We start from the raw sequence: 142,098 nt of genomic DNA, 5'->3' as shown, positions 1-142,098 counted from the left end.
ATGCGCCTGGATGTTTGGCGTTTCTTCTGAATATGATTCTTGGCCTTTACACGAGGCTTTTTGTGTTGCAAGATCTAGGTGAGTCGGGTTGTTTATCCTATTTGGCTTTTATTTATTTATTTATTTTAAGCTGTCGTGTGCGGAGAAATTCTTTTATAACTACAGTCGCAAGTAGAAAATTATTAGCAATACGTGCAAGACAGACCTGAATCCAGGCAGGTCATTCATATTAAAAGGAAGTATACTTGGTAGCAAAATTTGTTGAATCTGTTCCGTCTTCTTGTGTCATCTAGAATGATGTTCATATTTATGATGCTAATCCACCTTCTAAATTGCGTCTTTTGTGTCTGATCCATCGTTGCGTTGCTTAATTGTTGTATTTTAGGGTTCCAGACGTAGTGGTGAGATTCCCAACCCCGCATGCCTTCCAACCCCGTCACCCGACCTGATTGCAAAGGCCAATACTGGGCCTAGGGCACCCAATATTGGCTTGTACCAAACAATTTTTCATAATAATTGTAATTTTTAATTTATAAATATTGAAATTATCTCTACAATTACTATAAATTTAAATTTTAAGAAAAGGTCAATTTATAAAAAGTATTATATTTTTTAAATATTAAGGATATTTGGCTATTCTGTTTTTAAATAATTTTTATTTTATCATTAATTAAAATATCAATTAAAATGTTAATGAGTTTTGTTTAAATATTCATGGAGAAATATCAAATATTATAAATTTTTAAATTTGTGTTTTAATTAAAATTAAATGAAAAAAATTTGCATAAACGAATGATTTTTAATTTAATAATATTGAAATTGTTTTTAAAATTATGGGTTATTTTCAAAGTTAGGAGGTTTTAAGTTAAAACAGTCATTAGAATAAATTATAAAAAGAAAAAATGGGTTAAAAATATTTTATTATTAGATGGTTTAGTATGTTATTTTTATTAATTTAATTAGTTTTGATGAAAAAAAAAAGAAGAATATTAATGTCAAACTTTTTATGAAAAATAATGTTAAAAGCATTTTCATATGACATGAACCTGAAAATTGAGACTAAAACCTCAGGAAAAAAATCCATTAGCAAAAAACCTTTCCTCTCCCTTGTAAAAAGTTCCTCAATTCAATGTAGTTTTGGGGGAGGTCCGGCCATTTGGCCCTCGACCTTCCCTTTGCCTCCATTTCGTTAGATCATTGTTTTGTAAGTTTTTTAACTAGTTTTCGTTGTCCTAGTTTCCTTTAGTCTCCCTTTGGAGTCTCAGTGTCTCTCTAAAAGATGGAATTTTTGTGTTTTTGTTTTGAGATGCATGCTGTAGTCGGCTCTCTTGATATGAGTGGTGAAACTTTTTGGAGTAAGATTGGCAGGCAGCTTAAACGGTGGATACCGTTTTTAGTCATTGTTGCCTAGCCCGTTCCCGGTTCTTCCGGCAATAGCCAAGTTCTTGACTTTCTGTCCTTGATGCATCTACCCCGCTTTCTTCATCTGGGCTTTAAGTGTGAGTAGGAAAGTGTGTTTCTTTCTGCATGTTAGTTTCTCCAATTTGCCTGGCTGCTTTCTCCTTTGATGGCAACTGATGTATTGCTGGTGGAAGAGGCTATGGTGGCTGTAGTTGAATATGGCAGAAGGTCCCTAATGAAAAAGGGATATGGGTCAACCCGATTCGTCTAGGGCTCCAAGTTTCCTTTGATTTTGGGTCTTTTTCTGAGTTTGGGTTGATTTGATGTAATTTTTATTTTATGGACTTGGCCTGGTAATCCTTATTTCAGTAATGAATTATATTTTTCTGGTAAAAAAAAAAAAAACCTAAAAATTGAGCCTTCCCCAGCAATGTAAATATAGACATTTTATTGTTTTTTTTTTTTTAACGAGAAAAAGAATTTCATTCAAGAAACTGCTGATGAATACATCGTATCAGAGTTGAGCAACCATTACAATTGGGGTAGATATTTTAATTGTTAAGCAAATATTTGTAATTATTAGCAGTGATGCAGAGTCTGATCGCTATTGGACCAGAAATTTAGTGATTAAATTCCTTTCATAATATAGGAAGTTAGGAATATTTAATTTCTGATCTTCTTTAAAAAAAAAAAAAAGAAAAATTAGCAACATGGAACATGATGAATGGAGATTAGAATAAGGGGCAAAACTTATGCATAGCCCAAGGAGTGCATATTTGCATTACAAAAATATATTTTAAAGATTAGATTAAAAAATTACAAATAAATATGTAGAATAATGCAAAAGTTCCTTTTATGATGGTGGTATAATTTTAGTGCTTAAATGCACTCACTTGTATAATATGGTTTTATGTGACTGTGCAATAGAATCTCTAATTGTGTCCCTAATCCCTAGCTAAAATTATTAATAATAAAATAAAAAATCTAGGATGTGGACAATTTCTAAGCTTTGTACATTTAAAAAAAAAAAAACTAATGTTTATTCTCCCAAAAAAAAAATGATGGGAAATACTTTTAAGAACTCTAAAGAGTATTATGCTAGATTAAAAAAAAAAAAAAAAGACTTATTTGGAAACAATTAGTTTCTTAATGAGCAATGTTTAGAGGTTTGTCATCAACCATTGTAAATATTATTATAGAAAAATAAATCTCAATCTCATCTTTAGAATTGTGAAGTCTTGATTTTGATTCTTAATTAAAATTAATATTATATATATATATATATGTATATGTGTGTAACTTCAATATCAAAGGTGTATTTTTTAATATATGTGGGTTTAGAATCAATTTACAAGTGTAAATTAAACATACTTTTATAATGGTTTCATAATTTTTTTTTTTATGAATTATAATTAATCATTATATTTTTTTATTTAATACAATAGATCATTTGACTTTAATAAAATATTTTTAAAGTATCTAAAAGTATTATAAAATGTAAATGTCATTTCCAACTAAATTAAAGGTCTTTAAGATTATTTAAATATTGAAATTTAAATTCTATATATACCAAAAAAGAAAAATAATTATTTCAAGAATCACATTCTGTTCTCTAGATATTAATTTATAAAATTTCAAATAAAAAAGCATCTTAGGTATATATATATATATTATTTGTGGGCAATGACAATTATTAAATAAGATTAAAAATTTAATACTGACTTTAATTTTGACATTAATCGTTATAATAGATTATATATTAAAAAAACACTGAAAATAATTAAAAAAAAAACTTAAAAAAGGAACTGGTTGCTATTAAAGGAAATCGCCAACAATGCTTAAAACCACCCTCACGTTACTCAATTTTCTTTATTATGCATATGTAAACTTTATTTATTTATTTTATAGGACATTAAAAAATTAAAAAATACAGTTCTTAAACAGGAAAGAAAAAGACAAATGCAGTATGTGTATAATCATGAGGGGGAAGTGCATTTATATTGAAACTTAGGCATAATCATTGTTCTCCACGAGCTGTGTTGCTTGGAATAGGGTAAATTTATGGAAGCTCTGCAAAAAGAATCCAGATTAAATTACAAAATTAGTTGTTTATAGAAATTTAGCATGTATGTTTCATTCAATTTTACATTCTAAAATCAGGCTCCAATATGATGAATTCCTGAGTTTTAAATGGAATTACCTTGGATCCTAGCACATTAAATTTCTTAATAACTAATCAAACATTATACGTCTTTCATGAAATATTGGATAGATAAGAAAGAGTACTAACGCTAGGTTGAAGTCAAGTCTGCTGCATGAGTAGTGGAAATAGATTGAAGTCAAAATATATTACAATTTATGTGGTCAATCCATCCAATCCCATTATTTAAAAGGAATGAGCTGTTATTCTAACATTTAAAACCATGCCCATTCTATTATATGCATGTTCACCTTTGGCTAGCCCTTTATTTTCCCTCTTTAGTCCCATAGAAAATTCTAGTATCCAAAAGGATGATTTTGCTTTAACCCCAAAATTGAGATTTATGAATTTGAATCACGAACACAAGACTAGAAGAAAATGATGTCCAGCAAAGAAAAGAAAATAAAATAACTTCCTGTCAATACAAAGTGCTGGTTTACTTCTCCAAAATGGCCTGTCCAAATGCAAGATTTGAGACAAGGTCTCAGTTCGAAATATTTGATTAATGATATGAATTTAAAGTAGGTGGTTTTCTTAAGATCTGCTATATTAATTATGCAGCCCCGATTGGCACTGACATTATAGGCCTGTCACCTACTCCACCCAGCTTTTTTAATGCCTTAATGGACTCATTCTGAGACCGTGCCCAACACAAACGACCATTGAAGTGCCCAAACCACACATATATCACATATGTTGACCTTGGCAACTGGTTTTTGCAACGCTATAACAATGAACAATTTATGCAAATGAAAGGGGAAAAACACCAACGAATAAATTATTAGCCAATGCTAAGCTAAAGTCTGAAAGTGATTGCACGAATAACATAATTGTGAGATAGATGCATTACCACTCCTTGGCTGATGAGATACTCCACAACATCAAGATGCCCATTTGCTGCAGCCTTATGAAGCGCTGCAGCCTTATTAAGGGCTGCAATTCTACCAGCAGAGCAAAGACATTGTTAATTACACAATTTGTGTAATTACATAAAATAAAAAACGTTTATATTTTATTATTAAATTTTAGGCTATGTCAATAATATTATTTAAAAATAATAATATTTTATCTATCTTATTCTTCATATAAACATTTCAAATCTCAAATTCGACTAAAATAAACATTAAAATTTAAAATTAATTAAAATTAATAAAAAAATTATGAAATTTGGCAAATTTATAAAAAATTTTAATTTTTCTCAACAGTTTGAAGTATTATATACGAATTTAGACTTAACTTTTTATGATAATAATTATATAAAAAATATTTCAAATATAAATTAATATATTATATTTTTACATAAACAAAATAATTTAAAAAATATGAGACTATTGACAAAGCATGTAAATTAGTTAATAGATAAATTATATATTTTACTCTTTAATTATATAATTTTTTAATAATAAAAATATATAATAACTTCATTAAAAGAGAGAAAAATATAAAAAATACTCTCACCGTTAATCACGCAAAAGAAGAGATTCAAGAGAATACTGAAAAAAAAAATACAGATTAACATATTTTAAGATAAGAACTAATGTCAGAAAAAAGTTTATTTTATTTTTCTTAATTTTAAATTTAATTTAACGCTTTTAATTATGACTATAAGTCAATAAAATTAAAATGAAAATTTTAATTAAACGACTCAATTTAGTCAGATTATTTCAGTTGAATTCTGTTTCCAATAGAAAAAAAAAAAAAAAAAAAAACTGATCCTGACTTTTCTAGAATGGGTAATGGCGATTGAGGACTTGATTCATATTTTTTAAGAAATTTGATTGTCAACACCCACCAAAGATTCAGCTGACGCTACCTTGATCTGCTTTCCATTGCACTTGGTTGTGGTCATTGAATTTTGTATTTAATTTTAATTTGATAATATTTTATTAAAAAAATTTAACACCCAAATTTATTATTTTTTTTAATATGAATTTCAACTGATATAATATTCAAGATATTAAGGTTAACCCGACTTGACTTTATTATTATTATTATTGATAAAAAAATAAGGCTAATTTTTTAATTTATATTGAATTAAAGCTTGAATAAATTTGAGTAAGTTGGAATTCAATTATTGAATTGGGGTTTTAATTTTTATATATTTTAGAAAAAATATTTATTTTTTTAACTTTTATGATATATAAATAAACATATTTAAATATAAATATTTAATTAGGTTTACAAATTATTTGAGTGAATATTATAACAATTAAACTCTATTAGTAGAAAATATGTTATGATATTTTTATATTTAATAGTTTTTAAATTAATTAGAATTTAATTATTGTTAGAATATAAAATTTTACAGTTTAAACACGATATCATGATAATTAAGTGAATTTTATATGCAATAATTGAAAGCAAAATCTAAACTTTTTTGGGTGGTTGACAACAACAGCACAGACTCTTGGCGGCTACGGTTCTCACAGTCTAATTGAATCATTGACAAAGTAGTTATGTCCATTTTTTATTTAAAATTTTAAATTAAAAAAAAATATGGTGATTAAAAAATTCTTTTTAACCCAATAAAGTTTGTTTTCTATTTTTTAGAAATTAATTATTCTTTAACGTTATTTGTTTGCTACTTCTAAAAATTAATAGTCTAATATCTCTAATTAATGGGTTAAAACTAAAAATTTATTAAAAATTATATATTTTTTCAGTCCATGCTCCACCCATCATTGTCGCATACTCTCCACTAAATCCCATTTGACTTTTAATATTGTTTTATTCTATCTCCCACGAATTAATCGTTGTATATTCGTTCTATATTTATTTATTTATTATATCCTTTAGCATTTTTTTTACTCTACTGAAGGAAGCAATTTTTTCTTTCTGATATTTTGGGTATATCGATCAATAAATTTTGAGTATTGAGAATAATCTGTTCGGGGAACTCTTAACTGCACACAAGAGCACCAACGGATTGCAGTATATTGTGAGAGGGACGTGGTTGATTGATTACTCGGTGCAGACAGGCCGTTTCCTCTTAAAGGGATAGTGCCAGAAATCTGCGTGTTTCAATCCACAAATTCACATGCTACTCTAATCATTTTTCTCTTGATTTTCTATTATTATCATTTGAATTTTATTTATTTGTTTGTGGTCCATATTTGCTATTTTTTATTTAATCTAATTGTTGATTTGGTATCAATTTTCTATCAATCTTTGAGAGAAAAATTCGTGCTTGATTATTGAAATGAATGTGTTGGAATTTTTGTTTAGCAAACCAGAAAATGGACAAAATTTCCTTTGTTGGCAACAATAAATGAAATTTTGACTTACTGAATTATGACTGTTTTCTGTGATTTTGACTGGATTTAAGGATAGAGAGTCTTTTTTACCCACTAAGAAAACTGTTGCAGTTGTTTCATCCACTAGTCAGTCTACTACTGCTGAGGATGATTTAACTGATAAAGATATTTTATGTCATGAAATAATCTTAAGTGCCTTGTCTGATAATATTTATCGTATTTTCTGTTATGCCAAAACTGCTATTGAATTGTAGTATGGCATTGAAAAAAAAGGTTTGAAAATATGTTCAATTGAAAAATGGCTTGATTTCAAATGGTTGATGGAAAAAATGTTTCTGAACAAATTCATGATTTTGAAAACATTATTACATGAAAATAAAAGATGTTTCAATTGATGATTCTATTTTGGTTACATCTCTTATTAAAAAATTACCACCTTCATGGTCCGATTTTGCTAGAAGTTTGAAACAAAAACCTGAAAATTTCTCTTTTGATGAATTGCTTGTCTTTTTAAGAATTGAAGATAGGCATCGTCTTGCACAACCCCAAAACAAAAAAAAAATTGAATTTCAAGCCAAGGCACATGTTGAAAATTTTCACAAACCAAAATCTAAGAGTTTTAAGAAGGTTGCATCCAAAAGAATTTTAATGGGAACAACAACAATAAAATAAAAGGTAACAATTTTAATCAGAAAATGGTGTAGAATGTTAGGTTTGTGCAAAGACTAATCATGTTGCTAAAAATTGCTTCAAGCGTCATGTTCGACACAATAAGGCACCTTCTAGTCAAAAACCATAAGCTAATGTAGTGACCATTGGAGATAGCTCCCAATCCCCATCTCATAGGTACTTTGTCTCAAATCTAGAGTCTAGTATAATTATTTCAAATGAGTAGTAGATAGACTCTGAGGCTAATGTTCATGTGTGTGCTAATAGAAATTGTTTTGGTTCATATCAGGTATCAGGCAAAAGATCTGTGAGAATGGGGAATGAGAGTGAGGCTCAAGTCTTAGGAGAAGGCCAAATAAAACTGGAATTGTCTTTTGAAAATTTTCTTGTATTAGATGGAGTCTTTCATGTTCATTCTATTAGGAAAAATTTAATTAGTGCATCTTTGTTAGATCAACATGATTTTAGACTTGTTCTTGGTTCTAATAAAGTTGTTATTAGTAAACATGGTAATTTTATTGGTAAAGGTTATTTTGTTCTTGGTTCCAATGAAGTTGTTATTAGTAAACATAGTAATTTTATTGGTAAAGGTTATTTGGTTGATGGACTTTATAAGTTGAATGTAATGCCTTCTTCTATTAATGCAGTTTCTTTTGCTTCTGTTATTAATATTGAATGTGATACTTTTTGGCATGGTAGACTTGGGCATGTAAATTTTGATACTATGAAAAGAATGATGTGTTTGGATTTAATTCCAAAATATGAAATTAATAAAAAGAATAAATGTCAAATTTGTGTTCAAGCAAAACAACCCACCAGGAAACCTTAAAAATCTGTGAAAAGGGAAACATGCTTGTTCGAATTGATTCATAGTGATGTTTGTAATAGTAATAATGTTTTGACCCGTGATTGCAAGAGATATTTTATTACATTTATTGATGGTTTTTTCAAATTTTGCTATGTGTATTTAATTAATTCTAAAAGTAAATTATTTGATAAATTTAAAGTTTATAAAGCAGAAGTTGAAAATTAATTAGAAAGAAAAATAAAAATTTTACGTTCTGATAGAGGTGGTGAGTATTCTTCTAATGAAATGAATGATTTTTGTGAACTACATAGTATTATTCTTCAAGTTACTGTTCCATACTCACCTTAATCTAATGGAATAGCAGAAAGAAAACATAGAACCTTAATGGATATGGTTAATGCTATGTTGCTTAGTTCTGGTTTACCTAATAATTTATGGGGTGAGACTTTATATTTTGCATGTCTTATTTTAAATAGAATTCCTTATAAAAATTATAGTAAAACACTATATAAATTATGGAATAATAAAAAACCCTCTTTGAAATATTTCAAAGTGTGGGGGTGTTTTGCTAAGGTTAATATTCCTATTACTAAGAAAAGAAAAATAGGTTCTAAAACTATTGATTGTGCTTTTGTTGGATATTATTTGAATAATAATTCATATCGTTTTCTAGTATTACATTTTGATATTCCTGAAATTTCTAATAATATTATTATGGAATCCAAAGATGCATGTTTCTTTAAAAATATATTTCCTATGAAAAATGTGTTATCTAGACCTGTTAATGAGGGTCCTTCTAGTTCTAATCATAATAAGGTGAGTTTATATGAACCTAGAAGAAGTAAGAGAAGTAGAAAAACTAAAGTTTTTGATACTGATTTTTTCACCTTCTTGCTTGAAGATGAACCTAAAACATATAATGATGCTATGATTTCTGTTGATGCTCCATTTTGGAAAGAAGCAATTAAGGGCGAGATGGATTCTCTTACTTCTAATAAAACTTGGGTTTTATATGATCTTTCACCTGGTTGCAAAATAATTAGGTGTAAATGGGTTTTTAGAAAAAAAATTAAGGATTGATGGTTCCATAGAAAAATTTAAAGCTAGGTTACTTGCTAAAGGTTTTAAACAAGAAGAAAGAGTAGATTTCTTTGATACTTATGCACCTATTTTTAATATTACTACTATTAGGCTTTTGATTGCTTTAGCTTCTATCCATAAGCTAGATATTCATCAAATGGATATGAAGACAGCTTTTTTAAATGGTGAATTAGAAGAAAAAATTTACATGGATCAACCAGAAGGTTTTGTAGTACCAGGATAAAAGAGAAAAGTGTGTAAGCTCGTAAAATTCTTGTGTTGTTTGAAACAAGCCCCTAAACTGTGGCATGGAAAATTTGACAAGGTTATGTTATCTGATGGTTTTAATATTAATATTGTTGATAAATGTGTTTACTGTAAGAAATTTGGTGATGCTTATGTTATTCTTTGCTTGTATGTGGATAATATTTTAATTTTTGGTAGTAATATCCATGTTATCAATACAACCAAATATTTTTTATCTAGTAATTTTGATATGAAGGATCTAGATCAAGTTGATGTAATTTTAGGTATTAAATCATTGAGAAATGTTAATAACATTGCTTTAACTCAATCTCACTATATTAAAAAAATATTGAAAATGTTTGATTATGCTAATGCGTCACTTGTATCTAGTCCTTTTGATCCAGCAGTTAAATTGAAAAAAAATACTGGAGAAAGTGTTTCACAATATAAATAGTCTCAAATAATAGGAGCATTATTGCATTTAGCTAATCATACCAGGCCTGATATTGCATATGCAGTTGGTAGATTAGGTAGACATACTCATAACTCAGACTCTTTACATTGGCATACATTGGAAAGAGTATTTAAATATCTTAAAGGAACAATCGATTATGCTATTCATTATTGTGGTTTTCCTGCTGTAATGGAAAGTTATAGTGATGCTAATTGGATTTTTGATTCAGAAGAAACTAAATCAACTAGTGGTTATGTTTTTACCATTAGCGGTGGTGCAGTCTCATGGAAGTCTACAAAACAAACAATTATTTCTTGCTCTACTATGAAAGTAGAATTAATGGCTCTAGATGCTGCTAGTACTGAAGCAGAGTGGCTTCAGAATTTTATGAATGACTTGCCTTTCATTGTTAAACATTTACCTTCAATTTCAATACATTGTGATAGTCAAGCTCCTATAACTAGAGCTAAAAGTAAAAATTTTAATCAAAAAAAGGAGGCACCTAATGGTTAGACATAAAACTATACGTCATTTGATTTCACATGGTGTGATTTCTTTGGACTTTGTCAGGTCTGAAAGTAATGTTGCGGATTTGCTCACTAAAGGACTGGCATGCCAACAAATTCTTCAAACATTGAGGGGAATGGGATTGAAGCCTATAAAGTAGTTGCCACAGTGGACACCTGTCTTTAGAGGTATGGTGATCTTATGAATAAAGTTCAATGGGTAAAAACGAAACTGTATGGTAACGAGGGAGAGCATAATATATTTTTATTATTGCGGAAAAATTCCGAGTTACATTCCTATGGTGTAGTGCTCTCTACTGTGATGTATAAGAAGAATTAAATTCTGAATGAACCCAATGGCATATTTTTTGCGAGGTAATGATCACAGATTGCTCTTGGAGGGTTCACCTAGTGAGTGTGGTGGTGGGGTCACCACTGTGAAAATTCAGGTAATTTTCTAAAGACACTCATGAAATAGATACATGTGCATGACCATAAAGCACTACACTAATAGAACCTAGATGATTTCTCATACTGTGTGTGTGATAAATTTTAATTTGATTCAAAAAGGATTAGTTCAAAATATTTATTTTACTGTATTTTTTAAAACTCACTAACACTAAGTGTAGGTTCAAACCCTGAAGGTACCTACGCCTATTACACAGTATTATATGTTTAGAATTAATTAAATTTTAAATCATTTGGGGGAATGTTGGATTTTTGATTTAAAAATTTAAATTAAAAAAAATATGATGATTAAAAAATTCTTTTTGACCCAGTAAAGTTTATTCCCTATTTTTTGGAAACTAATTATTTTTTTTTATCTCTGATTAGTTGATTAAAACTAGGGATTTTTACTCATTGAAAAATATATATTTTTTCTGGTTCATGAGCCACCCATTGTCGCCACCCATTATCATCGCATACTCTTCACTCAATCCCATCTGACTTTTAATCTTGTTTTCTTCTATCTCCCACGAATTGATTGTTATATATTCGTTCTATATTTATTTATTTATTACATATTCCAGTGTTTTTTTTACTCTATCGAAGGAAGATATTTTGGATATATCGACTAATAAATTTTGAGCATTGAGAATAATCAGTTCGGAGATGTCTTAGCTGCACACAAGAGCTCCAATGGATTGAAGTATCTTGCGAGAGGGACGTGGTTGATTGATTACTCGGTGTAGACGGGCCGTTTCTTCTCAAAGGGTATTGCCAGAAATCAGCGTGCTTCAATCCACAAATTCACAGGCTACTCTAATCATTTTTCTCTTGATTTTATATTATTATTATTTACTATTTTTTATTTAATCTTATTGTTGATTCGGTATCAATTTTCTATCAGTTTGGTGGCAATTGCAAGTAACCAAATAATTATAGGTTTTTCACTTTTCAAATAGAGTAAGCAAACGTTTCGATGTCTTTCACTGGTGGACTTGAATTAAATATGTTTAAAAGCAATAAAAATTATAAAATATATATTTTTTAAAATTATTTTTTAACAATATTTTAAATGATATATATTTAAAAAAATAATTTTGACTCTTTAATTTTAATGACAAACGAACACTAAGATAGTATTTTGTATAAATAAATTTTATAAAATTTTATAAAATTTATTTATAAATCTAAAATTTTAGTATTTGGTTTAAATGAAATTCGTTTGACATTTTTAATAATTAACTCCATGAAATTTATTATAACTAAATTAAATTTCATCAAAATTGATAGAATTTATAAATAAATTTTAAAATTTAAAATCATATATATCTCAAGTGATAAAATTATCATCTTATTATATATTATTTTATTTATTCAAAACACAAAATTCATTTAATTTGAAATAAATTTTATATTTAATATAAATTATACTAAATAAAGAAATTTATTTATAAATAAATTTTATCACGAAATTTTTTTTTATAAATTAAATAAAATTTACTATAGAATTGAATCAAACAGAATCTAAGTTATAAAATCGAAGTCATGATAACTATTTTTGTTATCATAAAATTTTAATCAAACTCAACATATTAGTCTAAAGTATTTATTTTTTATCAATTAAGATTTAATTTTATTACAATTTATAAATTTAAAAGCTTTGTTTTCTTAAAGACGGTAATAAAATATTACTAAAAAATATCAAAAATATAATATTGATATCTCAAAATTGAAATCGATGAAGTCTAATTTGTTGAAAAATATTGAGAATTAATGATTATTAAATATATTTTTATATAAATAATTAAAGTACTTGATCAATTAGTATTAACATTTAAATAATCTACATCAATTTGAAATATTGTTAACTTTTACCAAAAAATTTTAACAATTGAATTAATTATAATGCATGCGTGTATGTATAAATATATATTTTTTAAATAAGATCGTTTGAGAAAGTTATTTAATTTTAGTGTGAAATTTAATTCGAAAATATTTTTAATTATAAATATTAAAAAAATTATGCACTTTAATATCTAATTAAAAAGAGAATGTTTTATAATTAGGATTTTTTTTAATTTTTAATTTAAAATAAATATAAAATTGAATAATAATAATTATTATTTATTTATATAACAAAAGATAATTTTTTTTTTTAATAATTCTTATAATAAAAGTGAGAAATATAACATTAATTGATTAAAACTTTAATTTGACTTTAATTAATATTTGAATTTAGAACCTCATATATTTAGATGTCACTGGGAGTGTGCAAACGGTCGGTTTGGTTCTGAACCGAACTGAACTGATAAAATCGAAAATCGAAAATAAAAAATTTTAAAAATCAAACCAAACTGATTAATAAGAAAAAATCGAACCGAATCAAACCGATAAATATCGGTTTGGTTCGGTTTTAAATCGATCAAACTGAAATTTATAAATTGAGCATTTGATTTTCAATTGAATTCGATTCGGTTTTAAACTAATCAAACCTAAATCTTAGGGTTCGGTTCAATTTTCTTTGATTTCCTTGATATATATATATATATATATTAATAATTTCAGTTCAGTTCAATTTTTTTTTTTATTTTTTATAAAATAACTGAACCGATTAACTGAAATTATCAAAAATTATAAATTAAATCGAACCAATTAAATTTTAAAATCAAACCGATTACACTGAATTGACATGATTCGATTCGATTTTTCAATTTAAACCAAAAATTGCTCTCCCCTATATGTTACCCATGAATTATCAAGCTCTTAATTTCTAAAATTTGAATGAAGTGGCTGGTTTTTGATAGTAATGACACATACCTCGGGAATGGCTGGTAAAGAATTGAATACTTAAGCCTCTATCTATTTTATGAAAAATAACTTATATGTTGAAAGTGATTTCTGTGAAGTCGTTTTTCAAAATAATATTTTATATTAAAATAATTTTTTTATTTAATTATAATATAAAATTAATAATATATATATATATTATATACATAAATATATGTTTTTAATTTTAATAAAAATAATAAAATTTAAAAAATGATTTTTTTTTTAAAAGAGATTATTTTAGAGATTTCGACAAGGTTAAATCATTTCGAGCTTGGACTGTCTTGGGCTTCAGTTGTTCATATTTCAAGCAAATTCAAATCATATCCGATGAATGACTGATTTTTAAAAGTTTATTTTGAGTTACGATAATAAATATTAAAAATTTAATCGTACTAATTTAATATTGTTATCTATTTAATATTAAAAATAATGATCACGATTTTATATACATAGATAAATCATATTTGTGATTATTTTCTTGCAAGTTGTTTTATGTCAGTTGGTATTTACTATTAAAGTATTAAATTTTTATTTTTATTTATTAGCAAATAGAATCCATTAATGCGTTAGTTCATTTATTAAGTGGGGGTTCTTCTAATAATTACACAATTTAAAATTTATTTTAGATATTTTGCAATTTCCCAATTTTGGGGCTTTGTGTAATTTTTTTAATTCTAAAAAATATTTAATTTAAAAAAAATTGGATTTTTTTATATTTAACCATACATACTTTATTTGGGTGTAGCTTAAAAAATTAGAATTATTCACTAAAAAAAATTAGAAGTTTATAAGTTTCTATTATAAAAATAATATATATATATTTTTTAATATTTATAGATAATAAAAAAATGATTGTATCATAGTTGTAATAATATAATATAATATAACAAGAAGTAGCTAAGCCACCTCAATTGTTGGTCCACCATTTCATTCATTAGACTTGATCTTCCAACAGACCTGGGAATTTTTGTCTATAAAAGCTGCACCTGCATTGCTTCATTTCCAAACCACAACGAAGAGCATATAAAAATAGTACTAGAAAACATCATGGAGCCATCTTTGGATCTCTTCATGTTCATACACTTGATCCTTCTACTCTTTTCTTTCGATCTTGTAGTTGCTGCTGCTGCTTCTTCTAAACAGCCAGTGTCATGGTGATGAGAGCTCCGCCTTGTTGCAATTCAAGGAAAGCCTCATCCTTGACAGTTCTGTTTCTTCTGGTCCAAATGCACATCCAAAGGTGAAAGCATGGAACACTAATGGTAGTGACTGTTGCTTATGGGAAGGCGTTGAATGCGATCAGGCCACTGGTTATGTGATTAACCTTGACCTAAGCAGTAGCTGGCTTCATGGTTCAATCAATTCCAGTTGCAGCCTCTTCCGCCTTGTTCATCTTCATAGTCTCAATCTTGCTGATAATGACTTCAATCAGTCCATGATTCCTCCTGAATTTGGTAACTTTTCTGGGTTGAATCAGCTCAATCTTTCTCTCTCTGCCTTTTCTGGTCAAATTCCACAAGAAATCTTGAAGCTGTCAAAATTAGAGTCACTTGATCTCTCAGGAAATGTATTGCAGCTCCGAAATCCAGACCTGGGAAGTCTAGTTGACATGTTAACTAACTTGAAGCAACTTCATTTAGGTGAAGTTGACATATCTTCTACCATTCCTCATTCCCTGGCGAACTTTTCTTCCTTGACATCTCTAGTTCTTGAAGATTGTGGCCTCTATGGAGACTTTCCTACAGGAATTTTCCAGCTGCCTAATCTTCAACTTCTCAACATAAACTCTAATCCTTTTCTCACAGGATATTTGCCAGAATTTAACCAAAGCAGCCTTCTTGAATTGCTTTTTGTGGGGAACACCAGCTTTTCTGGTAATCTACCATATTCAATTGATAGCCTTAAGTCATTGCATCATCTGGACGCAAGTAATTGCCAGTTTTCGGGTCTAGTTCCGTCTTCACTAGCAAACCTTACTCAGCTAACTTACCTCTCACTTGCGTTTAATAACATGAGCAGTTGGACCTTTTCTTGGCTTGATAAACTAACCAAACTCTCTTATTTGGATTTAGACCAAACCAATTTATATGGAAACATCCCAGCCTCATTTCAGAACCTGAGTCGGCTTTCTGCAATACGCATTCGTACAAATCAACTAACAGGTCGATTTCCATCTTGGCTAGGGAACCTTACCCAATTAACAGTATTGGCACTTTCAGAGAATAACATGTATGGTCCTGTCCCAGAGTCAGTTTCTTGGCTCACCAATCTTCAAATTTTTGAACTAGTATCTAATTCCTTTAGTGGCACTCTAAAATTTGACATGTTTCTAAACATGAAATCCCTCTGGGACCTCCAGTTAACAGATAACAGCTTGTCAGTAATTTTTAATCCTAATACCAATGCCACTGTTCCACAGTTAAACATTTTAGGACTAGGTTCCTGCAACTTGACTGAATTCCCAGACTTTTTGCGTGGCCAAGATCAACTGGGGTTTTTAGTCCTTTCTGGCAACAACATTCATGGTAAGATACCTAAATGGATGCTGAATGTAAGTAAGGAAACTCTTTGGTCTTTAGAACTGAGCTCCAACTTTCTAACAGGTTTTGAGGAACCTCCAGCACTTCTTCCCTGGGCTAGTCTTATGGTTCTGTACCTTTCATCTAACAATCTGCAAGGTCCACTACCAATTCCACCACCTTCTATGGTTTATTATAATTTTTCAAACAATCAATTGACAGGGGAAATTTCAGAAATGATCTGCAATTTAACTTCTCTTTCAGTCCTTGATTTGTCCAATAATAATCTGAGTGGCCTGCTTCCGCAGTGCTTAGGCTACTTAGGCAATTCTTTATTAATACTAAATCTACGGAACAATAGCCTTGGTGGCGCCATCCCTCCAACATACACCAAGGAATGTCAACTGACATTAGTTGATTTTAGCCAGAATCAGATGGAGGGGCAAATACCAAGATCATTGGCCAATTGTACCAGGCTAGAGACTCTTGATCTCGGAGACAATATGATACATGATACCTTTCCGTCCTGGTTAGGCACTCTGCCAGAGTTAAGGGTTCTCATTTTGCGATCAAATAGGTTCTATGGTGCAATAGGAAAACCTGAACAAACCCAAATTGACTTCCCTAAATTGCATATCATTGATCTTTCCTTCAATAGTTTTACAGGGAAGTTACCATCTCAACAATTTGAGAATTGGGTTGCCATGAAAGATTTGGGTTCAGATCAGTTGGCCTATTTGCAGTCAAATACAGGTTTCAAAGTACATTCCTTTACATGGAGAGGTTCATTGAATTTGACGTGGTCAGACTCATATGATCATTCAGTGACAGTGTCAAACAAAGGCATATTGACAGAATATACAAAAATTCTCGAGTTCTTTACAGCCGTTGATCTCTCAAGCAACAAATTTGAAGGTGACATTCCTCCAGTCATTGGGACTTTGAAAGCACTTCTCCTGCTAAATCTTTCCAACAATGATCTTACTGGTAAAATCCCACCAGAGCTGGGAGAAATGACGTCGATCGAATCTTTAGACCTTTCTGGAAACAAGCTCTCAGGAGAGATACCTAAACAGCTGACACAACTCACTTTTCTGGCATTCTTGAATGTATCATATAATCGTCTCGCAGGTCCAATACCACAAGGGAACCAATTCAGTACCTTCGAAAACAATTCATTCGAGGGGAATTCTGGGCTTTGCGGACAACCTCTGTCAAAGGAATGTGGTGGAAACCAGCCACCATATTTAACCTCCCAAGAAGATGAAGGCTCGGACACTGCATTTCGTTTCACATGGGGGATAATTGCGGCAGGATTTGCATTTGGGTTCATGATGGGAGGATTGATGGGTCACATTGCTTTTGAGAGGAAGAAAGAGTGGTTGATGAAGACATTCAGAGTGAGGCAGAAGAAAAGACGCTTGGAAATAAGAGGACACAATAACAGGATCTGATCTGAGAAGATGATTTTCAAAATGTTTCCTTTTCGTTGTTTTACCTTATTCTGTGCTGCTGCTTTAGTATTGTAATCTGTCAGTGCTTCGATGGTTTTCGTATTTACACTTTTCTGGAAGCATAATATCAACATGCCATCATTTGATGACATTAAAATTCCATTGAGCTCTTCAACTTTCACTATTATTCTGTTCTGGGAATGAGAACATGAAAAGCTGACAAGGAGATTAGGCCTACTGCTGAATTAGCAATTAATGAACAGTGTCAACGCAACTGTAAGAAGCACGCTGAGGTGCTTACAAAAGAAAACTTATTCAATAAGAAGATAGTAATGTTAACAAGCTTATAGACATTTTAACAAGAAAATCTAAATGAGAATTTATATTAAAAAATATAAACTTGCAAAATAAGGAGAAAAAAAAAACAACATGAGATAAGAAAGATGATTTTTTGGGACTTATTACTTTCATTCTCTTGACAAAATCCACAGCGGGCTCAAAGAATGATCTGATCAAATTTGTTAATCATTTTGCAACTAAAATTCAATTCAGCGCTTCAAATTCAATAGCCGAGTACCTTGCTAACCCAATGTGCTTCAAATTTATTTATAGGGACGGCAACGGGTCGAGTTTTTGCGGGTATCCGATCCGATCGAACCCTAATAGAACGGGTTTGGGTAGTATATAATCGGGTTTGAGATGTATTTGGGTTTAAAATTTAATACCCATGGCGGGTTCGGATCGGGTTCGGGTTGTATATGTTGGATATTTGTTACTGAAACCCGTTTATATAAATATTTAATTAAATATAAAAAATATATATATATTTTTAATAATATTTATAAATTTTTATATATTTTATTTTATATAAAATAAAATTAAAATATTTTATGAAATTATTAAATTTTTAAAATATAAATTATTAATAAAAATAATTTTTTATATAGATTATTAATTAAATATAGAAAATTAAACAGGTTCAGATATTTTTCGGGTAATAATAATTGGGTTTGAGTATTTTTCTGATAATAACCATCGGGTTTGGGACAAGTTTGATAGTTAAGAATAAATTTTAATTGGGTTTGAGACGAGTTCAAGTTTTGAGAATATTAATCGGGTTCGAATTTGGGTAGGATAATTTTCGTGGGTATCCTACTCGTTGCCATCCCTATATGCAGATATATAACTTCTTATATAGCTCAATTACTTATAATTTCATTTAAACACTTTGAAGTAGATTTGTTGGAAGTTGACATGATTTTTAACATGTGTACAGTAAAAGGAAAGAGCCATACCTAAGCATGGTGCAAGTATGACATTAGTTGAGAAAAGAAAGCAATATTTCCCTATAAAAAAGATGTTGTGCTGGAAAAAAGTGCAGAGAGAATGTGCAATTTGTGAGAGTTGGAGAGCTGAAAAAATAGGAAGAGAAGAAAGGAAAAAAAAAATCCATGTTTGTTTATGTATCCTCTATTTCTTATCAATCGGATTTGAGTTTTTCTTCTCTCCAACTTGTCTCTTTTTGCTATGTTAATTTTAAGTTTTTATAATGTCTTTGTAAAAGCTAAGAATCCACCTCTTTCTTCCTTGTTTTTCCTGCTGCATATTCTATAGAACTTGTATCTTTATTTTATGTTCTTAAGTTGTTTTTAAGCTCTCCTTTGTGTTAAAGCCATCTCCTCCATTTTCCAACAAGATTATTGACAGCAATAAATATGGTATTAACGTATCTGTAGAGGGGCAAAACAATCAATAGCTGGAGATATGGCTTTCGAGTGATGTTGCTCTAGTTATTCACTGGCAAAAGCCCTATAGATGAAAGTTTCATGGACCTACGTATATGGAAATTCAACAACAGTGCAGTTTCTTTGTTCTAAGCTACTTGAAGTCAGATTTAGTATCTGATTGACTGATCCATTAAAGTAGAGAAACCATTTAAATTCTTTAAATAATACTTTTCTTACAAATGAGAAGGCGAGTATATAAATTGTGGCTTTTTCCAGTCTTTTCCATTTTACTTGGTGTACAGTAGAATCTCTTAGAGAGAGGTATGGGTTCACTTGTTTTGGAATCCCATACTCTCACACAAATAAAATCTGCAACCAACATAAACTACATTACCAATACCCATATCAACGACTTAGAATGAAAAATATTCAACGGTTATATATTTAAGTTTGTTATAATATCCGATTTTTAGGATATTTGATTTTGCTATTTACTTTTAATTTTTTATTTAAAATATATTTTTTAATTTATAAATTAAATTAAAAATAAGTAGTTTATTATTTAATTAAAATTTGTCATTTATTAAAATTATAAAAAATATATAGTTAAGTGTTATAATTGTTTTTAAAAATTATTAGAATAAGATAATCTTTCACTTAGTCAAAAAATAATTTTAAAATAAGTCGTCGCTTGTGACTTTTGACTTATTTAATTTATTATTTAAACTTATAAGCCAAATCAAATATTTGATTTATTCACTTATAATAAGTAGTTAATAAGTAAGTTTAACTGACTTGTAAGTTAATTCAATCACACCTTTTATCTTCCAAAACACTTGGGAATTTCTGTCTATAAAAGCTACCCAGCATTTGTTTCATTTGTAGTTTTGAAAAGCAATTATTGATTGATCTTTCAGTCTCTTCACTTCCACGCACTTAATCCTTCTACTTTCTTTGCTTAATCTTATAGTTGCTTATTCTTCTTCTTCTAGACGCCCTTTTGTCATGGATGAGAGCTCTGCCTTGTTGCAATTCAAGGAAAGCCTTATCCTTGATAGTTCTGCTTCTTGCGATCCAAATGCACATCCAAAGGTGAAATCATGCAAGATTGGAGGAGATTGTTGCTCTTGGGAAGGTGTTGAATGCAATAAGGACACTGGTCATGTGAATAACCTTGACCTTGGCTGTAGCTGGCTTCATGGTTCAATCAACTCCAGTAGCAGCCTCTTTCGCCTTGTTCATCTTCGCAGTCTTAATCTTGCTGACAATGACTTCAATCAATCCATAATTCCTCCTAAGCTTCGTAACCTTTCGAGGTTGAGCTATCTTAACCTTTCTTTCTCTGACTTTTTTGGACAAATCCCACTTGAAATCTTTCAGCTGTCAAACTTAATGTCACTTGATCTCTCAGGAAATGCTTTGAAGCTCCAAAATCCAAGACTGGAAAGGGTAGTTGAGATGTTACCCCACTTGAGGCAACTTAGGTGAGGTTGACATATCTTCTACCATTCCTCAAAGCTTGCAAACTTTTGTTCTTTGACATCTCTAGTTCTTGAAGATTTGTAGCCTGTATGGAGAATTTCCCACAGGAATTTTCCAGCTGCCAAATCTTCAACTTCTCATCATACACTCTAATCCATTTCTCACAGGATATTTGCCATAATTTAACCAAAGCAGCCTTCTTGAATTGCTTTTTGTGGGGAATACCAGCTTTTCTGGTAATCTACCATATTCACTTGATAGCTTTAAGTCCTTGCATCAGCTGGATGCAAGTAATTTTCAGTTTTCAGGTCAAGTTCCGTCTTTACTAGCAAACCTTACTCAGCTAATTTACCTCTCAGTTGCCTTCAATAACTTTAGCAGTTGGACCTTGTCTTGGCTTGATAAACTAACCAAACTCTATTACTTGGATTTAGACCAAACCAATTTATATGGAGACATCCCATATTCATTTCAGAACCTGACACAGGCAGTACGCATTCGTACAAATCAACTTACAGGTCGATTTCCATCTTGGCTAGGGAACCTTACCCAATTAACAGTATTGGCACTTTCAGAGAATAAAATTTATGGTCCTGTCCCAGAGTCAGTTTCTAAGCTCATCAATCTTCAAATTTTTGAACTAGCAACCAATTCGTTTAGTGGCACTCTAAAATTTGACATGTTTCTAAACATGAAATACCTCTGGGACCTCCAGTTAACATATAACAATTTGCCAGTAGTTTTTTAATCTTAATGCCAATGCCACTGTTCCACAGCTAACCATTTTAGGACTAGGTTCATGTAACTTGACTGAATTCCCAGATTTTTTGCGTGGTGAAGATCATCTAGGGTTTTTAGTCCTTTCTGGCAACAACATTCATGGCAAGATACCCAAATGGATGGTGAAAGTAAGTAAGGAAACTCATTGGTCTTTAGAATTGGAGTCCAACTTTCTAACAGGTTTTGAGGAAACTCCAACAATTCTTCCCTGGGCTAGTCTAATGGTTCCGGACCTTTCATTTAATAATCTGCAACAAGGTTCACTGCCAATTCCATCAGCTTCTGTGTTTTACGATAATTGACTGGAAATTTCAGAAATGATATGGAATTTAACTTCTCTTTCAGTCCTTGATTTGTCAAATAATAATTTGAGTGGCATGCTTCCACGGTATTTATGCTACTTGGGCAATTCTTTATCAATACTAAATCTACGGAACAATCGACTTGGGGGCGCCATCGGTCCAACAGACACCAAGGGTTGTCAACTGACATTGCTTGATTTTAGTCAGAATCAGTTGGAGGGGCAAATACCAAGATCACTGGCCAATTGTACCATGCTAGAGACTCTTGATCTTGGAGACGATCTGATGCATGATACCTTTCCATCTTGGTTAGGCACTCTTCCAGAGTTAAGGGTTCTCATTTTGCTATCAAATGGGTTCTATGGTGCAACAGGAAACCTGAACAAACCCAGATTGACTTCCCTAAATTGCATATCATTGATCGATTCAATAGTTTTACAGGGAAGTTACCATCTGAACACTTTGAGAATTGGGTTGCCATGAAAGTTTTGGTTGCTGACCAGTTAAGGTATCTGCAATCAGATGCATGTTTCAAAATACGATGCTTTAAATGGTATATATGATTCGAATTGATACTCAATGACAATGTCAAACAAAGGCTCTATGACTAAATATGAGAAAATTCTCGAGTTCTTAATAGCCATTGATCTCTCTAGCAACAGGTTTGATAGTGAAATTCCTCCAGTCATTGGAACTTTGAAAGCACTTCTCTTGTTAAACATTTCCTACAATGATCTCAGAGGTCATATCCCACCAGAGCTTGGAGACATAATAGTGCTTGAATCTTTAAACCTTTCTGGGAACAAGCTTTCAGGAGAGATACCTAAACAGCTGATACAGCTCACTTTTCTGGCATTCTTGAATGTATCATATAATCATCTCACAGGTCCTACACCACAAGGGAACCAATTCAGTACCTTCGAAAACAATTCATTGGAGGGAAATTCTGGGCTCTGTGGGGAACCTTTGTCGAAGGAATTTTATGGTGATGACAATTACCAGCCACCATATTGCTTTTGAGAGAGCAGGAATAGTTTCTGAAGACATTCAGAGTGAGGCAAAAGAATAGGATTAATTTTTTTTTAAGATGATTAATTCAAATTTTTATATCATACATGACTGAATAATTATTGATTTTGATAAATGATTATGCTTGAATTGGAACCTCATATTCTCCATAGCATGCATATAGAGTCGAGAGTAGGCCCAAAAATTTTTGCTTGTGGGGAAATATTGTAATCATCTCCAAATTTTGTAAGCGCACACACTTGGAAGAATGTATTTACTATGCAGTCCAATTCCCTCTATTCGGCCACCATGCCGTCCTTGGCCTTTAGTAGTCAAAGTCTTTTGCAATTGCCATAAAAAAACTCTATAAAAAGCTCTCCAAGTTATTCTTGTAGACAGTACCTGCCTTCTATCCTTCAGAACATTATGTCAAGGGTAAAGCCACTTTCGGCTGAAAGTTAAAATGATAATGATGATAAATTACAAGTACCGAAGTATGGCCGTATATGCACGTGAAAGGAAGGTAGTGGAAATTGAGTCTGGACCCACATCTTCTTTCCATATCTGATAAGCTTTTGTCCAGCAAATAAATTGCTGTAAAATGGTTGCTTAACCATGTTGAAAACAGAGTGCCATATTAGCTGTATAAGTCGGTTATTTTAGCCACCGTAACCGACTCATATATATATAGAACTCTTGTATTTGTGTAAAAGGGAGATGAGAGGTGTGAAGTGTGTGAGTTGAAGGAAATCTTAGAGAAAAATATTGTCTTCTCATATTGTAATCTCTTCCACATATAGTGAAAAGTTTCTTCTACTGTGTGTCTATTTCTATCTTTTTGTTCAACTCTGTTATTGTTGTCAGATATATTTCCTGTATCCAAATAACAAGATCAATTTATATATATCTCCAGTCCTCAACAGTGGTATCAGAGCCAAAGGTTGTAGATATTGTAAACTGATTTCAGTTGGGGAGCAGGTCTGTGTCAATACCATGGCAGCCAAGTATGAGATTGAGAAATTCAACGGGAGTAATTTCTCCCTATGGAAATTGAAGATAAGGGCAATTTTGAGGAAGGACAATTGTTTAGCGGCAATTGAGGACAGACCCACAGGGATAACTGATGACAGATGGAAAGAGATGGATGACAATGCAATTGCTAATCTACATCTAGCAATGGCAGATACAGTTTTATCAAGTGTTGCAGAAAAGAAGACAGCAAAAGAAATTTGGGACATGCTCACCGGATTGTACGAGGCAAAGTCACTTCACAACAAGATCTTCTTAAAGAGGAGACTTTATACTCTTCGAATGAGTGAATCCACATCAATAACGGATCACATCAACAATCTTAATACTTTATTTTCTCAACTTACAGCGTTGGAATATCATATAGCAGAAAATGAACGTGCAGAGCTTCTACTTCAAAGTCTACCCGATTCATATGATCAACTCATCATCAATTTGACAAATAATGTTCTCACGGACTATCTAGTCTTCAATGATGTTGCAGCTGCTGTTTTGGAAGAGGAGTCTAGGCGCAAAAACAAAGAAGATAAATTGTTCACTTCGCAACAAACAGAGCCATTATTGATGATGAGAGGGAGATCAATGGAACATGGTTCTAGTGGGAGTCAAAACCATAGCAGATCGAAGTCACGAAGCAAGAAAAATTTTAAATGCTACCATTGTGGCAAAAGAGGGCATGTGAAAAAGGATTGTTGGCATTATAAGAAGATCAGAGAAAAAGCTCTGAAGCAAAAACTTCTCAAGGATGTGTTGCAAGTACCTTAGATGATGGAGAAATTGCATGCAGTGACAAAGAATAAGTTCTAAAGGTGGAAAACAGCTCACTGATATTTGGATAATGGATACGGGAGCAACTTGGCACATGACTCCACGACGAGACTGGTTTTGCACTTATGAATCTATCTCGGAAGGATCTGTGTTCATGGGAAATGACAATACCTTAAAAATTGCTGGAGTTGGTATTATCAAATTAAAAATGTATGATGGTACTATTCGAACAGTTGAAGGAGTACGACATGTGAAGGGCTTGAAGAAAAATCTATTGTCTCTTGGGCAATTAGATAACCTCGGATATAAGACTCATATTGTAGATGGGGTCTTGAGGGTTGTAAAAGATGCTCTGGTGGTGATGAAGGCAGAAAAGATCACAGCTAATCTATTTGTGCTTTGAGGAGATACATTGCAGAAAGTAGATGCATCAGTTGCAGCAGTTAGCCAAGAATCAGAAACAACAATGATGTGGCATTACAAACTAGGCCATATGTCAGAACGTGGTTTGAAGATTCTTGCTGAACGTAATTTGCTTCCTGGACTCAAATCGGTAAGCTTACCTTTCTGTGAGAAATGTGTTTTAAGCAAGTAGAATAGATTAAAGTTTAATAGATCTACTGCTAGAAGCAAAAACATTCTAGACTTGATTCATTCTGATGTATGGGAATCACCAAAAATATCCTTAGGAGGTGCAAAGTATTTTGTGTCATTCATTGATGATTACTCCAGGAGACTATGGGTGTACCCAATCAAGAAGAAGTCAGATGTGTTTCCAATATTCAAAGACTTCAAGGCACAAGTAGAACTTGAAATTGGGAAAAGGATCAAATGCTTAAGGACAGATAATGGTGGAGAATACACGGATGGTAACTTTCTGGCATTTTGCAAGCAAGAGGGTATTCAAAGGCAATTTACAGTTGCATATACACCTCAGCAAAATGGAATAGCAGAGCGGATGAACAAAACTCTCCTGGAAAGAACAAGAGCTATGTTGAGAACAGCAGGTCTTGCCAAGTCTTTCTGGGCAGAAGCAGTCAAAACTGCCTGTTATGTGATAAATCGGTCACCATCAACTGCAATTGAATTAAAGACGCCAATGGAGATATGGAGCAGTAAGCCAGCAGATTATTCTTCACTAAAAGTATTTGGGTGTCCTGCATATGTAATGTATAATTCTCAAGAAAGAACAAAACTGGATCCGAAATCCAGAAAATGCATATTCTTGGGGTATGTTGATGGTATTAAGGGGTATCGCCTGTGGGATCCCACTGCTCGCAAGGTTGTAGTCAGCAGAGATGTAATATTTGCAGAAAATGAACTGCAAAGTGATCAAGAAAATGACAGCACTTCTGAAGAGACTACTACAGTTCAAATAGAAGAAAAATCTGAAAATTCTTCTGAAACAGAATCAGAGCACGAAGAACAAGAACCAAATGAGGCCAATGATGTTCGACGATCAACACGTCAAACAAGGAAACCAACATGGCACTCAGACTATGTTATGGCAAGCCATGATGCATATTGTCTTCTAACAGAAGATGGAGAGCCATCAACCTTTCAGGAGGCTATAAAGAGCCCATATGCCTCTCTGTGGATGACAGCAATGCAAGAAGAAATGGAAGCTTTACATAGAAATAAGACTTGGGAACTTGTTCCACTCCCACAAGGAAGGAAAGCCATTGGTAATAAGTAGGTCTACAAGATCAAGCGAGATGGTAATGATCAGGTAGAACGATATCGTGCTAGATTGGTGGTTAAAGGGTATGCTCAGAAAGAAAGTATTGACTTCACTGAGATCTTCTCTCCAGTTGTTAGACTTGCTACTATCAGAGTAGTCCTTGCTATGTGTGCTGCATTGGATCTGCATTTAGAACAATTGGATGTAAAGACAGCGTTTCTTCATGGTGAACTTGAAGAAGAGATATACATGCTCCAACCAGAAGGTTTCGAGGAATAAGGAAAAGAAAACTTGGTTTGCAGGTTAACCAAATCTCTATACGGTCAAAAGCAGGCGCCAAGGTGTTGGTATAAGAGATTTGATTCCTTCATTATTAGCCTTGGATACAACAGATTGAATTCAGACCATTGTACGTATTACAAAAGGTTTGGTGATAATGATTTTATCATTCTACTGTTGTACGTGGATGACATGTTAGTAGTAGGCCCCAACAAAGATCAAGTCCAAGAATTGAAGGCACAGTTGGCTAGGGAATTCGATATGAAGGATTTGGGACCAGCAAATAAGATTTTAGGGATGCAAATTAACCGAGACAGAAAAAATAGAAAGATTTGGCTTTCTCAGAAGAATTATCTGAGGAAAGTCTTGCGGCGCTTCAACATGCAAGATTGTAAGCCAATTTCAACCCCACTTTCTATGAATTATAAATTATCCTCAAGTATGTGTCCTAGCAATGAAACAGAGAGGATGGAAATGTCTCGAGTGCCGTATGCATCAGCAGTGGGAAGCCTCATGTATGCAATGATCTGCACAAGGCCAGATATTGCTCAAGCAATTGGCATGGTTAGTCGTTTTATGGCAGATCCTGGTAAAGAGCATTGGAATACTGTTAAGAGGATCCTAAGATATATTAAAGGAACCTCAGATGCTATGTTATGTTTTGGAGGATTAGAATTAATTGTCAGAGGCTATGTTGATTCAGACTTTGCAGGTGATCTTGATAAAAGAAAATCCACTACAGGCTATGTGTTCACACTTGCTGGAGGAGCTGTAAGCTGGCTATCTAAGTTACAGGCTGTTGTAGCTTTGTCTACTACAGAAGCTGAATACATGGCAACTACAGAAGCATGCAAGGAAGCAATTTGGATTCAAAGGTTAATGGAAGAACTCGGGCACACTCAACAGAAAATTTCAGTATATTGTGACAATTAGAGTGCCTTGCACATTGCAAGGAATCCAGCCTTTCATTCAAGGACAAAACACATAGGAGTACAATATCATTTTGTTCGAGAAGTAGTGGAAGAAGGAATTGTGGATATGCAGAAGATTCACACCAAAGACAACCTAGCAGATGTAATGACAAAGCCAGTCAACGATAATAAGTTTAAATGGTGTAGATCCTTCTATGGCCTATTGGAAACATAAGCAGCATGGATTTGGCAAGAGGAGAAAGTTTTTGAAAGCTCACCAAAAGTGACTTTAAGTGGGAGATTGTCAAGGGTAAAGCCACTTTCGGCTGAAAGTTAAAATAATAATGATTATAAATTACAAGTATCGAAGTATGGCGGTATATGCACGTGAAAGGAAGGTAGTGGAAATTGAGTCTGGACCCACATCTTCTTTCCATATCTGATAAGCTTTTGTCCAGCAAATAAATTGCTGTAAAATGGTTGCTTAACCATGTTGAAAACAGAGTGCTATATTAGCTGTATAAGTCGGTTATTTTAGCCACCGTAACCGACTCATATATATATATATAGAACTCTTATATTTGTGTAAAAGGGAGATGAGAGGTGTGAAGTGTGTGAGTTGAAGGAAATCTTAGAGAAAAATATTGTCTTCTCATATTGTAATCTCTTCCACATATAGTGAAAAGTTTCTTCTACTGTGTGTCTATTTCTATCTTTTTGTTCAACTCTGTTATTGTTGTCAGATATATTTCCTGTATCTAAATAACAAGATCAGTTTATATATATCTCCAGTCCTCAACACATTAAAGCTACCTGCTATTAATCAATCTAATGGCTTCTCATCGTGCATTCGTCCTATTTTGTGCTCCTTGTTGCCGTTGTTCCAATCACAACTTTGGCAAAAGAGTACATAGTTGGGGACGAATCAGGGTGGACTGTTGGCTATGATTATCAAGCTTGGGCTCAAGGCAAGGACTTCCAAGTTGGAGACAAACTAGGTAAGATTATTCCTCTTATATTCACTCTTCAATAATTGCATGCTCAATTTGCATTTTTTTTTTTCTTGAAAACTGACTCATGCCTTCAGGTTTGATTAGAGTTTACATGCAAAAATTAACAATATGATAGCATTTTGTGTTAGATTGATTATCTGATTTTCTTCTCTAAATGTTAGATTAGAAACTTAAGCCGATCACTTCGTTGAATTTTGTAGTCTTCCAGTTTCCTGTTGGTGCCCACAATGTGTTTAAGGTGAATGGAACCGCCTTCCAGAACTGCACTGTGCCATCATTAAACGAGGCTTTGACTACTGGAAAAGATACAATTGTCTTAACAACACCTGGAAAAAAAGGGTATATTTGTGGAGTCGGCAAGCACTGCGAGGTTGGTGGCCAAAAACTTGCCATAGTTGTGCAATCTCAAGCTCCCGCTCCAGCTCCAAGCATGGCACCTTCTCCACTCAGCGGTATACCTTACAAGGAAACGGCTGCCAGTAAGATACCATTTATCAACACTCCTCGGTGGTGAATAATTGCAACATCGACTTGAGACTTGGGTCATGCTCTGATTGGGGATTTATCCGAAAAAATGTTTTGCGTCGGTTCATAATGTTTTGGAGATTTTTTTTAATTAGTTTTCGAATTTAAATATTAATTCTCTCTCACTCTTATTTGAATTTATTTATAGATTAACATTATTTTTTATATAATTAATTCTGACTAAAACTCAAATTCAACATTCAGTATAATATAAGTTTTATATTAATTAATTAATTAATAATAAAACATATTTTTATTTATTTCTTAATTATAAAAATAATAAATATTTATTATTAATAAAAAATTACAATTAAATATTATTAACAAAATGATAAAAATAATAATTATAAATAATATATTATTAATAAAATATAATTAATATAAATTCAATTATTCAATAAAAGTAATTAAATTAAAAATAAAAAATTTTAAAATTATTAATTAAAAATCCTATCAAAATAATTAAATTTTATTAATTTAATTTAATTATTCAATTATAACCTAATAATATACCATTCTAATCCTAATTTAGGATACTAAATACTAATGCGCCCAATTATTCATAAAGATGATAAAAAAAAAATCATCAAAAGCTTCTACCTATAGCTTTTGCTAGAAAATTACCGTCAACGCCAAATAAGATAGAACCACGTGTAGTGCAATATTCATTTTATTTTTTCGAAATAATACAATAGTCATTGGGTGGCTATTTTCTGCAAACCTTTCTCATCTCATTGGCAGTGAGGTATCTTACATGACTGACATGATGAATATGATGGCTCTAAATGTTAGCTACAATGTCTTCGTCCACATTTGGGTAAAACCCTATCAGTCTCTAACCTTTGACAAAAAGTCTCCCTGATCTATTTGTGCAGTAACAGTTAGGGAGAGAAAGGACAAATCTCAGGTACTTCTCTCTGTTTGACCCCTGATTTCTGTTTGGTTGCCGAGAAAATTGAGGACCGGAAAAAGTTTTTTTTTTTTCTTAATTTGAGGAACAGAATTTTGAGTTTTGATTCTCATAGATCAGTATTAATATGTTCAGAACTGTGAGAAGCAGAGTGTAATTGATCTCAATTATAAAGAAATGAGAGTGTTTCTTATATTTTATGTTAATTCACGCTTTTTTTTTTGGGATCATGATTTATTACTTTCTTTTTTTTTACTTTTTATATTCAGTTGAAGGTTCTGGATCGTAAAGTGAATGTCCTTCAATAGATTTCAGTTCGCTACTGGACTGTTTTATCGTAATTGGGCTTCTTCAGACTCTTGCTTTGTTCAATTTTCTACAGAGGGTTTGATTAAATTAGAAAACAATGAAGAACAATGAACGTCTCGCCAATTTTGCTTTAGCAGGTTTGCTTTTTTTTTTTTTTTTTTTTTTTTTTGTCAATCTGATAATGTGCTGACTGTAAGTTATTGGTGACGAGTATGCAATGTCTAATCTCCCGATGTTAAGTGGCAGCTATCTGTTTATTCGACTCATCATTGAAAATTTTGGCAAGATTTCTTCTTGTTGCCCTGAAATGGCTGGAAAAAAAAAGGATTCATGTAATGTATAACTGTCCCCAGTTGGTGTTGGGCTGAGTTTAGTTTAGTTGCTTAGCGTTTTTATGTGTTGTGGATGACTGCCATAATTATGTGGGCTTTTTATGGTTGAAGCAGCTGCTACAATTTAGTGTAAATGAGAGATACATATAACTGGATGTAACTGGTTGAAGCAGCGATACATTCTTGACAAATGGATGTAACTGGTTTTGTTTCTTGCATATCAAAAAATCTTTGGTAAATGTAACTCAGGCTATTATATGCATACAAGAAATAGTAAAGAAGGAGATCTATAGTTTGCATACATGAGGTTGAATTCATGAATCTCATGATCATTTAGGGAAGGGGTTTGAGGATATTGGCTTCCTCATTTAATAGCTCTTTGTTGATTATAATGTTTTCAATGTGATAGCTTTGTTTCATAATTATAATCTATGTGATGCTACCTTTCTTTTATCCTGTCGTGTTTGGGAACTTGGTCCTTTGTTCCGTTAGTTGGATACCATATTTATGACCGTAAATGCAGGTTTAACATTGGCACCACTTCTTGTGAAGGTAGACCCGAACTTAAATGTCATCCTGACTGCATGCCTCACAGTCTATGTTGGATGCTACCGATCAGTTAAGCCAACTCCACCTTCAGTAAGTATGACAACAGCATTTTTCATTTTCTCTTGTTAAGCCGATGGATCTAAGTGAAGCTTACTGGAAATTTGTTTTCTTTAATCTTGCAGGAGACGATGTCTAATGAACATGCAATGCGCTTTCCCTTTGTTGGGAGTGCAATGCTATTATCACTGTTCTTACTCTTCAAGTTTCTTTCAAAAGACTTGGTTAATGCTGTGTTGACATGCTACTTTTTTGTGCTTGGAATCATTGCTCTTTCGTATGTTCTTTCTGTATGGGTTATTTTACTAATTACACATTTGATATAAGTCCATTTAAATCTTTTTACTTCCTCATTATTATTATTATTAGTATTATTATTACTTTTTGCAGGGCAACATTGTTACCAGCTATTAAACGTTATTTGCCAAAGCATTGGAATGATGATCTGATTACTTGGCATTTTCCATTTTTCCGCTGTATGTGTTCTTAAGATTTTCTATGTTTCTGTTTTAAGTGTGATTGCTTTGGATTTTAAATTTCGTTCTGTTTCCACTATTGTTGATGGTCCATGAAATTGTGTACTGCATTTTTTTTTTTTTTTTTTTTTTTAAAAAGACAGAGGTGGGGGGGGGGGGGGGGGGTGTGGGTTGGTTGGGGTTGGTGGGGGGAGGAAGAGAATGAGAGAGGAGAGTTAGAAAAGTGGTTTGGTTGAAAAAGAGAAGGGAATTGATTGATGAAGAAAGTAAACAAACATTATAGATGCTACTTTTCTCTTTAATATCTTTCTTCTGTCCCTTTGGCCAAAGCTTTTATATTTCTCTTGCTGAGCATGATTCTCAAATAGTTATATTTTTTTAATGTGATTGCAATGGATTTCTGTTCCTGACCTTGCTTTCCTAAAAGCAATAGTGGCTACTCTTCCTTTGCCAACAAAATTTTTTCCCATAAGAACTTTATCTTTTGTTGCTGTGCAATTTGAAACATGAGGCTAACTGGGGAAAAAAAACCCTTCATAATTGTAATGAATGGATACATGTAACTTCAACCAATTATTTGTGCCTAAAAATTTGGATTTTAACAAGTTAGAATGTTAGATGCATACCCCCATCAAACTTGACTATATTCAGTTTTTTCATCTGTTTTGCTTGTATTTGGAAGATTGTGCCAAAGTACTTGTGTCTTGTTCCAGGTGTTTGAAAAGTGTCTTAGGCATATGAAGATAATGTAAAGAACTGGAGTAACTGGAGCTTTATTTGCCACTCAAACTATCTGACTATTGATTAAGAATTCAATTGGATGAGCCTGACTAGTTTTTCAAATGTTTGCCTCTTGGGTTCTGTGTGCTTGGTTTCTGGTGTCATCTAGTGTTTTCCTGTTATGATTATTGTTTGCATGTTAAAGCATTTAATCAGTCTTCCAAGGTTCATTTTTTATTGGATCTGGTTGACATCTTGCTTGCATTATGCAGAATGATGTTTTTCCTTACACCTTTCTTACACAGCTTTGGAGATCGAGTTTACAAGATCTCAGATTGTTGCTGCAATTCCTGGAACCTTTTTTTGTGCATGGTATGCTGCCCAGAAGCATTGGCTGGCTAACAATATTTTGGGCTTGGCTTTCTGTATTCAGGTCTGCATCTTTAAAGCAAATCTCATATTCTCATTTTTGCTGATGTTTATTTGTAAACAATTGTTTTCTTCTATTTTTTTTGGCTTTAGTTGCTTGGGAAATTATCTCTAGTTTTGAATGTTCTGCATTAGAATTATGCTGCTCGCATCATCCTCATTATCATCTTGATCACATTGTTTATTACCCTGGTAATTTCATGCTTTTCTATCGCCTTCTTCAATGTTTGATGCTTAGATGTTACTTCAACTAGCCATGTATTATATGTGAGCTAGTATTATTAATTAGTTTTGATAGTTCTGCTTGTATATTATTTTGGTCACCATTGTAATTGCAAGATAGTTTGAGGGCTGTTGATAAATTTCTTTCTGCATAGTATATCGCCGTATTAGTGCATGATTTAAGGGATTTCAGTGAGTGCTACTTTGTCCTTAATAGCTGGTTTTTTCTTATAGAGTGTCATCCTCATAAATTGCAATTTTAATCTTCATGCATATGCATGTGAAACGCTTGCGGTGTTGATTGTTGAATAGGGAAAATATTTTCTTAAGTTTCTTTTTTTTTTTAATTTTTTATTACAAGTTTTAAATTTTCTTTTTCTCCTGAGTCAGAAATGTTTAAAATGTGTGTACATGTGAGTGAAGGATTTCTTCTTGTTCTTTTGCAGGGAATTGAAATGCTTTCCCTTGGGTCTTTTAAGACTGGTGTGATCCTCCTGGTAAGAAGTTCCATTCGCTGGTTGTAGGGTTCTTTTTTTATTTATAAAAATTGCAGATAGCTGTTACTTGGCAACCTATATAAATTATGTTTTATTTATTTATTTATTTATTTATTACCAATTTTGATTGTCTGGCCGCTGTGATATGTCATAGTAGGCTATCTTGCAATTCCTTGCATTAGATAAACTCTTCTTAAATGTCCTGGTCTTAAGGTGTTATTGCCCCCAGAACCAGGGCTTGTTGTCTTCCTGCTAATTGAGTTGTGAAATTAGAAGTTATCATTTTGATTTCTCTCTCTTTCTACTAAGTATTCAACATCTTGTGATAATGCAATCATTTTCCCCCCCTTTTAACCCTTTACATTCAAGAATTGAATTGTAACATTGACTGAAATTAATTTACCATAAATTGTCTATTTTGTAGCAAATTATGGAAATGGAATCATTTGTATGTTGGAAGTTGTTTATGGTTTTTTGTTGGAGCATGGTCATTTGCCCAATTTCACAAACCTGCTGATTCAAATTATTAGTATGATAGTGTCCTTATTCTGTTGTTGCTGCCATCACCACCACCACCTCCACTACTGTGCATTTTATCATTTGATTGTTGTCATCTCGAATGATTTCTATAGAATATGTAGCACCACGCTGGCTGCTTCACTGCTTTCATCAGTTTTGTTATGCGCTATCACAACTCCTGGCACCAGGTTACCACCCTTGGCTTCTGATGCTATCATCTTATCACCTTTGCAATCAACAGAACATGTGGCAAAATCCATGGAATTCCAAATGGAAGGGAAAGTCTATTTGTTGCTAATGATGAAGACTTTTAATACCTTTCTTGAAAAATTATGGCATTTTTATTTCTGACTGATATGATCACCAAGGATGTTTACTTTAGCTGCTTCATCTTGAACTTCATTATATTTAAACTAATGCTTGTGTTATCATTTGTTTCTGTGTGTTTCCATTCCAGACACTTGGCAATTGCTTATGACATTTCTTTTTGCCCTACCTATTACAGGCTGGACTTTTTGTATATGATATTTTCTGGGTTTTCTTCACTCCTGTTATGGTTAGTGTTGCAAAATCATTTGATGCTCCTATAAAGGTTAGTTGTTCTACTGGATGAAAAATTTTTCTGGCCTTGCTTTATGTGTTTGTGTGTAAGATGTTGCATGTGTTGATAATGTGGCATTTGATATGGTTTTTTCATATTAGACTAATAATATAACTACTTGTTTCTTCCATAGCTGTTGTTCCCAACAGCAGATGCTACACATCCATTTTCCATGCTTGGGCTTGGTGATATTGTAATTCCTGGTAAGGTTTTCAATTTTCAATTTAATACATCTGCTGTTTGGTGCCATATGAATTAGTTCTCAACATTTTTGAATAAGACAGACTGTTAACTATTGTACATGAATATGAAATTGATCTCTGAATCTTGAGCATGCATTGCAATGCTTGTCAGGTAACTATTATAAAGCAGGGCTCTACCTCTTGTCATTAATTGTTTATATACACATTTCCTTCTCAGGTATTTTTGTAGCTCTGGCATTGCGGTTTGATGTGTCTAGAGGAAAAGACAGCCAGTATTTTAAGAGTGCTTTTGTGGGATATACATTTGGTTTGGTCCTTACAATTGTTGTCATGAACTGGTTCCAAGCGGCACAGGTCACTTGACCTGTTCAATATGATCTCTTAATAAAATAACCCTATGATTGCAATACTCTATAAATTTGATCATCTTATACTAATTTTTGTGCTTTCTTACTAAACTTTCAGCCTGCACTTCTGTATATTGTACCAGCTGTAATAGGATTCTTAGCAGCTCATGTCATATGGAATGGTGAAGTTAAACCGGTTTGTTCAAATGGAACCCTTAAAGATACTTTTTCTGTTTCGGACATTGATTATTGTGTAATTGGTTTCTGTTATGCCAATTATTTATAGTTTTAAGTGGGTCTCCCTTTTCTTAAAAAAAGTTATTTGGTGTCATTTGCAGCTGATGGAATTCAACGAATCCAAGAGTGCTGCTTCGTCTCAAGATAGTAGCGAAACCAACTCTGCCAAAAAGGTTGAATGAATGAAAAATTTGTAGTGCAGGATGGAAATATTGTTGTTTTCTTTGAGGATGAAATCCTGACTAACTTAACTTGTGCAACTTGCACATAGTTGTAACAGATTTTGGAATTAAGGAAAAATAATACAAATTTAGCTTCTCATAGCAGGATCATAATGGGTGTTCTTGGATTTTACTTTTCATTCTCAAAGGCTTCATGATTTACCTAATGAAGTCCTAAAAGCTTGAGTTGAGAGATTTAATTATTTTTGGTAATTGAATCTTTTGTCAACCATGTGCATGGGTTTTTTAAATAATTTTATTGCATGGAAGCAGTGTCCACTTGGCTTGCCAAATGAAATACGTATAGGGAAAGTTCTGAATCTGCAGGGAGTAGAAGAGAGGATAGGAAAATAGGGGATTTTCTTTTGGTATTTGAAAAATTATTTGTAATTAATTATTTTACATTAGGGTCTTGTTCGTTAATAGTTTTTAATGTAGCGTTTAATATTTTGATGTCAAAACATTAACTCTTTTATTTATACTGTTCGGTAGTATAATGTGTGTACTAATATTTATTAATTCATGAAAAGTTATCATTTCTAATGTTTATACTATTATTTAGAGATTGAAAGAGTAATTTATGAAAATTTATCACTTTTAATTGAGTGAGTGTTTTGACTATGGTTAAAAAAATTATACTGCTATTTTTATATTTAATCACTAATCCAATAACTATTTTTATCAAACACTTTTGCTTTAAATTACTGTATAAACAATTAACTATTGATAGTTAATATTTAACCGTTAACAGTTGACAGTTATGAGAATAATTAATATTGCCTAAACCACTTAATAGCTATTAGGTCCTATTTGGTAATAGCCGGTAGTTGTCTTGGTAGCTATTAGCTATTTTATTAGCTGTTAATTATTAAATATTAGCTATTAGTGGTTAATTAATGTAAAAATAATAATAAAATTTTATTATTCATACTCAAAATGCTCCTTCAACCTCTAAAAGCTATAATGGGTAGCTTTTCATGAATTACTTAATGAACCTCTAAATACTAGTATAAAAACTATGTTACTGAACAGTATAAATAATAGTAGTATTTTAACTCTGATCAAAATAATAAACGCTACCTTAAAAGCTGTTGCCGACATGACCTTAGAACAATTAATATTGTCTTATAGGGCTTAGTTTAGTCATTAAGTTAGTTACTAGTTAAAGTAAATATATAAAAGTAAATAACTTTAAATATTTTATCAAGATTTTCATATGGTAATTAATAAAATAATTGAATCATTTAAATTGTAATAAAATATTTTTTAATTTAATTAAATTATCTTTTATTTTACTTAAGTAAAAGAAAAGAGATATTAAAATGAGTTTTAGGAAATTGCGTGAGCAATGAGAATAAATTTGTGCAGTGATAATTGCATTTAAAACGGGGCAAAGATTGTAAAAGGAGTATGGAATATGTTTGGGTGCCCCCCATGTTGCGTGTTTTGTTTTAGAAGATAAAATCGAACAACATAGACTTTCAATTGGACAAGTTTAATTTGATTATGTTAATTTTTAGAAAAAATTTTATCTATTTCATCTAAAATTTTCAAAATTGATATCCATGTAATGTGATTTAAAATGTAATTTAACATATTTTGTAAATTTTAATATCTAATTTATTTTTTGATAAATATATAATTTATATTTTAATTCGTTAATGAAAAGGAATAAATCCTCTAAGTTCAATTAATTACTTAAAGTATTATATTTAAATTGGACAACATTAAATAATTTATTTTCTTTTAAAAAAAGGATTACATGCTCAAATTTAAAAATATTAAATTATTTATTTATTTCTCTAAACCAAATAGCGGGCGCCTGGTACTGTTGGTGGAGGGTGCTGAATTGAAGGTGATAAAACACAAAGAAAGACCCAATTCTCAATTCCCATGATGCGGCCCACGAATACGACGAAGCACTTAAGCCTAATAATAGAGATGAACGTATTTTCCTTGATCTATAAGCTCTTTGATTTGATCTTCTGGGAAAATAAGTATTAAATCATTTAATTAAACAAAGGAAACTTAACTGTAAAAAAAGTTAATTGAAATCAGGATGGAAATGCAACCCAACAAAAAACAGAGAAGAATTCAATTCCCTCTTCGCCTTTCCTGTTTTCACTCCCTATCAAACCCACCCCTCTTGTCTCTTCCCTCTGTGTAGACTTGAGAATTAATTGGATGTAAGGATATATTTAATCAATCACACGAAACCCATATTGGATTTTCTCCTTTTGATAATCATGGCCTAATGGGATTCTCTTTTTGAGCGAATCGAACGCACATACGGAGAAAAACAAGAGAATCCCTGGAAAATTGCCAACCATGGAAGGTAATATTGTATTTCGCAATCTCAGGACCAGTTTAGATAATTGGAGTTATTGTTGTTGGCTAATTTTTGCAGTTTTTCTTTTTTTTTTTTGGGTATATGCATATTGCATTGAGAGCCGTGCTTATTGATTTTGGGTTGGGTTTGTTATTAGAATGTGTAATTGTGTTTTAGAGAATTCGGATGCTATGCTTCAGCTGAATGCGTTGTACCATAAAAATAATTGTTAGAATTTCTAGCCTTGTATGAGTTTAGGGTGTTTAAGTTTTTCTGTTGGAATTAGTGGAAAAGTTTACCATACAGATACAGATGTTTCCCTCTCTTTTCCTTTCTACCTTATCCTGTTAATAGAATTAATGGGCTGTTTTCAGGTCAACGCCTTTCCCAATGGTAATTAATAGGTATCTGAATTTTCCTTCATTTGTTTTTGTTAACGTGTGATGAAACTTTATGTTTTGGGAATGCTAAGTTTTTTTTATTTTATTTTTATTTTTTTTATTATGATAGGACATGTGGTATTACCCTTCAAGTGTTCTTGAAATTTCAATGGAATGCATCAACTACATAATAATGTCATGTCATTAGGGGCTCATATGGCTTTGGCTATGAACCATTTGAATCCATATGAAGAAATGTTGGACACAGTGGCACTGGGGTAAAGTGAAGTGTAAGAGTCGGAACACTATAATTAAGGACATTTGCAGATACTTAGGAATCTCAACTTGTAAAATTCTCTGTATTTTATTTTTCTCTTCATAAATTAAGGATGGTGCACGAAAAGAAGATAAGGGATGGTGGATTGCATATTCAAGGAATTTCTTCTGTCATTAATTCTTTTTTCTAGTGCTTAATGCTTATGCCTACCAACGGAGGATGATTTCTTTGTAATAAAATTCTGATGTTTTGGGGCTTATTTCATTGAATGGATTGGAGAATAGTTTGAGTCAAGAGCTCTTGACCAATTGCAGGGTCGTTCTTGCCAGCCATTTTGATGTAATGTAAATTGACATATGGGACATCTGATCACTTAATCATTGCCAAACACATTTTACCATTTCTGTATTGTTTATTTGCAATCATATTTGGCTAACACGACGGTGGACTTATCTTGGGGATATTTGAAGGCAATTAGTTGTTGTAGTTGTATGTGCTTAAAACAAGTCAAGGCTCCTAAGATCAGGGATTGAGCATGTGACAAGATAATTTGCATATATTCTGATACAAACTATATAAATCTTATTTGAAGCAATATAGAAAAACTAGATTGATACAGCTTATCTCAAAAAATTAATTTAGTTTCCGGATTCAAACAGAAGGTCGCTTTTACACTTCATGCTCTAAATTGAGCTGGTCGTTTTTCCTTTGTACTTTTGGTATTTCTGTTTCTATAAATGTTTGTATGCTTTCTATTTAATGGCATTGATTTTAAAAATTATGCATATTGCAAATTGGTCTAAATGTTATCTTCTGAAAGATGACATGTCATCACTCATATGTTTGTTTTTGTTCTTGGGGACGCAATTTTTAGATTCAAGTGAAGTTCACTCTGAAGAAAATGGAGTATCTCCAGAAAAGAATACCAAAAGGATACTCAAGACGCCAGCCCAGATTATGGCTTTGGAGAAATTTTATAATGGTCCTCGTTCTTTTCTTGATATATTTATGTAGTGCATCCACTGAGGTTAGTCATTATGTTTTTGAAAGGATTTTTTTTTTTCAGAGCACAATTATCCCACAGAGGAAATGAAATCAGAACTTGCAAAGCAGATAAGGTTGACAGAAAAACAAATATCTAGTTGGTTCTGCCACAGAAGGTTGAAAGACAAAAGATTGTCAAAGGATGAAACATTTGACAGAAGACTGTCAAAGGATGATGCATGTGCTAATGGTCGACAGGATTGGTCTAGTGGCCTTATTCAGGATCGTGGGAGTGGTTTATGGCAAGATTCTTGTGGCAGCACTAAACAAGGTGATTATAGGAAAGTTGATCCAAAGGAAGTTGAAAGTCACAGACTTTATGGCCACAGTCTTCCTGCTGCTGATGTCAACTACGATCGTACGAGTCGATACACAGGGAATGTTAATGGCGTGGATGATACATCCTCGGAGAGTAGCTCATCTTTGCAGGATAAGTTATTTTCTCAAAGTGAAGATCCTCATGATGTCAAAACTTCTAGCTACATAACACAGAATGAAGCTAGCAGGCCATCAATTCCCAAGGGTGCCAATAACATGAGGTATAAGCCATCAGGCTATTTGAAAGTGAAGGGTGAAATTGAAAATGCTGCCATTACTGCTGTCAAAAGGCAATTGGGCAAGCACTATAGGGAGGATGGTCCACCACTTGGTGTTGAATTCCAGCCACTTCCTCCTGGAGCGTTTTCATCCTCAAGTAGGGATCCGGTCGATGGTATGTCATCACTTCAGGAGCCTCTTTCTATCTTCTTCCATGAAATTGGTGCATCCAAAAGAGAACGTGTAACAACTGAATTAAATTATTTTTCTTAAGTTCATTTAAAAAAAAAAAAAGCTTTTCTTGGAATTTTAATTAATTTCTTAAGAAAGGAGTCACAATGCTGATATAGGCGTACAGATTTACTGTTTTTAGGCATTTGGTAGTTGAGTGACTATGTATATCACAAGTTGAGTAGAGATACACATTGCTTTTCCTGCAAAACCATCTAAAAGAGTTGCAGAGTTGCATTGATGGTCTTGTTAACATTAACCAGTTATGGATATGTGGAACGGGAAATCTATCTAGCATCTTCAAGTCCAAGCTCAAAAGTTTTATTCCAATCACAATGTCTTCTGATTTTTTTTTTTTTTTGAAAAAAAGCAACAGCGAGCATTTGACGATAAAGAAGATTGATAATGTAAATTTCTGATTTGCCGTTGAGATTTTGATTGATGGGGTCAAATAGAGTCATTACTGCCAGAAAAAAAGCTCTATTTCTAATATTCATCTAAGTTGTTTCCCTAAAGTGGTTGTTTTCAAAGTTTCATCTTTTTCATTTTTGGAGAAGAAAATATTCATCCTTTTGACCTTTAACTGAATGCAACAATATTTTCTTGACCTGGAATTGCTGTGTCTGGCAAATAAGTGGTCTAGTTGTTTCTATATCCATTTGGAGCTGTAAAATTTTTATGTTGTTTCAGGATTCTCAAGATAGATTGGATGTAATTTTGTATTATTCATGGTTTTTCTTCTTTGGAAATATCTTAGCAGCTTTAAAATCTAATTGATGATTTTTCCTTTTTTTTTTTTTAGATTTGGCACTGGATGCTAGACTTTAATTTTGGCTTCTTTTTAATGAACTTTTCTGCTACTCCTTGTGGAAGTATTGAACATTGCCTTGTCTTTGTTCTTTGTTCATAATATAATGTAATTTGTTCTTCTTCTTCTTCTTTTTTTGTCTGTCTAATTTATTTCTCTTAACTACCTTGGCAGGAGCTTTCTGTGTTGGAGATCTTGCCAGGATTCATTCTGCTGATGTTTCTGGAGTTCGTAAGCAATCAAGTATCAGCAGTGTAAGTGGATTTCCTCATTTATGTTTAATGTTTTCGGAGATCCTTTGGAAGTTGAACTGTTAGTGTGAGTATGCAAGGTTATCACATGTTAGAAGGTGCAGAAAGATTGAGAGGGTGGGCTTAGCAAAATATTAATCATATTTAAAGTGTAACAACAAACTCGTTTGAATCAATTTAAATGGTAAGAACTCATATTTTCAAGTAAAAAACAAATTCTTCACAACAGTAGCTGCAAATATCATGAGAATTTGTCTTGCTGAGTAGGATAAATTGTTGTTGTATACACTATGTCCTGGCTAAAGTTTCTAACTAATGTGAATATCATTACACAGCTATCATATTGGCATTGTATTTTGAAAACACCTTAGTGTTATGTTCTGCATGCTTGTGCATGAGTGCATCCCATTGGCCAGCAGAAAATTATGACTGAAATTTTTGTAGCAGTTGCATCGTGCAAACATAACGAGTATATTTGTATTATTTAGGAATTAGTATTTCATTGTTTTAGGGTTTCAAAATCCCAATGTAATCAGGGTTGCTAAACTCTATAAATAGGCCTAGGTTTTCTATTATGTAGGAGATTTGATTATAATGATTATTATTGACAATTAAATGAAGTTTTTCAAAATTTGTTTCTCTTTGTTCTTCAAAATTTATTTCTCTTGATCTCTTTACTCTTTTCTTGTTCTATGTCACATAATGTTTTCTTCATCTTTTGAGATACAAAAGGCTGTGATGGGGTTACATATTTAGATCGGGATTGGGATCATTTTGTAACAGAATGCTGAACAACTCATAGATAGGCAAATTATAAGAGTAGAAATATCATAGAAGATATAAATTTATTTTTAGGCTTAGATGCTGGAGATCCATGATAGAAACATTTGTCTCCATTTGCCTGTCCTTCTTTTCCAATGAGGTCACTACCTGTCTAATGCTGTCATGATTTCACTGCACTATTGCTATGCTTTACAGTCAACTGCCACTAGCAATGGCATCTTCCCTTTTAAGTTTTCACTTCTGCACCACCAGCACTTTCATTTGCAACAACACCTCTGCATTTTGAATCTCTAAAATTAAAGAACAATTCAACTAGCCTTGAACTTTTAAGGGACTTCCCATCCAAATTATGTTTCAGTTATCTTTATTATTATTCAATGTGAACTTTATGGTAGTTCCTTTTCTGCATTCAATTAATAACCTTGCAGAGATATGAAGTATATAGTTCCAAGATGATTTCCCAGGATTCATATATGGAAGGGCCAAACTGTGACCTCAATAATGCATCTGATTCACATGAGAAGAAATCTCGCCACCAATTAAAACAGAAATCGACTTCTTGCAAATTTTCCAATTCTAACCCTGGTGGGAAGTCTGCCACGGATAACTGTGATGATCTTGCTGCTGAAATTTCTATTCATAGCAGCAAAAGAAATTATAAGTTGAGCTCTAAGCATGGTGCTGAAGGCATAATACCAGATACTGTTTCTAACCATCATCATCCTGATGGTGGTAAAGTTATTAGTGAACAGACAGACCCTTGGTTGAATGCCTATGGCAATGGCAGCCCTAACATTGTCCAAAAGAATGATTGTATGTCTAAGCCTTCAAATTTGATCCCTGGGTCCAGTAAATCTCTTGATGCACAGGAGAGAGTTCTATCTACAAGGATGACAAAGGTTTTTCATTGCTTTATACCTTTCGGCTTTGTATTGTATTTGCTTTACACCTTTCTGCTTTTATGCTGTAGCATTTCACAAATGACTGTTCTTATGTTAACTTGTATGTTGGGTATGTGTAGGAAAAGCTTTATGGAGAAAAGAAGGGCACAAAAGAATATCAAGACCCAGTTAGAGTAAGGATGCATCCAACAAATGAAATGACATTGAGTTCATGATGTGGTCAACTTATGTCAATATTTTCTGTACATATAAATTACGTAATATATCTGTACGTATGTACATATAAAACATATGATTGTGCATTTCAATTTTTGACCCCTCTCCGCTTTATGGCTTAATATTGAAGGTTACGAAGCGATTCAGAGCTGAGTTTTCTCAAGAATGCGTGGCAAAAGCAGCATTTCCTAATATGCCCCGAAACACAAATTCAAATAAAGGGTTGGTACATACTTCTGCACTGACTTGTTATTTATGTAAATGCACTCTTCTTTGTGTTATCTCTGTGCATGGGCATGTGCATTTGTGGCACTTGTATTTGTCAAGTGTCAATCCTTCATAGACTTTGATTGATTGTTGAGTAAAACCTATAGTTAATCATCAATTCACCCTTCAAGGAGAATTTGGGAACTTTATCAGCTCTCATGATTATTTAGCCAGCATTTTAATTTCTGAAATAAGTTGGTGGAAAGCTCTGATTTTGTTGGCAGTCACGTGGTTTAGTTCTTTTATTATTATTATTATTATTATTATTATTATTATTATTATTATTTCTTTAAGTTGCAGTAGCTCACATTGTTAAGCCCAGGTACTGATTTGCTAAACATTGGGAGAAATCATCTATTTATTTTGTTTCATCCTCGCACTGAATGGCAGCTGTATGCTTCTCATCATGATCGCTAACTTGAATAGGATTACTATAAGTATTAGAAGAATATGGTCATTGGATTGCATAATCAAGGAAACCATCCTTTAAGCCTTTCTCCTTTGTAGAGGCAGGTGAAGAGAGAAGGGGGATTGAAATGCAAACGTGACCACACATTACCGTAATTCGACTATTTTGGCAAATGTGTAAGCTTGAGTATCTAGAAACTATAACCATTGGCTCTGCTTTCAATGATGTTCAAAAATTCAGAATGTTCAACAGGCAATAAGAGGTTACAGAGTCCTGGAATTATGCTCTACCTCTTCATGAATAATTGTCTTAATTATATTTGGTGCATAGCACTTGTCAATTTTATTTCTATGTCCAAACTGGCTGATCATGTAAGAAGATTTGGTACTATTCCTCCTGTTAGATTGACAAAATATCTGACTACTAGACTCTAATATTTTAGCCTTGCAGAAAATATTCATTAAAAAAGGACCAGATTTATATGTTTGAAATGGGAGATTATCAGACACTCCTTGTGAATTGCACCTTCACTCACACACATGGGATCCATCCCACAATTCACATGGTCCCCACATGTAAATGTTGCAAAGTGCAAGCATTTGTAGAGAAGGGTGCATTATTTTTGTTTACTTACTCACACCAGTATTGACTTCTGGAAATGCAAGGTGTAACTGGTAAGTGTATAGGGTGCATTATTTTGGTTGAGATTGCCTTACGGGTCATCATTATTTGAGTGTTTGGTTGTTGATTGTCCTCAGTGATGAGTTTATCATTCTTTCATCATTGAGTTGTTTTCAAAATTAAAAAAAAAAAAAAGTCTTTTCGTCTCTGCTGCATAGTGATTTTTCAACTTGTCTTGTGCCTGAAATTTTCAACTTATTTTTCGAATCTACCAATACATCCTTGGTTTGTGTATTTCATAGATCTGCCATGGAGAGGCCATCCAGTTTCAGTGAGGATGAAACTGCAAAAACCAATTCTTCTGTGGATTGAGGAGCTGAAAGATGATAGATTGTAGAAAGGTATAATGGGTTCCTGAGATCACCTTCCATTTTCCCCAGACAAAGGTGCTATAATTTTGTACATTTGAAAGAGGATGTGTTTCATATGCTAATAGGAAACCTCTTTAAGAACACTGGAGTGAAGTGTTTAGCTGACTGAGGCAACTAATTGCTGCTGTCGGTTGTGTATACGTTGTACAAATTCTTTTTTATTATGCTTTCTGGAAGAAAATGTACTCTGACGAATTCTGATTGTAAATCTGATCAATTAACCTTGATAGGTAGAAGGCAGTGATGACAAAACAATTATGAATCCATTCTCAGCTTGTCTGTCGTTATTTCAATTATATATTCTTTCAATTGGCTATTCTCTTGACGCTTGGGGATAGTGTTTCTTTTGATTTCCAATCTGATACTTACCTGGAAATTGCTATGAGCCTAAAGTTTCAATCATTGCAAAGATGGCAACATAGCACTGTGTGTGCTTTTCCTCAAAGACTTGTGAAATGTAAAGAGTGAAAATCTGTCCTAATCATCAAGACTGATTCAATAGTTGTAGAATTACTTATGGACAAGTAATCAACAAGGACAGTAGTAATCAATAAACAAATCATCATAAGAAAAAAATAAATAAATGAATTCTATTATTACCTTGTACATTTGCAAAACAATCCAAAATCACTAAAAGAATGATATTAAAAAAAAAAAAAAAAAAAAAACTGAACTTAATTTAAAAATCATCAAAATCAAATGTCCTCCCGGATTTGCATCTTGTGTCGGCACAAAGGACAAATCTTCCTCTTCCTCTTCAGCCACTGTACCACATGTTACCTATGCATACACTCCATGGCTCTTCAGCTCTACCTTCCTCTACCATATCCATCTCCTCTTGACAAACCCCTCCTCCTCCTTTAACATTCCCCTTCTTCAATCCCTTCATACTCTTCGACAAGATTCATCCTAGTTGCGCCATAACCTCAAACTCCACCTCTCTAGCACAACCTTGAAATCTCGATTTGCAGCCCTTTCTCTCTCCCTTGCCAACTCATGTTTCTTCTCTTCCAGCTTCTCCGGCCGCAGCGCATCAGCGTCAAGCTTTCCGTTAAAAGTTCGAAGGTAGAGCAGAGACACCAGTTGCTCACTGTGTAAAGAACCTCTGCTTCTTGTATCGCAATCTGAAGCTCATCCATGGCCGCCATGATCAAAATCAAGAACAGAAATTTAGCTATGGACCCATCTTAGTAATTAGTTCATGGCATTTTTTTTACTTCCAAATTTAATAAACTGCTACTTCACTTCTTCATGTAAAATGCAACTCAATCTTTAATTGCTACTTAGAATGAAATTAATGCAACTTGTAGATTTTTATTTAATTTTAATCATTTCAACATTTTCTTTTCTTGGAAATGTATATTCAACTAATTCATCGTTAAACAAATCTCCAATCTACTCTATTAAACAGAAAATTATCTAATTATAAGAAGTCGTTTAGTACGAGTTAATAAAAATAATTATTACATTCATAACTTTTAATCTCTCAATAATATTATTTAAATATTTAATATTTTTATATACCAACTATTTTCTCAAAACAAATGTTTAAGGAGAAATATTAATTTTTCCTTTTAATTTATCCTTAAGCCTAACAACGACTAACTATAAATACCTAAATCCCTTGAAAACGCAAATGTCCCATGTAGAGATAGACAAATGTTCAATCAATAATGTGAAGGGCAAATCTTATCATATCAAAACAAAGGTCTTAAAGGCCAAGCTTAGCTGTACATGTATGGACCAACTGAAGAAAAGCAGGAAATATAAATAATTAATATGCATTTCAATGCTTGGGAAACTTGGGAGAGCAAAGTTTGTCCTTGTCCCTCTCAACTTACATTGACACATGATCTTTTAAAAGTTGGGCAAGGGTAGGGTGGACTCTTAGCTGAAGGGTACCTTTCAGCTTGAATTTTGACAAGGCATTATTGTGGGTTAGGCAACTGGGAGGACTTTGGATTGGCCCTTTTTGAATATATATTTTCTTTGGTAATAATAATTAGGGGGTGTCAAGGATCGATTCGGTTTCAATTCTTGTTAAAAATTGGAATTGAATTAAATATAGTTAATTTTTTATTTAGTTTTTTAATGTTTTAATTTGATTTTATGATATTTGGATTTGAATTTGATTTAATTTTAATTCTTTAGTTCTAATTTAAATTAATTTAAAATTTTATTTTTTTAATAAAGATGATTCTTCTTAATTTTAATTAAATGCAATTCTCGTATTTGATTTAGGTATCAAAAACGTTGCTCAACCATTAATAATGGTTGAGCTTTTGTATTTGATAGGCAAAGCACATGACCCCCCTATAGGATGGTATATGAAATGTAGGGCCATTAAGGCCAGAAGAAAAAAAAAAGGGGAATGGGGGACCAGAAATTTCTATAGCATGGTAGGTTATGGCTGCTTTTCTTTAAAAGTGAACCTCACAAATGGTGTTAGTCTTAATCAATAGGTTGGAAAGACAAAGTGGTGTTGTTAGGAGCATTATGACCATATGTGAATTCCAAGCCCTCTTGCACATGCCCTTTTAATCCATTCACTTTTCTTTTTTCTTGTGGTATTCCATTTTTTTCAATTCCTACTTCAATTGAGTTCTTTCCTTTTTACCTCATTCATCCCATGTATCATATTTAGTAAAATCGATATACATGTAATTACTCTATTATAACAGATAATCATAATAATATTTATATAAAATTCATCATAATTAATAATTATAATAAAATCACTGTATATATATCAATTTCATATTTTTACTGACATCTTTTCTTTTTACCACCTATTTGCCATTCCCCATTCAATGTGTGCTCTCTTCAATACTCTATTAGTAATTGAAATTATAATAATTTTAATATTGGGTTTTTTTTTTTTATATCCAAATAATGTGAACTAATATTGGTGGAACACACATAAAATATATCTCTTGATAGGCTTTCAAGTATAATATAGGAATTCTAAAACAAAAAAAAAAGTATAGAAAAAAAATTTCCTCTAAAATTAAATTAATTAGTAAATAAATTTATCCAGAGACATTTTTCTTTTATTGCAAATCTTTTAATTTTTGTTGGGGGGTAATTAAAAAAAAAAAAAAACTTTTTATGATTTAGTGCTTTATCATTCAAAGGATAAAAATTTATTTTTCATCAAATAGGTATATTAATAACAAAATTATCTTTATCTCAAAGTTTTTATGAGGCCAATTATTTGTAGACTAATTAAAAATGCTAAATAATTATCAAATAATATAAATATTGCTCAAGTAATTATAATATTTGTATTTATAAGTAATAATACATTTATTGATCATAAATTTATACATAAAATTATTATAATTTAAATTATCCAAAATATAAAGTGAAAATATAAAAATTATTTAAAAAAAATTATATTTTCAATGATTATTTAACATATTAACAAGAGTCATAAATATAATTTTATCAAATAGTTAAAATTTATCAATTAACAAATGAATAATCTGAAAAAATTTATTTACACTTAATTATGCTAATTAGGATTTTTAATATTTGCCTTTTTATGTATAGATGTTATTCTGTAGGGAAGGTTTTGCAAGCGATTGAAACATACATAAAGACCAGAAGAAAATTTCACTTGATTCTTGCCTAAATTATAGGATTCAAATTATTACAATAACATACAATTATTTTTTTTTGAAATAACATACAATAAATTTATTAACACATAAATACAAGATAAGAAAGATGTACTATTGAGTTAGGCCTTGTTTGGTTCAGCATACTATATTTTGTAGGAAATATATTTCTCGAGAAATACACTCGTAAGTAGGGGTGTGCAAACGGTCAGTTCGATTTCGAACCGAACCGAATCAATAAAACCAAAAATCAAAAATAAAAAATTTTAAAAACCGAACCAAACTGATTAATAAGAGAGAACCGAACCAAATAGAACCGATAAATATCGGTTTGGTTTGATTTTAAACTGATCAAATTGAAATTTATAAAATTTCATATTTTTAACATTAAATCTAATTACAAAACATAAAACAAAAAAAAATTAGAAATCAAAACTCAAAAATCTTAAGGTTTGGTTCAGTTTTCTTTGATTTCTGTTCGATTTGATTCGGTTTGATTCAATTTTCTTTGATTTTCTATATATATTAATAATTTCGGTTCGGTTCGGTTTGATTTTTTTTTTATTTTTTATGAAAATAACCAAACCGAACTAATTAACCTAAATTACTAAAATTATAAACCGAACCGAACCGATTGAGTTTTAAAACTAAATCGATTGAACCGAATTGAATCTATTCAGTTTGATTTTTCAGTTTAAACCGAAAACTGCTCTCCCCTACTCGTAAGAAATTTATTTATTAAAAAGTATGATATAAATATATTTAATATATAAATTAACTTCTCATAAAGTAGTTTACTTTTAAATTATAAAAGATAATAACACTTATAAATAATTTAAAATATAATTAAAGAATAAATTAATAAATTTATTATATTTCTTTGAAGAAGTTTAACTTATCGAATTTTACGTAAATAAGTTATTTCTTTTATAAAAAAAAAAAAAGTAAAGTGCTCTAATTTAAGAAGTTGGTTTCATAATGGAAACCAAATAAAATTATTTTTACATTTTTCAGAAAATTATTCAATTAAAAACTTAACTAGCTAATTAAAAAAAATCATCATTTATTTTTTCTTTTAAAATGTTTTGACTTAATAATTATATATTTTTATAAAAAAAAGGTTTTTAATGATAATGAAATAATTTTGGTTAGTAGATTATGAAAAGATAATAGCTAGAAACACTGAATTAAGTTGAAAAACCTCTTGGAAGTGCACTTTTAAATGATAAAAGGTGAAGTTTGGATAAAAGTTGGAGGTTTAAGACAACATTTCCAATTAAGAAAAAGAAAAAGAAATAGAAAATCAATTGAGTTTGACTGATTTGAGTTGAAAAGATGCAAGAAAGGACTCTAAAGAAAAAGCCATCAAAGAGTTGAAAAATTATTGCAGTAACAATACCAATTTAGGCTATGTAGCAAAATTAAATAATTATGGAAATTTAGAAACTTTATTAATATTTCATGGATTTCCTAATAAACTCAAAATTTTTGTGAATTTCTTTTAAAAAAATAAAAAAGTAAAAAAATAAAATAAATGTAATAAAGTGCAAATTACCCATTTGTACCAAATTATATTTTATAATTATATTAACATCACAGAAAAGAAAAAGTAAAATAAAAAGAAAGGAAAGGAAAGAAAACTCTCTCCAGTCTCTTTCCTCTTTATCACCAGTTTTCTCAGTCACCAAACAGTGAGTAGTAATGCCAGGATCTAATTAGCCAAAACAAAGTGACAAATTAAAATAATTATGGAAATTTTTTTTTGTGGTCATATTATCCAATTTCTTTTTTAATTTTCATTTTCTCGTCATCTCTTACTTCTTTATTTTCCATCTTATTTTATTCTCTTCTTTCTCTCTTTTCCTATTTCACATTTCTCACTGAGCCATACACTGGCTCACCTCCATTTTTATACCTTTATTACTATTATAATATAATTCTCTCTCTCTCTCTCGCTCTCTCTCTCTTCTTCGACTTGCATAGTTAAGACGCTTTCTCTCTCTCTCTCTCTCTCTCTCTCTCTCTCTCTCTGTACTTGACAACTGCTAATCAGATCATCAGTTTTTTACAGGATTTTCCCTCACTTTCTCGCTACCTAAACAATACATTTTGCTTCTCCAAGATCCTCGGAAGTTGAATTGGGTCTTGATTATTGGGTCGGTGTTCAGTTCAGGAACTGTTTGTTAGCTCTGGTGCTGTCTCAATTTGCTGCAATTGAACTAGTGTGATTGGAGGAATTGGAGCTGGAAGCCAGAGGTATTGATGGTCGAGTTGGGGTTTCAGGGAGTTTTATGGGTGGTTCAGAGCGTGGATTTGTTAGGGGTTGAGAGTTTATTGAATTGGTGTTTGTGAATGGAAGGGTTTTGCTTTCTTGATAATGGTGAGTAGATTGTTTTGGTCGTGATGTCGCGGACTGATAGAATGGCCTCGGATCTTGGTAGGACTGGCCCTGTTGAAAGGGACATCGAGCAGGTATTTTTAGTTTGCTGTTGTTGGCACTATTTGTTTTACATTTCTTAAGTTATTGAATGATTTGTATGCTACTGTTAACTAGTTTAAGTACTTGGGAAAATCGTGATTTGGATTGTAGTAGGGAAATTTGAATATTCTAAACTCTACTCCTGGTTGGATGAGTTCAAATGCAAATTTGATCAGTTGTTGTGGGTATGGCTAGAGGTCTTTAGGCTGAAGTTGATGGTAGAATGTCTCAAGAGTGAAATAAGCTGCAAATGACCCTCAATTATGTTGGATTTTTTTTTTTTGGGAGGACTTGCTATCTGGGTAATGGTTTGATGAGCTTCCGCACCTTGTTATATGTGTTATTTTAAATGATATGGTTCTAAATAGCTTGGGTAGAGCCTTTTTTTCAAATATGTAAAACTCGAAACTTGACAACATAATTCAGTATCCATTGGTTTAAAGTAAAAGACTGGCTGTAATAGGATATCCAAGTGGAAGCGATTGATAAATGTTGGTCATTTGATTAAAGTTTTTGGATGGAAGACCAATCATACTCTAGATTCATATTCAATAATTGAATAAGCAGTGGGAATTTGATAGAGGATTAAAAGCTAGCAAATTGATGGTGAAGTGGGAATAGGTGCCAAAATCAGGAAGGGATGAAGTCATTGTAGAGGAGAAGATTAGGCATGGGGGATAGAAGTTTAGAGGAAAATAATAATTATAACTCTTGTATGTTAGCGACATTTTGCTTCATAAAAGCAATGAGAAGGTAGAAAAAGAACATGGATAATGCTGTTCTGATGATGGCAGTAAAAGATTGTCAACATTATAGGACAGAAAGAAATTTTCTGATCTTGAATCTCATCCTATGAATTTCATCTAGTTTCTACTTTCAGAAATATTCAAATGATCAGGTCAAATGTGAAATGGATCAATTTCTTTATTGTAGCATGTGAACCTTTGTTCCTTGGTATTGTGTGAATGATCTTTTCAACTGGATTATTTTCTAATATGCGTCACTCTTTTTTTGGGCAATTAAGGAAAAGAGAGAACTCCCACAAACATTTTGTTTGTTGACTCATTTTATTGTGCTATTAATTAGTTTTGAAAAAGGTGTAACATTGACCGTGGAAAGGTGACTGATTTATGTAATAGAAGTTTAAATGTGAACTGGAAATATGCGTACCTTACATTAGTCTGTATGAATGATCTAGTAAAAGAGACTGTTATTTACCAAACAATATTTGTGATTTCTTTACACATCTATTCCAGGGAAGATTGTATAGCATTGATGTTATTTCAGTTTGAAATATTCATATACTTCTGTGGGCTAATCTCACTTCTTTCCTATGTTGAAGCCTAATCCCTCATGTCAAATTTATGAAATCTTAAATGATAAATGATAAATCACTGGAGTGCCTTCTTCTCTTCCCACAATACATGCTAATTATTTATGAATATTAGTGTCTACTGGACTATTTTAATGTTTATTGACAGTGCCATTGTACGATTTAGATACCTAAACTAAACTTTCTATTATGAAATAAGAAATGACAGCATGGAGAAATTATTCGCATGTTGATCCTTCTCTCTAAATCCCAGCAATGCTGACCTGTTTTGTTGAACCTGATTTAAGCACTCACAAGAGTAGTTATGAGATTAACTAGGTAATCTGCATGGACATATGTCCACTGTTCTCTTTATAATCACTCAAATCCTGAATGTAGTAGTCTACTGGTGGTTTCTTAGTCACCAACAAGGTGACAGAACAGATGGGATCTCTTCCAGTGAGTTTCTGCATTAAGACTTTTGTTGTTTGTGGGTCTTACTGTTTTTTATTAATTTCCTGTAATATTACAAGGATAGAAATATTTTTTAGATGTCTTGCATTCATGTTATGCCTTAAAAAAGGAAGGAAATTTGACATCCCTATTATTTCTTTTGTCATTTGGATATGGTTTTACCACTTCATTGTTATTTATCACTCTGCTAGGTTATATTGTAGTTTTTAAGCTATAAATTATTTCATTCACCACCAGCAAATGTGCCGAATATGCTTAAGTTAGGTTCTTCGATGATCTTTACAACAGGCCATCACCGCTCTAAAGAAGGGGGCTTACTTGCTCAAGTATGGGAGGAGGGGAAAGCCCAAGTTTTGCCCTTTCCGTCTTTCCAATGTAAGTATTGTCCAAATTGTGCATTCTTTTTTTGCTAATTGCTTTAGTCTGATAATTAGCTCAACAAGAAGTAAACTCTGTTTCAACTGTTTTTAATTGTTGTTATTAAGATAAATGATATAAAAACATTGTTGATTTTTTATATGTGGTGGAATATTTAGAATGAATTTATTTTCGGTAAGCCGATTGGCAGTGGTCCTTGGTTACATATCTTTCTTTTACAAGATTATTTTATGCTAGTTTTTTGGCGCACCAGGCATGTGCTAGTGAGTATTAATTTGTGTAATGTAAAATGCTGTATATTTGTAGACTTTGATTACTTTACTGTTCAATTGGATCTTTTTTCATTGCTTTCAGGATGAGTCAGTTTTGATATGGTTCTCTGGCAAAGAGGAGAAACATCTTAGACTAAGCCATGTATCTAGAATCATATCTGGGCAACGCACAGTAAGTTTCTTACTATGATTGTGACACATATACAAGCTTGTGATAAATTTTATCCCCTCTCTCCTTCTCTCTCCCCTTTTGAATCTATCTTATGGTACCGATACACATTATTAGCATAGTTTAGGAAGCTCATATGTATGATCATATGGATGAGAAATTTTTAAATTGCAATTAGAATCATTGTCTGAATCTGAGTTGCGATAGAGGTGGCTGAAATGGACATATGATAAGAATTCACATCTTAGATCTGCGTCCATAATAATTGCGTCAGTATTGATTCCAATTCAAGATATTTTCTTTTTACTCAAAATAACTCAACTCAACTCAATTAAGTCTTTTTTCCAAAATTTATTGGAGTCGGCTATATGGATTCTCTTCCTCCACTCTAAATGATTTTGGGTTACATTCTCGGAAATGTGTAATACTTAAAGGTCACGTTGTACTATGATCCTCCAAGTCAGTTTAGGTCTACCATTTCTTTTCTTTCTTTCCTCTAACCCAATGTGCTCTACCTGTCTAACTGGAGTCTCTATATGTCTACGCTTCACACGATCAAATCACCTCAGTCTCCCTTCTCTCAACTTATCCTCAATTGGCACAACTCCTACCTTTTCTCTAATACTTTCATTACGGACTTTATCTAGTCTAGTATGGCCACTCATCCACCTTAGCATTCTCATCTCCGCAACTTTCATCTTAGACACATACAACTCTTTCATTGTCCAATACTCACTATCGTATAACATGACCGGTCGTATGGCTGTATGGTAAAATTTTTCTTTCAACTTATTGGGAATCTTGCGATCACATAAAACTCTCATGGCACGTCTCTACTTCAATCATCCGGCTTTAATCCTATGACTAACATCCTCCTCACATCCCCATCTACTTAAAGGATTGAGCCGAGATATTTAAAGTGATTACTTTGGGGCAATACCACTCTACCTAAACTAACTCCTTCCCTATCACCAGTTTGGTCTTCACTGAACTTGTAATGCATGTATTCTGTTTTCGTTCTACTTAACTTAAAACCCTTTGATTCTAGAGTACTTCTCCAAAGCTCTAGCTTTCTATTGACTCCTTCTCGCATCTCATTTATTAGAACTATATCATCCGCAAACGTCATGCACTAAGGGATACTCTCTTGTGTATATTTCTTTAATTCATCTAGAACTAATGTAAAAAGGTAAGGGCTCATAGCTGAACCTTGGTGTAATCCAACTGAGATTGGAAAATCTCGTGTCCCCTCCTACTGTGCGCACAATAATAGTTGCCCCTTCATACATATCTTTCAACACTTGTATGTACCTAATAGATACCCTCTTTTCTTCTAACACTCTCCATAAGACATCTTTTGGAACACTTTTGTAAGCCTTCTCCAAATCGATAAAAACCATATGTAGATCTTTTTCACATCTCTATATTTCTCCATCAAGCTTCTAATGAGAAAGATCGCTTCTATAGTTGAACGACAGGGCATGAAGCCGAATTGATTGGGAGAGATAGAAGTGTCATGACGTAGTCGATGTTCCACAACTCTCTCCCACAACTTCATAGTATGGTTCATGAGTTTAATTCTCCTATAGTTTGAGTAACTCTTTATGTCTCCTTTATTTTTAAAAATAGGTACTAAAATACTCCTCCTTCATTTATAAGGCATTTTCTTTGAGTTTATAATCTTATTAAACAATTTAGTTAGTCATGCCGCTCCCATATCTCCCAAACATTTCTACACTTCAATTGGTATTCTATTGGGTCCACAGGCTTTATTCACTTTCATTCTCTTAAGTGCTTCCTTTACTTCTGAAGATCTAATCCTTCTAGTGTAATTCGACATTCTTTTCTATTATTTTGTAGTCTATATTCACGCTATTACCACTTTGACTATTATTAAAGAGATCATCAAAATAATTTTTTTATCTTTCTTTAATGTCTTTATCTTTCATCAACACTTTTCCTTCTTTATCCTTAATGCACCTAACTTGATTGAGATCTAGACATTTCTTTTCTCTCCTCCTTGCTAATCTATAAATATCTTTCTCTTCTTCTTTAGTTCTAAGTTTCTCATATAATCTTCAAAGGCCTACGCTATTGCTTGACTAATCGCCTTTTTTGCCTCTTTCGTTGCTATCTTATACTGTTCATACACCTCATTACTATCACATATAGGTAATTTTTTGTACCAATCCCTCTTTCTCTTCACTGTCTTTTGTACTTCCTCATTTCACCACCATCTTTCCATGTCCTCTAGACTTTCCAAGTACTTTTCTAGCTAGTTCTCTAATCTTTGATGCCATCTGTATTCGCATACCATTGGCCTCCACATCCAGCTTTTATACTTCGGACTCGAGAAGCTCATTTTTGAACTTCACTTGCTTTTCTCCTTTGAACTTCCACCACTTTGTTCAAGCTATAATATTTCTTCTAGCCTTACTTGAATTATTCCTAAACTTAACATCCAAGACCACTAATCGATGTTGACTTGTTAAAGTCTCTTCTGGAATAACCTTGCAATCTTTGCATAGAGCTCTATTTGTCTTCTTGATTAAGATGAAGTCAATTTGGCTTCTATGTTGTTTACTTTTGAAAGTCACTAAATACAACTCCCTTTTTATGAAGTAGGTATGCTAGTATTAGGTCGTGCGTTATGGCAAAATCCAGGATGCTTTTTCCCTCCTCATTTCGGCTACCAAAATCAAAACCTCCATAAACATTCTCATAATCTTGCCTATCACTTCCTACACGTCCAATCAAATCTCCACCAATGATGACATTCTCTTCATTTGGTATGTTTTGCATTATATCATCCATGTCTTCCCAAAATTTTTGTTTACTTTCACTTTCTAGTCCTATTTGTAGGGCATAAGCACTTACTACATTTATTGTTTCTTCTTCTAGTACTAGCTTTACTAGTGTAATTCTATCTCTTACTCTTTTCACAGCTATTACGGCATCTTTCAATGTCCTGTCTATGATCATGCCTACTCCTTTCTTCTTCCTCTCATTTTCGGTAACTCACAATTTGTATCCTGAATTACCCACTTCTTTGTTTTTCTCTCCTACCCATTTAGTCTCCTGAATGCAAACAATATTCATCCTTCTCCCTTTCAAGGTATCCACAAGCTTCATTAATTTTCCTGTAAGTGATCAAACATTCCAAGTACCAACCCTGATTCTCCTCCTATCCTGTTCTTTCTTAATTGATCTCTTTCTATGATATCTTCTATTGTTCTCTACGCTTATCTTGTGTTTTGTTCTACTATCTGTTATACTATCTGTTCTATGGACTAATTTCTTTACTCACATCTGTCCATGATGTGGGAACCCTTGCTCATTTAACACTACACCCAGGCGTTGGCATGGCGCGTTGCTTTTGGGGAACGCCCTACACCCTTGCATATTTCTCACTACACCTGGGCTCCGATGTAGCGTGTCGTAAGTAGAGGACGCCCCAACATTTATATCGTAAGAATCCATATCATGAGGTGTGACGAAATTTTACGCTGGTTGTCACTTACCGCAACCCTCCTTCTTTATCCGGGCTTGGGACTGGTTAAGCACAAACTACTTAGGAGGAGTTTTTCACTCGAAATAGAAAGCAAAAATTTATTGCTTTTATGAACTAGCATTCTTTATTCACTAATTTTAGCCATCATGTGCTGCTGGTCCAGTGGAAGTGGGTTCTTGAGAGGGTGATTGGTACAGATCCTAGCCTGAAGTGTATATGTTTAAGTAATTTCTTCTGCATGTAAGATTTGCACATTTGATTGGCAAGATTTTGGCTATTGCGATAGGAAAAATTTCACTATGTTTTTTGCCACACTAGTGTCTACTGTGTACACATAGTCATCCTCCTTGTTAACTTTCTTTTAGTCCATTACTACTGTTGGGAAATTTTGAGCTGGGATTACCTGTCCCAATATCATGAAAATTTGCTTCTCAAATTTTAGTGGAGTGCTAATTGTATATGTTGATTTTCTGTGACTGTATGAGCTCATATAATAGAATTGTTCGAAGCTTCATATTTACATGATGAATTTTGTAATGCTAGTATTTTTCTTCTGATGGTACTGATCAAACATGGCCTTATTTTTCCAGCCGATCTTTCAAAGGTATCCCCGACCTGAGAAGGAGTACCAGTCTTTTTCTCTTATATATAATGACAGGTCACTGGATTTGGTAAGGACACCCTTTTTGTAGACATTCCCTTCCAATTCGAAGTATATTTTTACTTTTTGTATGTATTCATGCATTTGATTGTTTTCCTACTGTGCCTTTTGTCTCTGCACTAGTGTGTTGTGTATGAATGATTGTCATAACTTGTATCTTTCAAAGTTCATTGTAATCTGATGGTCTGATCTTTCATTACCAGATCTGCAAAGATAAAGATGAAGCTGAGGTATGGTTTAGTGGTTTAAAATCATTAATTTCTCGTAGTCATCATCGAAAATGGAGAACAGAATCAAGGAGTGATGGAATTCCATCTGAAGCAAACAGTCCTAGGACATATACTCGTAGAAGTTCTCCTTTGAATTCTCCATTTGGTAGTAATGACAGTTTGCAGAAGGTATGATTCTCTTCCGTATCTGTGATCTCCTTCCACCAATTGGTTGATGAATGTGAATTAAGGGCTTTTCTTTGCTTTAAATTTAGGATGATCACCTTCGTCTTCATAGTCCATATGAAAGCCCCCCTAAAAATGGTCTGGATAAGGCATTTTCGGATGTGATATTATATGCTGTTCCTCCCAAGGGATTTTTTCCCTCAGATTCTGCTAGTGGTTCAGTACATTCTTTGTCATCTGGTGGCTCGGATAGTGTACATGGTCATATGAAAGCAATGGCAATGGATGCCTTCAGAGTTAGCCTATCTAGTGCTGTTAGCTCATCAAGCCAAGGTTCTGGTCATGATGATGGTGATGCCCTTGGAGATGTATTCATTTGGGGAGAAGGGACAGGAGATGGTGTCCTAGGAGGTGGAACTCATAAGGTTGGAAGCGGTTTTGCTGCAAAAATGGATTCTTTATTGCCTAAAGCCTTAGAATCTACTGTAGTACTTGATGTCCAGTATATTGCCTGTGGTGGAAGACATGCAGCCTTAGTTACCAAGCAAGGGGAGATTTTTTCTTGGGGAGAGGAGTCAGGAGGCAGGCTTGGGCATGGTGTAGACTCTGATGTTTTGCATCCGAAGCTTGTCGAAGCCCTCAGTAATATAAACATTGAGCTTGTGGCATGTGGAGAGTACCATACCTGTGCTGTAACACTTTCTGGTGATTTGTATACCTGGGGTGATGGAACTTACAATTTTGGTCTTCTTGGACATGGAAATGAAGTCAGCCATTGGGTTCCAAAGCGAGTGAATGGGCCCTTGGAAGGCGTACATGTCTCATATATCTCATGTGGACCCTGGCATACAGCAGTTGTAACCTCTGCTGGGCAATTGTTTACTTTTGGTGATGGCACATTTGGAGTTTTGGGTCATGGAGATCGGGAAAGCGTTTCAATACCAAGGGAAGTGGAATCCCTTAAAGGACTCCGCACTGTGCGAGCAGCCTGTGGTGTTTGGCATACTGCTGCAGTTGTAGAAGTCATGGTTGGAAATTCAAGTTCCAGCAATTGTTCTTCAGGGAAGCTGTTCACGTGGGGAGATGGAGATAAAGGTCGGCTTGGGCATGGTGACAAGGAAGCAAAACTGGTTCCTACATGTGTTGCTGCTCTTGTTGAACCTAACTTTTGCCAAGTTGCATGTGGACATAGTCAGACAGTTGCACTTACAACATCAGGCCATGTCTACACAATGGGCAGCCCTGTTTATGGTCAGCTTGGTAATCCCCATGCTGACGGAAAGCTCCCCACCCGTGTTGAAGGAAAGCTTTCGAAGAGTTTTGTTGAGGAGATTGCTTGTGGTGCTTATCATGTTGCAGTTTTAACTTCAAAAACTGAAGTTTACACCTGGGGAAAGGGAGCAAATGGACGATTAGGCCATGGGGATAATGATGATAGAAATTTTCCATCACTGGTAGAAGCCTTGAAAGACAAACAAGTAAAAAGTATTGCTTGTGGCACTAATTTTACTGCAGCTATCTGCCTTCATAAGTGGGTTTCTGGTGTTGATCAGTCCATGTGTTCTGGGTGCCACCTTCCATTTAATTTCAAAAGAAAACGACATAATTGTTATAATTGTGGTCTAGTTTTTTGTCATTCATGCAGCAGCAAAAAGTCACTTAAGGCTTCCATGGCACCAAATCCCAATAAACCTTATCGTGTCTGTGATAATTGCTTTAATAAACTGAGGAAAGCCATTGAAGCTGATGCTTCATCCCAGTCTTCTGCAAGTAGGAGAGGCAGTGTAAATCTTGGGTCTAATGACTTTATTGATAAAGATGAGAAGTTGGACTCTAGATCTCGAGGACAACTTGCTAGATTTTCATCAATGGAGTCCTGGAAGCAAGCAGAAAGCCGATCTAAGAGAAACAAGAAACTGGAATTCAATAGTAGCCGTGTTTCACCCGTTCCTAATGGAGGCTCCCATTGGGGAGCACTTAACATTTCTAAATCTTTTAATCCAATGTTTGGTTCATCCAAAAAATTTTTCTCAGCTTCTGTTCCTGGATCACGTATTGTTTCTCGAGCAACATCTCCTATATCAAGAAGACCTAGCCCACCTCGCTCAACAACACCAACCCCAACCCTAGGTGGACTAACCTCGCCAAAAATTGTTGTAGATGATGCTAAAAGAACAAATGAGAGTCTCAGCCAAGAGGTTATTAAATTGAGAGCTCAGGTACCTTTTTCCCCTTCCTTTCAGTCAACTGTCTATATAATCTTGTCCATTATTGGTATTGTCTTATTTGCTTTTCCTATGCCAACACATGTAAAATGGTATAAAGGATGGGGGGCAAAGGTGAAGGAAGCTGCCACACAGTTTGACATAAGCCATTTGTTAATAGTCATGATGTCAATAAATTATGAGTTCTATTGTGAAACATAAGTTCTGTACATTTTAGTTTTATAATTTTCTTAATAATTTATGCATACATACATCCTCATTGGTCAGTCACTGGCCATAATTTGCAGAATCTAGTTCTTTTTCTATTAGGTTCTTTACTTGACTATGGCCAGTTTGTGTGACTGCATTCTATAGTTATATTTTTAGTTTCCCATCTTAGCATAAAGAAAATAGCTGGGCAGATCGTAATTATGTCAGCTGATGGACCCCCAAAAAAAAGGAGCAAGCTTGCTTATTTCTTACAAGCAAGAAAATGGTTGGCTTACATGGGACAGATTCGGATGTCTGCCTGCTAGCATGGTGGGCAGAACTTGAATGATAGATGGTCTTGGTTTAAGTGGGGATTTGAGCTTAAAGAAGGGGTAGAATATGAAGAATGGGTGGCTGGAAATCTGTTGAGCGAAGAAGTGTGGTTAATTTGTTGATGAAGGCAAGGAAAGTATGGAAATTCAGGGTTTGCAATGATGTGGCTACAGGGAACAATTTTAGGCTTGCAATATAACTGGAAGAGGTAAGAGAAGGGGGAGGGACCAGCAGCTTCTGTATAGGGGTGTGAATTAGCACAGAATCAAAATTCAGGGCAGAGCCACCCCAACCCACTCTGTTTCTAGGATTTCTAATTGCATTTGTTTGGAGTGCAAGGATTTGTGCAATGGGCCTATGTGCTGAAGTCTTGACAATCGTGCTCAGAGTCAGACCAGGCTTTAGTCTGTGGTTGAAAATACTAGGTTATGTTAATATTTTTCAAGTAAGAATTAAATCAAAAGAATTCTTAAATTTGCATTTCCTCGACTTTAGTTATTGATGCGATGGTTTCCTTTAGGAATGGAGTAAATCCTAGACAAGGCAAACTTCTTTTTCCCTTGGCATCAATGTTTGTTTAGATGAGCAATCAACAGTTTATATGTGGATTTGGAGCATTTTGTTTAATATTTGTGAATTCAGGAGTTGGTTAAAAAGTTGGGGCCATGTTTTTCTTATCCAGAGTACTTACTATTTTATGCAAAGTATTTACACTTTTTAGACAAAGTAGTCTTAATAGGTTTGGGACTGGGTGTTGTATATGGATCAGTTGGGAGCCCCATCATGTCTATGCATAAGAAAAGCAGAATGCGTAACATTACTTCTAGATCAATTGTTTCAAATATCAATTTTAAACATTACTTGAAGTTCATAGTTCTGTTATGCTTTAAACAAGCTTAAGTAATTAACAGTTTTATTGTAGTTTCTGCATCAAATTTCTGAGGCTGCTAATATCATTCCACGTCCTTTAGGTGTAGTGGTGGTACTAAGTGTGCACTTGATTGGTTGTCTTTTAAAGTCATACGTGTTACAATGTATTTCAAAGAAGCATCATTCATCCTTCACAAATTGTGCTTGTTGAGTAACTTTATTTCAAATATTTAGTTGAATTTCTTTGTCTTATAGAACTAATATTTAAGCCTTGAATATGTCATAAAGATTAATGTTGGCAATCCAGATGGTGCTACCGCGGTTTTTCTGATCCATTGACATGCATATATAACAAGCTTGGTTGTCTGCTTCTGCATTATGACTCATCAATCTCTCTCAGGTAGAAAATCTTACTCGTAAAGCCCAGCTTCAGGAAGTTGAGCTGGAAAGGACAACTAAACAGCTGAAGGAAGCAATAGCAATTGCAGGAGAAGAGACCGCTAAATGCAAAGCAGCTAAGGAAGTTATCAAATCACTGACTGCCCAAGTAAGATGGATTTTATTTGCATTATGCTGATGGATTGATCATGTTTAGTTGCTGACACTTCACATTCTGAGGGATCTTCATACTGATGATGGTTTTTGTTTTTATATCCTTATCCTTAATAGTTAAAAGACATGGCTGAAAGGCTACCAGTAGGAGCAGCGCGAAACGTGAAATCACCCTCCTTTACTTCACTTGCCTCGACTCCTTCCAATGATGTTCCTAATGTTTCTCTTGATCGTCTGAATGGTCAAATGGCATCTGAAGGACCAGACACAAATGGATTATACAGCCAGGTGCTGTCTAATGGCTCTAGTGCCACCAGCATCCGTAATTCAGGTTACAACAAACAAGGCCATTTGGAAGCAACAGCTAGAAATGGAAGCAGAACGAAAGATGGTGAATCACATCATGAAACTGAATGGGTTGAGCAAGATGAGCCGGGAGTATACATAACACTTACCTCCCTGCCAGGAGGTGTCAAGGATCTTAAGCGAGTACGCTTCAGGTGCGTTTTTTAAGGGAGTCCAACTCTAATAATCTGAATCAACTGCTTAGTTTCCTGTGGTAAATCATTATATTTATTAGTATTAACATAAATGTGCATGTCTATTCCAATGCATTTACACACTCATCTTCTGTCTTATTTGTTTGTTAAGTTCCCTTGATGTAAAGATTTTGGTATTTTAATTGAAGTCTAAATATGAACCTGATCATGATTTTTGTATTGGTGCAATTTTGTTCTTTCTTTTAAAGAAAATTATTGAACTATAAATGCAGTCGAAAGCGGTTCAGTGAGAAGCAAGCAGAACAGTGGTGGGCAGAGAATAGAGCAAGAGTATATGAACAGTACAACGTCCGCATGATTGACAAGTCAAGTGTTGGTGTTGGAAGTGATGATTTGGCTCACTAGCATACGGAATTTTTTTTTTTTTTTTTAAATCCATGTAGATGAAAAGTTCTTTTTCATTTTTCAGCTCCTCATGCTGGGAGGCAATATTCACCTACTGGGTTTGGCTTACCAATTGAAATTGGCTTCCACGTTTCAATGATTAGAAGCAAATACAGCTATAAGAGGAGAACGAAACAGAGGGGTTTGATTGTATTTTCATATATATAGTTTTTTTTTTTTTTTTCTCTTTGATTTTTCATGGTTTTCATTTTTTTCCCTATATGTACGCTGTGTGGGGGTTGAGGGTGAAAAATGTAAATTCCTAGTAGGTTGCTGGCTCTTGTTGAAAAAGCAGCTGCCATGTAAATTCATAAAGTGAATGCATTACAGATTTTTCCACTTTTGGTTTATAATTCAGCGCAGGCTTGTTGAAATCAGCCGCCATGTACATCTCCAGATTTGCCTTCTTTCAGTTGAAGCTTACCGGACAATGATGTAGTTACGATTCAGGTACTTTCAACCTTGTCTTCCTCTTTCTTTCTTTAATTTCTTGCTTCTAAATTCATGAAGAAAGGGCCTGAGTTTGAGTTCATTATTTATGCTTGGAATTTCTCAAGGTTATATAAAAATGTTTGGCTCTAACGTAATCTTTAAAATTGTATTTCTTCTAAATGTGAAAATTTCACTTATTCTTGTCATTCCTTTGCTTTTAAAAACCTTAATCACTTGTATATAAATTCTTTTTCTTTTCGTTGTTGCTTTTTAATTTTTTTAGAAGCTGTTGCTTTTTTATTTAAAAAAAAAAAAGGATCTGGACTTAAAAAATCACTTTTTGTATTTATTGAATTTTAACTGTTCATTCATATTGAATCTTTGAGATCTTATAACTTAAATGTTAATTATTTAATTTTTTTTTAAAGTATAAATTAATTTAAAAGTGATTCTCAATTGTTAATTTTGAATTAAAATAATTAAATATTGATTATCATATTTTTATTATTTAGATCATAATTATTGATTGAATATCTATTTAATTAGAAAATTTTTTTTTTTTAAAATTCGAAATTTCATTTGGACTCTTGGTGGTTAATATATTTATGAACTTGAATGAGGTCTCATGTTAGGGTTTCCTCATGCCTTTGTAAACCAATTTTTTTTTTTAAACAATATTTTAATCCGTTAATTTTCAAATGAAACAACTTCTAATTTTAAAAACCTATATAATAAGGCGATGGATTAAAATGCACATTTAAAAAGACAAATTAAAAAAGTTGCTTCACTCAAAAGGTAATATATTGGTGGCTTATACTTTTTTTTTTTTTTTGATAAATCAGTTTATATTGATAAAATATTTAGTTTAACGATAGCGGTGATGGTAAAAAATGATTTGAATTAATTATTTTTGAGTTAGTAATAGAATGTTTAAAAAGTTATTTGGTGAATTGAGCCTCAATTGTTAATGATATGAGAGAATAATTTTTTTTATAATATTTTCAATTGCAAATATTTATTATTATAAATATCATATGAATATTCTTTAATTAAAAAAAAAAAAGGATTTCTTTACTCTTAAAAAAGAATTCAGAAACATTTGGCAATTATACATATTGCCTAAATAAAATTCAGATGAACAAAATTAATTTTTGCCTAATTAATGTGATCGATCAGCTATTGATTGGAAAGTTCAAATTTGAACCCAAAGCCATGGAATTGGAGAGAAGAAGGCCATCAATATATATGTATATTACCCTACAATTCACACCCATTTTTAAGAAGAAAAAAAAAGTACAGGTTATTAAAAGGACAATATTATAACTGAAACTACTAACAACCATATGGAAACTCCCATACATTAAAAAAAAAAAAAAATTTCTATGCATTCTTTCTAACCCAAGCTCAAGCTCTTCTCATTCATGGTTCTCTTAGTCTGAATGTCTTGAGAAGCCATTTATATTTCCTAGTTGCGAAAATGTGTCCAATTATTAGCCCACTTCCATATCCCATCAAAACACATTTCCAATCAAATTCAAATGGATAACTCAAGTCTTCATTTCCCTCAGACTTTGAAGGTAATGGTGGCAGTGCCTCAGAACTTGTACACTTCCTTGGCATTGGATTTCCACAGAGTCCCAAGTTAGCTTCATATGAATTGCTTTGAAAAGTGTCAAATTGCTTCCCATGTGGTATAGGACCTGTAAGGTGGTTATGAGACACATTGAAAACAGCAAGGAAATTAAGTTGAGTTAGTTGTTGAGGAATTTCTCCTGACAGATTGTTTTGGGAAAGATCCAAAGATTCAAGCATTGTTAGATTCCCCAAAGATGATGGAATGCCACCTCTAAGATTGTTATAGGAAAAGTTGAGTGCACGAAGAGCATTTAAGTTCCCAACGACGTCTGGAATTTCGCCTTCTAATTTGTTGCACGAAAGATCAATGGCCACCAAGGATTGTTGGATCGCGGAATATATCAAATTTGTACCTTTGTTTTTCAATGAAATTTTGTATACACCAGTGTAATTCACTGAGTTCCCTTTTGAAAGTTCAATAGTAATTTCTCTAACCATATATTGATTTGCATCTACCGTCTTCATTGCATTCCAGCTGAGAAAATATTGTTGTGGCAGCTGCCCTGAAAAATTATTCTGAGAGAGATCAATGATGTGCAACTTTGGGAAGTCAAAGTCAAAATTAGATTTATGATTTCCCAACACACCATAGAGTTGATTAGAACCCAGAATGAGAATCTTTAGCTCTTGGAGTGATCCTAACCATGATGGGAAAACGTCATTGATTTCATTGTTTGATAAAACCAAATACTCAAGCTTGGCACAATTGGCCAATGATCTTGGTATTTGTCCCTGTAACTTATTGAACTTTAGATTAAGCAGCCTTAAGTTGCATTCCGTTGTGCCAATGTGAGGAATCTGGCCATGAAAATTGTTGCCTCCAAGATCCAGAAGTTGAACTGAAGTACTAAAATTGCCAAAACACTGAGGAAGCGCGCCATTCAAGTTGTTGCCAGATAAATCAAGAACTTGAAGAGAATTCAGACGACAGATGATTGACGAAATCTCCCCCATCAAAGGGTTATTTTGAATTGCGTAAATTTTGATAGATGGTGGTGGTATGGGAAGTGATCCTGACAACTGGTTATCACTTAGATCTAAATATGTGATTCGAGTCCATTGAAGCACAACTGGATCTTGTTCAAAACCTGTGATGCAGTTGTCAGAAAAATCAACATAATCTAATTTGTCCTTACTTGTGTTCCATACCCATTGGGGTATTTGGCCATGGATCTGGTTTCCAGACAAGTCCAGCTCCCGCAGCTCACCTTGATCACGTAAGAAAAGTCGAAATTGTGTTAAAGTTCAAAATGAATTAAAAATAAAATTTAAAATAAATTAAAAAGTTTTGATAGACTTAATTTAGAAAGAAAAAAAAAAAATGATTTTGAAAGTATGAAGAAGGATTCAAATTCCAAAGTAGGACTTGTTTTCTTTATTCATTAGTATCCATTTAAGAGGGCATATTATAGGTGACAATGGTAAATTGTGGCAGTGGAAACGTGTGCTGAGAGGGAGCAACACGTTAAAAGTTACAGTGACAAATGTCCATGTGTTGAGTATTTTCTTCGCAAGTAATTTGTGTAATTTGTGATGGTTAATTAGTTAGTGTATAATTATTTTTTTAAATAGTAAATTTATTAATAGGGTAGACTTATACTGTATTATATTAAATTTTTATATATTTTTTTATATTTTTTATGGTGTTTTCACAACAATCAATTGAAACTTATGATTTAATGATTTTGTGTCAAGGTAGAGATTGATATCAATTATTATGCATCGCGAAAGCATATAAATTATAAAAAAAAAAATTAAACACATAAAATACTAATATTTACGTTATTTACCATATCCACATATATTTATATGACATATTATCTTTCACCATCAATAATAATAAATTATCTAGTACTCAAATCTATACTATTTATCAACCTAATTACATTCAAAAGAACTCTCACAAAAATCATTTGGTACTTAAATCTATACTATTTATCAACTCAGTCCTCACAAAAATCTATATACTCTCCTTCCATGCTACTGCAATGGACAATAGTGCCTCTTCAATAGATAAAGCCAAATTCTCATTCTTTACAATGGGAGACAGCTCCACTTATAAGCTAAAAACTAAATAATTTTTTCATTATACTTCTATTTATAGTGTTAATTCTCAATTCTAATTTAATAAAAAATATCATTCAATTTAAAAATAATACTAAAATAAAAATTCTACTTTAGAAAATATTTTTCTCATTCAAATTAGAAAAAAAAGTCTCTTAAAACTAACTAAGATTTTGGATGATAAATTCACAGTTGTTCAAAACCTGTGATAAAGTTGTTGGAAAATTAATTTCTCCTTACTTGTGTTCCGTAACCAGTGGGGTATTTGGTCATGGATATAGTTGCTCGACAAGTCCAGTACTGACAGCTCATCTTGATCACGCAAGAAAAGTGGAAACTGGAATAAGTTACAGTTTCCAAGTCCCAACATTGAAAACTTCTGAACGGTGGCATTAGGCTTCACATTATCAAGCAATGACATGTTGTTTCCTGACAAACTCAAATTGATCAAGTTTTTAGGCTTAACAATTGTGGCCAACTCCACCGCGCCACTCAAATTATTATTCGCAAGAAAAAGAGTTTGTAGGAGAGGTAGTTGAAAAATCTCAGTTGGAAATTCACCATATAATCCACAAGAACCTAGACGGATGACTTTGAGAGAAGATAAATTTGCCATGATGTTAGGTATTGTGGATGATATATCTATATAACTAAGACCCAAAACTTCAAGGCTGGTTAAGTTTTGAATTAGGCTTTCAAAAACTGGCTTCTTGAGTATCAACTGGTCATTTTCTCTCAGCCAAAGGACAGACAACTTTGAAAGTTGTGAGATGTTTGATGGGATTTGGCCAGCAAAGTAAGAGTGAGAGAGATTGAGATAAGTTAGCTCAGAAAGATAGCCTAAGGTTGATGGAAGCTGTGAGTAATTAAAATAATTATCGGCGAGGTTAAGACTACGGAGGTGAATAAGACGGAAGAGACTATTGCTAGAGTTGATGGAACCATAGAGACAGCTACTACTAAGGTCAAGGCTAATCACATGACCAGAGACCTTATCACAATGGACTCCATCCCACGAGCAGCAATCACCTTGGAGCTTCCATGATTCAGACTTTGGACCAGCAAGAGGATCTATGGAAGCGTTAATATCAATAACGAAGCTCTGGATGAATTGCAGCAAGGCGGAGTTCTCATCACCATGGCACAGTGGATTATGTTTAGGGGAAAGAGCAGAAATGTTATGGACATGGGAAAATGTTGGTAAGAAAATCAAGTTTAGGGAGCAGAAGAGAAGCAAGAATGAATACGATGATGAAGAAGAAGTCTTACTGCTGGATTAAATTTACTAATAAATTAAGCACTGTTGGATTGGATAAACAAGTATGGACTGTTTATTAGCTTTTATAGGCAGCAAAGTATCCCTGCCAATCTGCACTAACAGTAACCAATTAGTTCTTTAATACTATTAATACACATTATTAATATATATTTATTTCATATACCTATAACTTTGTATAGTATAGACATATAATTATTTTTTTTAATTTTTTTACATTATATTTATGTTTTTTAGATTATTAGTATTTTTTTAGAACAATATTAATAGTATTGAATAAAGATGAATATACTATATTTATTTCACATATTAAGCGGATATAAAAAATTTTATATTTTAAATCATATAATTTAACTAACATGAAATTATTTAATATCTTTAATATATATTTTCCTTCTATGACTATATTTTTTTATTATTTTTACTAATAATATTTTCTTTTGTTTTTATAATATTATAAAATTTTCATTAAAAAAATTGTGAGATAAAATGTTTAGTCCACATAAAAAAGTAATAAAAAGTAAATAATAATAAATTTAAAATATTATTTTATTTTTATATATTAAAATTAAGAAATAAATATATATTAAAATTATACGTGTAATGGTACAAGAATTCCCTATAATTAAATTCATTGTTTTAATAATAAAAATCATTGTTATTAAAATCATAACTATCAATTGGACTGATAAATCAAATTTCAAAATAGTATGAGTTTGTAGTATTATCTGATTAAAAAGTAATTTGGTGTGACCGAATTTTTAAAGTTTAAATTATTTTTTGAATGAATTAATTATAGAAATTACTATTAAATAAGATATTTTTAATTAACTAAACCACAAATTATTTTAAAAATTATTATCAAAACAAAAAAAATTTTATTTAAAAGAAAATTTAAATAAAAATAATTTAATAATAATAATTTAGCATTATATAAAAAGTTAAAATTATAGTAATTATTATCTTTATGTTAAGTAATTAATTTTTTTATATAATTTTTTTATTATCCTTTTAAGTACCTTTATTATTATTATTTCATTCTCAATTTTTATAATTAAATGATTATTTTCTTTAATAAATTAATTGTCAAATCTAAAAGCCTCTACAATTAAATTTATTATATTATTTTTTTAGCTTATCAAAAATAATAATAATATTGTTTTCTTTAATAATCGTATGTTTCATGATATGCATATATTTTTATCGGCCAATTGACTTAAAAAAATAAAAATATTTTTGCATATTTTCAATTTTAGTTAAATTTTTTAATTTTATCAATTTAATTATCAAATTTTAACATTATTTTCAAATTTAGCAACAGGCCAATTAGTAACTAAGGTAATCCAAATTAGCTTATTTAGCACGCTGACTAGATTAAAATTTTATTTTTAAATTTAATGAGACCCAAAATTTTTAGCAAAATAATTTTTTTAATTTAAAATAAAAAGTTGAGTTAAAATAACCAATCTAGGCCAAGTTTAAAATATTTTTAAACTGCGGCATCCATTTCAAACTCACCTGGCCTATTGTTAAATTTGAAAATAATATTGAAATTTATAGATTAAATTAATAAAATTAAAAGGTTTGATTAAAATTAAAAATATACAAAAAAGGATCTGATTTTGTAAGTTAATGGATATATATTTTTTTATTAATATATTAATCGGATGTTATACATTAATTTCATAAGATTAATGAATAGATTTTTACTAATGTCATTTGAATCATAGTTTGAACTAATTTTAAAGGGATTGACAGTTCAAGTTAAAATGAGATAATTAAATAAAATAGAAATTAAGATTTTAATTAAAAATTTTAATTGTTAATATTTCGTTTAAAAATGATTAATGTACAATTAATAAAAAATATATATATGTATAATAAATTAAAATTATATTATAAAAATATAAAATTTTAAATATATTATACGCGGCACAAACATTCAGCCAGTTTTGCTTGTAGATAGAGAAAATAAGCAGCAGCAATGGATGAATGGTCCTTCTCAGAATTAAGTTCTGATTATCACCCAGTCATGATTTTTCTTTTTAACGACCAAGTCATGATTGATAAGTTGAGATACTTATGCTTCAATTTTTTAAATTATAGGCCCACTACTGCTAATTTTCTTCAAGCCGAATGAAGATGAGGTAATTACTGGGATAGGCTAGGGGTGTAATCAGCCGAATCAAGTCAGTCATGTTTGATTTTATAAGTTAACAAAATTTAAGTTAAAATTTTTTTTGAATAATTTTGAATAAAAATTTCAATTTAAATTTTATAAGTTACAAATTTCATATTATAATATTAATTTTTAAATTTATGTTCATTATTTAATTTTTTTTTTAATTTAAGTGAATTGAATTAATGCAAGTCAGATCATAAAGAATATATTTGATTGTAGATAGAGAAATTAAGAATAAGAAACACCAATACCAAGGATTGAGAAGTCCCGATCATAATTAACACAGGAAGTAAGTATTGATTATAATCGAGCCGTGATTAACAAGTTGATGACTTTTGCTTCAGTTATTTAAATTATAGGCCCACTATTACGAACTTTCTCCACGCCACTTGGAGATCATAACATATATTATAAAAAACTAATGACTTTAAAAATATCAACCAACTATTTACCTTTTCATTATTTACTATAATTATAAAATTATATATTAATTTTAAAAAATTAAAAATTAGCATCATAAATTAGATAAATAAAACTACCTTCTCATTGTTCACTATAATTATAGAAGGTTAAACTATTAAAGAAAACTAAATCTTTATGCGAATTGTTAATTTTAATAATTTTTTTTTTATCAATTTTGCTCCAATTTCAAACTTTAATCTCAGTGTTTACTTGTAATAGAGGGAGTGAGTCATTTAAATTGGGGGTGTTCAGTTTCAGGATTCACCTAGTAACTGAAATCGATTCAGAATTTTAAAATTTTATTACGGTTTCGATTCGATTCTTCATTATTTCAATTCTAGTTCGATATAATTCTTGGTTCTTCAGTTTCAGTTCGATTCGGTACGATTTCAGTTCAGTTCTCGATTCTTAAAATAATTTTATGTAATTATTTTCTTAAAAAGTCATACTTAAATTAGCATTTAAGTTTTGAATTGAGTTATTAATACATAATATATCATATAATATATATTTTAGCTATACCTAAATTATATAATCTTTAAATATAAGGTACATATATAATTTAAGATTAAATATATTATATAATATAATAGTATATCATATAATATACATTTTAACTATTTATTAATCATATAATATTTAATTATAATATACAAATATAATTAAGAATTAATATATATATATATATATATATATATATATATATTAATATAAGATGATAGTATATTTATAATTAAGAATGATAAGATAATTTAATGATTTTATAATTGAAATTATTAAGAAAATAAAAAAAAAATAAAATATAATATTAGATTGTTTTTAGTTCATAATTTTACATATATATAAATATATAAGTATATATAATTATAATGAAAATATATAATACATTTATAAAAAATATAGAAAAACATATATACAAATTCATATATTGGTTCAGTTCTAATTTGGTACGGTTTCAGTTCAGTTTTTAGTAAAAAATCAAAATCAAACTAAAATATTAAAATAAATTGATTCGGTATGACTCTTGTTAGTTCGATACGGTTATTCGATTCGGTTCGGTTACTCTAAGAACCGTGCACAGCCCTAACTTAAGCCCTAACTTAAATGGAGTTTCCAGGCAGTATTTTCGTCTGAGTTCCTAAAATACCCTCCGTTGCGATTCTCCTGGAAATGGTCTTCTCATGAGTTTGGGTTTTATTTGATTGTTGAGTTTTGAAAACTGTAATGCTCTAATATGGGCTCGTAATTATATTGCGTTTTTGTGTTAAATTATTTGGAATTTTATTTTTTAAAGGTTTTCTAAAATTATTAGAAAATGTATCTTTTCTTTTTTTTTTTTTCTTTTAGCAACATTTAATTAAAGTATAATTTATAATAGCATTCATTAGCATATAAATTTAATCAAATTTATATAAAGTGGTTTTTTAAGTGAGATACATTGACTTTATGTTGTGCTTTAAATTTTCAAAATTATAATTAATAAATAATATTAATTTTTAATTTAAAAAAGTTTAATTAAAATAAAGAAAAAAAACTCAAAAATTTCTAAAAAATAGAAAAATATGTTTACAACTCAGCTCAAACTTTATAATTCTAAAAATGATATATAATTACTAAATTAAAACTCATGAATTTAACTTTATTAATATTTTGAAAATTTTATTTTTGAGGTTTATTTATCAGGATTTTATTTTTTTAATAAAAAATTAATTTTCAAATGAGTTTTTATTTATAATCTTAATAATTTTATAATTTTAAAGTTGTTATTGATAAAAAAATATTAATTTTTATTAATAAAAATCTTAATTAATATTTTTAAATCAGTGAATTCATAGACTTAATTCTTACGCTCATATATTTTTTTTTTTTTATATTACTAATTGTGTTTCTCTTTACTAATTTTTTTTTTCTTTCTAATTAATGCATGAAAGGAATACATACTATGAAAACTGCATTATATCACATCGTTTATTAAAATCGGCTCCCAAATCTCAATTCAATGTCAAACTCACTTTTGTTTAATGCAGTTTCTTACTATATATTCCTTTCAGGAGGTTTTCTTAGTATTTATTTAATTGCATTTCGATTTATTATATTAATTAATCCATGAAAGGAATATATATTAAGAAAACTGCACTAAGTAAATGTGAGCCAATAAATACTTCATAGTATATATTCCTTCCATGCTTTAATGAATTTAGTAAATCAAAGCACACTTAGGGCCTGTTTGGATTAACTGTTGAATACAATCGATAATTGGCGATAACAAGTATCATTGGTGATACCGATAGCGATAGCTGATGATAGCTGTTTTATATTAAGTGTTTGGTAAAATTATATTTAGCTGTTACTGTTAATATGTGAAATGACTAATAAGGGTATATATCATATAATTTATTTTATTATTTAAATAAATATAAAATTATAAATTTATTACATTATATTATTTATTTTATTATTAAATTAAATATATAATTATTAAATTAATATATTATATTATTTAAATAAATATATAATTATTAATCTTTTATATTATATCATTTATTTTATTATTGAAATAAGAAAATAATTATTTTTTTAAGATAATAAAATAATTTTAAAAATATAGATAAAATAATAAAATAATTATTATTGTTAATAGAAAAATTTATAATTAATTTTAAGTTTTTGGATATAAATAAATATTTTATATTTTATATTATTAATAAAAAATATTTTAACAAAGTTGAAATACATTAATTAAAATATTAAAATTATAAATAAAAAAATAAAAATATTAATAATATTAATTTTTAAGTTAAATAAAAAAAGGATAATATGGTCAAAATAAAAAATAAAATCTGATCAGCTATCAGCTGATCAGAAACAGCTCTAAAAATAGAGCTGATAAAAACTGCAGCTGATGGGTATCATATCAGTTGCCCATCAGCTATCAGCTCTATTTTTTTAAATTTACCAAACACCACAATTTATCTGTTTGGATGTCTATCAGCTATCAGCTGTACCCAACAGGTAAACCAAACACCCCCTTAGTAATATTTGAGTGCGAGAATTAGGGTTATATTTGGTAAGGTATAATATAATGTAATATAATTAATTATATAATATAATTAAAATTATATTATAATGTAAGTGTTTTTATATTTTTATATTTAATTATAAAATAAAAATATAAATACTGTAATGTAATGATAATTTAATTTTAATATTTAATTTATTTGTAGTGTTAATAATAAATAGTAGTAATTATGGTGATTAATGATTGAGTGATATTGATGGCTAAATAGTAATGGTAGTGATAATAACTATGGTTAGCTGGTAGTGGCAGTGCCAGTGACAAGGTGAGGTAATGGTGGTGGTAGAGGTGACAACAGTAAAATAATGATAGCAGTAGTCAGATAGTAGTGATAGTAGTAGCAATGATATTAGATGGTAGTGATGGTGGTGGTAGTGTTAATAATAAATAAAAATAAATAATTATGACTATATATATTTTTACATATAATGATTATTATATTACTTTAAACATAATTAATTATATTGTGTAATTGATATTTCATTATATCAAATTTTTTTTATATTAACAAATAACGTAATCAAATATATAATATAATTACGATTACATTACAATTTTAATTACGTCATACCAAATATGATCTAAGTTTATATGAGTTTACAAATTTAAAAAATTACTTTTTTCGTCCTATTGTAATGGATGATTTAGAAAACATTTTTTATTCCACTTTATTTGCTATTTTAAATAATCAAGAAAATATTAATTATTATTTTTTCAACTTTATCTTTATTTATTATTATTTTCAATGTATTTTTCTTTTTTTAACACCTTATTGGCTCTTGCATTCAAATAATACTATGAGGATGCTTTAATCAATTATTAATATTTTTTTATAAAAATATACTATTCAATTATTTTCTTAATCTTTATGCAAAAACTTTAAAATTCTATTAAAATGGGATGGAGGGAGTAAGATTTTTTTATTTATAAAAATAAATAATTTTTATTAATGCCTCTGGATTTTCACATTTCCTTGACAAAGTCACAAAGGATCCCCAAACAATCCTGAATCGTTCCCGTAAGAGTTGTTTTCAAATTTATTAAATTGCTTCCCTCGAGGGGTAGGACCTGTAAGATGGTTGCAGGACACAATGAAAACAGCAAGGAAAGTAAGTAGCATTAATTGCTGAGGAATCCTTCCTGAGAGATCGTTTGAGAAAGATCTAAAGATTCCAACCTTGTAAGATTCCCCATAGATGAGGGAATTTCGTGGATGGAACCATAGAGAAAACTACTGCTGAGATCAAGGCCAATCACATGACCACTGCGCTTATCACAATGGACACCATCCCAGAAGCAGCAGTCAACATGTCCTTCTCGGAGCTTCCAGGATTCAACCTTTGGATAAGCAATAGGATCATATGAAGCATTTGTACGAATGGTAACACTCTCCTTGAATGGCATCAATTTGTAGCTCTCATCAGCGTGGCATAATGAATGTTGCATAGAAGAAACGGCAGAAGGGGCAAAAGTGAGGAATATTGAGGTCAAGGAAAAGCAAGTTTAAGTAGCAGAAGAGAAACCAGGATGACGAGAATGAAACCATATTGTCTGATTAACTTCAGTTTATCACTCGTTGATATACATACAACGAGTGATATAAAAATTTGAGTTTGTCTTAGTTCATCGCTTTGATGTTTGTAAAGTAAATAGATTGTGATATAATAATTTGAGTTTTGGAAATAGCGGTCGACTAGTGGTATTCCCTACCGGTTTAGCCATGGCAGGTGGAAGACCAAAACTAGTAAATATTGATCAAGTGGAATAGTGGATCACTTGACTTCACAAAATATGAATAAATGCATGTACCATAGAAGTGAAGGAAAGGAAAGACTCAATGTGGATGACCCATACTTGTAGGACCAGTTCTCTATATTTTTTTATGAGTAGTGCCAATGAGATGTTGGCTGAATGATTAACAATAGGTCTTGGAATGACTACATTCCTTGTCCAAGCTATTCTAAGAGACTAGGGAGTGATTAATCCAGTGAATACATAATAGCAAGAAGAAGTATATTTATGGAAAATTTTTTGTACAAATATTTTGGAAAATTTTTGGAAAATACTTTGGGGGAAACTATAAAATTGCAGCAAGCACTCAAGTTCGAATTTAGTAAATTTATGGAAATGCAATGATACGTCCAAGAATATTTCTCCTTCACTTATAGCATTTTTAAGAAGTCTTGTCGAGTGATTTTCCAATTTTTGTAGATATTTCTGTGGAATCGTTAATTCGATATATTTGATCTCAAAGTGCCCAAAGAAGTGAAAATTATAATAGAAGTGGGCGGAAATAAGAGTCGTTCATTAAAAGAAAGCTAGTGCTGCACAATATGCTGTGATGATGAGATCTCTTACAACTTAGAGCACCTACCATTAAAAGCCCATTTTGCCAATTTTCAATCTGATTGAACTTTACTCACATGATTTTACCTACTGGATCCCTTAGCTAAGTTGCGATCCACTGTTAAGTAATTCGAAGGATGATGGTCCGTGTTGGCCAACTTGTTTCTACTATTTTTATTTCAATTGAAATCTGACACCGTCGATTCCGTTGTCGTCCAGCGGTTAGGATATCTGGCTTTCACCCAGGAGACCCGGGTTCGATTCCCGGCAACGGAATTTTTTAATTTTTATATCTGTTGTCCATTAAAATTGTAAATTGGTCGAATTTTACTGGGTTAGAGCAGGGTGGCAATTTCAAACCGAACCATACGAATTTGGGAGTAACTCGGCCCAATTAGGAAAGTACCCCATTGTACCGAAATTAAAATCGAATCACGGAATCACCTACCTAGGGCACGCAAAACAAATGAGTCGACGACGTTTAATAGCTGATATTGCCGTTTATTCTTCTTCACCGCGCCATCATTGATTGCGCAGAAGCTCACCGTAGGGCGTAAACCTCCTTTCTCTAGGTGGGACGAGTTTCTTTTTTCTTTCGTCGCAGATGTCAGTTTAGCGTTTACATAACTCTACGACTCTCATTATGATTTTATGAAACAGAGAGCAACGTGGAAGAAAGAGCAGTGCTTTCAGTTCTCTGAGTGAAAGTCCTAGGTTAAAGGAAACAAAAGGAGAAGGAAAATCCTTACTGTTGATTGCTTAATACAAATTTGATTTCAAAATCTTTCACTTTTTTGAAACCCTTTTCCACTGCCAACAATTAAGCCTCAACAAGTTTCTGACTTGGTCTTTCCCTTTCCATTCTGAATGCCAATTTCAATTCTCTGTTATTTCACGTTATCGCGTTGGAGGAACTCATAATGGCGTCAAAGCTACTTAAAATTGGTATGCACGAGGCCAAAAACTAGTTGGAAGTCTCTCTAAGGCAAGCTTTTGAGGAGCTTAAACCTAAACTAAGACCCTTCTTTTCCCTGGCCATCCCAAGCGTTCAAGAATACTTACAGCTTAAACGTGCCATTCTTTACGGGCTTTTGACTGAACCCCAGCTGGCCAAAACCCATGTTAAGCATCTACGTGCCATTGTTACTGATGGGTATGCATTTTTGTTCATTTGATGGTCAAAATCATTAATGATTCATATGCTAAGCTTGTTGATTCAGTAAAGGATCAGTTGATTTGGGTTGTTAAAGAAATGGTTGGTGTTTTAGCAGTTGGTTTTGATGGCTTGTTGGTGTCCTTGTTGAGGCAAATTATTGGTGGGGATTTTAGTGATAGGAATTTGCGGTTGTGTTTTGAGTTGGTGAGCCTTTTCCTGAGTAAATGGGTTTGTTTACTAGAAGAAGAGGAGTTGGTTTTGACTAGTGTACTGTATGCATATCTTAGGTTGTTAACTGATCATTGTAGGTTATCAAGCAACGTGAAGCTAGAGTCTCTGAAACTACTAGAGATTGAGTTTTGTGTCAAAATGTAGAGAGAGCAATTTCATTTGTGTATGAAGATTGGGAGGGACCTTATTAGATTACTGCCAGATTTGGTTCATGTCCCTGAGTTTCGAGCTATATGGAAGGATTTGGCACCGATCCGAGGTGAGTTTAGGACTGCAGGGTTTTCAGATGTTTCTCAACTGTACTGCTCCATGACATCGAGTCGGTATTTTTTTTCTTCGGATAACACTTGACATGGAAACCCAGTTGAGGTTTTTGCTTATACATGTGAAGTTTGGGTGTCAAAAGCGGTACCAATTATGGTTTGCCAAGAAGTTTCTTTTCGGACCAGAGAAAGAGACTCGCATAGTGGACATTGTTAGATTTATATGCTGTGCTTTCCATCCATCCAACGAAACTGTCCAGTCAGACATCATACCAAGATGGACTGTTATAGGATGGTTACTGAAAACTTGTGGAAAAAATTATGTTCAAGCCAATGTGAAGTTGGCCTTATTTTATGACTGGCTTTTCTTTGATGAAAGAATTGATAATATAATGAATATTGTGCCAGGAATGCTATTAATGATATGTTCAATACCCAAATATATTGAAATGACTCACCCTCGCTTGAATTTTTTTTGGCTTCTTGTGGAAAACTATGATGTGGATCGTACACATGTAATTGTTAGGGGTCTATCATCAGCTTTCAATTCACTTGTTCAAAAAGGAGTGGTTCGCTCGCTGGATGTTTTGACATCATGTGATGCACTTTCTCCTTTCCTGAAAGAGAGACTTGGGAGGTTATTGTCAAGTTTGAAAGTGGATGCCCTTAACAAATTACAGCCTGCCCATCTTCCTCATTACCCTGTATTACCATTGAGTTTGCAAAATCTGTCCTGTCTGAAAAGTCCAACACCAACTCTAGAACAAGAACAACCTGCAGATGAGGTGTAAGTTAGACTTAGCACTGAACCTGCTAATATTTCTTTTACTTTTTCAGACAGCTCAGTTACTACTTCTTGCCCATCCATTAGCACCAGTGAAAGTCAAGTTGATGCTATCGAGAATTTGTTACAAAACCTTGCAGATGCTATAAAGAAGTAATATGCGCTGGGGCTTCAGATTTTGGAAGCAATACTTCTGTCACTTGTGAATTTGAATGATCAAGCACCAGCACTTGTTTCAATTTCTCCTGAAGTGTTATGTTCAAGAATAGCAGGTCAATTTGAATCAAATTGACTGTAAATTATTTCCCCCACTTGATAACAGTCCTAGTGCTCCTTGTTCTAGATATGAACTTAGTTCTGCCACAGCCTTAATCACTCGTGCTTTTGCATTGTCACAGCATCAGAGGATGCAAGGAATGCTTTTATTCTGGTCAAAGAATGATGTTCCTGTAGGAGAAAACTTATTGTCTTATGCATCACGGCTAGCTTATGAAGCACATGCAGCAGGTTACTTGGGAAATGCAGTAGTCGACAACAACTTTGTTATGTAAGTCAGACACCCATTATTGAAGTTCCATATTGATGGATAGTTAGTTTTCTTTGCTTAATGGAAGAATAGAACATTCTCATGAAGACACTGTTCCTACTTCTGGAATGGATAAGTTTATTACCAAGTTGGTGGGAAATGCTTTTGCCGCTTACAAATGTTATCTGTGAGTGCTCTAGAACTGTCTTACACAAATTAGATGATATATCTTTGTCAAAGCTCCTTATATGTGAGTCATGTGACATAGTTTCATGTTTAGCGTGGGAAAGGAAAAACTCAAAGTTCTTATTCTGCAGCATCTTCCATTACTTTGCTGATCTATGCACTGGTGAGGAAGAAATTATAAGGTTACTTGTGAGTCAGTTGGATCATGCTGATCTTGTTGATATACAGTTTGAAATTGGATTGAAGAAATTCTGTATTTTTGGGGAGAACACTGAAATCATTTTTGGCTTAGTAAAGAATTCACTTAGTTGGATTCTTTAGGGCAGCATAAGTTTTGGGGCTTGATTAGATCAGAGCTTGCCGTTTCCAAGGTTCGGGTGGAGAAGATAATTTTGCAATTTCTTTCTTGGGGTGATCTGCATGCTAATATTAGTGCCATTGCAGTTGCAGGCCTTCTTATGTTGTGCAGTAGTTGTGCACCCACACCTGAGCTTGTTGGGAAAATCATGATACTGCCTGATAATGTTTTCCAGGACTTTGCTGCAACAGCTTTGGCTACATGGATTGTGTCCAATCCCTCAATGCTACTTGACAGTTTGGTGAAATTTTCAGAGAAACTTAACAACAAGAATGGTGATGTCTCTGCTGGGATTACAATTAACCATTCTGCAGTTCTATGGTTATTGAATTATTTTACCACACAAGGGATGAATGCCTCAGATATGTTGCTCAAGTTATCTTCAAATATTCAAGGTGGATAAGTGACACCAATCATGGTGGAATGGGAATATAAAATAATGGTTCAGTCATCATATGGCAAACAGCTGATCCTACAACCTAATTTACCTGGTATATGGTGTTTCAATTTGAATTTAGAGTTCATTTTAGAAAGATTGATTGAATGGCCTCGTCAGAGAATTTTGCAATTCAAAACTAATTCAGAAATTCTGTTTTTTTTTTTTTTTTTTAATGCATGACAATTGACATTTGGATTAATTCAGTGGCTGAGCTTGTGAACTAGATTTTTTTTTAAGTTTTATGAAATTCCTTTATCTGCTGCTTAATGGGCATAAATGTTATCCTTGCAGCTTTCATCATTTTGTTTACTGGGAAGTGGCTGTGGCTTAGACTGAGATTGTTCAGGATAAGCTTATGGTATGTGACAGCAATTCTGTTTCTGCTAGAGACATCACTGTTTTATGATGGGCTTTCCCCAGGATCGCATGATGTGCAATGATGATTGCAATGCGTGTTTCGACACTCTCTTGATTTTTAAGGTGTGTAACATTGTCATCACTTCTAGCTGGAATTGCTGGCACGTCTGATTGTCCTCATGACATGATACTCTTCTGAACATGATATCTGCTGCCTGCCGTATTCAAGTGAGAAGAATTCACTAGGATATTCACTTCTGCCGTATTCACTTCTAGCAGGATATTCACTGCTAGCCATGACATTCAACGCCAAATCTCTCAAACATTTGATGTCAGATGTAGTCAAATCTGAAATGGCCAACACCATCTTGCCGAATCCATCCAAGGCATGTGATGAGAACTCGGTTTTTGATCTTCAACAAGTGTTGGAAAAGTTTACTTTCAGTACCATAGGCAAAGTTGCATTTGTAGTAGACCCTCAATCCATGTCAAATTTGCCTTTTGTTGAAGATTTTGATGATGCTGTAGAGGTCTGCTTTTCAAGATTCTCGTCTCCATTTCCATCAGTCCGAAAGCTCAAGAGATTGTTCAATATTTTATCAGAGAAGCGATTCAAAGAAGCCATTGAAAAGATCAATGAGTTTGCTTTGGAAGCAAGTAGAACAGAATAGCAGTGAAAGGGTAGGCAAAAATCAAGATTTGTTATCAATATTCTTGTTCTTGAGTTCAGGTGTGGAATTTCAAAATAAATAACACAAGATCAAGTTCTTGAAAGACATAGTCATAAGCTTTGTACTTTCTGGCAAGGACACAACTTCGTGGCTTCTCTTGTTAATCCAGGCAACCCTCGTTGCGCGCACTTTATTTACAAAGAGCAAGGTATTCAAGATGTTTCAACTTTGTATACAACACCATATCGGTAACATACTAATGATGAGCATTAATCCTTTCATATCCTGTCTTATGGCTATTCTTGCGATCATACCTTGGGATTTTAGGTTTTTTTATATATATATATTATATAATTAATTCCAATTAAGAGCCGAATATGAAATCTCATACTTTTATAAAAAATTTTAATGTAAATAAACTAATACCATTTTAATGACTGCTTATTATTTTTTTAATCAACAGTTACTTTTTTTAATGATTGTTTAATTTAAATTATATAAATGTATATGTATTTATTGAAAAATTTTTATTTATTATAAAATTAAATTAAAAATCTTTTTTAAATATACAAGAATGAGTAAAAAATTTTTGTTTGTTTACTAAATTCATTTGAACATGCAAAGCCCGCATTTTGCTTGTCATTAGAGTATTATTTTTTCCATGATATAAATTTTGCTGTCCTTTTCTCCTTTTATAAGGGCTTGGAGAGCGGTTGCTGTGAACTTGGCTGCACCGGATGACAGAAAATATCAGAAAAAAGGAAACTTCAACCCGACTCCACTGGGGATCGAACCCAGAATCTCTGGTTCCGTAGACCAGCGCCTTATCCATTGGGCCATGGAGTCCTCATGCTTCTGAGCCTCTGTAATACATACTAAGACAATTAATAAAAAATCGTTGACCTACATAATTCAAATTTTATTTTTTTTGGATGTATATTTTAATTTTTTTGGCTTTTGCTTGTAAATTTGATAATGAATATTTTAATAGTATATTTTTTTATTGAAAATTTCTCCATTTATCTAACTTAATAAGATGAGGAAAAGAAAAAGATATCAAACATGTATTTAAACAATAGGTTGAAAGAACCTAAGAAAAGGAAATAATCCTTAATATGAGAAAATATTAGTTATATATATCCTGAGGACATGCTAGGTTTATAATAATCTATTGTTTTATCAATCACCAATTTGTTAGACTTTGAATATATTCTCAAAAAACAATAAAAAAAGGAGAATGGTTAGGCTTTGAAGAGGAAGGTCGTACTTGCATAGAGGTAAGAACTAGAAAGTCCAAGAAAAGAGATGGAGATGCTACCTAGGCACAAGTCCATCTGCCACTGCTCTGATAGACCTGTCTCTGGGTCCTGACAGTGCCTTCACACTCATCTCTGCCTTGATATCCAACAGGTTTTTAAATTCTCAAATTGGATCATGATGATGATCAGTTGAGCAGAAGATGGGAAGAAGTAGTCAAGTTCTGCTTGATATTGATGAGTTAGCAAATACCATAAGAGAAAAGTTGGAAATCTTGCATCCTTTATCTGATGAGTGCTGTATCTACAGAGTACCTGACCGACTACGCCAATTAAATCACAAGGCCTATACGCCTCGAGTACTCTCTATTGGCCCTCTCCACCATGGCGGAAAAGAGCTACAAGCAATGGAAGAGCATAAGAACAGGTACCTGCAGGATTTCCTTCGTTTGAGCGGGGTAAGCCTGGAGGATTGCATTCAAATTTTTCAGCAATGTGAGATAAGATTGCGCAATTGTTATGCAGAAACCATCCAACTTAGCAGTAATGATTTTGTGAAGATGATGTTGCTAGATGCCAGCTTCATCATCATGCTCTTTCTAAAGCATTGTTTTGGAGACTTGAGGAATAGGATTAGGAATGATCGAATATACAACAAACCATGGTTGATTCTTGATATAAGATTCGACTTAATTTTGCTTGAAAATCAGATTCCTTTCTTCATTCTTGAAGACCTGTTTATGCTGTCTAATATACCTACGCGTCTGGAGGGAGTTTCTATTGTAAAGCTTGTCTACGAATTCTTCAGAGACGGATGGGATTCATGGGTGAAGGCGGACGTTTTGGAGAGACACAGTTCTTTCAAAATAGAGCATATTCTTGATTTTCTGAGAATCTGTCAGCAGCCATCAGAGTTGCAGCCTCATAAGGAGCTGAGAATGCTAGTGGTGCCGAGCACAACAGAGCTCTACCAAGCTGGAGTCAAATTTCAGTTGAGTTCAAGCAAGAACGTACTTGACATAAAATTCAAGAATGGAATTTTGGAAATCCCACGATTTCGAATAGTGGATCAAACAGAAATTTTACTGCGAAATCTCCAAGCTTTCGAGCAATGCCATTGCTTGGACAATTATGTAGGTGACTATATTGCCATGATGGCTATGCTTGTGAATTCTGCCAATGATGTGGAATTACTATCTCAAAATGGGATCATAGAAAATTGGCTACGGAGTAATGAAGCCTTAGCAGCTCTTTTCCGCGAAGTTGAAAAAGAGAATATTGTCTTCCCTGATAGATACTGCTTCTCTGCTGTGATTGAAGATCTGAATGTGCACTGCAGAGCCCCTTGGCATAAATGGAAGGCAAACTTGAAACAAAATTATTTCAATACTCCATGGGTTGGCATCTCTGTTGTTGCAGCTGCTATTCTCCTCTTTCTTACTGTTATACAGACTGTGTGTTCTCTACTGCAAGTTTAGGTTCTGCATTTTGTTCTGTAATTTTTTTAGGCAAAATTTCCCCTTCTGTGCAACTTTTTCTTCTATTGATGATTTGCAAACATATTTTCGTAATTACAAGATGAGTCCCTTAGATTAGAGGCTATTAATTTAATTCAAATTGGGAGTGAAATTTCATAACAAGATCAATATGGAAAGATGACTAACTAGGTAAATTATATATATATTTTTTATTGAATTCTTATCTACATCCATTTTCGTTCAATTTTTATATTTATTTGATTTTTTCAATTTGAAACTAAATTAATTGTTTTTATTGTCCTAACTTATCATGACAACCAATTTATAAGTTATAATAGATTTATCGGTTGCTAATGTAATTTATATGATAAACTCATCTCCATCCCTAATGTTTGGTCAAAGGAAAAAAAAATCTCAAAAATAGAAATCAAATTTTCCTTGGAATGGGATTTGGTAATCTCACCTCAACCCTGTTACTCAAATTTTATTTTAAAACAGCGACGGAATCAGAAATTGATATTAGAGGGTGGGGTGAAGATTTTATAATTTTACTCTCTTAAAAAAAATAGTAATTACTTTCAATTGAAATTAAGAAAACAGCTTATAAATTTTGCGATTTTTTTTTTAAATACACATCAGTAATTTCATTTTTATTTGTGATATTAACTTTTTAATTTTATTAACTTAATTTTTATTAGTTTACCGTTTAAACTATAAAATAATTATTTTATAAGTCTACAATTTACGCATGAATAAAATTTTCAAAATAAAATATAAGTTGTTATAACTTAATAAAAATTTTGACTAAAATTTGCGTCCATCTATATTAAATATCAAAGTTAATAAAAAGCCTATAAATGAAATTATCAATTTCAATTATGAAATAAAATGAAAAAAAAAATAGAGAACAATAATAAATAATGGATAAGAAGGAAATGTGAGTTTTGAGTCCTCAATCTTATGATCTTGAGCTTATAGACTATATATATAAGTAATTATGATTTATTATTTTGATGTACTAAAATATTTATTTAATTAAGAGTTTGAATTATGAAATGTGCTAAATTATGATTATGACAAAAATTAGATTTAAGAAAAACAAAAAAATAAAAATTGGGTTGTACTAAAAGTGCAATATTAATCTAGTTAGGGGGACAAAATGAATACACCAAAAAAATAAATCTAAAAAGCTCTTAATTTTTTTTTTTTTTTTTTGGCTAGAGGGGATAGTGGCACCTGTTGGCTCCCTAGTCCCGCCATTGTTTTGAAGCACGATTAAAATTTAACAACAGATACTACAATAAAATTAGTAATTTGATAATCATCAACAAGCAACTGAATTAATGGTATCTAGTTGCAAGTGAACTTTATTTATAAGACTTAAGAGTTCAAATTTGAAGTGGTTCTAGTTGAAATGATTTTTATCTTAAATACCATGATCAGCAAACTAATTATTGAACAATTAATGAAAGACGCCTGTCTGGCTTTGATCGCACAATGAACTTGAAGTCACATACCCTCGATCCCCTCTCCATGTATCTATCGGAAAAAAAAAAATTTAATGAAAGACATAATAAAGATATTTCTACTTAACCATTTAGTTAAAAGAAAAGGCACCTAAAAACCGGAATAGAAATGGTTCATTTCCATTATAATATTTGGCTTAACAAAAAAAAATCTCAAAAATCACTTAATCAATTTTAATTTTGAAGTGAAATTAAAATTTTACAGTTAAATAGTTTGATAAAAGGCATTATTATCTGAATACCTTTATTTGAAATCAATCAAATAATTTGACATATAATATAGTTATTTTATTGTGAAAATATTTTAAAAAATAAATAAATTTCAACTATAAAATTACACTAACATGAATTATTATGAGATTTACTAATAATACTCTGTCAAAGTAAATGCCTCAATAAAATAAAAAAAAATAAAAATTTTGTTTGTTTTGTAAAATTTAAAATATTTTAATAATCTTATTAAAATGTAAACATATTTATTTATATACATATATTAAAAAACATATTTATAGAAAATATTTTCTTAAAAAATTATTTCTATAAAATATATTTTCAAATTCAAATTACTTTTTACACCCTGCAAAATGGTCTTTGTTTTTAATGCCATTAACAACAGTCTCCTTTACATCTACAAGCTTTTAAGCTTACACACATCAGATACCACGTTGGCCCATCTGGAGCCATTCATTGCACATCATCAAAGGTGAGTAACAAAAAGAAAATTTTGCAAAAAATAAAAATAGAAATCACAATGCCATCAATAACTGAAACAATAAAACCTAAATAACTCACTAATCTAGTTAACTACAGATTTTGCTCTACCGCATGAAGGGCCAAAAGCTGTAAATTTGATAACAGCTTGAACACTTCTCTAGTATCTGAAAGGAAAATATTGAAGTAGATGAGCTATTTGGGAGAGGAGATTTACATTCAGACTTTAAGACACTTGTTTCTTAGAGGAAATGGCAAGGACAGATGAGCTATTTGGGGCATTTGGATTTATCAATAGAAGGAGGAGCCTTTTCAAGAGTTGATGAAGTTGCAGAGTCCTGAGAATCAACAAGTTTGCGGAGTCTTTCTTGAAGAGCTCGTACTCTGTCCTCAGTCTTTCGAAGTTTTCTCCACCTATAGGTAGTCCACAAGGCAAAACCACCGTATACTACAATATATGATGCCCATACATATGGATAAGTTTCTGCATTCTCTCTGATTTTTTTGTACTGTTCTTCTACCATTTCTCTCAAACCATGGGGATTTGTGCTTTGCACATCCTTTTCTCTTTCCTGCTGCTGACTAGACATTTCTTTCTATGCTTTTCCACTGAAAAAATTCAGAAAACCAAGAATCAAAAATCAAACCGAGCTTACACATAACACATAATAGCAAAATTATCAATCTAAATGTCACTGATGTGGTGGTGTCAGCAAATTGTTTGCAACAAGTACAGCAAGGAAGGTCACAGTTTGTGATGGGCTGATGACCATATCATGAGAGAGGGTTAAATGAGATTGGTTTGAAAACTCTGAATTTAATATGATTGAAGAAAATAGGGTAACAAAATGGCAAGGTTTAGGTTGGCCGTTGGCATGAGGCAGCACAAGAAACAGGGAACTTGGAATATAATGACTGAATGAGAGGATCCAACTAGTTCAACCCAACAGTCCAACTAAATGACTTCACAGTTCACACTGCTTGGTGCCCCTCAAATTGGAGCCTAATACAGCCACTGTGCAATTGAAACTACTCTAAAGCACAATTATTCGCTAGTAAACTCAAAAGATCTCCAATAAGCATAGCATCTTCTAACTAGCAGACTTAATTGAATTTCGATTTTAATTATAAAAAAGAACACTAAGCTAATTATAATAGACATCTTTCAATCAGATCATCCAAGCTTCCTCTATAATGCACAATTCATTTCTTAAATTACCTTCACAACACTAAGACTCGACGCTTGTGAACAGTGAAGTAGCTATGGATGTGACGTTTTCTCAGGTAGCAAAGATGACGAGTGAGCATGTTTGGCAAGACATAAAAATTGGAAGAGAGAGACAAAAAGAGAAAATATTCCTCTTAGGTAGCAGAAGAAAAGTTAAGAATTCCTCCTAATTTCACAAAAATCCAAACACTCTACATTCACCAACATTTGAAATACTATAGGTATTCGGTATATTCACATACCCGTGTTCAGCTTCCTTCTCCAATTTCAATCAACCACGAGATGAAGGAAGCACCAGGAAATGCTCTCTTCTCAATTGAACTCGCAAACCAAAATTTAGATGCTACTGTTGAAATTTCTCATTATGCATGTAATGAGTTATAGGGGTGGAGGGTAGGATAATGATTGATCAGTGGTTTAAGAGAAAAAATGAAGAGAACTGTAACCTGTGCTGAAGAAATGACACAAACCCAAACAAGCAGAGATGCAAAACATAAAATGGGAAAAAAATAAGAAAACCGAAACCCTAGGCCTAAAAATGGAGGGAGGAGGCACCAGGAATATGAGAGTGGAGAGGAAGGTGTTGCGGCCCGTTGTGTCAGAGGAAAGAGAAGTTGCCGAGGCTGACAGAGGTCTCGGGGTCGATGGAGGAGGCGAGAGGAATGTGAGAAGAGAGACGGAGGAGGAGGAGAGGTGGGCTGCGAGGGAAGAAAAAAGGGAGGAAATTTGTGTTAGGGATCGATTAGAAACAGAAGAATTTATAGGTTTAAAAAAGGCAGAGATTTTTTAAAAATAGTTATGCTTTTATTTTTTTTTTAATTGAGAGATTAGTAGAGTGAAAACTGTGAGTAACTGTCTTTAATAATAAGTTACATTAATTTTTTATTTTTTTAAATAAATATTTAAATATTTTTAATTAATTATTAATCTTTAAAACATGTGCGATGTATATATATAAAATTAAATAAATAAAATAAAATATTAAGATAAATACATAAATCAATATAAATGTATATATTATAAATATATTACATGCTTAATTACATATAAATACATAACTGCATTAAAATTATATAATATATCTAAAATAATTATTAAAAACATATATATAAAAATTGATTTTTGCTTATTTAGTATGATTTAATACATTTTAGCTATTGATAAAAAAAAATAATATTAAAATAGTAAAAACAAGTTCAAATCTATGAGATTTAATTTATAATATCCAATTTTCAATTTCACTTGTTATAAAAAAAATTATATTACTATAATAAATCTAACATTAGCATCATGTCTTTTATGTTATTAAAAATTTAAAATAAATTGTTAATAAAAATTATCGGTAAGTATGTAATGGTATATATAAATTTTGTAATTTATTACTTTTAATGATATTTTTATAATAATTTATAATACTACTATGTATATATTATTTAGAAAAAAATATATTTTAACATCTTTGTATTTTTTACGCCTTTACATTTTAAGAATTGAATAAATTTTCGTTGCAATTCAATTATTAAACTTTCTCGCCATTAGCATTTTATGATTAAGTAACCAACAGTAACAGCGTTAATGGGGACTGGGGATCGAGATAGTATGCTGATTTCATCATCAAATATGTGAAAATAAATATATTAAAATATTAATATAAATAATTTTATGAAATAAACACACTTCGAAATTTAGCATGGTATATCTCTAACTGTCAAAAATTAAAATACGGTACCCACATCAGCATAACCCAATGGCCATGACACCTTTGTAACAACCTGAGAGTCCAATTTCAAACCACATATCGTACCAAAAAAATATTAACCATATAATCTTAAAATTTATAAATAAAAAGGGATAATTTTTTTCCCATTTCCAATCAAACTATATCTATATAATCTTAGTTTTACTAAAATTATAATTCTAATACTACTCAACGTGCAATTTTTTTTTCCTTAAATTGCTCAAAATGTAAGTTAAAAATATAAAAAAAATATATAATCCCCTTTAATTATAAAAATGTTCACTTGAATTCTATTTTGTTTTTTATTTTATAATTTTAAAATCTATATTACAAAATAATGGGGAGAATTATGAATATTATATATTATTTTATTATAGTTACTTTGAGTGATAATATGTATATGGACATATAAATTATAATAAAATATTATAAATTAGCTCAACTCAACTTAACTCAACTAAACCTTTATACAAAAAATTTGGGGTCGACTATATGAATTCGCTTTCTCCACTCTAAATGATTTTGGGTTAACTCCTCAAAAATGTGTAATGCTTCTAGGTCATGTTGTACTACTATCCTCCAAGTCAATTTAGATCTACCCATTTTTTTCTTTCTATTCCCTAACCTAATGTGCTCTACTTGTCTAACTGGAGCCTCCGTATTTCTACGCTTCACATGACCAAACCACTTCAATCTCCCTTCTCTCAACTTATCTTCAATTGGCACTACTCCTACCTTTTCTCTAATACTCTAATTACGGACTTTATCTAGTTTAGTATGGCCACCTAAACATTCTCATATCTGCAACTCTTATCTTAGACGTATACGACTCTTTCGGTACCCAACACTCACTACCATATAACATAGCCGGTCCTATGGCTGTACGGTAAAATTTTCCTTTCAACTTATTGGGAATCTTACGATCACATAAAACTCCCGTGGCACGTCTCCACTTCAACCATCCGGCTTTAATCCTATGACTAACATCTTCCTCACATCCCCCATCTACTTGAAGGACTGAGCCTAGATATTTAAAGTGATTATTATGGGATAGTACCACTCCATTCAAACTAACTCCTTCCCTATCACTAGTTTGGCCTTCACTAAACTTGCAATGCATGTATTCTGTCTTCGTTCTACTTAACTTAAAACCCTTTGACTTTAAAGCACTTCTCCAAAGCTCTAGCTTTCTATTGACTCCTTCTCGTGTCTCATCTGTCAGAACAATATCATCCGCAAATATCATGCACCAAGGAATACTCTCTTGTATATGTTTTGTTAATTCATCTAAAACTACTGTAAAAAGGTAAGGGCTTATGGCTGATCCTTGGTGTAATCCAATTGAGATCGGAAAATCTCTTGTGTCCCCTCCCATTGTGTGCACAATAGTAGTTGCTCCTTCATACATATCTTTCAACACTTGTATGTACCTAATAGATACCCTCTCTTGTTCTAACACATTCCATAAAGACATCTCTTGGAACACTATCATAAGCCTTCTCCAAATCAATAAAAACCATGTGCAGATCTTTATTCACATTTCTATATTTCTCCATCAAGCTTCTAATGAGAAAAATCGCTTCCATAGTTGAACGACCGGGCATGAAACCAAATTAATTGAGAGAGATAGAAGTATCATGACGTAGTCGATGCTCCACAACTCTCTCCCACAACTTCATAGTATGGCTCATGAGTTTAATTCTCCTATAGTTTGAGCAACTCTGTATGTCTCTCTTATTTTTAAAAATAGGTACTAAGATACTTCTCTTCCATTCATCAGGCATTTTCTTTGAGTTTAGAATTTTATTAAATAATTTAGTTAACCATGCCACTCCCATCTCTCCCAAACACTTACATACTTCAATTGATATTTCATCGGGTCCACAGGCTTTACCCACTTTCATTCTCTTAAGTGCTTCATTTACTTCTAAAGATCTAATCCTTCTAGTATAATTCACATTCTTTTCTATTGTTCTATAATCTATATTCACGCGATTACCATTTTGGCTATTATTAAAGAGATCATTAAAATAATTTCTCCATCTTTCTTTAATGTTCTCATCTTTTACCAACACTTTTCCTTCTTTATCCTTAATGCACCTAACTTGATTGAGATCTTGACATTTCCTTTCTCTCCTCCTTGCTAATCTATAAATATATTTATCCCCTTCTTTAGTTCCAAGTTTCTCATATAACTTTTCAAAGGCATGTGCTATTGCTTGACTAACTGCCTTTTTTGCCTCTTTTCTTTGCTATCTTGTACTGTTCATATGCCTCATTATTATCACATTTAGGTAATTTATTATACCATTCCCTTTTTCTCTTCACTGCCTTTTGTACTTCCCCATTCCACCACCATCTCTCTTTTGAGGGTGGTCCCTTTAGACTCTCCAAGTACTTTTCTAGCTACTTTTCTAATATTTGATGCCATCTGTATCCACATATCATTGGCCTCCATATCCAACTTCCATACTTTAGACTCGAGAAGCTCATTTTTAAACTTCACTTGCTTTACTCCTTTGAACTCCCACCACTTTGTTCGAGCTACACTATTTCTTCTGACCTTACTTGAATTGTTCCTAGACTTGACATCTAAGACCACCAACCGATGTTGACTTGTTAAAGCCTCTCCTGGAATGACCTTGCAATCCTTGCATAGAGCTCTATTTGTCTTTCTGGTTAAAAGGAAGTCGATTTGGCTTCTATGTTGCCTACTTTTGAAAGTTACTATATGTGACTTTCTTTTTATAAAGTAGGTATTTGCTAGTATTAGGTCGTATGCCATAGCAAAATCCATGATGCTTTTTCCCTCCTCATTTCGATTTCCAAAATCAAAACCTCCATGAACATTCTCATAACCTTGTCTATCACTTCCTACATGTCCATTCAAATCTCCACCAATGAAAACATTCTCTTCATTCGGTATGCTTTGCATTAAATCATCCATATCTTCTCAAAACCTTTGTTTACTCTCACTGTCTAGTCCTATTTATGGGGCATAAGCACTAACTATATTTATTGTTTCTCATTTTAGTACTAGCTTTACTAGTATAATTTTATCTCCTACTCTTTTCACGGCTATTACTGCGTCTTTCAATGTCTTGTCTATGATTATGCCCATTCCGTTCTTATTTCTCTCATTTCCGGTAAACTACAGTTTGTACTATAAATTATCCACTTCCTTACTTTTCTCTCCTTCACATTTAGTCTCCTGAATGCAAGCAATATTCACAATTCTCCTTTCCAAGATATCCACAAGCTCCATTAATTTTCCTGTAAGTGATCCAACATTCCAAGTACCAACCCTGATCCTCCTCATAATCTGTTCCTTCCTAATTGGTCTATTTCTATGATATCTTCTATTGTTTTCTATGTCTATCTTGTGTTCTTTTTCGCTATCTGTTCTACCATCTGTACTATGGACTAACTCACTTAACACCACACCCGGGCGCCGGCATAGCGTGTCGCTTTTGGTGAAGGCCCTACACCCTTACATATTTCTCATTACACCCGAACTTCGATGTAGCGCGTCGTTAGTAGAGGATGCCCCAACTTTTACATCAAAATATTATAAATTAGCTAAAGAAATGATATATTAATATAAAGAATAAATTATAAATTGTATAATTAATTCATCAATTTTATAAGTATAATAGAATCATATATTATTTTTTTTATTAATATATGCTTCTTATTATTTATATTTTTTATATATTATAATAAAGTAAGAAATTTTAATAAGAAATTTTAATAGTTAATTAAAAATCAACCTTAAAAAAATAAAATTAAAAACACTTTTGAGTTTACTCAAAATATGGTTTGAGCTTAATTTTGCATTACAATTATATTTAGAAAAATATAAATATCTGATTTTTATTTTTTTAAATTGATATTTTTTTAAAATAAGAAAATTATGATCTTTTATAAAAAAAATAAATTTATAATTTTAATGAATCTTATTCACAAAGTTTTATTCTTGGCTTACAATAAAAAATTTATTAAGTAGAAATTAATCACAAATAAATTATAAATTTTAAAATTAATTTAAATAATAAAAATAATATAATAATAAATAATCCGTTCACAATTTCGCCCACATTCATGCTTTCATACATGCAATATTATAGATTATCGATCAAATTTAATTAAAAAAAAATTATAATTTGCTATTTGTTTGGTCGCGTAATATCAAGCGGAGGCGCTAAAAGCGGTGGCATCAAGCTTTGAATAAAACCCTAGGGTTTTAAAAGTTGGTAATTGCCCAGCCAAGTCGTGAAATCTCACTGTCAGATTCACTAGTGACAAACGGAGTGGATTTTGTCACTACCCATTTTGGTTTTCAGCCCTTTCCGGTTTCTTTCTTGCCGCCTTCCCTCCTTCGCCGTCCACCATTCGCTTCTTTCCATCTGCTACATATTTTGAAGTGAAATTTGAGAAACTGTACCGTCAAAAATGGATGCCAGATTGACGAATGCATGGCGAATGACAGTGAATGAGAAGAAATTCATTGAGACTGCTTTGGCTTCGGACCTCAGAATCGACGGTCGTAATCCCCTTGAGTATCGTAAAATAACAATCAAGTTTGGCAGGCAAGTTTTTTTGCTTGTATGTATGCGTATACTGTTTGAGTTTTGGTGGGCTAAGACTAGTAGAATGGCAGGTTAGAGTATCTAATGGTTGAAGAATTAAAAAAATGTATTTTCTGGGATTTTCTGGAGTTTTTAATTCATTCTTTTGTTTATTATGTTTGTTCGGTGACTTGAGAAGGTACAGGCTAGGTAATCATGTATAATGCAGTTGTGATCATATAGTATTGATTACGGCAAGGTAGGATTTGGTTGCTGTTTGAGGGATGTAAATGGTGAGCTGGGCAATTGTAGCGGCCTGAATGTGTGAAATTTGTGACGTTACTTTGATGGAATTGGCATTGTATTGTAATTGCTAATACTTGGTTGCAGTTTGCTTTTGCTTGTATACATATGCTTGTATGCATTCAGTTGATGTGCTATTTTCATTTCCTTTTATTTGTGAATTCACAGAGAAGATGGGTCATCAGAGGTGCAGCTAGGCCAGACTCATGTAATGGGTTTTGTGACAAGTCAACTAGTTCAACCTTATCGAGACCGACCAAATGAAGGGTCACTTTCAATTTTTACAGAGTTTTCGCCAATGGCCGATCCTTCATTTGAGCCAGGTCGTCCAGGAGAATCTGCTGTGGAGTTGGGCAGAATAATTGATCGTGGTCTAAGGTATTTTTGCTTAACTTGCATGAATTTAAATGGAATTAGGTTCATGTGGTGGAAATTATTTTACATGTTGAGGGTAGCGTTATCAGGACATTTTTTTTCTGATTTATTACAAATTTTGATATATCAATGAACTATTGTTGTTTGATATATTATTTTATAATTTTGAACCTTTATTGAAGAATCTATTATTGGATGAGTGGTCATACTAGACTAGATAAATACCGTAACGAGAGTATTAGAGAAAAGGTAGGAGTGGTGCCAATCGAGGATAAGTTGGGAGAAGTGAGATTGAGGTGGTTTGGTCATGTGAAGCGTAGACATACGGAGGCTCCAGTTAAACAAGTAGAGCACATTAGATTAGAGGATAGAAAGAAAAGAAGGGGTAGACCTAAACTGACTTGGAGGAGAGTAGTACAACATGACCCAGAAGCATTGCACATTTTCGAGGATTTAATCCAAAATCGTTTGGAATGGAGAAAGAGAATCCATATAGCCGACCCAAAATTCTTGGGATAAAGGCTTAGTTGAGTTGAGTTGAGTATTGAAGAATCTATTAAAGAACAGATAGACAAGTGCTTGCACACACACACATATGAATGGGATATATAAGCAAGGCTTCTTCAAAAAAAGATTCTGGATTTTAGAATAGAATTCTGAATCAAAATGAGTTCACGTAACAATTTTAATTGATCTGCAGGGAAAGCAGGGCAGTGGATACAGAATCACTCTGCGTTCTTGCTGGGAAGTTAGTATGGGCCATTAGAATTGACCTTCACATCTTAGATAATGGGGGGTAAGCTAATTGATCCCGCTATCTCTTTCTATTTTCTTTTGTTAGGGTTGGTGCAACGGTAAAGTCACTCTGCTTGTGACTTAGAGGCCCCGGGTTTGAGCCGCGTGATCATTCTCTCTACAAAGCAGGGGTAAGGTTGCGTAAGTCAACCCTCCCTAGAGCCCATAAGTGTGGGAAAGTTTCATGCACTCAGTCACCCTTTTGTTGTTTGGGTAATGCTAAATATTCATTAGCGTTCTTTTATTTGTTTGGTGGTTGGGGAGGCAGGAATCTTGTTGATGCTGCCAATATTGCTGCTTTAGTTGCTCTCTTGACATTTCGGAGGCCCGAATGCACATTAGGAGGAGAAGATGGTCAACAAGTGATGGTACATCCTCCTGAGGTTAGCTCTTTTAATATAGTAGATGTTGTTATAAAAAGGAATAAATGTGTAAATACGAACATGGGGAAGCATGTTCGTGGGACCTTATGTCAATGAAATTTACATGTAAGATCCTCGTGAGGCTGCAAATTATTAGCTCTGATCAAGATTTTCCCCTTTTTATGCAACCTGATAGATTTTTTACTTCAAATGCTCAAATAAGGCATAATTGTCCCTTTTTTTTTAAGAAAAAAAAATTGTTAGTATGTTGACTTGAAGACCCTTTTTAGTTGGTCATTGTACTCAACCCTCAGTATGGTTGTGTGTTTACTGAAAATTTGTATGCATTTTATCTTTAGACCTAAAAATGTGTTCTCTAACTAAATCTGATGGTAATTGTTAGTGCAACTTGTGTATCAGATTGATTGGATTTCATCTTATTGTTCTTCCCTCACCTCTCTTCTTTTAATTTGGGCTGCAATGAAGGGTTTAGGGTATGTTTTCCAGAAGAGATAATGGGGTAGAACATAAACATAACCAATTATCTGACACTTTTTTTTCTCTTCTCTTTATTACTTTTTTATGAAAAATGTACTCAAGTATGTCTTGCATGGCATTTGAGCTCAACTGCCTTGCTATCATCAACCCTTGGACTTTATATAGATATTTCATCGCGTCATTTTAATCCCTTGTCCTCAATGTGCAACATAAGTTAGCAAGTGAGAAAAGATAATCCTTGCATTCAAGAATCACAATACAATGCCGGAATTACATTCCTATAATTTGTAGTTTTATTTTATGTACTGCTATTATTTCCTCAATGATGTATTTGGCTTGCAATATGAGTGTAATTGTTTCTATTGGTTAGTGGAGTATAGTACACATTTTTTTTTGGTTGTCAGTGACTGAGTGTGGCCTTACATTCTCTGTTTACCACATTTACTTTGTAGCGTAATAGTGCTTGCTCATTAGGATTTAAGAGTATTTGAAAGTTTTCATATTCTAGTGAACAGTAGAGTGTTTGCTTGAAAGTCACATATCAGAGTATTAGATTCTTATTCTCACTCTCCAGCTTAAGATTATAACTCATTCTTTTTAATAGGAATATGGCACCATGGAATCAATAGAGAGTTGGGCAAAAAAAAAAAAGAGCAGACCAAGATTATTTTACCCCCCCCCCCCCCCCCAAAAAAAAAAAAAAAAAACCTGAATCATCCTAAAATACAAATTTAGTGCATCAAATCGTTTAGAGTTGCCTCTGAAGTTTTAGCATTGAAGAGGGAATTTGCTCCTTTCTGAGATTTCAGCTTTTTCATTAGATAACATCTGTATACTTTTATATTTGGCCTAATGTGAAGAGTAGTAGTCCGGGAGCAAAAAAGTGCCCATATTTATATGATCTTGGATTTCTTGACTTTTCCAAATAGCAAAGATTAATTTCCGAAGGATAATGCTGAGACAGTTTTCAGTAAGAAGTCCCCATCTTTCATTCTTTCTCACTGTAAATCTTGTAGGTAGGCTATAATATTTTCTGTGTGTCTGCTCAATGTCATTCTTTTAATTTTATTGTAGTGTTTAAATTCTAAATTTTTCGTGTTCTTTTAATTATTGTTGTTTTATCCTGGCAGGTGAAAGAACCACTTCCTTTGATAGTGCATCATCTTCCTATAGCAGTAACTTTTGCATTTTTCAACAGTGAGCACACCATGGTAGGTAAATTTATTTATACAAATTATTATTATTTTTTATTTTGTGATATCCCTAATGCATATTCACATAGAACTCAAGTTATTAGTGTTCCAGTCAATTTAATCTAAATGAGTTTCATGTAGGTGGTTGACCCGACCCATAATGAGGAGGCTGTTATGGGGGGAAGAATGACAGTTACAGCGAACACTAATGGTGATATTTGTGCTATTCAGAAAGCTGGAGGAGAGGGTGTGACACAGAGTGATATAATGCGTTGTTTGCGACTTGCATCTAGGAATGCTGAGTCTATAACAAAGAAGATAAATGATGCAGTGAGTTTCTTCTATACAAAAGTCTTTCAAAAGTTGAGGTGCCTTTTCTGCTTCTTAACTGCTTGATTAACTGAAGTTGAGAAAAAATAGTGATTTCTATACAATATATGAAAAATACATCAATGATTGGTTGCGTAGTTTTATATCAATGAAGAAAAAATATTTCTGTATTAGCCTTTTACCACTTCCATTATTAAAGAACCTCTTTATTCTTGCGTTTGCATTTTGCTATATCTGCACTACTACAAGTGAGGGCATAAATGCCCCTAATTGAAATTTAACACTTTTGATTAAGTTTACAAAATTGGGGCCCTTGCTTGGTACATTAGTGGAAGTAATAAGGGTCGCATCTTTAATGTGCAGGTTCAAGTCCAAATATCATCTCTGATGTAAAATGCATCGTACGACTCTTTCTGGATTCTCCTTTAAAACTGAATATTATGGCCATATATATAGCATAAAATTTTTACGAGAATAAGGTCTGGAAAATAAAATCTTAATAGAATCAGGTCTTGACCCGCTAAATGAAGTCTTATATTAGCCATGAGGCTTCCAAATTAACATTATCAAAAGATTAAAAAAAAAAAACTTGAAAACTGCTACAACATCAACAATACAACAGTGTGAACAGTAACTTTAAAAGTAATTCGCCTGCTTATAGGTCCCATGCACATTGAGATATGGAACTTTGTGGTTTAGTTCTTTTTGGGTCAAGAACTATCATGATATGCTCCTCTTATACCAAAAAAGAACAAAAAATTGCTACAACCCTTTCTTAAAAATTTTCCTGAAGAAAAAAGAGTTAACGCTGCAATAGCTTTCTGCAGGCTTTTTTGAATGTTTTTTGATCTGTTACATAATCCATGAAGAAAGCCTTCCCCATATTTGGAATTAATTTGTTGCCTTACAGCCAATGGGTGTACTAGTGATCAAAGTTGAAGCATGCAACAATTTTAATGGTGAACTTTGTTCTCAATATTAAGACATATAGTGGTGCAAATGAAATAATGAAGTTAGAAATGTTGATCTACAATTTGTTTTTGGCACTGTTATTGTTTCTGGTTTATTTGTCTGATAAGCCAACCTTGATTGGTGTCTTTGAATCATGGTTTAGCAACCTCAATTTGGGATTGGTTTGCATTGCATGTGTTTTGTTTTCATGTGTGTCGTTTTATATGCAGGTAAAGCAGAGATTCTATGAATTTATTTGTAGTTCCTTTCCTTTCTAAATCCACTCCCTCCCCCAACTCCCACCTGTCTCTCTCTTGCTTGCTTTTTTTCTTTTTTCCCCCTCCTTTGTAGGTTATGCAATCTATAGTCCTGTCTGTCTGTTCCTCAATTAATTCTCTATCTACTAGTGTGAATTATCATGAACGAGTGTGGTATGGCAGCTGTGAATTCAGGTTGCCTTAATTTTATATACATCTTCAATGAGTTTTTTTAGCATTTTTAGCATATGGTTCATCATGGTCTAGTATCAGCATATGCAACCTAAAAAACTGGTGCTTTGGACATAGCCAGTTCATAGTCATTTCCCACTTTGTTGTTAGCTCTCTTTTCAACTGGTCAACATGAGGATAAGGGATTTTCATTATAGTCTTATGAGTCCTGTCCCAGGTGAGGGCAAAATTGTTAAGAGAATTTTTTTTTTCAGTTGAATTTAAATAGCATGGATAAGATCTTCTCTGGTAAAGGGCTAACTTAGTGCAAATAGTGTATATATACTGGCCAAATCTTGCCAAAATCTGCTCCTAGGAATGCATCGAATGCCTTCAATTTAGTTTTAAGAATGCAGCCTTTCCCTCACCAAGTTGGGATTATTTTTTTCTGATAACACAAATGTTGGTATTTTTCAACTGATATTACCATATTGATATCTGAATCTTGTTGAAAGGTAGAACAAAAGAGAAGGAAAAATTGTGCCTTTGTTTTACTTCAGGAAGCAAATGAGGGATGCTTTACAATTTCATATGGTGCTCTTTTATATTTTTAGCAGTCTAATTGGTATGAGATACGGAATAATAGCGCTCCTTTGTTCTTGTATTTTAGTTCTTGCGTCTAGCATCATTTAGCCACAAGATTGCTTTTCCTTCATGCTCTATACCTAACCTTTTGTATTGCAATTTGATGTAGGTTGAGACATACAACACAGAGAGAGCATTACGGAAGATCAAGCGCCACTCTGCTTCTGTTGCTGTTGACGTTAGCATATCTGGTGGTGATGTCAGAGAGCCTGAAAACAAATTTTTCGTGCACAAGGGCATTAGTGAGTTGTCAAGGGACCAGATGGAGAGATTGAATCTAGTATCTGAGGAAAAATGCACCAGTCAAAGTAGTGACATTAATGGTGGTCTTAGTTCATCTGAACAAGGCAGAACTAGTTGTCAAGAGGGCAATGCTACAAATTTCCTTGGGGGCCCCTCAAGCTGGTAGGTGTTAGCCCTTTCTAAAGTCTTATAAAATTTGTATCTTGCATTTTTAGAAGGGAAAGGAAGGCATGGCATACGTATTTGAGAGTCATAATTATGAGTTTAACTTGCTGTGCTTTTTCCCCCTTTCTTTATTAATAAAATTTCTTTTCTTATTAAAAAGAAAATTATGAGGGTAGCAGTTAACACTACACATGCATAATTTGTTAAATTAGCTACCTCACCTAGGATTTATGAATGAAAATCTTTTAGGGTGATAATGCATTATTATATGTGGTTGTATGACCCATTGTCTCATTTGTTAATTAATTTATTTATTTACTGTTGCATTGTTCCTGAAGAAAAAAATTTATCAAGTGTATGGAAGCAATTTTATCAAATATCAATTGCAAACCAAGTATTACAAACACTGACTATATATTTTGATATCATTTTAGATCATATGGTGAGAGACCATCATAAAAAATTGTACCTATGTCTGGTTTGATTGGTCAGAGAGGATCTGGAGGCAACTATATACATTACTGCTTCACAAGTTTTCAAACCAATGCTGTTTTTAGTATAGAAATTGAATCAAACCAACCACAATACTATGGTCTATTTAGTCTCTTGTCATGCTTGAGTGATAAGTCCAAAACTTTTTGGGAAAGAAATTTATGCTGGTGACTATCTAAGTTTATTTGTTTACTATGGTAAATAAATAATTTAATGATAAAAGAACTCTTTAAATGTTCTAAAACTGAGCCACAAATCCTAATTTTCAATTTCTTTAAACTGAAATGTAATTTCTAATTTATAAATCAAAGCAATTTTCAAGCTCAGTTTGTTGTGTTCTATTTGATGACAACTGTGTAGACATATCTTAATTGTTCCAAGTTTTTAGATGTTTGAGAAACTGGTAGTTTGTTCAGCAGAGAACAAATGCTATATTCTTATTTCCTAAAAAATTTTGAAGCAAAGCAATTCTGTATTGTTGCCTATGTCTTAAGCTTCAACTAGCCACTTTCTTGTAGAAAGCAACATTTATAGAGATGCATGATATGTACTCTAACTCAAGTACTTAGAATCCATGGCTTTCTTAAACTAGTTTGGCTATCATTGAGCTGAAATGTGGCTGCCTTGGCAATTAGAAGCAAACAAAATGGTGCAAGTGGAAATTATTTCATATGATTCAATCCGTCAACAATGCAATCTCAAGTGGCTTGAAGCGCAGAATGAGCTGATTTTTGAATTACCATATACAGATATACTATATACCAGAATTTGGAATGTCATGGACTTGTTCAGTGATGCATTTAAAAAATACCTATGATAATATAATATTGGAGTGAATCTGAGACTAAGTTCATGAAAGCTTCAATTGTGATTGAATCGCAGTTAGCTTATTGAAAACCTTACATTTTCCATATGCTTTGCTTAATTAAAATTTTTTTTCTATCTCAGGGATCCTTATTCGAAGGGTGTTGATTCAGATTCCCTGAAAGTTTCTCTAGCTTCACTTGGTATGCAACTTGTACAACTGACTTCTAAAGTACAATAAATTAGTTTACTTTGCTGTTTGTTGTAATTTATGGTGCTTCTTGTTGTAGCCTTATTACAATTTTGAAATATTATATAGCCTGGAGCGGAACGTGGTGTCAAAGGGAATTTTGAAGTAAAATACAGCATAGATCCCTTTTTTGGTTGGAATAGAAATCATTGCAATTTTTCTCAGCAGAATATCTCATTGATTCTTAGAGTCAGACCTGGCCGAGAGCCAGTGTTGCCCGTTACATGCCTTGTCAAAACAGGGACTGGAACGGGTCAACAGTTCCACAGGCTCAAATTGGCCCAGAATTGGGGAGGGAGGCAGTTATGGTTCCTCCCCTCATTTAACCTGAGCTAGACTGGAACCGGAATTAGAACTGGCAGCCCGATCTGAATTGTGGATTTTTTTTTTTTAAAGAAAATAATAAAAAGTTGTTTAAACTGTTGGGTTGTCTCAATGCAGATTGAAGTGGAATCAAGAGGGAGTGGAACCATGGGGAGCAGGTCCCCTTGGTCTGGTTCAGGTGATCATGTCCCTACCAGATCACAGGCACTACTTCTGACTTGGAACCGTCCTGTGGCAACCCCTACTTAGAGAGCCAATGGGATTGCCACATGGTGTTGTATATTTAAGGGGGACAGGAAGGCCTCATTTTACTTTATTTTGATGCTTCAGATGATGCCTGGTTCTATCTTAAGAGCTTTGAGCTTTCAATTTTCCATCTAAACCAAGTGTTCTTGGGGTCGTTCAATGTGTGGTTCCTGGTTGAGCATCACACTTCTTTTCCGTTTTTGGGTTTTTTTATGACTTTGTATCTCGGGCCTGGTTTTACATTTTTTCAGCAGCTAAAGACTTAAATAATTTGAAAATCTAGAATCTACTTTATAAGATCTTCTGTAGACCTTGTGTTCTATAAGAGTTTCTGATGAATGGTCGTTTTCCCCTTTTCGCAAGTTCATGTGTGTGTTTTTTCACATCAATTTGACAATTTTGTTTTACAAAAGGATTATGTCTGTCTAACGTGACTTGGGTTGCATCCCTGCACTCTGTAGAATCATGAAACAGAAAAATTAATCTTGCCTCCCCACACCCACCCTACCCACCACCCCCCTCTGTTTGCTGACAACATATCTTATTGGTGGTTGGAAAGTATGTGTACTGTAATCAATAATCATACCTAGCATTGGAATATATTGAAAAGTGCACACCCCAATACTTTTGTGAATTCAGCATACATAATGCACTTGGGTGATACTGTCTATGTCAGATAACAAAGAGAGAGAGCTGATACAAATTGACTTGTACTAGGTGTGAAACATGCAGGAATATCAGCACCTGATAAACATAAAAGAGGTGAGCAAAAGAGCACTCAAGCTATGGAAGATAAAGTACCTGAAGATGCTAAACCAGCTACTTCAGCCACTGATACATCTAGAACTGGGCCTCAAATGAGTGGAGAGAAGACTTTGAAAGATGCTGTAAAGCCCAAGGACAAGAGAAGAAAAAGGGCATCCTCTAGCATGAATGCAAGTTAGATGAACTTCTGACCCGAGAAATTTCATCATTTCATGTATGTTAAATATTATTTGTCTAAGCTCATGCTCCTTTTTTGTCTTTTTATGGATATTAAGATCATAAGAACCACATTTAAACTCATGTATAACACTCTGTTGGGCTGTTTAGAAGTACTAAAAAAATGGGGGGCTGTTTTTGCTCAGAAAGAGGTGCCTCTTTTTCCCTTTTCAAAATTGACAAAAAATTTTCCAAAATAAGTTATTTAAATTTTCAAATTCTTCCGCTCTTGGCATGGGATACTTTCTGTTTTATTTTATTTAGTTAAGTTGTCTTCTTAAGATTCACATGGATAACTAATTGTTGATCCTTTGCAGCAGATTCTGGACTTACGGTTCCTTAAACTTCCAATTGTTAAGTTGGAGGGTAGATGGTGTTGAAAAATTTACTCTACTCTCAATGGTGAATGACATGGAGGGATCAATAGCAGCCAGTGTGCTTAAATGACAACCAGAAAGAGAGTTGACCCCTCACACACAAGTCAAGGCTTTTGTGCCTGCTAAGGAGTCAGGTATGGCATTTTGGTCAAGTGGATATCATTACATTGCTCAAGTTGCATCTCCTTGGATCGTTTTTCATGTAAAATTTTAGATTGATTAATGTATTATATATGTCCTATTTTTCTGTCTCTATTCCTTAAGGGGGTGGGGCATGCCCCACCACCACTGTTCTTTTCTGAATAGGAGTTGTTCCTGGTTTTGTTTGCCAGTTCAATATAAAGGTGTTCTGACAAATTTGTTATTTCAGAAAGAGAAGAAAATAGAAAAAATTGTTATGCAAAGATTAAGTTCTTAGTGCATTCAACTTGTGGTACACTTTCTGTTTTCCATAAGCTTTAATGACTGTAGAGGATTTCCGCCTTCCTGCCAGTCCTCCATCCCTAAATGGTCGAACTCTCAATGGGAGTTTCTGGTGAATGATGAATTTTTCAATTGGTTAGGTTTAATGCTGCACTTGTTGGGTTGCTTTTAGTCATGAGAAGGGAGGATTTGTGAGTTCAAAAATTCGAAGCTGAATGGCCCCAAAATTGAAATTTCTGCCAAACTTTTAGGGTAAATCCATGGGCTGCATGTGATTAAGCTTAACTTTGTGTAGTAGCATCTTTAGGTTTTTGACGTGATATACTGTTCTTATATAAACTTAAAGCCGTTCATATACAAAAGTTATAAATACTATTAAAGTGTAAATATATTATGAAATGTGATTTTATTGAGGTGAGGTCTGTAATTCGAGGCTTTGAGCCACAAAATAAGAAGACACTTTGTTATGATCAGGCTAGTTACATAAGCAAATTCTGTGCTTGACTCATCAAATGCATGTATGGCCACATTGAAGTCATCAATGTACGAAGACAGCTGGCTTGTATTGTGTCACTCCAAAAACTTCAATTATTTACTAGTGAAATTGGCATCCCAATGTTGTTGACAATGTCTTCCATGATATTGAGACTCTACTTTGTTTTTTCAAATTTTTGAAGCAAGTGAAAGTGAATAGAGGTGTAAATCTCTGATCATCTATGCTACGGTGCAGTTGTATAGCAGCTACAACTTGCCCAATGAGTTTTTGAACTTGATTAGTTTTCTAATTGCTGGGTTGAATAAAAAGAGCACTCAGAAGATGGTTGCAAATTGCAATACATCCACTTGCTTTTTTTATATTGAATCACTAGTTGAAAGAGATGAACAACGGGATTATGCTTCAGATCAGTGTTTCCAATGACAAATTTAATTAATTTCCAAAAATTAGGCAAATTGTCTGCGACTGCAAGCTAATCCCCAAACTTCACAACTCAAAAGGAGCTCATTGTCATCACGTAGTTCTTCCTCATCTTCATCATCTCCCTCACAGCTTCATCAAATGCTTTATTTTCACTTTCCTCTCCATCAAAACCGGAAAAATCACCGTGATCATCACTTAAATCTCTGATCTCCCCGTCAACAGGTCTAATAACCACTAGTGTCGCTCCCTTCATCGAGAAACCTGTTTCTGGTAACTCTAGCACGGGCACGTACCATAGCTTCATGCTCAAATCTGGAACTCGGCTTCTCTCCGTTGATGATTCTTTTGTTGCCAATGACTTCAATGCATTTCTCATATCAGTAATCTGATCTTTTCCCACGCACAGCTTTCCTTGCTTATTTATATCACTTATGGTCACATTTTCAAGCCTGTGATGTTCTGCTAGAACCTCCTTTAGCAACCAATGTCTCGCAGATGCATCAATCAAGCAAGAAATCGTCCATACAACTCGTAACTTGAGTTCATCATCAGTTAATACTTGCTCAACAATGTCTTCTCTCTGGTTTTGAAAATGATCTATGCTTTCCTGAAAAGATGTAGCGCCAAGAACAACACAATTCTTGAGCTCAACATCAAACTCTGCCTTCCATTTAAGCAATGAACCAATACCCTCCAAACCTACCTTACCACCATGAGATGGAACCTCAATGTGCAGAGATTTAACATCTTTGAAGTGCTTCAAAACTTCATTAGGAGAGTAATATGAGAGATTACCAGAGTTTCTAGCAGGTGACTTGTTAGGAGCAATTTTATGGTGAAAGAACTGGAGTGGTTTGGCAATGAACTTCAAGAAAAGAATCTTTAAAATGTTCACGGGTAATCGATGGCTTGACTTTGAGTTGTGTTTGCGAGGAGAGATGGAAAGAAAGACCGTGTCAGTTTGGAAGACAAGAGAAGCAAAGCGATGGGAGACTAAGAGGCAGCGAGCAAGAGATTTGGCATCTTGTAGCTTGTTGAAGATAAGAAGCAGAAGTTGGTCTGGAAGACGATCAAAGAAATCTTCTTCCTCTACAGAACTCATTGGGATTTTTTGGTTTGTGTTGTTGAAGTTGAAGAATGATAAATTGGCTTTTGAATATTAAAGGGTGTGGGGGGGAGGAGAGAGGAGGTGATTAAAAGGTGTCTGGATAGGCAAAGCTACTCAGATTTGACCAAAGCTGTGGACATGGTTACAAGCCCATGTTTCTGACTTTTTTTTTTTCGGTGGGGGGGTGGGGGACCAATCTCAATTTCCATTTCTTTTCATTTAATTTTAAAAAGTCAAAAAGATTAACTGATATCTGAAAGTAGATGATAAATTGCATTTGATCTTCTCATCCGAAAGAAAGTAGGTGGGTGACAATTTTTTTTTTTTTTTTTTTTTTTTTTTTTTTTTTTATACTTGTGATTAGGAGATTTCACGAATGAGCTTTTTATTTTATCAAAATTAGAAAGATCGATTTAGTGTATTTAAAATAAATAATTTACTAGTACTCTTTATTATAATCAAATTTTAATTAATAAAAAAAGTATTCATCTTACCTAATCGAATTAATCTTATTGACACTTTCTTTTTCGCTTTTTCATGAGGCCTAGATAAAAGCTAAAATTTTCAATTAGATTTATTGATCTAGTGAAGAAAAAAATAGAAAGAAATAACTTAGAAGTATTTCGTTTAGCAATTTAACATAGTTAGCTTTCTAATCCTTACTAGCTGCATCAACAGCAATTAAGCGGTTAAGATACTTCAAATTCTTTTTTTTTTTCCTTTTTATTTGATTATAATTGTTCTGACGTTATCTTATATTGGACATTGCCTATGTATTTGTGCAGATTTTTTTAATGATTTTATTAGTTATGTAACATCCCATGCGAAAAGGGAGTGACCTCCTGAAAAGTTCTCCATTCCACTAATGGGACAAAATCATGAGGTTCAGAATAGGATAGGCCAAAACAGACAATTCATCTGGTGGTTGAAGCAGGGCATTACAGATGATATCAGAGCCGGATCCCCTTTAGTATATGTATGGTTCAGGAACGAACCAGTAGGAAGCTGGTGGGCTTGTAACATCCCGTGCGGAAAGGGAAGGTCTCGGCTAGAGTGGTTCTCTGGGAGGGCAAGGCTTGCTGGTGCCCTTATCCAAATGGGGCCAGGAATAAACACAATCATACATTGGGAGAAACTAATCACTAAAGACGCCTTTTGGTGGAAATGGGTGACTTCCTGGGAAGTTCTTCATTCCACCAATAGGATAAAATCGTGAGGCTTAGTATGGGGTGGGCCAACTCGGACAATTCCTCTAGTGTTTGGAGCAAGGCATTACAAGTTATAAGTAGAAATTAAGTTTTATTTAATTCTTTATTATAATCATATCTTTTTGCTTTTTTTTTTTAATAATTACTCTTTTTTATGAAAGGTAAAACTAATGTCACAAGATTATAAATTTCATAAGGAAAAATTAGCAAGCAAAAGAAAAAAAAAATAAAACTATGCATAAAATAAAATAAAAGATAATGTTTTTAGTTATTGAAACACTTTCAAATTATTACAATCCATCAATAAGTAAAAAAAAAAAATATATATATATATATATATTTAAACTCAAATGTATAATAATATTAATAAGTTACAAGAAGATTCAATTTCATACTTTCTCGTTGCTAAGATGAAAAACGGTTTCGTTTTTCTCATTAACGATACCATATGGTAATTGTTTAGGATTATTTAGGATGAGGAGAACGACGTACTTTTCCATAGGCTTTGTACTAGAAAATTGTTGATTAATTAGACCTTAGCATGTCTTAATGCGATGCTTGTACTTGCCTCTTGCTTGTGCTATTTCCACAAGTGACCTTCACCATTTGCCCTCTTTTTTGGATTTGTCTTGCCTTGATTGTTCAATTCACTCGATAAATCTTTTAATTTTCTCCTCCGACTGAATTCAATCTTCAACATCATGCTTTAAATCTCCATGGAATTCACTGCATTTTCATCCCTCTCTTGTTGCAATGCTAAGATTGCTTATCTTCTGGGGCCACTTTGCTTCTTTTAATCCACATGAGCACACTGGTTGAACCTGTGTTGCGAGTCGAGACCTTCTGGGTTGTTCTATTTTTGGGCTTCTTGAAGAACGAGATTCACCCTCTCCTCCTTTTCAGTTTCATCTCACTCCTTGGCTGTTCTCATTGCATCATCTAATCAGATGAACTAATGGATTATAAACATTACTTGGAGTAGTCTTTGGTAAATCAATGTATAAGAAGTCAAGGAACTCTATACACTTCTCATGTGTCTTACTTGGTAAATCAATATATAAGGTAGTCAAAAACTAAATAAATAACTAAATAAATAAAACATCTAGATACAACTTAAATAATATGAAGTTGAAGCATGTAAAGTTCCGTCTCAAAAATCAAAACATTCCGTCATATCAGCTCATTCAAGGATGATTATAGCATATTATTGTCCAAATTGAAGCAACAGATGATACAAGAAACACCTAAGATAACAGCTGGTGTTATGGACAGCATAAGGAATAACTGCTCTAATCTTCAACTTGATGGAGGTGGTGGTGGAGGTGCATTGGGTGGGGGAGGTGGTTGCATCATCATTTGTTGCGTTAGGAGTCCACCAACCAACTGCTGTGGAGGTGGTGGCTGCCGCCACACTTGTGGTTGGATTCCCATTCCCATTTGCTGTGGGGGAGGCCTTTGGAGGACTTGAGCTGCCTGGGGAGGTGGCATGTTTGGAGGTGGTGGCCTGAATTGCATTGGAGGTGGAGGAATACCTAGTGGCGCCATCGTTTGACCTGGCTGTGGGGGCTGAGCCTGCCAAGCTGGTTGTCCAGCTACCTGCATTGCAGGGAAGGCTGCATTTGGTGGGGGTGGTGGGCGGAGTGCTGGAATTGGAGCTGGAGCAACAGCACCATTTGCAAATGGGCGTGGAGGAACTGGTGCACCAACTGTACCATTGGCTTGAGGCATGCTTGGAAGAGTTGGAGGCCCACTGGCAAACAAAGTGTGCGGCCTGCTCTTTTGGGAACTCGGATTGCTTGCAGCCAAAACTCTCTCTGCATCATAGTAGCAGCAATTAAACCACTTCTATCACAAAAAGGATCAAGTTCACCATAAACTATCATTTCAGTCAACTAGGAAAGGATGCCATCAAGGTAAGAGGTAACAACATAAGTAATAGAAGAAGAACACATTAGAGCAATAAGACACCATTCAGAAAGCCTCACCTGCTGGGGTACCATGGCGCTCTCCTTTAGTATCTTTCTTATATGCATATGAAACTGTTATCTGACGGTTGCAAAGATACTGACCGTTCATTGCCTGTTAAGTCCACAAAGTCAAAATAGGTAAATCAAGCCACAATGTTCACACAATCTACTAGGATTTGCCGAGGTATTGACTACCTGTCCTTTTCAGTCAGTATAGAAATTTAGAACTAATCGAAGTTTTCAGTTTTAAATTTAATATTGAATTGAATGGTGATATCTACACACAACAAACATAATCAAAACAAACTTATGGAAGTTTTAGTTCAGTCCAATTTATTAAGTTTTCTCGGTTTTATACCAAAAAAGGATGAAAAGAGAAAGATTAAGAGAGAGAGAGAGAGAGAGAGAGAGAGAGAGAGAGAGAGAGGCCTTCAGGAGAACAACAAAATGTCAGAACTCACAAAAAGCAGCAAAACGCTGGTGGAAGGGAAGCTAATGGGAGGGCAGCAGAGAAAGAAAAGAATAGAAGAGGAAACAATTAACACTTTTCTAATAAGTATTTCTATTAAAACTATAAAATCTATGCTTTGACCCACTTATAATATCTCTCGAGCAGATTTGGAGGATATGAATGCATATACAAAACATTAAGTTACCTCAATTGCTGCATCAGATGCCTCAAAAGAATCATAGCTGATGAAACCAAATCCACGTGAATTTCCAGTATCAGGATCTCTCATTATCTGAAAATATAAGTACCAAGCATCAGAATACGAAAGTAAATGGATAAGTATCAACTTTTCACAAAATTAACAATAATAATAATAATCAGAAAATAGAAATTGTTATCCAAAACATGCCCATGTTATGGAATGGCGCTTAATGTTTTGTGGATAAATATAAGAGTCGACCAGCATCATATGCTACTCACAAGACCAGCTTGAAGACAGAAGATTCCTCATTACATGGATAAAATCCACACTCAGTACTATATTCATCACATATAGGTACTCCTAGCTGTCCATTAAATCACAATAATTGCGTTATTCGCATTCTAATGACATCTGAAAAATTAAACATGAGAACCAATTTAATAATTAAAAAAAAAAAGCAGTTCGAGAGCTGAATTAACTTAAGCAAATATATACATATATAATGGATCCATCTGCCTCAAAAGAAGTAGAAAGATGCATCAATTTAAGAATCAGAAAATTTCCTCATGTGGTCATTCATAAACAAGCATTTCTAGAAAATGGGATGGTGAGCCTAACTACAGAGTAACAAATCTTCATCAAGGAAAAAATAATGACTAATATAAGATAAACCTAATATAGGACGTAAACTTGAATCCATCCTGTGAAGTTTAAATTTTATCGAAACAAATCAGCAAATTAATATTGCCACTTTAACAATTATCCAAAAGCCAAATGACTTCAATGAACCTTAGGAACATCGACTCATTCTTGGCTGGTTCCAATAAGGATTTTAATTATCATAGCAAGCAGTTGCAGCTCACTACCCCCCCACACACCTCTCCCTTATTCTTTAACTGGAGAAGTTGAAGATTCAACTGACAGAAAGTTCAGGGGAATGACCTTGGGATTTGCAACTATAACTCCAAAAGCACTGAAAGTATCATGCAGAAGTTTCTCATCAACATCCTGCAAAAGATAAAAAGCATTTGATCCAAAATCAACAGTAATAAACATAACAAACAGAAACCAAGCACATTTTTTTACACCAACCACCACCACCACCACCCCCACACCCCCCCCCCCCCCACAAAAAAAAAAAAAAAAACCAACTTACAGGGTCAAGGTTTCCGATGAAGAGGTTCGCTCCTACATCCAAGCTCTTCTTATCTTGCGACGCCTGAAACCCAAAAGGTCAGAAAATGAAAACCATAACATCCTAGCATAGTTTTAAAAAAAAACCAATTCAACCAATATAGAAACCATAAATCCTAGATATATATATATATATATATATATATATATATATATATATATAAACTAAAACTTTTATACCTTATTTACACGTATTGGCTTCCCGTAAAGCTTGATCATATTCAAAACTTTAATTGCCTGCACAGACATCAAAGGAAGCAAAAGATAATCAACATGAAGAACTAAAAATGCTCGCAACAATCCCAAAGAAAACAAATTAAAATAAAAACAAGAGTAAAGCAATTCCCATTGGGTAGAGACTTACATAGTCAGCATCTTCTTCGCTCCGGAATTCGACGAATCCATATCCTTGGTGAAGATTTGTTACTCTATCCTTTGGAACATACACATTAACTAGGATAGGAAACAAATTGTAAAGAGGTTAATTAATGAAAAAAATTCATGTTAAAAGCAAGGAAAAAACAAAGATAAAACCATACCAACAGGGCCTGCTTGAACAAATAACTCCCACAGCAATTCCTCAGTCACCTGAGGATCAAGATTGCCGACGTAAGCAGTGGCATCCTGATTCCTCTCAGCCGAGTGTTGGCCTAGCAAATTCGCTCCCACTCCTGGAGCAATTCGAGTGGTCATTATTACGTCTAGCTAAAGTAGCAAAGTTGGGCGGGCCAGTAAGCTGTTCACGTCAGCGGAGGAGTCACGGTGGAGGTTTGCAGCTAGGCGGGTGGTTTCTTTAAAACACCCCAAAGCAGTAAGGTCGAGAAGAAAATGTATAGGTGGATTCTGAACCAACATTCAGGCCCTAATGGAGGCCCAATAAACCTTCTCGTTTAGAACAAGAATAATAAATATTAAAAAAAAAAAATTCAATGCTGCCCCCTGCGAATATAAAAAATAAGAATTTCTTATAATAGAACAATTTAAAGATTGAGATGCAATTAAAATATAAAATTTAAGATAAATAATATTATATACTTTAGAAAGATATACTCATATATGGTAAAAAAATTTTTAATTTTACAATTAAAATTAAATTTGAAGTTATAATTAGCAAATCATAAAAATTAATTTTAAGCAATAAAAAGAAATATATATTATTAAAAAAAATTCTCAAAAAGTTTTGTAATTAATCCTATGAAAATCTTCCTAAAACGTTTTCTCATTTGAAAGGAGCCATTAAAATAAGAAATGCAATTAAAAATAATACATTTATTAAATTCAAATTTATATTAAAGAGGCGTTTAAATATTTAAAAAGATTAGATTAACTTTTTAACTCATTAATAGTTATGTCTTTTTAAGAGGTTAAATGTTAACTTTCTACCAAACACATCCGTGTGGAAGGCATATGAAATAAAAATGATCCATTTTTAAATTTTTTTTTTATTTTAATTTTATTTGAAAACAAATGTAATAAGAACTAATTATTTTCTTCAATTGTATTTATCAATATATTGCTTCAAAGTGCTGCAGATCATACATTCCCTAAGCCTAACTCAATGCAGTCAGGAAATGATCAAGTTAAAAAGAAGGTAGAAATTAGATTGTGCTTGCAAGTGTTTTCAGGTACAGGACAACTAAGAAGCAAAGATTTACATAGGAGATCATTTGACCCTCAAAAGAGTAGGAGCAGCAAGAAGAAAATTATGCATATTTTTTTTACAAGAGTTCCCTGAAGCGAACAGTTAAAAAAAAAAAAAAAAAAAGAATAACTATATTGATAGTAGATGAATCAAATCCTGGAAGGGATTAGAGGGGTGTTGTTCTGTAGGTAAGCACAGGCTGCTGCTACTCCACTCCCCAGCTTAACAGGGTAACCCACGTCCTTGAGTATCATCTCCACTCCAGCAAGACAACCCAACAGTTGCAACTGAAAAAACATGTACAAATCAAAGTCAGACTCTGCAATACTCGAAACAATTGTCTCCTGTGAGCTGTAATTTCGATGCTTTATAACAAAAGAAAATGTTTCAAGAGAAAATATTGCTTGACAATAAAAAATCATGATCCATAAGCTCAATAAAAAAATACCAGATCCCTAAGAACTGAACTGTTCTCATGCTTATTTCTAACAGGTTACTGTGATGACATCAGATATTTCTAAAGGATTACTGGTTCAATGGCAATTATTCAATTTTTCAATCACTAGATTACGAAAGCTTGCAATGATTGAACAAATTTGATAGAAACTACGGCTGACTTGACTTGACTATAGTAATGATCAGATGTTGGAAGATACTCAGGAAGACTTTGTAGAATGATTGGGCAGTTCATATGTATGTGCAGGAGCATTATACGGTTCAAACATGGGTTTAAGACCTTGGTTCACTATTGAGCTCCAGCTTAATTCAGAAGAATTGGACCCATGTGTCTAGCATAGCACTGATCTTTCAAACGCCTTGTGACTCCAACAAAGTTTTGTCATACAATAACATTAAGAAGAGTATTGCAGCTTTCTAATTTTATTAAATGCAAATTTTTGCATTTATGATTGATTTACCTACTATCATTAGGATGTTCAGCAGTTCATGTCCCTTAACATGTCAACAAATTAAATGCTTCAACTCTGATTATGTTCTCTTTCTTAAACGTTGATGTAGATTGAGGACAAGAATATGAAACCATAATACTTGATATTTTGCCCAATACACTCTAAACACTGAATTGCAGCATGTATATAACAAATTGAAGGACATATATGCGAAGTGAAGGTTACCTCATTCAGGTTACCAAGATGCCCTATTCTGAATACCTTCCCAGCTACTTTGTTGAGACCCAAACCTAAGCTCAAATTGTATCTTTTCCATCCTCTCCTAACAATTTCTGAACTATCGATGTATGGAGGAACGACGACAGCGGTCACTGTGTCACTGAACCATTCCTCCTTTTGGGTGCAGTTCTTCAAGCCCCATGCCTCCACAGCAAGTCTGCATTATAAGATTTGATACATGTTCAGAAAAGAAAAGGGAAAAGGTTCATTTGTACCCTTAAAGAAGATATGTATGTATTACACTACTCTATCATTTAGATGAACTTATCAGTACCAGAAGGAAAAAAGACTCACCTTGTCGCTTTGCCCAGACGAGAATGCCTTGCAATCACATTGTCAAGTCCTTCCTCAAAAATGAGATCCAGAGCTGTTCTAAGTCCATAGAGCAATTGGATGGATGGGGTGTATGGCCAATATGTTCCAAGTTTGTAGAACTTCAAGTAGTCATTCCAGTCGAAGAACACCCTAACCGATTTTGCAGTTTTAGTTGCTTCAAGAGCTTTGGGGCCCGCACACACAATTCCCATACCAGTAGGAAGAGAAAGCGCCTTCTGAGAGCCAGTTAAAGCAACATCTACTCCCCATTCATCCATACGGAAATCAAGAGCACATATGGAGGATACTCCATCAACAAGAAAGAGAGCTGGATGACTGTAGTCATCTGGCGATCATTAAAACAAAAACGAATGAGATCAGCTATTGTATAATATACAATCCCAGGTTAAATGAGGCGCTGGAACTGAGAACAACAGGATTATGAATTGAAAAAAATAAATGAAAGAGAACAAATCAGAAGATTTTGGCAAGTCTATATACTTTTGTCAACCTATGCACAAAAACTAACCCAATAACCAAAAATATGACTGAGAGATGACAAATCCGAATGACACTAGAATTACAATCACGATAGCTTTCACCCAATTGAAATCTGTAAATCTCAGTTATGATCTTGTCACAATGAACAGAATTATACCGTGGCGTCTCCGCGCAATTTAGCTAGTTAGATGAAAATGATAAATGCTTAACCTGGTCTCAGATGTGTAAGAAAAATTTGAGAAAGCTATATAGGTTTCATAATGTAAGGACAATTAACATGTCTGTGGTTTCATATCAGAAGGAACATGAAATGAAAATCATTTGCCATATGCTTACCAAGTATTCTTCTCACTTTTGCCAAATTGTTGGTAACTCCAGTTGCTGTCTCATTATGAACAATGCAAACAGCCTTAATAGTGTGTGCAGTGTCTGCTGCCAGTTTTGATGCCAGAATGTCAAGGTTGGCACCTTGACCCCACTCGCTTTCGACAACATCAACATTGAAGCCAAGGCGCTGCTGCTGATCGATCCAGAGCAAACTGAATTGTCCAATCAGGAAAGAGACAATCCGATCTCCAGGAGACAATGTGTTGGTAAGTGCACTTTCCCATGCACCAGTACCTGAACCAAAAAATATCAACACACACAAAGATTAGCAGAATATATAAAATTATGCAGCAGATGAATCACTTGTTTCAGATGAGTTCTACCTTTCGTTTTGAAAAAAAAAATGGTACAATACCTGTGGTTGGGATAAGAAATGGAGTTGCTGTAGTAGTCTTGAAAATCTTCTTGACATCCTCAAGAAGAGTCTTTGTCAAAGCAGGAACAGCTGGAGAACGGTAATCCTCATTGTTCCTATTCATTGCTCGAATAACTGGTTCCGGGATATTAACAGGCCCTGGAACAAACAGATGGTTCCTTCCTGGTCCATAGACGTAGTCCATCTTTCCCTTCAAAAAAATTGACCAACAAACTGATTCTCAATGGATTCCAGTGTCAAAACACCTTCATTAGAAAAATCCAAGAAGGAAATCAGTCTTAATCCTTTGAACCTTGGTCTTATATACATTAATAATATTTGATTATAGTCAAAACATTAGGAAAATCCCATTTGCACAACTAAATCAATATGCAAATACAGAACTGCTTAGCAAAGAAAGCTCAATTTCATTCAACTCTTCTTCATCTTATTGACATTGGCTTCTTTTAAAATAAATCATTTGTAAAAACAAAAAAAATTTAAATGAATCCTCACACAATAATGCTTATTTCTATTTTTTCAAAAATGATCTTTTTTTTAAGTTGAGAAGAACTGAATTCTTTCATTCCAAATATATAATTGATAAAAACGAAATCAATTAAATTAAATTCTCCTAAAATTATAGATTCCAAACAGGAGATTAAAAAGTAACCATGAACCAAAGGACAGCCTATTTCATCATGAAACCTTTATTCAAACTAGCTAACCTTTATTGGATTTTAATTTTATTGTTTTTGGATTCATAAAAGCACATATAATTTAATTGGAAACCTTTCTAATATAACTTTACACCTTTTTTCTTCACATTAAGAAAAATATAACTTGCATAATCTATCAAACAAACATGGTGGCATATCACTAGCCATGGCCCCAAAAACTCTAGAAAATTAAAATGTTAGAGTGTATTTTTTTCAAAAAAATACTATTTCTGTCTCCAAATATTTTTTTATTTCTGTTGTGGCCCCGAACTTTTATATAAATTTTATTTATACCATTAAATTTTGATCTCTTAATTTTTTTTATGTATAAAAATTCGTTTATTTTCTTTTTAACATTCATCTTCTCCCCCTGAAAGATAAAGAGTTAATTCTGCTCCTGCACCTGATAATCAAGAAACATATACACATAGCTAATAGCTTAGTAAAAATATGCGAGAAAAGGTCAACATATTCATGTTCAAACAAGAAATAGTAATATTTCTGGGGCAAAATACAGGGGGAAAAGTAAGAAGTGGGAATAGTTAACTAAAATAAACGTAAGAATTCCATGGGGATAATAACAGTAATATACGCTTGACTATCTTGAATATCTATGCATAAAAGCATTACACCTTTTATGAGTGAATCAAGACCTAAACAAGTACAAGTGGAAGAAGAAATTGGAAGCAGCAAATCCCAGACGCATAAAGTCACAAACAATCAAAATAAGACCATACTGACTTGTTTTGTAGATATAAAAGAGAAGGAAGGTGCTGAAATTTACCTATGATTTTGGTGGATATTCCAAAGATTGCAGAGAAGTGGTTCTCTGCCTCTTTTTTCTTTGTCAGTGTGTGTGTAACAACAGCAAAACAGAAAGTTTGGTTTTTTATAAGAGCGCGGGAGAGTATCCCATTCCCATGGGACTCTGTGAAGTCTGTGGACACACGTGGCAGATAAGAGTGAACCAATCAGAAACTGGCGGCTGAGAATTAATGACGTGGAAACATTTCTGGTCTACATCAGCTTTGCATTATAATATTGGCGTTTTCTTTTATTTGTTAATTATTATTTTTTATATTTATACTTTTGTCCCCATATTTTTCGTAAACTTGACTATTACACTATCTATTTCTAAAATCATGATACGCTATCTAATATGTTATAGGCAACAACAATTAATTCTTAATACTAAACTAGTTGAGATGAATTATATGATTTTTTTTTCTCCATTTAATTCTATCAGATGTAAAACAGGGGAATACTAATAATCTGTGATCTGATTAGTCTTTCCAGTTTGTGAAAAATAAGGGGTATGTTGACATTGGCATAAATGAAACGAGGCAAAAATGGAAATACAGCAAAATATTGGACAAAAAAGTGAAGCAAATAATGAAGGTTATTTTGGAAGCAAATACACATGGTGTATTTGGAAGTGGGCAGTGTGAGGTTGAGAAAGCAATGTGAAAGATAATGCGATGAAGGGCTGGCTTTCAACCACAGCCTCTCTTGTGGGAATTAAGACCACACAACACTTCATCTTCTTCTCATTTTTTCTGACCTTAATATAATTTCTGCTCCTAATGTTTGGTTTTTATCTCCAGTTTGAGACTGTTTGGACATCCAGCGTTGTAAGTTTGGATTATTTTCCACCCATTTTCCCCCTGTTTTGGCGTTATCTTAGAGGGATCATTCTATTGGTCTTGTACATTTTCTAACCAAAAAAATTCTGAATTTTTTGCTACTTTCTTCTTCTTCTCAAAATTCCTTTAAGATCAACATTTTAACGAGTCCCTCCCCAATTCTAGTTCGGTCCGATTCTAGAAACTGCGAATCAGTTATCGGATCAATTCTAATCCAATTCTGTTCTCAAATAATAATAATAATAATAATAATAATAATAACAGCTATAGAAAATAAATAAATAAATAATCATGCAGCCATTAAACATTTCCTTATTTGTATCAGACAATCAGATGCATCATTATATTTCTCTCTATTATTTTTTTTGTCAAAAATAAAAAATTTTCTTTAAAAATGTCATAATTAAGCGCAGCTAGATGAAAGAACAAAGCCAGACCGTTTAAAATTTGGAAAAGCGGAGAAAAGGTGATTAAGAATAAATAAGTCGTCCTGAAATGTTTGTTTTCCACTGAGGCATAGAATATGAGCTGAACTTATAAGAAGCACATTATCTGCTTCGTTTTGATAGGAGAGAACATCAACAATTACACACCTATCACGATAAGTGCATGGAAGAGGAAGTTTAGTTCACCAATTGATTGCAGTTAATAGGTTAATAAATATTATATATGCTACAATAAACTATCAGCAATTCCTATAAACTGCATTCAACAACTGAACTAAACAAGCCCAAAGAAGTACTGCCATCATTGCAGGTTCACCCGATCACCTGTCCAAGGAAGCGACACTGCAATTCTATTGTAATGTAAAGAAGCAAATATTAAAAATTCTTATTCATTCTTCACAAAGTTATCCCCAACACAAGCTCCTGGGTTTACGAGTAGCGACAGATAAATATATAGTTTTGGTTGTCAGCTGACAAACATACATTACATACATTATATCATAAGAAACATGAGCCAAAAAATAAAATGCAAAAATACAGAATTCTTTCAGAATTGGTAGAAAGGAAGAACAAGGGTTCAAAACTATGCAAAACTGATAATGTACACATTTCACATGGCACAATACATGTAATTTGTCCCGCTCATGTATATGTATTTTTCAAATTGAATTAGATGCTAATATTTCTTTTCCCTAACTCTTCACTATATACGTAAACAAATTACTGGACTCATTTCCTAAAGGACAAAAAAATTGTTGCAAGAAGCATGCATCTTGCTCATGTTAATTGAGTCTGGCCTTCTTCTCAGCCGCCTTCTCACAGATGAAAATTGCCCATCTGATGGAAAGCTTGTGATCGGCCACATAAGAACAAAGAGAAATCCGTAAGTTCTTATTTTGATGTAGAAAAAGAATTCCACAGTATGGCCACTGGCTGATGCTGTGATGCGACAGGGGAAAGCCACATCACTCAGTTTTCAATCAGCTGCTCTTCTCCCGGCAAAAGCTACAACTACTTTATCCCTGATGACAAATTCTATCTTGGAGGAAAACCAGTTTGACGCATCCGAAAGGGTCTCTCATTACTATGACGCCTACCATCCAATGGTGCAGCCCCAAGAATCCCCAGTGAATTAGGATCCGTTAAACGGGTACCATTACTCATAGGTCTTTGCAAGGGGGGTTGAAGTTGGGGGTGCGTATCAGCTTCAGCTCTTCTCCGCCGTTTCCATGCTTCAAATTTCCCATTATCATGGCCCTTCCGAATTGATTCTGACAGTTGATAGGCATTCACATTTTTATACCCTCTTTGCCTCCCAATATGGCGTGTCAGAGGAAAATAATTGGCATCACCATCTTTGTCCAATGGACCAGATGCAAAGCCATTCACATGGGAGGGTCCAACCCCCGCTTCCTCTTCTTGCTCCTGCTTAAGTTTAGAATATATCTGATGAAGCCTCTCCCCTGATAAATTTGAAAAGGTAGAAACATACTTCCATAATCTCATAGTCATCCCTGAAAAACCATTAAATTAAATGAGAAAAATGAGACAGAAGATAACAAGAAGAGTAAATTGAAGAGCAAAACCGATTCAGATAAAAGAAAATAAAGAAATAATGTGAAAATAACACATACTATCTTGTCGATAAAGCTGTTCCTGATACTCTAAGACAATTTGGTCTATCCTCCGCCCAATAAGCTGTAGGTAATTCCGAATCTTCGAAAGAACCTGGAGAAAAGGTTGAACACATAATTCTAGCATACATAAAAAATAAACTAGATATTACGGAATCAAAGTTTAAGATGTATCTACCTTTTCCTTTGGAAGGTCAGCACTGGTAGTCTGAAGCCTTTGAAGGCGTCTAAGGGTTTTAATTTCATCAACCATGACATCTTCACACCATTCCATCCATTTCACTTCCTTAAACTGCTCACATAATTCCTCATTGTCTGACATTTCACCCTCCTCCTTGACCAACTGTTCAGCTCTCTGAGGTTTCTGATGTCGATTTTTGTGCACATGGACACCAATCAATGCAGAACTAGGTTTTCCTTTCTTGACCTTGCTGCGAGATACCGGGTTGTTGAAAACGTTGTCCTTCTGCTTCTTGGAGGCCTTACGACCCACCTTAGCATTGGCATTCTTTCCACCAACAGCAACAAGTTCCTTAACATAAAAAAAAATACAACAAAACTACGTGGTTAATATAATATCAACATCAAACACAAGGGATGCACTAATGACATTATTACCATTAGATACAACCTTACACTAATCAATTAAGTACCAATATTAAACATCAAACAATCAGTCTACAAATATAGGAAGCCAGTTAATGACTTTCACATAGCTGTGATGATTGTAATTGTTCAAATGATAAGGCACACAAGAGAAGAGGAAATTTATGAGAAAGGTGAACAACATATAGAATGAAAAAAAGTCATAATGGAAAAATAAAAATGAGCCCCATGGCATATAGAATGAGAAAAGGTACAGCAAAACCAACTCTCTCATACTTAGTGGTTCGCAGGATCATTTAAATTGCAGCTAATTTTTCCCTTTCGATTGGCTGCAAGTTATTACCATTTCCAGAAGTGCATTAGCACGGTCCCTCAAATTTGGAGCACGTGGCAGGAAGGTCTCATGGTGTTGTAGTTCCACTGGAGCAATCTTCTTTGAAAGGCCAAGCCTTTCATCTAACCTTATCTTTTCCCAATTGCCAAATCCGTGATAGTGTACTCCCAAAAGAAATCTTGCATCATCAACTAATTAAAAAAAAATCATAATAAGTCAACCAACTGGGAAAAAAATCCATTTGTTACAGCTAAAAGAAAAAGTGCAATAGAAGGGCAAAACATACTCTGATTCCAGCCACAGCCCTTAGACCAATTTGAAGGTTTGAGATACATTAAAACTCGAAATTGTGCAATGGGGTTCTCATAACGACTAATTCGCTTTGCTAGTAGCTGAAGTTGTTGAACACGGTTCAGTAGATCATTAGCCTTCACAGGGACACCAAAAAAGTCCAACAAAGGACCCTAAAAGTAATCACAATCAAATATAATTTAGAAAAGCTTGAGATACCCTTTTACATTATGAAAAGGCTGGAGGTGATCGATAGTATACTGGCAAATGTAGCAGCAAAGATAATGGAACCAAATGATACCTTTGGATCAACATTTTCTCCATCAACTGCTTCTTTGCAACCATCTATAAGAGCATCAAAAAGCTCAATCTGTGCATGAGGTGGAGCTGCTGCCACTGAGCCACCAACGTCCGCAACTATTAAGTCTATTTGGTTTGCATTCCCAAATTTCACAACCTATTCCAGGGAAACAAAACACAAATGAATAAGGAAAATCCAAGGTATAAGACAGCGAGGCCACATGAATTGAACTATCGCACAAAGAATTCTATGGTAGACTCCAACCATGGGCGTCTTACAAAAGACTTGTCAAAATGGCACAGCATCAGAATGCACAGCCAACTTATGCAGGAGCTTCAATAAAGTAGATGAAAGATAAAGCAATTATGAGGCCCAAATTTTCCTTCAAGACTTCCTAATTGTATCAATTGGTTTGATTTGAATCACAATTCTTTCTCCGGCAAAATATAAGTGCAATTAAATAAATGCAGCAAAAACTCTCATGAATCATGAGAAACAAGAATATCGTTGCTCCTATCTTTAAATAGCTAGAGATGGATTTATAAAAGTTCAATGATACTTCAGATCTTAAAATTTATGAGAAGCGCTTTTAGGATCAGTTAAAACTGTTGTGTATACTGTGTCTAGCCTCCCGAAGCCTATAAAGATCAGGTAATATTCAGCCCCAATTCCAAGGATTGACCATAAACGTCTAAACTTACAATAAAAATGCTATATGAATAAACTCAAACACAATTAAGTCAACTAGGCTTAATATCAAACTAGGACAAACATCCAAGCTTTATCATACTCCAAATAGGTAGAGACAGCCATTGCAAAATTTTTTGGATCTGTGTTTCCATGAGCACCCATTTTATCATGTCAGAAACATTTAGAAGACTGAATCGACATATTTAACACAAATGCATATAAATATTCTTGAAATTTAGTCAGAAATAAACTAAAAGCAAAGGCTGAATAGATAACTTGAAATCTAAAAAATTTTACAAGAACAAGAGATTATATTATTAAACAAACATGACATTCAAAATCATTCCCCGAAAAAGAACCATAGTGAAATTTTCAGAAAATGATGAAAGCATCAATTCTTTAGTTTATATTAATTCAATTTGAAAGATGCAAGTGCTTAGTAAAATTTAAAAACATACAAATTCCTTTAACATACAAAAATGCTGTAAAGAAACAAAAAAATTTTATTAATCTTCTTTGGACAATCTAAAAACTTCGAAAGATGGAACTATACCGCACGAGAAAAACGTAATGCATCTCTCTTAGACAGATTCCCATGAGACCATTCTCTCACTTGGGCAGATGCTCCGTCAATCATAGGGACTGAAGGAGCAGAATAATCTGCCTTGCGACGTTTCTTCTCTCGCTCCTGTGGTTCCGGAAGCTCAGAATTTTTCTTTTTCCTTTTGTTACTTCTCTCAGATTGGCTAGCCTCAGCATAGCTCTTGTTGTTCCTTGCAGCACGAGGGGCCAATGCTTCCTAAAATAAAATATATAAACATTTATATTAAATACAACTCAAAATGATAACATGATGAATAAAATTCAACATGACAGGTTCATACTTCAGCTTGAGCTACTGCTTCAGGTTTTATCCAACGACTCCAGAAACTCCCATCATCTTCAGCACTACAGAAATTGGCAACCTATATATATAGATGTATATATATCAAAAAGAACAACGTTAAACTAAGTTAATCTGCAATATAAATTGTAAACAGGGACACCCCTTCCATGCTCTGCATCATCAATTGTAAATGCAGGAGCAATTGGGATATACTAGCAGGGAAAACATAGAAAAGCAGGATGATTAAACCATCAGCATTACATATGATCATTTTCTTACCTTAAAAGCACTCAACAATTCATGCCCTTCCTCTCCTTCAGCTTCCTTCTCTTCAACTTTCTCTGCTCTTTCAAGAATTTCATCAATATCCATACTTAATAGTCTCTGCTTGCTTTCTTCTTCATTTCTATCCTCTTTAAACAGTTCCTCTGCACCAAACCTTAAAATTGCAGACAACTCATTCTGCAATTATACAATGAAAAAGTTGTATGAGCAATGATGCTAAAACACAATAATACCGTAACATGGTGAATAAAAGGATGTTAGAATACAATGTGAAAATAAGATTACAAAGCATTCAAAACTGATAGCAAAAATAAATAGCCTAGAAGCTCATTTATACAACTATACAGAAAAGCTAAAATTAGAACAATATTCTTAACATCTTACTTTGTCAAAGTTACTCCCTTTTTTCGCTTCTTTCTTTTCCAATCTACCCTCCGCATTTAATTTTTGGATCACCAAATGATCAAGAACCTATAAAGAACACCAAACACAAAGAAGCGCAAAATAATAGGCTTACAAATTGGTATAGAATCATACACAGAATATGCACACACTTGTGGATCTGTAAATATGCAAGTAACCCATGAAAGTTTAAGATATATCGTAGCAAACTACCATCTTTTTCTTGGCTCGCTCCAAGATATCCTCCTCAACACTTTTGCTTGTGACAAATCTGTATATGTTAACTACTTCTTGTTGCCCAATCCTATGAGCTCTACTCATTGCCTGATTCCCAATCAGAAAAAATAACAGCTGTTTTCTTTAAATAATTCAATCAGAAAAAAGGAGGAAATAGAAAATCAAAAATTATATCACTATGCTCAAAACCTGTAAGTCATTTTGGGGATTCCAGTCTGAATCAAATATTATAACTGTGTCAGCTGTAGCAAGATTGATGCCTAGGCCACCAGCCCGAGTTGAAAGGAGGAAGCAGAAATCATCACTGCCAGGTGCATTGAAGTGATCCATAGCCTGCTGACGCAACTCAGCCTTTGTACTACCATCAAGCCTTTGAAATTGGAATCCCCTTAACGACATATATTCTGCCAGTATATCCAACATTCTGACCATCTAAAACAATTTACGAACATTGCATTTCGTTAATCACTTAATACACCAGTATCTATAAGATGAACAGACTGCTATACTAGCAGAAAGATCCAAGAGATTAAAACAAAAAAAAGAAAAATTCATAAAGTATGTGTCAAATCATTTCATTGCTCATTCATTAAGTTTCTGCGAAGTTATAGACAAAGGATAGCTTTTAGCACTTATGTAAAACTTTGGTATATGAATGTAAACTGAAAAAAGATGTATCACAAAATTTTAAAATTAGCAGATCTCATGATGACTGTTCAGTCCACCACTTAAACTTCAGTTGCAGAATGCAATATGGTAGGCCACTTGGCAGTACTCAGATCTGAACTTAATATCGCGTTTTCCCTTCCATAACAACTTCACTGAATTTGACTAGACTGAATATAAATCACACATGCATACCAAATAGGAGCATGCAGTACTAACTATGGTTATCCTTCATGACTATTATGACCATAATTATCTTATCTATTTGCCACAGAGAAGAAGCTGACACAAAAGGAAAGATTATTTCCGTCATAGCTTCAGGCACATTATTCCCACATATGCTAAAATGTTTTGAAACAAACCTGGGAAAAAATCAGAACACGATGTTTTGTTTCATGCAACCTGACAAGTAACTTGTCAAGTATAACAAGCTTCCCACTGCTCAAGATAATTCGCTCCAACTTGCTGCTATCATTAATGCCAGGATCCCCACCATAACCATGATCTGCACTTTCAAAAAGGAAGGGATGATTGCAGCATTTCTTCAATTCTACTACAATATTTAAAAGTGAAACCTGCAAACGTAAATGGCACAAACATGCATCAGTTTTTACATATTAGCAAATAATAATAACAATAATAGGGTAAATTACAACTAAATCCCTAAGGTATAGAAAAACAGTGCCATTAAGGCGAGAGGTGACACAAAGACGATAGGGTACCCTATGGCCTTAAGCAAAAGGCGATAGGCGAGGTAAGAGCCTTTTTAAAGTGAAGCGTCATATATATATTAACATAAAAATTATCATACTTTTAACTAGTTTGATAAGGAAAAAAGCATATTGAAAAGAAAAAAAAAATTTACTTGCACAATATGTAATATAAGAGAAATAGAGAGTAGAAAATAATTAGGTTATAGAAAGAAAATAAAATTTAAAGAAAGATTAACTAACTCCACTTTATTAGGGTTTAGGGAGAAATAGGAGAAGGAGAAGAGGAGAGACGAGGAGAGAAAAAGGCTTAAAAAAAAAGGTTACACAAAAAGAGGTGCACCTAGGCGAGAGAGGCACTCGCCTCTTGGGACTGGGGTGCGCCTCCCCCGACGCCCTCAATAACACTATAGCAAAATCTACAAGTTGGCCTCTGGTTTGTTTTTGAGTAACGATGTGGTTATCAAATTTAAATTATGTTAACAAATTAGTCACTATTGTTAATTGCTTTTCAATTTAAAACAAATTAGTCCATGAAATTATGTTTATTAACAAAATAGTCCCTATCTAAATTTTATATTTTTTACTATTTAATATTTAAATAACTATAAATATAAATATATTTTAATATTTCATAAAATATATAATTATTTAAATACAAAATAAATAATTCTTTAACATAAAATTTTATGTAAGGACTATTTTGTTAATAAAATAAAACTTCATGGACTTAATTATTTCAAATTGAAAAGCAATTAACGGTCAATTTAGATAGCAAAGACTAATTTGTTAATGGAATTTAATTTTGTAGACCAAATTGTTACTCAAAAACAAACCCGGGAATGACATATGGGTTTTGTTATACCTCAGGGACTTGGTTATAATTTACCTTAATAATAATAATAATAATAAGAACAAGAACAAGGCTAAAGAGTTGATACAAGAAAATTGCAATTTCAACAGACCAAAGAGCCCATTCAGAATGTAATCAGTTAATGCACATTTAACTGCCAACAGCTTTCGAGAAAACACAGAATTTTGCTGCCTATCTCAAGAGCATCCTGCATTTTGGACTCCATAAACTTTTAGGCAATGTTACAAATTGGGGCTTAAGACACCCAAACAGAACCATTCTTCATTTTAACATGGCAAAAAATAGCCATTTGCCAAGAATGTGGGAAAATAGAAAGGAATAAAAAGGATAAGAAACAGAATCTCAATATTATTTATTATTACTAAAATTACTAATTTTATAATGTTTTTATTGTAACACTTTAGATCAAAGATCAACAAACGAAAACAAATCAGGAAAGAGCTTTAGCATAACTTTCCAAGACTAATTATTTTCCAAATAATATTCAAAGCAAATATTAACCTGATTCCCACGAACTCCTTTATTCAGGTCATGAAAGTTGCGTTCCAAAATCCATTTATAGTACCTATACAAACGAAAGCAGCAGGTTGCACGAAATGTCAATCAACAGATGGAATCAAGAAGTATTCCACACTCTATCAGAAAATGAAATAATACACACTGTTTCTGGAGTGGCGACATCTCAACCCTCAGAACACGCTCAATCTTTGGTGGCAAGGATTTCTCTACATCCTTGATAACTCTCCTGAGAATGTGAGGCCTCAATTCCATATGCAGATTGGCAAGCTACACAACAAAATAAATATTCACTTTACAGTTCACAGTGAAGATAAGGAATATGTGGATAAATGATAAGGCATGGAGAAGATATGCAACAAAAGCGCCTTTATATCATACCTCAATTTCGTTAAAAGAGCTAAGGTTCTTGTAATTCTGAACGAAATCATCCTTGCTCCTAAACTTATCAGGATCAAGGAAGTGAAGCAGAGCCCTGTATAATTCAGAAAAACAGAGGATCATATAAGCTGAGGAAACAAGCATGATTTGTTGTTGTCAAAGCAAAAATACAAAGAAAAATAACATTAAAATCAATATTTGCATTTTCTCGCAATAAAGCAGAATACAATCCAGATAAATTCAAGTTATCACAAGCAGAAGCAACCAGAAACTTATGACCAACAAATTACAAAGAATGCCGTTCATTATTTTTGAAAAATACATAACCATGCATATCCAGCAATTTAAGTAAAAAATAGATAAATAAAAACTAAGAGCCATTTAAATGCTCACATTTCATAGCGTTGAAATTAAGGCTTACATTGCATATCTTTCCTTTTCTAAACTTTAATTTTTGTTTTTAATTTAAGTAACATTTGCAATATTAATTTCTTTTTCACCATATTATTCACTATGTTTTAAATGAAGATTTTTATTTTAAAGAAAAATTTTCTGGGCTTTCATATTCTTTTCAAATTGATATCCATATTTCCTATTTCATCAATAAATTGAAGTATCCATTTCTTTTAAAGCTCAATATACATATCAATATTGATATAAGAAACTTAGTGCAGATACTGATTTCAACTACATAAAAACAAACATAATTGATATAATCTAGGACTTAAAAATTAAGCAAATTACGCAAAAACTAGCATAAAACAATTGAGGAAGGGAGAATTAGTATCCCAATAAATGATTATCAAAGTAAACAAGGGAAGAAAAACAGTTTTTTAAAAGGAAAAATTACTATTTAGTCCCTGTATTTTCATGAAACTAACTACTTAATCCTTGTATCTTAAAAATATACTATTTAGTTCCTGTATTTTATTTCCGTTAAAAATATTTTAGTCCCTCTGTCAAATTTTCTATTAATCAAAGGATTTAATCCCAATCAAACTAATATTTAGTCCCTCTATTTTAGTGAAATAAATTAATTGATCTTTACATTTTGAAAAACACATTAGATAGTTCATGTAATTTGATTCAGTTAATTTTTTAGTCCCTCCCATTATTTTTTTTATACCCAAACTACGCTATTCGTCTTTTCCTCATTTTTCTCTCACCATGTCTCCTCCCCTCTACACCCACACTCTTCTCCCCCTCATTCTCTCTCTATTTTTCATCTGTTCTCCCCCTCCTTCTCTCTCTATTTTTCATATGTTGATAGAAATTTGTACAAGCTGTATGTATAAAAAGGTTGATCAATTTACTAGATCTCCAAGAAATCAAGATAATAATTTAGAAAAATTGTTTTCCAATAGAGAAAATACAAAAAAGATGCTTAAAGAATTGAATGAAAATACTTGATTAATTTTAAAAAAAAATGAAAATTAATATTTAGTCTCTATACAGCAAAACTTTCATTTTCATCTAGAAAAATATCTTTCAAAATATTGTGTTTCAAAATATATAAACTAATTAATTAGTTTAAATAAAATAGAGAGATTAAATAGTAGTATTTTTAATGGGATAGGGACCAATAAATAAATTCACTAAAATAGAGAGACTAAACAGTAGTTTGATAGGTATTGGTTAATAGAAAATTTAACAGAGGGATTAAATAGTTTAACAGAACCAAAATATAGAAACTAAATAGTATATTTTTCAAAACAAAAAGACCAAATAGTTAATTTCATTAAAATGCAAGGACTAAATAGTAATTTTCCCTTTCTAAAATTTTCCAAAATTCAGTTGGCCATCATGTCAGGGCACAAATTCTATTCAAAAATTCCTTATGAATTTAGTATAACCAACAATCATAGAGAAAAAAATTAATACCATAGCTCTTCCACGCTGTTCTGTAATGGAGTGCCAGTAATCAACAACTTGTTCTTGGTGCTAAATTCCTGTAGAAGAAATAAATCCACCATCCAATGATTGCCAGATTAGCTGACCACAGCAAATATGCAAGCTGAATAATTCAATTATTAGAGATTTAGCGTTACCGATAGAGTTGTATACAACTGTGCCTCACTATTTTTTAACCTATGGGCTTCATCAACCATGAGATAATTCCACTTGATCTTCGACAGAACTGCCTTATCCTTCAGAACAACTTCATATGTAGTCAATAGTGCATTAAATTTTATAGATCGCCCAACTTTTTTATCATTGTAGAATTCATATTGCTGGCAAACCTGTAACAAACGAATTACATAAATAATTGGAAATAAAACCTGCAGATACAAGTTCAAAGAACAAGCCGGTATTGCACATTTTAGCAAAGCATATCAAATCATCTACAGTAGATACATATGATACAAATTGAATTGCAATGAGCAGAAGCGTTTTTGTTTGCAAGCTTCAAATCACAATGATGACAGAGTTAGGTTCCAAACACTTACTGATAGAGAGAGAAAAAGAGAGAGATCATCTATCTCATTCATAACTGTTGGGAATCAAATTGTAAGAACTGAACATGGCTGACCACTTTAAAATCAAAAACCCATCCATATCTAAAACCTTAATTTCGTTTTTCCTTCTGCCAATCGGGTTTCACGGATTACATAAAAACTATAGTCTATTTTAACTGATTAAAATGAACCCTTCATCCCAGGAGAGAGAAGAAATCGCTACTTCTAATAACATTGAAGACTGTAAAGGTGGAGAGTTTTCAGTAACCAGCACACTACTCCTGTATAGTGTTATCACTAGTCATGGATGCCTTTGCAAGCATCAAGGCAGGGAGCTAGATCACAAAGATACATATGCTGCTATCAATTACTTTTGTATCCTTAAAGACTCATCAAAAACTACAGTATCTTTTCTCTGCACTGATTGAAAAGTAAGCTACTCCTTGTGAGAAAGAGAAGCTAAGAGCATGCCTAAACTACAGTATCCCTCTGCCCCAAGAATAATCAAGTAAAAATATGGGAACTTTTAGGACTGCCAACCCCTTTCTCGAATAATGGATTGCTGGACACCTGAACTGAGAAAAGTCTAGAAAGAGAGAGAGAGAGAGAGAATCACCCTCAACTACAAGCCTTTATCAAGCTTTAATATGTAAATGTAATCCATCGCATAAGCACTGAAAATGTTATAGTTTTTCAAAATTTCATAATGTTATAGCTACAGAGTCATATCACACAGCACTTCTCAACTTACATATATAACCCTAGTGTTTAAAATTTGTAGAACCTTTATCATTACACTATCCAATTCATCAACTTGATTTTGAAGGCCAATCACCAATTCAAAGTAGAATCCCAACGATATAGGCAATCCTAGAGACTTAGGACTACTTATTTTAATCAGAATAAAACAGGCTGGATTTTTGGGCTCTGATACCAATTGATGTAGAACCAGGAAGAATAGATCAAAAGAAACTAGATCAAAAGAAACTAATTCACAAGAATAAAGAGGGTAAAATAACACATTTTCAATAATTTTATTAAGTCTAAATAATAATCATCATAATAAAAAACTAATAACAATAGAAAACCTAATACTATTTATAGAGTTTGCAATCCTAATCACATTAAGATTAGAATACTAATTTAATTCTAATTAGGAATACTAAATTGAAATAAACTAGAAAATAATAATAAGTCTAATAATAATAAAATTCCTAAATATTAAAAACTCTAAACATCCTAATTCTACAAGAAATATAATTCCTAAATAGATTTTGAATCTTCCAATACAGCCTCATCGAATGACGTAGGAAATTCTAGAGACTTTAAGACTACTTATTTTAGGAAAAAATATATAAATAATTTATTTTATTTTACTGTTTTGTTTAGTGTACAAGTCCTAGTCAGAGTTGAATTACGGTTCTTAAAATCCTAAAGTAATTGGGATTTCAAACTCTATAAATAGTGTGCATGATTTCTCTATTTTATATACAGACTTATTATGACATTGATTATTGATTTGAGCAATAAACTTGAGAATTAGTTTCTCTTCCAATCTGAGAATTAGTTTCTCTTCCCCAAAATCCCCACAATATCTACATCATCCAATTTTTACAACCTCAGTTCAAGAAGACAATGGAAGCATGTCAAAATATGACTCACCTCTCTGCTCGCACGTGTACCAACATACACAATAACATTCATGTCAGGAAGCCACTTCCTAAATTCTTTAGCCCAGTTGGACAAAGTGGATAATGGAACAACAACAAGAAATGGCCCTGGGATTTGCTGTGCATTCTGCAGGAGAACAGCATACATTGTGCATCAAATAAAATGAAAATTATATTTTAAAAGAAATAAGCAGAAAAAAACTTACCTGTAAAAAACCAAGCATGGAAACAGACTGAACTGTTTTTCCAAGACCCATCTCATCAGCTAAAATGACATTTGTATCATTTCTCCAACTGTCAAGTATAACAAACTAATTACAAAATGTAACAAAGCAAGAACCTTGAAACACCATTTTCTTCGCCAAGCAAAACCATACCTATTAACAAGAAAATTCAAACCCTCTAGCTGATAATCACGAAGCTTTCCTCCTCTCAACCATTCTGGCTGTTCATCAAGCTTCCTTAAACTTGCTAAAAAATACAAATGGTAACGCATTAAATTATATAATCATCAAAGAAAATAACATGTACAGAATTTAATACATAGCAAAAGACACAACTACAGAATTTATTATGTTGAAAAAAAAAAATAGTACTACATCAGAACAAAGGAAAAAAAAGACTGTTGAAAGGACAAGGAAAGGAAGCAAGTCCAAAAGTTCAATTTGAGAGAAGAGGCTGTCATGGCAAATGAGAATAAAATATTATAATTAGAACAATAGGAAATATACATATTTAGCAAGAATATATCCACACAAACCACGCCTAATACAGAAAAAAGGAACAAAAAAAATCTATAACACACGTTCTAGCATAAGCTACTACAGAGCAATATCCTAATCAATTAAAAATTAACCCAAATGGCAAAACCAGGACATCTAACATGGAATGAAGAAAGCATTATCTACTGTGCATTCGCAATGGACCTCATCTAATGGTTTATTATTATTGTAGTTTTCAAAATGAAAAAACTCCCAAATAAAACCATTGCAGATGCCAAATAATAAAGACCTTTGCCTTTCTTGCGCTGGAGATCCACCATTTTCCCTTGTACAGCCATTGCAGCCTCACGTGCCTGCCATATAATGAAAAATATTATATAAAGCATGGCCTCACATGTCAGGCAAAATTTTCCAAGCAAGACCTCATTATGTGAGGACAAAAACACAATTAGACTGATGCCATACCTTGTATTCATCAATTGCATCTTGAGCAAATTCTATATCTATATCCTTCTCCCTGTACCGCACAATATTAACTTCAACCATGAGAGCAACTCTAGCAATTATTAAAACATTTGCACTAAAGTACAATTAATTCAGCATTCGAGGATTTAAAGAGCAACTTTAGCATAATTTAAATTGGAAAATTTTTTTTAAAAATCAGTCTCAAAAAGTATGGAAATACCAGGTTGCTTCGGCATAAGATAGTCCTTGCCACTTGACTAAGTACTCTGGTACAATATTCCCAGAGCTATCATTACTGATTCGATCAGAAATAATTCTCTCCACCTATAAATAAATTGGTAAGAAATTACAGGGTAGACAAAAGTAACAAAAAGATAAGTAAAACTCAGATCCAAGAAAGCAACAGAATGACAGAAGATCCCAGAAGAGAATAAGGCACAGAAACAAACCTGACTATTTTGCTTGATTAGATCCAAATCCATTTCCTTACTCACATCATTGACCTCAATCTGACAGTTAGATACAGCAGTAAATATGTTAGATCACGTAATTCATGGTCAGATAGATTTTGGGCGAGTATGGGACTAGAATCAAATAAGAAAAAGCAGTTTTCCAACTTAGCTGAGGTGCCACATATACTTACCGGCAGTTAATAAGGCAGTATTCAATATGAAAGCAATTAGGACAAGTCCCAATAAGATAATTGACACATATCATGTTCATGTTGAGATTGTCTCATACTTGAGATGGTATTGTATGCTATATGCTCTAAGCAAGAGAAGGGTTTCATACAGAGAGGCATAAGGGTGCATAAGGATTTATCCTTATGCATTGTATTTGCAGCTGTATTTTGAAACTCACAGCATAACGTGCCCAGTATTTTGAAAATCATATGTTTCAGATTTACACGTTCACATTCATCATCACTGACTGTAAGCTCAACATGTAATTACATAGACCATTAACTCTATCAACAAAAAATATAATAAGCATTACCAAGAATTAAGAACCAAAATGTTAATGGTTTCTTTAGGGAAACACACATGGATGCATTTTTAGATACCCATTTGTGTGCCACTTCACTTTCCCTGGAAAAGATATCCATTGATATGCTTTCACTTTCTTCCTATTGTAAATTTATACAAATGCATTGGTCGTCTATTTATTCACACCATGACAATACCTTTCTTATATTATACTCCCTCCGTATTCCTTCTTAGGATGTCCCAAAATGCATGCCCATTTTCACAAAGTCAAAAAAAAAGTTGATTTCCTAATCTACCCCTCATTAACTTCATAGTAAAATGTGATATTAATTATAACTATGTATAATTTCAAGGCAAACAAATGTATGGAAAGAGAAAGATGACAATTTTTCTAGAAAACAATGAGGGATATAAAAGGAAGAATAAAATGAAAAATGTGAATCGGCAAAGTATTAAATATGTTTTTCTTAAACTGTGAGTCAAAATGAAGGTGACAACCTTTTTGTGACAGAGAGGTTAGCAAGGGGCATAAGACGAAGAACCAAATGAAAAATATGAGTCACATTAAATAAGTTTTCTTAAACAATGTGAAAAATTGAAAGTGAATACCTTTTTGGGACTGACTTAGTGGTTAAGAAAAATAAAACTATTAACTCATGATGGCAAGAGGCATTACCTCCTCACGTGTAAGCATTCTCCGATACTTCACATCTTCATTAACTTTCTTGGTGTAGTTCAATACCTTCTTAAAACCACTCAGCTGAAAGTACATACAAGAAGGGCATTTGAACAGCAGATAGACGAAATGGGATCATAGAAAAACTTCTGAGCAGAACCATGCATATAAAGGTGCATACAACTAATTAAACCTTAAAATATATGCAAGAACAACAAAAAGAATGCAATCATACATTTTGTAATTCTGCAAAAGATTTCCACTGGCAGTGCAAATGTGACTGGCCTTTCCATTTGATTAAAAACTCCATTTCATTCCAATCTGGTTCAGAATCAAATAAGTGGCTTAATAGAACAGGCTCTGTTGATTGATTGTTCCTTAAAGCGTCTTCAGCCATGCCCCTTGGCTGATGCCACAGCACTCTTTCAATGATGTCACCATCTTCCTCTTCAATTTCTTCCTAAGAAAGTAATTTGGTGGCAAAAAAGTAAAACACAAGCATGACTAAAAATATTAGAACAAAACTTCGTGATGTAATAACATAATTCCTGTGTAAACCAGCATTTAGCCCCAAGTTCAAGCTAGAATACTGAAACCCAAGGCATGATGACACTTGCAAACCAGGAATAGGGAAAAGCTCAAAAACAGTACCTTATACATATAAAACAAAAATCAGAGTGTCAGGAATTTCTACTATGACTCTGCATTCATCACTTCCAAAAAGTTAACCTTTGACAGCCAACATAGGCATACACCAACATTTACCCCACGAATTGACCAAATCAGTCAATATCTCGAAGGCACTAAAAGGAACATGTCAAAATCATTCCTAAACAGCTTTCATGGTTTCAGCATAAAAATCACATGCATATGCATACAAGGAAATCAGCAAAACTAACCTTAGCTACCATGTCAGAAAAGAAAAGAAAAGAATTCTGATAGTACAAAGAAGACTAAAGGAAGTAGTGAAGAAGAATAAAAAGAACAGAGATAAAGGTAAGGACAAAGAAGAAATGGCAAAGACCTAAAGTATGTCCAGTCCTGATTGCACTGGATAAAACACATCTACTTTCATCCCTACCAATTATTGACAACCCACACAAAATATGTGCATCCTCATTTTACTTGATACAAAGACCCAAAAGAAAAGGGGAAAGAAGTAAACCTAAGAAACAAAAGAATAAGGATCAACTTAGCCAAAAAAATTGGCCTCTGGTCAGAAATATGTAAATTTTAAAAACTTGTAAATTAAATTGCACTCCTTTTTGATAATTTAACCATGTAACAGCACAAAATCAGACCTACTACTCACCTTCTGGGGCTTTTTCTTTTTCCCTTCATCTATTTCATCACTTTCTTCACTTTCAACATATGATACCTTTCGAACTGATCTACTAGACATGCGAACCTCATTATTTCTTCCACTGATAGCTGTCGACACAGTGGATCTAGCATTAGACTTACGGATATGCACTCCTCTTCTTGTCATGCTCTTAACATCTCCATCACTGTCACTGTCAGAGTACTCTGCTGAATACTCATCCTCTTCAAATGATGCTTTTCCTCTCTTTTGTCGAGTTAAGGCATGTAACGACTTGCTTTCTCTAGCAGATTTCAAAGTACATACACCTTTACCTCGTTGCCTACCCTTGGACTTTTTCATGTAGTATGAATCATCTTCATCTGAGACATCCATATCATCATCAACATCATCATCTTCATCTGAATCTTCACCATCCCAGTCTTTACCCTGGCATTAGTGAAAAAGCACTCCATCAGGGTGCCAAAAGTATTGGTTGTACAAAACACTACATTAAGTCAGTGATTAGGCAAATAATAAACATAAATCATATTTTTCACAAGTACATATTTCCCATTCAAAATTATCAATGAAAAGTGCGGCTTTTTCATTTAGCAAATCACCTACAAAAATTCAAAAATAAAAACCTGCAGTGAGAAGAAGAGAATATGAGAACTTTTTCAAGTTTCCTCAACTATTTTTCTCATGCAGACATTATCTTACATGTCACACATTCTCTCTTCCTCTTCATTTATTCTCTTTGCATTAGTTTCAAATTCTTGTGCATCCTAGTTCTCTGCACACTCTCTTTATAGGCCAATGAGAACAGAAAAAGTGCATGCCTTGCTCCAAGTTCTCCATAATAACTTATTCTCAAGTTATCCCACATATATAGTAATACTTACCAGCTTTAAAACCTTGTGACCCTTACTTTGAAATTCCGAATTCTTTTTTATTGATATTCCAAATTAGTTTTTACTTTGATGCCAAATTTGTAAATCCTTCAAAAAGTAGCCATGTGCATCAACTTGGATTACAGCTGTTGGGTGCCCCTCCAAGCCACTATCCACCATCCACTCACCTTCTGCAATCACAAACTAAATTTCTACAACCATTCTCAACCCAATTCTAAGCATTTCTCAATTTTTAATCAGCATTTCAGTCATCATAAACCAAGCCATGCACATTTTCAAATCGCAAATGAAAACAAATTAAAGAACACTATCAAATTTAGAAGACTTCATTGTATTGTAGTAATATAACATGACTGCAAGTGGTAAACTACTTAATAGATCCATTTACAACACTGGAAACAGTACTCACATTTGGTCTCTCCAAAGCTGTCTACACCAAATTATAAAACCTAACTAGTATCTGCTATAAGAAAATGCTGTGGCAAGAATGATATAACTTTAGATAGCTACGGTAATATTACTAATCATGCAACATACAACAAAATATGGAATTGAAACATTAGTAACAGAACCATAAACTTGACATGGCTTGTCAATGAGTTCCCTAGGTGATAAAAGCAGTAAAAGATATAAACACATAAAACAGCAACGAACTTGTCACAGTGCAATGACATTAACCTTGTTCCCTGCATGGCCACTAGCAACGCCATAATCAGGGTCAAAGTCTGCATCATCAGGATCATCCTCTGCAAGCAATAAGACGAAGAATTCAGTCCCATCCATTAAGAGTAATTACCAAAAACTATATAATATGAGCAGATCTCATATCTCGTTTTAAAAAAGATATTGATGACCTCATAGAAAATACAGTAATAGCAAATAAGTTACCATCTTCCTCATCCTCTTCTTCATAATCAGCATCGCCATCATCATTATTGTAGTCATAATCGTCATCTTCATTGTTGCCTAAAGCTCTTGAACTCCTAGAGGAATTATTATTAGCAGGTATAGGTTTTGAATGCGCCCTAGAAATCAACCCAGTTGAGTGGTTAAATCCTCTATAATGCATAGAATCACTTTGATCTTCCCCGTCCTGCTCATAGTATTCATCAGACAACATTTCATCTGCAGGTACATCTGAGAAGCCCTTTTGCCCCTTACCAGCTTCTTTTTGTCCATCATCATCTTCCGACTCTAATCTATCATCCCTTCCATCTGATACATTATCCTCTGACCCTTCTACATTTTTATAGTCTGATTTTGAATCATGACCAGAATCAGATGCTGCTTGAGCACCCATAGGTTGGCAGTCCTTCCAAAAAGTTGAACCCCATTTTCCAGCTGCATTTCTCCTTCCTGAAGACTGAACGTGTGAATTGCTTACCCCAATTCCATTGTCAGCAGCTGCATCACCCTGCATCCTACCAGCATCTTCCCCTTCACTCTCATATTGTGCATCCATATTGATATTGAATTCTCTCTCAATTGAAGTAACATCTATATCTTCATTCCCCGCCATTCTACCAATTCGCTGTCCCTGTGCTTTTTCTTCCAGTACACCATGTGAAACAGTTTGGTTTGAATAGTTTCTAAAAAAAGCCATCCTCTCACATGGAATTTCTGCAAAAATTACTTCCGGCCTCTTGCTATCAGATATATGTTTTGTGGACACAATGTAGCAGGTAGGTTCTTCTTGTCAGTCTCCTGCAACCTCTCCAGAAGCTTATGATGCTATGAAGCAAATTGAAGAATCAGAAGAAGTCATCAATCGTAAGGAATCAACAAATAAACCACAAAAACAACAATAACCCAACACGCAGTAAGGAAACAGAAACACAGCCAGTTAGTTTCAATTGGCACTTCACAAGATTCTCAAGAAAAAAAAGGGAACGGGGACGAGGGGGAAGAGTTAGTATGTTTCATTGAGTACAGGCAATCATTTATTTTTCAAGTGCCAATTGAAAAACATAGAAGCATTTAACATCAACTTCATTGATTCTATGACACATTCATTAACTAGATGCATTAGAGGAAGAAAATTAATGTTAAAGGAGACTCTAATCATAAATTGAAACGAAAAGGTTAGGCGAAGATGCACATAGAAAACGCCACTTGCTTTGCTGCCCAGTTTCGGGTTCAAAACCAATAATGAAAGACTAAACCAAACCACATAAGAGTAGCTAAAAGAGTTCAAATGAAACCAGAAATCAAAAATGCAAAATATCAGACTGTATTCACACAGAGTCTACTAAATTCACACCAGAAAACAACCAGAAACTGGAGGAAATCCGATCCTAGTAATCGAAAAACTCCTCAACACACAAACCAGAAGATAAAAACAAATCAAACAAAGCAAACGACAGATCCATGAGCCAGCAGGCAAAATCCAATGAAATAATCACTTGCGGCTCTAAGAAGTCCAATTTAGAAACCCTAAATCACAACGAGCAATCTATATTTGAAATCGCAAACTCCGAATTCGCAACAATACACACTGAACTAGGATGGCAAAAATGCAAGCCGATGATTTAAACAGGGAGCTAACCTTTTTACGTCACAAAAAAGAGAGAAGAGATAGTGTGATTCGAGTATGGTTAATTTAGGTCAAAGTTTATAAAAAAAGAGAAAATGCGCATGTTAATAATCGTGCGCACCTTTCCACTCGCCGGTAAATCAATCGCCGGCGGCTAAAATTTTTTTCAAAAAAAGGAAAAAAAACGAAGTCGTTTCGTGTTCCGGGTTTCGGTTTCTTAAAGGATTCGGGTTTGGACTATAAGTTGAGGTGTCGGCGGAGGAGGTAGCTAGTATACGCCGGACTGTGACTTCACCGTCATTCCGATTTGAGCGGAAGACGACGAGGCGAATTTGGATTAATCGTCAAATGGTACCCGTCAGAGGAGAGAGAAAGAGAAAACACACGCGCCCAAATTTTTTTAGAGAGAAAAAAAAAGAAAAAGAGCTTCTGTTTTCTAGAGACGAGTTTCGTCGAAGAAAAAATTCGGGCTTTATTGCCCTTGTAGAAACGTGTTTACAGTTTATTTTCTCTCTCTATTTATCGCCAAAAAAAAAATACTACTAGAAAATAAGAAAAAAATAATTTTTCTCTCTAATTTTATTTTTCTAGGAAGTAACCAATGGGGCAGGAACACATGGCAATACTGTTTTGGTTTTGCGAATAATCGGAGTGTAAGAATGAGGCGAGTTTTTGAAAGCGTTGCTCGCGGCTTCGAGGATTGAAACTTGAAGCATGATGGAGTCCAGTGTAATATCTAAAAAGTCTAAAATGCCCTTGAGTTATTTTATTTTATATTTTTAAATAAATAGAGTTTTTGCCTTTTCATCGAGATACACCTGTAGGGACTACAGGGGATGTGGGATCACAAATTGGCAGGCCCTAAATGACCACGGCAGTAGGAGGAGAAAGCATATTCCCATTTTTACGTATGCAAGCCAAGCCGCACCCGAAGCACTTCATTACCATATCAATGAAATATTTATTAGTATTGTAAATTTTAATTTATATATATATATATATATAATAAAGTGTATAAAACATATAAAAAATCAAATATAAGATTTTCTTTTATTAGTTTAAAATTGATAGTAATTTTTATAGTAAATATAAATATTATATAATTATGTTTTGCGATTTTAAAAAAATTATGGATATAATCTCGTGATCCCATGGGTAAGAAAAAAAAAAAAAGGTAAAAGGCGTACTGAATGGCCATATTGTGAGACTTCCCATAGTTAAATAAATAACTTAAAATAATAAATTTAAATTGTATTTAATAGAAGGTTAAAAAAAATTAAAAGTTAAATGCTATGGTGTATTTGATAAAAAGTTTAAAATACCAATGATTAAATGTTAAGTTTTAACTTTTAAGAATGGTAATTATTAATTTAAATTTTAAAAATTAATATTTAATCTCTCAAGAAATACATAAATATCAATGAAATAAAAAGTTAATTTATTCCTTTTTAAATATCTAAACATCATTATTAAAAGTTAAAAATTACAAAGATAATAATTATCATTATTAATCTCATATCAAACACCTCATAAGTTTTAACTATTAAAAAGGACAATTATTAACTTATGCTCCATAAGGTTAAGATTTAACCCAAATAAGATACAAATATTAATGAAGTGAAAAGTTAATGTAATCTTTAAGTATCCAAACAATATTATCGATGCTTAAAAGTTATAAATATAACAATTATCCTTTTTAATTTTGTACTAAACAATCCTTAATATAAAATCAAGATAAAGTGGGTGACTTATTTTTAAATAAAAAAAAAAAAAAAAAAAAACATTTCCCAATAGTAGGCATCTTCTCGTATGGGTGAAAAGAAGAGACTTTTCAATGGTCCACGAATGATTACTCCTACAAGATGAATATAAGATTATATTCATCTTGTTATTGATGAAGAAGTATCTGGCATGGAGCCTCTGATCATTAAGTTAGAGGATTGATTGGTTGAATAACATGAAAAATTCTCTTGCCCTTAATAGTGTAAATGAGAGCTCTTGATTATGGGTGTTAGGCTCAATACTTTGCATACTTTTTTAGGCTATTTGAATATGTATGTCACACATTATCTTTTCGTAAAGCACAACATGATCTCGTAGTATATCTAATGAATTACCGAACTTCACCTACCGATAACCCATTAAATATACTTAAGGGATTTTAAAACAATTTTCATTTATTTTATGGTAGTGGGTAATGCTGAAGTATTATTAAAAACCCTTAATTGAAATGTAGTCTCTAATGTAAATATTGCTTAATTTGGATTTTTTCACAACTTTTACAAAAAATTCGGCAGAGTACCGGTTGTATTTT

General features: G+C 33.0%; 13 protein-coding genes, 2 non-coding genes and 2 pseudogenes across 37 annotated transcripts; 10 read left to right on the top strand and 7 right to left on the bottom strand.

Annotated features, from left to right (window-relative positions):
* The first annotated feature begins 7,837 nt into the window (after positions 1-7,837).
* Positions 7,838-17,867, top strand: LOC110634386 (receptor-like protein 7). The gene is made up of 6 exons (XM_058138419.1): positions 7,838-8,201; positions 9,234-9,359; positions 10,342-10,483; positions 10,683-10,775; positions 11,007-11,067; positions 15,012-17,867. Exons 1-6 carry the CDS (start codon positions 7,838-7,840, stop codon positions 17,865-17,867), a joined length of 3,642 nt encoding a protein of 1,213 aa, XP_057994402.1.
* Positions 17,868-20,599: 2,732 nt separating this feature from the next.
* LOC110634387 (receptor-like protein 9DC3) lies at positions 20,600-23,178 on the top strand (annotated as a pseudogene).
* Positions 23,179-28,205: 5,027 nt separating this feature from the next.
* LOC131174665 (blue copper protein 1b-like) lies at positions 28,206-29,361 on the top strand. The gene is made up of 4 exons (XM_058138418.1): positions 28,206-28,232; positions 28,578-28,588; positions 28,702-28,832; positions 29,048-29,361. The coding sequence occupies exons 1-4, from the start codon at positions 28,206-28,208 to the stop codon at positions 29,359-29,361; spliced, it is 483 nt and encodes a 160-aa protein (XP_057994401.1).
* A 758-nt stretch (positions 29,362-30,119) lies between these two features.
* Positions 30,120-36,103, top strand: LOC110634406 (signal peptide peptidase). The gene is made up of 12 exons (XM_021783388.2): positions 30,120-30,279; positions 30,552-30,728; positions 31,447-31,562; positions 31,655-31,806; positions 31,920-32,005; positions 33,031-33,158; positions 33,823-33,873; positions 34,898-34,984; positions 35,127-35,196; positions 35,414-35,550; positions 35,662-35,739; positions 35,882-36,103. The coding sequence occupies exons 2-12, from the start codon at positions 30,689-30,691 to the stop codon at positions 35,960-35,962; spliced, it is 1,026 nt and encodes a 341-aa protein (XP_021639080.2). The 5' UTR covers positions 30,120-30,279; positions 30,552-30,688; the 3' UTR covers positions 35,963-36,103.
* Positions 36,104-37,903: 1,800 nt separating this feature from the next.
* On the top strand, positions 37,904-45,803 carry LOC110634397 (uncharacterized). Of its 9 annotated transcripts, none has more exons than XM_021783374.2 (9): positions 37,904-38,336; positions 39,862-39,969; positions 40,054-40,743; positions 41,782-41,861; positions 43,070-43,540; positions 43,663-43,716; positions 43,890-43,985; positions 44,540-44,611; positions 45,359-45,803. In XM_021783374.2, exons 1-8 carry the CDS (start codon positions 38,330-38,332, stop codon positions 44,588-44,590), a joined length of 1,557 nt encoding a protein of 518 aa, XP_021639066.2. In that variant the 5' UTR covers positions 37,904-38,329; the 3' UTR covers positions 44,591-44,611; positions 45,359-45,803. The 9 variants fall into 9 exon arrangements, with proteins under 9 accessions (XP_021639066.2, XP_021639065.2, XP_021639068.2 ...); XM_021783373.2 differs by having other exon boundaries at positions 44,534-44,611; XM_021783376.2 differs by lacking the exon at positions 44,540-44,611 and having other exon boundaries at positions 43,106-43,540; positions 43,890-43,981.
* Positions 45,804-50,943: 5,140 nt separating this feature from the next.
* Positions 50,944-64,210, top strand: LOC110634395 (PH, RCC1 and FYVE domains-containing protein 1). 2 transcript variants are annotated; one of them, XM_021783370.2, is made up of 10 exons: positions 50,944-51,089; positions 51,179-51,579; positions 53,661-53,747; positions 54,105-54,194; positions 58,293-58,373; positions 58,567-58,761; positions 58,848-60,977; positions 62,776-62,922; positions 63,045-63,427; positions 63,700-64,210. In XM_021783370.2, exons 2-10 carry the CDS (start codon positions 51,511-51,513, stop codon positions 63,830-63,832), a joined length of 3,315 nt encoding a protein of 1,104 aa, XP_021639062.2. In that variant the 5' UTR covers positions 50,944-51,089; positions 51,179-51,510; the 3' UTR covers positions 63,833-64,210. The 2 variants fall into 2 exon arrangements, with proteins under 2 accessions (XP_021639062.2, XP_021639061.2); XM_021783369.2 differs by having other exon boundaries at positions 50,952-51,579.
* Positions 64,211-65,722: 1,512 nt separating this feature from the next.
* On the bottom strand, positions 65,723-76,444 carry LOC110634388 (receptor like protein 27-like). The gene is made up of 3 exons (XM_058138417.1): positions 76,176-76,444; positions 68,243-69,273; positions 65,723-67,026 (listed from the first exon to the last, which is right to left on the bottom strand). The coding sequence occupies exons 1-3, from the start codon at positions 76,442-76,444 to the stop codon at positions 65,723-65,725; spliced, it is 2,604 nt and encodes an 867-aa protein (XP_057994400.1).
* A 1,104-nt stretch (positions 76,445-77,548) lies between these two features.
* On the top strand, positions 77,549-77,620 carry TRNAE-UUC (transfer RNA glutamic acid (anticodon UUC)). The gene has a single exon. It is a non-coding gene; the product is annotated as a tRNA-Glu (tRNA).
* Positions 77,621-77,792: 172 nt separating this feature from the next.
* On the top strand, positions 77,793-82,601 carry LOC110634389 (uncharacterized; annotated as a pseudogene).
* Positions 82,602-83,088: 487 nt separating this feature from the next.
* TRNAR-ACG (transfer RNA arginine (anticodon ACG)) lies at positions 83,089-83,161 on the bottom strand. The gene has a single exon. It is a non-coding gene; the product is annotated as a tRNA-Arg (tRNA).
* Positions 83,162-83,596: 435 nt separating this feature from the next.
* LOC110634393 (UPF0481 protein At3g47200) lies at positions 83,597-85,139 on the top strand. Its single transcript, XM_021783367.2, has one exon. The coding sequence runs from the start codon at positions 83,775-83,777 to the stop codon at positions 85,047-85,049; it is 1,275 nt and encodes a 424-aa protein (XP_021639059.2). The 5' UTR covers positions 83,597-83,774; the 3' UTR covers positions 85,050-85,139.
* A 2,174-nt stretch (positions 85,140-87,313) lies between these two features.
* Positions 87,314-89,288, bottom strand: LOC110634410 (uncharacterized). Of its 3 annotated transcripts, XM_058138151.1 has the most exons (3): positions 89,070-89,281; positions 88,757-88,965; positions 87,314-87,895 (listed from the first exon to the last, which is right to left on the bottom strand). In XM_058138151.1, the coding sequence occupies exon 3, from the start codon at positions 87,874-87,876 to the stop codon at positions 87,556-87,558; it is 321 nt and encodes a 106-aa protein (XP_057994134.1). In that variant the 5' UTR covers positions 87,877-87,895; positions 88,757-88,965; positions 89,070-89,281; the 3' UTR covers positions 87,314-87,555. The 3 variants fall into 3 exon arrangements, with proteins under 3 accessions (XP_057994134.1, XP_021639087.1, XP_021639086.1); XM_021783395.2 differs by lacking the exon at positions 88,757-88,965 and having other exon boundaries at positions 89,070-89,288; XM_021783394.2 differs by lacking the exons at positions 88,757-88,965; positions 89,070-89,281 and adding an exon at positions 88,506-88,747.
* A 5,129-nt stretch (positions 89,289-94,417) lies between these two features.
* On the top strand, positions 94,418-104,986 carry LOC110634399 (exosome complex component RRP45A). 5 transcript variants are annotated; one of them, XR_009144960.1, is made up of 10 exons: positions 94,418-94,841; positions 95,292-95,501; positions 96,199-96,294; positions 96,562-96,676; positions 98,284-98,364; positions 98,488-98,676; positions 100,810-101,105; positions 102,549-102,607; positions 103,096-104,203; positions 104,526-104,986. XR_009144960.1 is itself a non-coding variant. In XM_021783379.2 (10 exons), exons 1-9 carry the CDS (start codon positions 94,705-94,707, stop codon positions 104,166-104,168), a joined length of 1,410 nt encoding a protein of 469 aa, XP_021639071.1. In that variant the 5' UTR covers positions 94,419-94,704; the 3' UTR covers positions 104,169-104,203; positions 104,523-104,986. The 5 variants fall into 5 exon arrangements, 3 of the variants coding, with proteins under 3 accessions (XP_021639071.1, XP_021639072.1, XP_021639070.1); XR_002490980.2 differs by lacking the exon at positions 104,526-104,986 and having other exon boundaries at positions 103,096-103,156; positions 103,957-104,094; XM_021783379.2 differs by having other exon boundaries at positions 94,419-94,841; positions 103,942-104,203; positions 104,523-104,986.
* An 837-nt stretch (positions 104,987-105,823) lies between these two features.
* Positions 105,824-108,467, bottom strand: LOC110634400 (F-box protein At4g18380). The gene has a single exon (XM_021783382.2). The coding sequence runs from the start codon at positions 107,024-107,026 to the stop codon at positions 105,995-105,997; it is 1,032 nt and encodes a 343-aa protein (XP_021639074.1). The 5' UTR covers positions 107,027-108,467; the 3' UTR covers positions 105,824-105,994.
* An 836-nt stretch (positions 108,468-109,303) lies between these two features.
* Positions 109,304-112,876, bottom strand: LOC110634407 (uncharacterized). The gene is made up of 8 exons (XM_021783390.2): positions 112,594-112,876; positions 112,419-112,507; positions 112,235-112,291; positions 112,017-112,079; positions 111,803-111,868; positions 110,864-110,950; positions 110,226-110,319; positions 109,304-110,054 (listed from the first exon to the last, which is right to left on the bottom strand). Exons 1-8 carry the CDS (start codon positions 112,745-112,747, stop codon positions 109,537-109,539), a joined length of 1,128 nt encoding a protein of 375 aa, XP_021639082.1. The 5' UTR covers positions 112,748-112,876; the 3' UTR covers positions 109,304-109,536.
* A 758-nt stretch (positions 112,877-113,634) lies between these two features.
* On the bottom strand, positions 113,635-118,049 carry LOC110634391 (serine--glyoxylate aminotransferase). Of its 4 annotated transcripts, none has more exons than XM_058138569.1 (6): positions 117,902-118,049; positions 116,442-116,707; positions 116,036-116,320; positions 115,178-115,544; positions 114,830-115,040; positions 113,635-113,983 (listed from the first exon to the last, which is right to left on the bottom strand). In XM_058138569.1, exons 2-6 carry the CDS (start codon positions 116,644-116,646, stop codon positions 113,846-113,848), a joined length of 1,206 nt encoding a protein of 401 aa, XP_057994552.1. In that variant the 5' UTR covers positions 116,647-116,707; positions 117,902-118,049; the 3' UTR covers positions 113,635-113,845. The 4 variants fall into 4 exon arrangements, with proteins under 4 accessions (XP_057994552.1, XP_057994553.1, XP_021639056.1 ...); XM_058138570.1 differs by having other exon boundaries at positions 116,442-116,652; positions 117,902-118,038; XM_021783364.2 differs by having other exon boundaries at positions 117,793-118,031.
* Positions 118,050-119,771: 1,722 nt separating this feature from the next.
* LOC110634384 (protein CHROMATIN REMODELING 5) lies at positions 119,772-140,266 on the bottom strand. 5 transcript variants are annotated; one of them, XM_058138563.1, is made up of 31 exons: positions 139,797-140,259; positions 138,140-138,982; positions 137,930-137,997; positions 136,350-136,787; positions 135,273-135,497; positions 135,038-135,121; positions 133,825-133,884; positions 133,596-133,699; positions 133,376-133,427; positions 133,200-133,263; positions 132,566-132,659; positions 132,395-132,482; positions 132,181-132,315; positions 130,111-130,302; positions 129,944-130,011; positions 128,063-128,156; positions 127,827-127,951; positions 127,667-127,730; positions 125,944-126,156; positions 125,105-125,347; positions 124,892-125,002; positions 124,661-124,747; positions 124,271-124,453; positions 123,990-124,070; positions 123,659-123,904; positions 122,416-122,571; positions 122,110-122,287; positions 121,833-122,014; positions 121,062-121,415; positions 120,884-120,977; positions 119,772-120,763 (listed from the first exon to the last, which is right to left on the bottom strand). In XM_058138563.1, the coding sequence occupies exons 2-31, from the start codon at positions 138,852-138,854 to the stop codon at positions 120,285-120,287; spliced, it is 5,277 nt and encodes a 1,758-aa protein (XP_057994546.1). In that variant the 5' UTR covers positions 138,855-138,982; positions 139,797-140,259; the 3' UTR covers positions 119,772-120,284. The 5 variants fall into 5 exon arrangements, with proteins under 5 accessions (XP_057994546.1, XP_057994547.1, XP_057994549.1 ...); XM_058138564.1 differs by having other exon boundaries at positions 139,906-140,259; XM_058138566.1 differs by lacking the exons at positions 137,930-137,997; positions 138,140-138,982; positions 139,797-140,259 and adding an exon at positions 137,906-137,923.
* Positions 140,267-142,098: the final 1,832 nt, after the last annotated feature.

This window comes from Hevea brasiliensis, chromosome 16, assembly GCF_030052815.1.
Source record: "Hevea brasiliensis isolate MT/VB/25A 57/8 chromosome 16, ASM3005281v1, whole genome shotgun sequence".
NCBI lineage: Eukaryota > Viridiplantae > Streptophyta > Magnoliopsida > Malpighiales > Euphorbiaceae > Hevea > Hevea brasiliensis.
Note: the sequence above shows the minus strand (reverse complement) of the source record. Positions and strands in the feature narration are given on the sequence as shown.

Coding starts and splice junctions, on each gene's coding strand:
- LOC110634391 (XM_058138569.1), bottom strand. CDS start 116,646: ATGGACTACGTCTATGGACCAGGAAGGAACCATCTGTTTGTTCCAGGG. Junction 115,041..115,177: donor CGTCTGGGCAAAGCGACAAG/GTGAGTCTTTTT, acceptor CTTATAATGCAG/ACTTGCTGTGGAGGCATGGG. Junction 113,984..114,829: donor ATCTTGGTAACCTGAATGAG/GTAACCTTCACT, acceptor ATGTTTTTTCAG/TTGCAACTGTTGGGTTGTCT.
- LOC131174665 (XM_058138418.1), top strand. CDS start 28,206: ATGGCGGTATATGCACGTGAAAGGAAG. Junction 28,833..29,047: donor CCAAGTTGGAGACAAACTAG/GTAAGATTATTC, acceptor TGAATTTTGTAG/TCTTCCAGTTTCCTGTTGGT.
- LOC110634386 (XM_058138419.1), top strand. CDS start 7,838: ATGGGGAATGAGAGTGAGGCTCAAGTCTTAGGAGAAGGCCAAATAAAA. Junction 10,776..11,006: donor ATGGGATTGAAGCCTATAAA/GTAGTTGCCACA, acceptor TAATGATCACAG/ATTGCTCTTGGAGGGTTCAC. Junction 11,068..15,011: donor TCACCACTGTGAAAATTCAG/GTAATTTTCTAA, acceptor TCGATCTTGTAG/TTGCTGCTGCTGCTTCTTCT.
- LOC110634388 (XM_058138417.1), bottom strand. CDS start 76,444: ATGCAACATTCATTATGCCACGCTGATGAGAGCTACAAATTGATGCCA. Junction 69,274..76,175: donor TCTATGGGGAATCTTACAAG/GTTGGAATCTTT, acceptor AATTTAATCCAG/CAGTAAGACTTCTTCTTCAT. Junction 67,027..68,242: donor CCACTGGTTACGGAACACAA/GTAAGGAGAAAT, acceptor ACTGCATCACAG/GTTTTGAACAAGATCCAGTT.
- LOC110634410 (XM_021783395.2), bottom strand. CDS start 87,876: ATGTCTAGTCAGCAGCAGGAAAGAGAAAAGGATGTGCAAAGCACAAAT.
- LOC110634395 (XM_021783370.2), top strand. CDS start 51,511: ATGTCGCGGACTGATAGAATGGCCTCGGATCTTGGTAGGACTGGCCCT. Junction 58,374..58,566: donor ATGACAGGTCACTGGATTTG/GTAAGGACACCC, acceptor TTTCATTACCAG/ATCTGCAAAGATAAAGATGA. Junction 62,923..63,044: donor TCAAATCACTGACTGCCCAA/GTAAGATGGATT, acceptor TATCCTTAATAG/TTAAAAGACATGGCTGAAAG.
- LOC110634393 (XM_021783367.2), top strand. CDS start 83,775: ATGGGAAGAAGTAGTCAAGTTCTGCTTGATATTGATGAGTTAGCAAAT.
- LOC110634397 (XM_021783372.2), top strand. Junction 41,862..43,069: donor AGCAATCAAGTATCAGCAGT/GTAAGTGGATTT, acceptor ATAACCTTGCAG/AGATATGAAGTATATAGTTC. Junction 43,717..43,889: donor AATATCAAGACCCAGTTAGA/GTAAGGATGCAT, acceptor TTAATATTGAAG/GTTACGAAGCGATTCAGAGC.
- LOC110634400 (XM_021783382.2), bottom strand. CDS start 107,026: ATGAGTTCTGTAGAGGAAGAAGATTTCTTTGATCGTCTTCCAGACCAA.
- LOC110634399 (XM_021783379.2), top strand. CDS start 94,705: ATGGATGCCAGATTGACGAATGCATGGCGAATGACAGTGAATGAGAAG. Junction 95,502..96,198: donor ATAATTGATCGTGGTCTAAG/GTATTTTTGCTT, acceptor ATTGATCTGCAG/GGAAAGCAGGGCAGTGGATA. Junction 96,677..98,283: donor TGATGGTACATCCTCCTGAG/GTTAGCTCTTTT, acceptor TTATCCTGGCAG/GTGAAAGAACCACTTCCTTT.
- LOC110634406 (XM_021783388.2), top strand. CDS start 30,689: ATGAAGAACAATGAACGTCTCGCCAATTTTGCTTTAGCAG. Junction 32,006..33,030: donor GCATTTTCCATTTTTCCGCT/GTATGTGTTCTT, acceptor TTTCTTACACAG/CTTTGGAGATCGAGTTTACA. Junction 33,874..34,897: donor AGACTGGTGTGATCCTCCTG/GTAAGAAGTTCC, acceptor TACCTATTACAG/GCTGGACTTTTTGTATATGA.
- LOC110634384 (XM_058138563.1), bottom strand. CDS start 138,854: ATGGCTTTTTTTAGAAACTATTCAAACCAAACTGTTTCACATGGTGTA. Junction 137,998..138,139: donor AGAAGAGGATGAGGAAGATG/GTAACTTATTTG, acceptor TATTGCTTGCAG/AGGATGATCCTGATGATGCA. Junction 132,483..132,565: donor TTGAATTTTCTTGTTAATAG/GTATGGTTTTGC, acceptor TATACTTGACAG/TTGGAGAAATGATACAAATG.
- LOC110634407 (XM_021783390.2), bottom strand. CDS start 112,747: ATGACCACTCGAATTGCTCCAGGAGTGGGAGCGAATTTGCTAGGCCAA. Junction 112,508..112,593: donor TGTTCAAGCAGGCCCTGTTG/GTATGGTTTTAT, acceptor TTCCTATCCTAG/TTAATGTGTATGTTCCAAAG. Junction 110,055..110,225: donor GCGCCATGGTACCCCAGCAG/GTGAGGCTTTCT, acceptor ACTATGATGCAG/AGAGAGTTTTGGCTGCAAGC.